At 43.3% G+C, this 143,194-nt stretch overlaps 3 protein-coding genes across 8 annotated transcripts; 1 reads left to right on the forward strand and 2 right to left on the reverse strand.

Annotated features, from left to right (window-relative positions):
* Positions 1-4,891: 4,891 nt before the first annotated feature.
* On the reverse strand, positions 4,892-58,768 carry LOC127582408 (zinc finger protein 462-like). Of its 3 annotated transcripts, XM_052037615.1 has the most exons (11): positions 58,672-58,768; positions 42,371-45,361; positions 40,392-40,591; positions 29,709-29,749; positions 29,226-29,390; positions 22,938-23,163; positions 19,790-20,046; positions 14,152-14,375; positions 11,423-11,537; positions 9,094-9,212; positions 4,892-6,229 (listed from the first exon to the last, which is right to left on the reverse strand). In XM_052037615.1, exons 2-11 carry the CDS (start codon positions 45,095-45,097, stop codon positions 6,224-6,226), a joined length of 4,080 nt encoding a protein of 1,359 aa, XP_051893575.1. In that variant the 5' UTR covers positions 45,098-45,361; positions 58,672-58,768; the 3' UTR covers positions 4,892-6,223. The 3 variants fall into 3 exon arrangements, with proteins under 3 accessions (XP_051893575.1, XP_051893577.1, XP_051893578.1); XM_052037617.1 differs by lacking the exons at positions 19,790-20,046; positions 22,938-23,163 and having other exon boundaries at positions 58,672-58,764; XM_052037618.1 differs by lacking the exons at positions 19,790-20,046; positions 22,938-23,163 and having other exon boundaries at positions 5,027-6,229; positions 45,245-45,361; positions 58,672-58,764.
* A 300-nt stretch (positions 58,769-59,068) lies between these two features.
* Positions 59,069-79,392, forward strand: LOC127582412 (endogenous retrovirus group PABLB member 1 Env polyprotein-like). 2 transcript variants are annotated; one of them, XM_052037629.1, is made up of 2 exons: positions 59,069-59,185; positions 77,534-79,392. In XM_052037629.1, exon 2 carries the CDS (start codon positions 77,640-77,642, stop codon positions 78,903-78,905), a length of 1,266 nt encoding a protein of 421 aa, XP_051893589.1. In that variant the 5' UTR covers positions 59,069-59,185; positions 77,534-77,639; the 3' UTR covers positions 78,906-79,392. The 2 variants fall into 2 exon arrangements, with proteins under 2 accessions (XP_051893589.1, XP_051893590.1); XM_052037630.1 differs by lacking the exon at positions 59,069-59,185 and adding an exon at positions 59,236-59,325.
* Positions 79,393-100,933: 21,541 nt separating this feature from the next.
* Positions 100,934-141,844, reverse strand: tmem38a (transmembrane protein 38A). 3 transcript variants are annotated; one of them, XM_052037632.1, is made up of 6 exons: positions 141,494-141,844; positions 115,556-115,712; positions 111,834-112,018; positions 111,409-111,496; positions 110,760-110,877; positions 100,934-102,186 (listed from the first exon to the last, which is right to left on the reverse strand). In XM_052037632.1, exons 1-6 carry the CDS (start codon positions 141,615-141,617, stop codon positions 101,956-101,958), a joined length of 903 nt encoding a protein of 300 aa, XP_051893592.1. In that variant the 5' UTR covers positions 141,618-141,844; the 3' UTR covers positions 100,934-101,955. The 3 variants fall into 3 exon arrangements, with proteins under 3 accessions (XP_051893592.1, XP_051893594.1, XP_051893593.1); XM_052037634.1 differs by lacking the exon at positions 141,494-141,844 and adding an exon at positions 141,312-141,402 and having other exon boundaries at positions 100,947-102,186; XM_052037633.1 differs by lacking the exon at positions 141,494-141,844 and adding an exon at positions 140,894-141,015 and having other exon boundaries at positions 100,947-102,186.
* Between the last annotated feature and the right edge of the window lie 1,350 nt (positions 141,845-143,194).

The following is a 143,194-nucleotide window of genomic DNA, read 5'->3' on the forward strand; positions in this document are numbered from 1 at the left end:
GGACAGAACCTCGAGGGTAGCGATCTCGGGATTGCTGCCAGTGCCACATGATAGTGAAGGTAGGAATAGGAGGAGATGGCAAATAAATGCGTGGCTGAGAAGTTGGTGCAGGAGGGAAGGTTTTAGATTTTTGGATCATTAGGATCTCTTCTGGGGAAGGTGGGACCTGTACAGAGAGGATGGGTTACACCCGAACCTGAGGGGGGCCAATATCCTTGTAGCCAGGTTTGCTAGGGTGGTTCGGGAGGGTTTAAACTAGTTTGTGAGGGGGAAGGGAACCGGAGGAGTAGGTCAGAGGAAGAAGGGGATGGGGAAAAGTCAGATCTGACAGGTAGAGAGGCTTTGAGGAAGGAGAAGCAGAATACAGGCTACAAAAGTATTAAGATAGATGGGCTAAAGTCCATTTACTTAAATGCAAGAAGCATCAGGAATAGGGGAGATGAACTGAGAGCTTGGATAAGTACATGGGACTACGATATTGTGGCTATTACAGGGACATGGCTGACGTCAGAGCAGGAATGGATATTGAATATTCCTGGTTTTCAGTGTTTTAAAACGGATGGGGGGGGAGAAGAGGAGGAGGGGTGGCGATACTGGTCAGGGACACTATTACAGCTGCAGAAAGGGTGGATAATGTAGAAGGATCCTCTCTAGAGTCAGTATGGGTGGAAGTTAGGAACAAGAAAGGAGCAGTTACTCTACTGGGAGTATTCTATAGGCCCCCCAGTAGCAGCAGGGATACTGAGGAGCGGATTGGGAGGCAGATTTTGGAAAGATGCAAAAATAACAGGGTTATTATAGTGGGAGATTTCAACTTCCCAAATATCGATTGGCACCTGCTTAGTGCCGAAGGTTTAGACGGGGCGGAGTTTCTTAAGTGTGTCCAGGACGGATTCCTGTCACAGTATGTTGACAGGCCGACTAGAGGGAATGCCATATTAGATCTAGTTTAAGGTAATGAACCGGATCAGGTGACAGATCTATCAGTGGGTGAGCATTTGGGGGACAGTGACCACTGCTCCCTAACCTTTAGCATTGTCATGGACAGGGATAGGAGCAAAGAGGATGGGAAGATAATTAATTGGGGAAAGGTGAATTATGAGGCCTTAAGGCTCGAACGTGAGAGTGTAAATTGGGATGACATTTTTGAAGGGAAATCTGCTGTGGAGATGTGGTCGATGTTCAGGGATCTCTTGCAGGATGTTAGGGATAAATTTGTCCCGGTGAGGCAGAGAAGGAATGGCAGGGTGAAGGAACCATGGGTGACGAGAGGTGGAACAACTAGTTAGGAAGAAGAAGGTGGCAGCATACATAAGGTGTAAGCAGCAAGGATCAGACAGGGCTCGTGAGGAATATAGAGTAGCAAGGAAGGAACTTAAGAAGGGGCTGAGGAGAGCGAGGAGGGGACATGAAAAGGCTTTGGCGAGTAGGGTTAAGGAAAATCCCAAGGCTTTTTTCTCGTATGTGAAGAACAGAAGGATGACGAGAGTGAAGGTAGGACCAATTAAAGACGAAGGTGGGAAGATGTGCCTGGAAGCTGTGGAAGTGGGTGAGGTTCTCAATGAATACTTCTCTTCAGTGTTCACCAAGGAGAGGGGTCTTGATGACGCTGAGGACAGTATTGGTAAGGGTAATGTTCTACAGCATGTAGATATCAAGAGAGAGGATGTGTTGGAGCTGTTAGAAAATATTAGGACAGATAAGTCCCCGGAGCTTGACAGAATATTCCCCAGGCTGCTTCGTGAGGCGAGGGAGGAGATTGCTGAACCGTTGGTTAGGCTCTTTGAGTCCTTGTTGTCCACGGGGATGGTACCGGAGGATTGGAGGGTGGCGAATGTTGTCCCCATATTCAAAAAAGGTAGTAGGGATCGTCCAGGGTATTACAGACTGGAGAGCCTTATGTCCGTGGTGGGTAAGCTGTTAGAAAGGATTCTAAGAGATAGCATCTATGAGCATTTAGAGAATTATGGACTGATCAGGGACAGCCAGCATGGATTTGTGAAGGGAAGATCTTACCTCACAAACCTGATAGGGTTCTTTGAGGAGGTGACCAGGAAGATTGATGAGGGTAGTGCAGTAGATGTGGTCTACATGGATTTTAGTAAGGCGTTTGACAAGGTTCCACATGGTAGGCTTCTTCAGAAGGTCAGAGGCCAAGGGATCCAGGGAGGCTTGGCCGTGTGGATTCAGAATTGGCTTGCCTGTAGAAAGCAGAGGGTTGTGGTGGAGGGAGTGCATTCAGGTTGGAGGGCTGTGACTAGTGGTGTCCCACAGGGATCGGTTCTGGGACCTCTAACTGTTGTGATTTTTATTAATGACTTAGATGACGGGGTGGAAGGCTGGGTTAGCAAGTTTGCAGATGACACAAAGATCGGTGGTGTAGTGGGTAGTGTGGAGGGCTGTCGAAGCTTACAGAGGGATATTGATAGGACAAGTGGCTGACAAGTGGCAGATGGAGTTCAATCCGGAGAAGTGAGGTGGTACACCTTGGAAGGACAAACTCCAAGGCAGAGTACAAGGTTAATGGCAGGATTCTGGGCAGTGTGGAGGAGCAGAGGGATCTGGGGGTTCATATCCACAGATCACTGAAAGTTGCCTCACAGGTGGATAGGGTAGTTAAGAAAGCTTATGGGATGTTAGCTTTCATAAATCAAGGGATCGAGTTTAAGAGCCGCAAGGTAATGATGCAGCTCTACAAAACTCTGGTTTGACCACACTTGGAGTACTGTGTCCAGTTCTGGTCGCCTCATTATAGGAAGGATGTGGAGGCGTTAGAAAGGGTGCAGAGGAGATTTACCAGGATGCTGCCTGGTTTGGAGTATGGATTATGAGGAGACTAAGGGAGCTAGGGTTTTACTCATTGGAGAGGAGGAGGATGAGGGGAGATGATAGAGGTGTACAAAATATTGAGAGGAATAGATAGAGTGGACAGCCAGTGCCTCTTTCCCAGGGCACCAATGCTCAATACAAGAGGGCATGGCTTTAAGGTAATGGGTGGGAAGTACAAGGGAGATAGCAGAGGGAGGTTTTTCACCCAGAGAGTGGTTGGTGCATGGAATGCGCTGCCTGGGGTGGTGGTGGAGGCTGATACGTTGGACAAGTTCAAGAGATTGTTAGATAAGCATATGGAGGAATTTAAGATAGAGGGATATGTGGGAGGAAGGGGTTAGATAGTCTTAAGTGTGGTTTGAAGGTCGGCACAACATGGTGGGCTGAAGGGCCTGTATTGTGCCGTATTGTCCTATGGACTCAGATTTATTATCACTGACTTAGATGATGTGAAATTTGTTGTTTTGCAGCAGCAGTACAGTTCAAAGACATAAAATTACTATAAATTACAAAAATAGTGCAGTGCAAAAAAAAGGAATAACATGGTAGCGTTCATGGACCATTCAGAAATCTGATGGTGGAGGGGAAGAAGCTGTCTCTGAATCATTGAGTCTGGGTCTTCAGGCTCCTGTACCTCCTCCCTGATGGTAGTAATGAGAAGAGGGCATTTCCCAGATTGTGAGGGTCCTTAGTGATGGATGCCACTTTCTTGAGGGACCACCTCTTGAAGATGTCCTCAATGGTGGGAAGGGTTGTACCCATGATGGAGCTGACTGAGTCCACAATCCCCTTGCGATCCTGTGCATTGGAGCCTCCATACCAGGCTGTGATGCATCCGGGCAGAATGCTCTCCATTGTACATCTACTGAAATTTGTAAGAGCCTTTGGTGAGATACCAAATCTCCTTGAACTGTTAGGAGTTAGTAGAGCCACCGGCGTGCCTTCTTTGTGATTGCATCAATGTGTTGGGCACAGGATAGATCCTCTGAGGTGTTGACACCAGGAACTTGAAGCTGCTCTCTCTTTCCACTGCTGACCCCTCAATGTGGGCTGGTGTGTGTTCTCTCAATTCTCTCAACCCCCTCGCAATCAATTCCTTGGTTTTGCTGACGTTGAGTGTGAGGTTGTTGTTGCGACACCAACCAGCTGATCTACCTCACTCCTGTACGCCACGTCACCATCTGCCATTCTACCAACAACAGCAGTATCATTGGTGAATTTATAGATGTTTGAGCTGAGCTTAGCCACACAGTCATGAGTGGAGAGAGAGCAGAGCAGTGGGCTAAACAGACAACCTTGAGGTGCACCGGTGTTGATCATCAGCAAGGAGATGTTATTACCGATTCGCACCAACTGGTCTCCTGATGAGGTAGTTGAGGATCCAGTTGTAGATAAAAAGGTACCAATGGGGATTAAATATTAACAACAAGGCTGAACATCCTCCAATTCTACCAAATTGATGCCCTCATTCAACTAAGCTCTATTCTTACCAGTTTTGATTGGTAAGTTTTACAACTCTGATGCCCCATGTCAGGTTCTGTCAATCTCTAGCCCATCCAAGTGCAGGAAGCTTGCAAGTTTTCTTAACGTTTTAGGTTTTTGCAATTCAAATTCTAACATTGAACAGTTTTCTTATTCTATGCATGTTGGGGCTCAAGTTGTATGACTATTACTGTGTAAATTTAAAAAAAACATTCAATTTTTGTCCTACATCAGTTTTAAGGATAGAATATAAAGGAACAAAGGATGCTGTGAACACCATAAACTATAAGCAGCAAGTCTTTGCTTTGTGGCAATGCTGGGTAAGAGAAGGGTTAAGTTGGAAGGGGCTTCACCTTGGGGGAACCAGAGGATACTCCTGGGCAAGGCTTTGTGAAAGTTTTATAGCACAAGATAGGTGGTCAGGCCCTTTACCTGGAATGTATTATCTGTTGTGATTCAGACAGAACATATTTTGAGCACTTTGCATTCATAGGACCTTTAAACTCATTATGTAAAAAAAGTGCAAAGTGTTCAAGCAAGTGTAACAACCACAGGTTAATCAATTAGCCAATAACATGGTGAATTTGAACACAAAAACATTTTATTAGCAACAAACATTTTTCAACATGAATTCTTACAATTTAAAGAACAGAGAAATACTTCCCAGCAAAACTACCATTTCTAATCATAAGAAAAAAATTGGAATTTTGCCACAACTACCAGAGGACAAAGAGCACCATAAAAAAACCATTTAAAACAAAATTAATTTTAAATTAAGAAATTATAAACCAGTAAGCAAAACCAATGTCTATTCTCCCTGGATATCACTAGCCCTCTGTTCCTACAAGGTTATTTGCTCCACAATCGTTTCCTCCCAGAAATCCAATTCCAATCTTTCAGCAGGTGTTCCCATTCATGTCAACACATAATAACAAGGTAACTTAGAAATGCAACCCATTGTGTAAAAAGCACATTTTTCAACAATTTGATGATATACATTGCAACAGATTAAGCCAACAAATGTCAATTTCAAACACACTTATATGGATGGGGTTACAAGTGAAAGTGGGTTGCTGTTTTATCTTTTCAGTGCAAACCCATCTGCAGCCTCTGTTGCCTGTTTCTTTACCAATATATGATATGATAGCTGGTGAACTAAGTTATTTACTCCAGTGAGATTAACAAAATTTTGCTTGTTCCTGATACAGTGAATCACAGTTTGAAATGATAATCTTTCCTCTTCGGGAACAAAAGCATAACTTTGCAGTGTACTTTTAATGTTTTTCCTACAAAGAGTGGGAAAGCATGAACTGGTGTGTGCTCACAACACAAGCACCTTCTGCTTTGGATTCCAGTAAAAATAACATTTTTCCTAAACACAGTATTTTGTCAGATCTTGTATGATCAATCCAGATATTTGAGAAAAGTTGTACAGATGTGATATTATAACTATCCATTCAAAAGGCCAAATATGCACATTTTAAAGATACCAATATTTTTATCTCCACACAGATCAAGTCAAAATGGGAATGTTGTCCTTCCAGGTAAATACAGCAGTGTTAACAGCTCAAAATTGACTCAATAACTACGATAAATTCTAGTCAACAGTTTACTGCTTGGACAAAAGCACTTCATTACAGCTGCATAATTACTGTTGACTTAGGCACAGAGTGCTACAACCTTTGTACAAATAGTTCCTGAGTTTATCTAATAAATATCACCATGTACCTTCAAGCAAAAATAAACACATAAGGAATACAAACACAATTTTCAATTTATTCTACATCACAGGTTGCCAAACTAACTGATGATCCAAGGACAGTGTTGTTAGAACGCCAAGGGATTTCTCTGTTCAAGCATTCCTGTTTTATTCACGTTTTTTTTCTGATTTCCTTTCAGTTCCTTGTCAGCTTCAAATCTAGTTACAGAAATGCATCATGAGCAATGTGGGAAAACAAGACAGCTTAAAAACTACTGCATTCAGTATTGCTTGTGGAATAATTTAATGTCAGAGTCAGAAAAAAAAATCTAATCTTAAACTATAAAATTTAAAAACAATTTTAAGTCCTATGGTTATCCTGATCAACCTCCTGAGATATCTAACTTATGCAATGCAATGCAAAAGCTCTTTTAAAAATTGCTTTATTATCCTGGATTAGGGTTTTCCAATACATTATTGAAATTTAGAATACATTAATTCAGTTTCAATCAAATTTCTTGCACAGACATACGGGCCTTGTAAAATTACTTCTTACTAGATGGATAGTGAACCTGGCATATCCAAATCTATAGAATCACAGAAATGTACAACACAGAAAGGAGCCCTTTTGGTCCATGCTGACTGTCGCATTTGCCTGCATATCTCTCTCTACCTTTCCTATCCAAGTACCCATCCAAATGTCTTTTAAACATTGAAATTGTATCTGCCTCCGCCATCTCTTCTGGCAGCTTGTTCCCGGTATTCAACATTGTGCAAAAAACCTACTCCTCAGATCTCCTTTAAAATTTTCCCTTCTCACCTTAAACTTGTGCCCTCTTTCTAGATTCCAGGAAAAAGACTATCCTATCTCTGCCACTCAATCTTATAAACCTCTACCGCATTCCATTTCAGGCAATATCCTGGTGAAGCTCATCTGCACTCCCCTTCCTGTAGTGTGGTGACCAGAACTGTAGACAATACTCCAAGTGTAGCCTAACCAATGTTTTATACAGCTGCAACAGGGCATCTCAACTCCTATACTCAATGCTTTGGCCCATGAAGGTAAGTATAACCAAATGTCTTCTTCACCATCCTATCCACCTGTGTGGTCACTTTCAGCAAGTTATGGACTTACAATACAAAGTCCCTCTGTACATTAATGCTCCTAAGGTCCCTGCCAGAATTTGACTTCCTAAAGTGCATTACCTCACTCTTATCTGGATTAAATTTCATCTGCCACCACTCCAGCCATCTTTCCAGCTGCTCCATGTCCCTCTGTATCCTGAGTCAGCTTTCTTTGTTATCTACAATTCCATTTTTGTCATCTGCAATTTTACTAATCAGACCACCTACATTTGCATCCACGTCATGTATATATATTACAAACAACAAAGGTCCCAGCACAGATCCCTGTGGTACACCACTTGTTACAGACTTCCAGACAGGAGAACACCCATTCACCACTGCCCTCTGCATCCAAAACTGGCTTGGTGATGGGAGTCGGTTTGCTAAAACACCTTGGATCCCTTGGGGCCTGGGTCAGTCTGCCATGTGGAACCTTGTCAAAAACCTTACTAAAGGCATGTAAACCAAGTCTACCGCACTGCCTTCATCCACTTTGTTAGCTACCTCCTCAAAAAAAAACTCAATCAGATTTGAAAGACATGATGCAGGGTTTTGACCCAAAGCATCAACAATTCCTTCCCCCTGCCCAGTTCCTGCCGCAGGTCATTTGTTGTGAGACACAATCTCTCCTGCAAAGCCATGCTGACTATCCGAATAAATCTCTGCCTTTCCAAATGTACTTCAATCCTGTCCCTTAGCATTTTCATAATTGCCCTACCACTGATGTAAGGGTCATCAGCCTGTAGTCGCAGGCCAATCCCTACTGCCATTTTTGGACAACATTAACTATCCTCCAGTCTTCTGGTAGCTCACCTGTGGCAAACGAAGATGCAAAAATCTTCATCAGAGCCCCAGCAATTTCCTCCCTTGCTTCCTTAAACATCCTGGGATAGATCCCATCAGGCCCTGGGGATTTATCTACCCTAATGTGCGCCAATATTTCTAACACTCCCTCCTTCCTGCTACAGACATGTATCACATCCTGCTACAGACTCATTTTAAAATGGACACCAAGTTACTAGGTACATGTTACGGAGAGAGGTTGAGCAGTTTGGGACTTTTTTCCCCCCCCCCCAATGGAGCATAGGAGAATGAGGGGTGATATTATAGAGTTGTATAAAATTATGAGGGGCAATGCGCACAGTCTGCCACCCAGAGAGTGGTCAGTATATGGACAGAGGAAGTGGTTGAGGCAGGTACATTAACAACATTTCAAAAGGTGCTTGAACAGGTTCATGGATAGGAAAGGTTTAGAGGGATATGGGCCAAACGCAGGAAAATGGGACTAGTTTAAATGTGATTCTTGGTCGGCATTGACCAATTGGGCCAGAGGGCCTGTTCCTGTGCTGTACGACTCTACAAATTGATTTCATGCAAGACAGCACACACTGACAAGGGAATACCCATTTTCAGTTATCACCTTATGAAAATGGGTTTCGATTCCAGCTTGATTTACAGTAAGTATGCATTCACCTAAAATAACTAAATTAGATCAGGGAATCTAATAATATATTGAAATACACTTCTAAGAGTTCAAATATCTTAATATCTGAAGTGATGTTTGTCGCCTGCATTAGGGGTGGAAACGGTTCCAGGTGTGGGACGTTTCCCTCCACTTCCTTTCCACCAAGGCACAAATTAACAAACTGCTCGCCTGCAAAGGAAGCATGTTAGCACATTAAGAACAGGTGATAATATTGCTGGTTTGTCTCAAATTTTGTGAAATGTACAGAAAAGTTCTGAGGTGTGCATTAGAATTCAATTGATAAATGAGAGTGTAATCACATAGTAAATATAAAGACTGAATTCTCAATGTTTAATTTCAACACCAGTACAAAATCTATGCATAGAATTTTACAGGCTGCATAAAAATGTTGCCGAGCTTTACTACCACAAAATTTGAGATCAAACTACGAGTCTGTTACTGGCATTCATTTCACAAAACTTTTGCATCTTACGGAGTGTCTCTGAACATGGCTCATCCGTTCCAAGGGGTTCAAGAATCTTCGACCACAAAATTCACAGGGAAATTGCATCATTTTTGTTGAACCTTTATGCTTTATGCAACTTTGAATCCCTTGAAGGACAAAAAGATGCAACTTTTACATACTGAAATGTTAAGACTGTTATAACAATACCCAATTTGAAAAAACGCCGCACAGTCAAGGCCATTCTTTTGAAAACATTATACAGGTCCTCTCCAGGTTACAACAAAATTCCATTCTTGAGAACAGTCCGTAACTCTAACAGTTCACTAGTCAGCAATGTGGCTGCAAACTATTTCCCACGTGGCAGCCCCACAGCAGCTGGCAGATCAACCCTGCTAGTTCCCCAAATGCTCATTTGTATGCAGGGGTTTTACACAAGTCAGATGTTCGTAAGTTGGGGAGGACCTGTACTCAAATAGCTTCATGTCAATGAAGAGATCTTAGCAATTATGAACTCCTGTGTTATTTCCATTTTTAAGAAATGTTTTCATAAGTTTTGTATAATACTTCAGATAAAACAACAGATAATAGAACTCAAACATTAAATCAATCCGTGTGTTTAGAACACAAAGGGATATGATTAATCAATATACACTGTTTTGATCTTACTGAATGCAGAGGTTTGTCCTCTTAAACGAACTTGATTTTGTAGCACTCCTGGATGCAGGAAAGAGAAAGCTGCTTCTTCAAATGGAAGTGAACCTCCCTCTTCCACTCCACTACGTTAATAATGATCCCAGTCAAACATGAAAAAAAAACACCACCTAGAGCTGGATGTCCAAAGCTAGAAGAAAGTGACCAGAGACTCAGCTCAGCTCACACAAAGCTAGCAACTCCATCCAAACCTGTAGAGTTCATAATTTGAAGAAGAAATCAAAAGAATGAACCCTTATGAACCATTATTCAATAACTTTGCTGATCTGTGACCTCAGTGCCAAATTCATTTGTTAACCCCATATCCATTGCTTCCCAAAATATCCAAAAGATTATTGATCACTGACATGAATATGTTCAGTGACAGAGTCTTCACAGCTCTCCTGGGTAGAGAGTGGCCAACTCATTATTTTCAGTAATAGATATAATCAGCCATGGGATATGACAAGTGTGGTCTAACCAGAGTTTTGTAGAGCTGCATCATTACCTCACGGCTCTTAAGCTCGATCCCATGACTTATGAATGCTAACATCTCATAAGCTCTCTTAACTACCCTATCCACCTGTGAGGGAACTTTCAGTGATCTGTGGATATGAACCCCCAGATCCCTCTGCTCCTCCACACTACCCAGAATCCTGCCATTAACTTTGTACTCCACCTTGGAGTTTGTCCTTCCGAAGTGTACCACCTCACACTTCTCCGGATTGAACTCCAAAGTGCATGACCTTACATGATTCACATTGAACTTCATTTTCCGAGTTTTTGCCTATTCCCTCAATCTATCTATATCCCATTGCAGAGTCACTATATCCTCGATCTAGCTGTATAAGAGCAAGTGAAGTGAAGTGGGGCATCAAGCTCAAAAATGGCTTCACAGCTCCTAGATAACCCAGACTGAACAACGTCACAATGTGTCCAGTCTGCAGGCACTGGCAGCAATCCATTAATGACCCTGCAAAACAAAGGAGACTTGCCACGTGTGCAAACATGGACCAGAGGTTATAATGGAATCACAACATCCAAAAACACAAGCAGTGGAGCCCAATTTTGCAGCCCAGGTATTTAGAGCCAATTTTGACGACTGGCTTTGATATACACAGGCATCTTTTTTTTAATCACCGTTGCTACATGCATATGAACCCACGTTCAATCCAATTGTAGCTGGGTTGCAGTTTGAGGATAAATTGAACTACAATACAAATTACAGCCAAATGGATTAAAAAAAGTCTCATTTTCCCATAGCTGATTTATATCAATAATCAATACCTTGTGGCAACTTTGGAAATAGAAAACTAGTTGGCTGCAGTGTAGGAGTTATCAAGGCAGTGTAAAACTGAAGCTAGGGGCTAGAGTAATTCCACTACAAAATGTCTATGAGTAACTATCAATTTAAGAATTTAATAAATTGTTTATGAAATATCACAATACAAGGTAAAACTCTAAGGACAGGAAATGAATACTGATACAAGAACTTTCTGTCTGGGACTTGGCATAATTATTGTGCTCAGTCCTCCAATGAGTACATAGTAGATGTTACATTGATTATTTGGAAATGGATTGTGCCTGAATTTCAAAGGAACAACTAATATGTCAACTCCACCACCTTTAAGCAAAATAATCTCTGTATAGTACAAATATTGCTCACTTTTTTTTTCATGGAGGCTTTTCTTGAGTCTCTTCCTTTGAAATTCTTCAATTTCTGTAACTAATTCAGCTTCACTTAGGTTAATCTCACCAACCAGATCAAAGTTGCACTTTACCTATTTAATAAACACATTTACATGCAAATAACCCGTTTCACAGAGCAGTCAAATAGCATGCATATTGTTAAATCAAAGTGCCAGAATAATAATTGAAGCAAATATTATAATAAATATCCATCACATTTAACCAAGCTTGCTCAACATTCGTAATTAGGAGCAAATTTACTTTCTAAGATATTTGAGTTGCTAAAATGTGGGATTTGCAAATCAATTATTCACATAAATGGGCTGTAAACATGGCTGCATCGTCTTCACCACCAGAAGTACCAACTGCTGGACTGATTGCCTTGAATGTGCCAGCACATTAGCCTTTGAATGATTGTGGAAAAGAGTGTTTGAGCATCAAGCTCTTAAATGTGGTATAAAATCCATGAACTACCAGCAGCAATGAGTATGCACGCTTCTTATGTCTGGAACCCCTGCAGGAAAGACACCTCAAGGCACCAGAAAGATACGACAAATGTTGTCTTCATAAGATCCTCCAAATCAAATGGGAAGGATGAATGAGTTTCCTCTTCCAAGCTAATGTCCCAAGTACAGAGGCCAGAATTACACTGGGCAGGCCATGTTGTTTGCACACCAGACACCTGACTCCTGAAACAGGCACTCTGTTCCAAGTTCCATCACAGGAAGAGATTACCAGCAGGACAAAGGAAAATATTCAAGTGCTCAAAGCCACTTTGAGAAAATGCAACATCTCCACCAGTTCCTGGGAATCACTGACCCATGACAATTCAAAATGGAGAAGAAGCATTTGTGATGGTTTTAAGAACCACAAATCTATGCATCAGGATCACAGAGAAGCCCAATATAAATAGCAGAAGTAGCATGCCATCTCACAAACTACCCAGCCATCCTGCACCGTCAGGCACCGCCTGTCCCATCTGTGGAAGAATCTGCAGTTCTCATGCTGATACAAATCTCTCCCTCAGTGCATGAACCCCCCCACCCCCCCAGGTGTGTGCACAGTCCTCCCTCAATCTGCACCCCTCCTTTACTATGCTACCTCCTCCCTCTCTCTGTATGTGTGGAGCGATAAGGGGGGGGGGGGGGGGGAATAACTGAACGGCAGGCAGCTTTGCAGCTGGGATTAAATTCATAGCCTAAAACTGCACATCAATTGTATGTCCTTATCCGCCTTTAGAAACAAAAGGGACATTCTATTCCACTTCAATTGAAGCAGTGTGTGCAGTAAATTCACTAATATCCCAACCAAAGATGTGCCTGCTTTGCAGGCAAAGATGCCCAGCATCAAATCTGTACAAAACATTCAAATCATTTTATATTTAGAACACTGATCCTTTTGTAAAGCACAACTCAAATGCTTCATCCAGATAATAAACAAGATATGGAATAAGGCATTTAGCAAGATAAGAATTCCATCACCCCAAGTCATGATCTCAGAAGAGGAGACAAGTAGCCATAGCTATCAGCAGTAAATGAGATATAGCTTAAACAGAAACATCCGTGGAAAGAGCAAATCCATCAGAGAAAAGAAAGCCTCGCCATTCTATTTGTCCATTCTGGTCACCTTTTAGCCAAATTCTTTAGAAGTTTGTGCATATTCACTCATCACTCTGCTACTGGCTTTCACCTGCCTATAACACTACTCAGCAAATCTGTTTCACAAACTCCACTCTTCAAGTGATGATTTGACATCATTGTGGAAAAGTGCATATGGAAATGTAGGTAAATCATAGAGAATTAACATTGTACCTAGACTTTGCATATGGAAATGTAGGTAAATCATAGAGAATTAACATTGTACCTAGACTTTTTTTCTATTGTATTTAGTGACTATTAATATATTGTACTGTCTTAAATCCTGCTAGTGCTAAAATAAAACCCAAATACGCAGCATGAGAGAAAACTTGATATAGGAATACTTGCCAATTACATAGCTAGAGAAGATGATCAGATTCTGGTAACAAACCTCTAAGTCCAGAGCAATCTTAAGTTATATAAATGGCTTAGTCCATTTCTTGTTTTTCCACCTGGAAAGAGCTTTAACAGTTAGATTTTATGATTTGATCACATAGTTTCAATAGAAATGCTTTGGGATGAATCCTATATCAGCTAGCTGCCTGTGCCCAGCCCTTACACTGTATTCCACCATGCCCAAGTGCTGAAAATGGGCTCCAAACAGGTGACTGCATCCAGGGGCAACTGGAAGAAACAGTGTGGCCTAGGGACAGACAATCTTAGGGCAGTGGAAGATCTGTCCATTGTGTTTCTTTAATTAAATATCAAGCACCTATATATACCAATCCCATTTACCAGCACCTGGTCCCTGGCATTCTAAGCCTTGATTCTGGTGCTTGTCTAGATACTACTTAACTGTGTGGAAGTACCTGCCTCTCTACCAACTTGGGCAGTGTGTTCCAGATCCTAATCACACCACAAACAGAGGGGAAAACCTGGAAGGAGTGTATTCCTTTATGAATAGCATTGGTCATGCTTTCTTCAATGCATATTACATTGAACCAGATAAAACTAAAGATGTACATAAAGGTGTTAAAACTAAATTCAACACTTCCTCCTTTTGTGAATTTTCAAGTTGCATCTGGGCACTTTGTTGGAATAATTGCATAGTCACATTCCCAAAAAAAACCTTATGCTGCTCCAGCAGATGACTCTCCAACTCTGTCTGTAGCCCAGCTTCAAAGAAACAGAGTCGACACTTGTATGGCTTCATCAGGCTATGGGTGTCCATGTGATGCAATAGGCTTTCCTCACTAAGTGTAACAAATGTACACCAATCACAACAGAAAATCTTCTCCGTAAAGAGTTGCAGAAGTTTGAGTTGACCCTCTTCCACATATGCTGCTTGGCCATCTGAAGACCAAAGATAGACAAGTGTCAGAGATGACAAGATAACGGAGTTATCTGAACTGCTATAAAAACAGAAATACCCATATGTCTAACAAGGTTTCTTGGTTCTTATGTTTCAAAGTTTAATGCTGAGATATCCTGGTCACAAAACTATGCGATTATCATTGTCAACTTCTATACAAAGTGCTTAATCCAATTTTACCTCTTAAAAGGTAGCTTGTAAAATTACAAAAAAATGAACAAGAGAGCAGCAAATTCCAAAAGACAGGTACTTAATTCTTCAATGATGAAAAACAGAAAATAGTGGAAACACTTAGCAGATCAGACAGTATCTGTGGAAAGAAAGTTTTAGAAATTTCAAGCCCTTTGCCAGAACTGGTAAAGAGATGGTCTTAAGTTGCACAAAGCATGGGGAGGGATGAACGTGAAAAAGGGAATATCTGATGAGGCCAGGGTGGTTAAACTAAAAATGAGGTCACCTGGTTGATGGTTTAGAGGAAGGTTAGAGAGTGAGAACACAAGTGAGGGAATTTAGAAGTTAATTCTTCATCTTTAAGTGATTAGTGCACATCTGAGCCACATAGTAAAAGCTCCTTTTTGTCGAGTTTGTAATAATGATGCTCCACGTCCATGCTGACCTTTTAGCCCATCAACACTAATCCCATTTGCCCACATTAGGACTATATCACCCACTGCCTTGCCTCTTAAACCTACGGTAATTGTATCTGATTTCATCATCTCAGCTCGCAGTGCATCCCAGATATTAACCACTCTCTCTGCAAAATAAAATTTACCCCTTAGATGGCCCTTAAAGTTCCTTCCTCTTATCTTAAACCTATGCCCGCTTGTTTTTAAATACCCCTACCATGGGAAAAAGATTTTGACTACCTACCCTATCTATGCCTCCTATAACTTTCTGTACCTCGATCAGCTCATACCCAGTCTCCTCTGCTCCTGGGAATACAAGCCCACCCTATCCAATCTCTTCCCATAACTAAAGTCGTCCAATCCAGACAACATTCTGGTGAACCTCCACTGCATTTGCTCCATGCAATCACATTCATTCTCTAGTGGAGTGACCAGAACTCCAAATGCAGCATAACCAGTGGTTTGTAAAGTTGCAATATAACAGCCCAACACTTTTATTCTGCACCCTGACCTACTAAGACAAGCATGCCATATGTCTTCTTCACCACCTTATCGACCAGTGGTGCCACTTCCGGGAATTATGGACTAGGATTCCGAGGTCTCTGTTCATCAATATTCCTTAGTGCCCTACCATTGACTGCGCACGTCCAATCCCTACCTGACTTCCCAAAATGCATCATGTTCCACTTGATAAAGATCCAGCTGTTAATGCTCTGTCCAATTTCCCCAACTGATTTACATCCTGCTATAGCCTTAGACAACCGTTTTCAATATCCACAACCCCAATTCGTGTCATCCACAAACGTAATCATACCCTTCCTACATTGACATCCAAGTCATTAATATATATAAAACAAACATCAAACATCCCAACACTGAACCCTGTGGTAACACCACTAGTCAGACTTCCAACCAGAAAAGCATCCTTCCACCACTACCCTCTCCCTTTGGATCCAATTAGCCAGCTCACCTTAGATATCACTATGTGGGACCAGTTTATCATGCAGGAATTTGTCAAAAGCCCTATTGCAGTCCATAGAGACAACATCCACCATCCTACCTTAATCAATCTCCTTTGTTACCGCCTCAAAAAATTCAGTCAAATTAGTGAGGCAGGATTTCCCCCTCACAAAGCTATGCTGACTATTCTTAAATCAGTCCCTGCCTTTCCAAATGCACATAACTCCTGTCTCTTAGAATTTTCTCCAGTAATTTCCCTACCACTGACGCAAGGTTCACCAGCCTGTTGTTGCCTTGCTTATCCCTGTTATCCTGGAGGAGGATAACAGGGATAAAGCTTGGCAACATGAGCTATCCTCCAGTCTTCTGGTAGCTTGCTTGTGTCCAACAAAGATGCCAGCAATCTCTTCCCCATAGTATCTGCAATAGACCTCTTCCAGCCCTGGGAATTTATCCACCCTTATGCATTCCAGGATATCTAATACTTCCACTTTCTGAGTACCTATAGTTTCCAGACATTCAACATGTCCCTCCCCGAGCTCACCATCCTCCATGTTCTTCTCCTCGGTAAATACAGAGTATTCATTTAGGACCTGGTCCACATCCCCTGGCTACACAAACATGCTGTCTGTGAACTCTTCCAAACTCTTTTAAAAGACTCCCACTTACTGTATCTGATGCTCTTTTACTCACAAGCACCTACTCCCAATTTACTTTCACCAGGTTCTGAATAACTCTGACTCTTTCCCTATCAAAGTCAGCATTCCTCAATTCAGGGTCTTAACTTGAGGATCAACCTGGCCCCTTTCCATAACTACCTTGAAACTTACAGAATTGTGGTCACTGTTTCAAAGTCTTCCCCAACTGACACTTCATAGAACCATACAGCACAAAACAGGCCCTTCGGCCCACCGTGTCGTGCCGTCCATCAGACCACCCTCACACTACCTAACCCCTTCCTCCCGCATATCCCTCTATCTCACGTTCCTCCATATGCCTATCCAACAAGCTCTTGAACCTGTTCAATGTATCTGCCTCCACCACCACCCCAGGCAGTGCATTCCATGCATCAACCACTCTTTGGGTGAAAAACCTCCCTCTGACATCTCCCCTGAACCTCCCACCCATAACCTTAAAGCCATGACCTCTCGTCTTGAGCATTGGTGCCCCGGGAAGGAGGCGCTGACTGTCTACTCTATCTATTCCTCTCAATATTTTATATACCTCTATCACATCTCCTCTCATCCTCCTCCTTTCCAGTGAAGAAAGCCCTAGCACCTTACGCCTCTCCTCATATTCAATACTCTCCAATCCAGGCAGCATCCTGGTAAATCTCCTCTGCACCCTCTCCAATGCCTCCACATCCTTCCTATAATGAGGCGACCAGAACTGAACACAGTACTCTAAGTGTGGCCTAACTAGAGTTTTGTAAAGCTGCATCATAACCTCGCGGCTCTTAAACTCAATCCCGCGACTTATGAAAGCCAACATCCCATTGGCCTTCTTAACTGCTCTTTCCACCTGTGAGGCAACTTTCAACGAACTGTGAATATGAACCCCCAGATCCCTCTGCTCCTCCACACTGCCAAGTACCCTGCCGTTTACCTTGTACTCTGCCCTGGAGTTTGTCCTTACAAAATGTACCACCTCACACTTCTCCGGATTGAACTCCATCTGCCACTTGTCAGCCCAGCTCTGCATCCTATCAATATCCCTCTGTAAGCTCCGACAGCCCTCCACACTATCCACAACACCGCCTATCTTAGTGTCGTCCGCAAACTTACTAACCCAGCCCTCCACCCCCTCATCTAAGTCATCTATAAATATCACAAAAAGTAGAGGTCCCAGAACCGATCCCTGCGGGACACCACTAGTCACTGCCTTCCAATCCGAGGGCACTCCTTCCACCACAACTGGCTGGTTTCATTTCTTAAGATGAGATCAAGTACAGTTCCTTGTCAGAGTAATACAGCACAGAAACAAGCCAAACTCATCCATACTGACCAAGGTGCCTACCTAAGCTAGTCCAATTTGCCTGTATTTGACCCATATCCCTCTCAACCTTTCCCATCCACATACCTGACCAAAGGTCTTTTAAATGTTGTAATTGTACCTGGCTCTAGCACTTCCTCTGGCAGCTCTTTCCATATACCCATCATCCTCTGTGTGAAAAAAAACTTGCCCCTCAGATCCCTTTTAATTCTTTCCCCTCTCACCTTAAACCTATGCCCTCTAGTTTGAGGCTCCCCCTACCCTGGGGGAGAAAACTGACTATCTTTCCTACCTACAACCTTCATGATTTTGTAAACTTCAATAAGGTCACCCCCTTAGCCTCCCTCACTCCAGGGAAAACAGACCCAGTACCTCCTCATAAATCAAGCCATAGGTCCCGGCAACATCCTTGAGTCTTTTCTGCATCCTCTCTAGCTTAATCACATCTGTCCTGTGGCGTGACAAACACAACTACACACAATACTCCAAGTGTGGTCTCATCAACATCTTGTAGAACTTTTGTACTCAGTGTCCTGACCGATGAAGGCAACCGTGCCCTACACCTTCTTTACTACCTTATCTACCAGTGTCTCCACTTTCAGGGAACTATGTACTTAGTTACTCTGTTCAACAACACTCACCAGGGCCCTGCCATTCACTGTGTATGCCCTGCCTGGTTTAACTTACCAAAATGCATCACCTTGCACTTGTCCGAGTTAAATTTCATCTGCAATTCTTTTTCCCACTTTCCCAGCTGATCTAGATCTTATTGTATCCTTCTCTACTGTCCAGTAGACCACCAATTTTGCTGTCATCCGCAAACCTCCTAATCACACCACTTACATTCTCAACCAAATAATTAAACTATATGACAAACAACAGGGGACCCAGCACCAATCCCTGTGGCACACCACTCGTCACAGGCCTCCAATCTGAGAAATAACCATCCACTATCACCCTCTGCCTCCTACCGCCAAGGAAATTTTGTATCCAATTGGCCAGCTCACCTGGATCCCATGTGATCCAACCTTCCAGACCAGCCTACGGAGGATTTTGTCAGCAAGGCCTTGCTAAAGTCCATGTAAAGAAAATCTACTATCCTCCCCTTGTCAATCCTCTTAATCACCTCTTCAAAAAATTGAAAAAGTTTGTGAGGGAGAGTTTCTCACACACAAAGCCATGCTGACTATCCCTAATCAATCCTTGCCTTTCCAAATGCAGATAGATCCTGTCTCTTAGAATCGCCTCCAGTAACTTTCCTACCACTGATTTTAGGTTCCCTGGCTTGTCCTTGCAGCTCTTCTGAAATAAAGGCACAACATTAACCACTTTCCTCTTTTCTGATACCTTATCCGTGGATAATGGAGGAAGCCTGCAATTCTGTTAAAAGAGCACTTCCTAAGGAAAAACACTGTGCAAGTCCTCTAAGATATCTCCCTGTTACTATCTAGATTCACAATAACAACTTTTTTCACCTCTAGCTCTTTCTAGTCTGGTACAGGAGATATTAACAATGCCTTCTCTTTTAATAAAGAAAGGAAAATTGATCACCATCTTCTTGGACACAGAGCAAAAACCAGTGTACAAGGGCAGTCCAGATAGATATCATTACCGAGGTACAGGGGAATACCTAGACTGCATGCACACCAGGTCAAGGACTCCAACACAATGCATTACTTCCACAAGTAATTTTAAATCTTTACGTGTACAACCTGTACTTAAACAAACACAGAATTTGTTGGGTGAAAGCCAAAATAAGGTTTTCAGAGTTTACTTATATATGGTTTAAATATGAAGTAATTGGGAGAGGACCTTACTTTTGTGTTCCAGAATGTGATTGACCAGCCTGTTTTTGTGTTTTGTGTAGTATAAGCACATAGGACAATGTAATATTCCAGATCTCTTCTCAGTTGAAGCCAAGCCAAACCCTTCCTTTAAGCAAAGTTCACTCTCATTTTCATTCCCCATTTCTCTGCAACTTCCTTCAAAAATATTTTTATCCACCTTCCTTGTAGAAAAATATTTATCATTCACTCCGGGTTCACACACTTCTGAATGCTGAGAAAGTGCATTTCTGGAAATAATTCAAAGAAATTACTTCTCAATTGCTAGTCTCAGATAATACAAACTAACTACAATTGGATTTGTCTCAGTAGTACTTAAACGTTTTACATTTTGAAAAGCAGCCAAGTATTTTGTCAGATACATGACCAAAATTTTAAATGGATAAACCAAGTAAACACTGAACATTAAATTAACAGATAAGAGGCCAGGTTTGATGAAAGAAAATCAGATGAGAATGGAGAAGCATTGATGTGGAAAAAGGTTACAAGGCTAAAACAGTTGTTACATTCTCGAACCTTTTCGAGAATGTACCTAGGAAGATCAAACACCACCAAAAGCCCAAGTATCAGCATGACTTAATGCACATTTCTAAAGTGTTCAGCAAGAAACCTTACCATTAAAAAGACAGCCAAGACCAATTGTAAACTATGTTCAACAGAATACAAGTCCAGAGATTTTCACAAGGATGATACCAGAAAATATAGCCAGAATAACCAGGTCTTGTTTGCATCCCAACCACATTTTTATCATCCACTAGTTGGGATATTTGTGTAATCAGTCAGCCCTCACAACATTAATTTGGGTGTCCGGGTCCTCTGTCGTCAGACGCTTTTAGACCATCCTTGTGAATTAGTTTGTCCCAGCAAAGGTGCTTGAACATTCAGAGGTGTCTCCCATTGTAGATATGCAACTCAATGGAAACAGTGTCAGACCCAAAATATTGAAGTAAACCACGTCATCCTAACTATTGAAATTGTGTTGAACCACCTGCTGTTACCTTTGTCCTTAAGAGTATAAAAACATAATGTACTTTGAGTTTGGGAGACCCTACTGAGAGGGTCTCCAGGAGAATGCCTACTTGTTATGATGAATAAAGACCATTTATAGAACATAGAACAATACGGGCCCTTTAGCCCATGATGATGTGCCGACGAATATAAATACCTATTCCTTGATCAATCTAACCCTTCCCTCCTACCAGCCCATAACCCTCCATTTTTCTTGCATCCATGTGCCCACCTAAGATTATTTTAAATTTCCCTACTGTACCAGCCTCTACCACCACCCCCGGCAGAGTGCTCTAGGCACCCACCACTCTATGTAAAAAAAACATACCTCTGGCATCTCCCCTAAACTTTCCTCCTCTGACCTTAAACTGCTGTCCTCTAGTATTGGCCATTGCCACCCTGGGGAAAAGGTGCTGGCTGTCCACTCTATGCCCCTCAATCTTATACATCTCTATCAAATCACCTCTCATCCTGCATCGCTCCAAAGAGAAAAGCCCTAGCTCGCTCAACCTTTCCTCATAAGGCAAGTTCTCTAATCCAGGCAACATCCTGGTAAATCTCCTCTGCACCCTCTCTAAAGGTTCCACATCCTTCCTATAATGAGGCGACCAGAACTGAAAACAATATTCTGAGTGTGGTCTAACCAGAGTTTTATAGAACTGCAACATTACCTCGTGGCTCTGGAACTCAACCCCCGACAAATAAAGGACAGCATACCATACACCTTCTTAATCACTCTATCAACTTCCACAGCAACTTTGAGGGATCTGTGGACTTGGACCCCAAGATCCCTCTGTTCCTCCACACTGCTAAGAATCCTGCCATTAACCTAATATTCTGCCTTCAAGTTCATTCTTCCAAAGTGCATCACTTCACACTTTGACAGATTGATCTGCCATTTCTCCGCCCAACTCTGCATCCTGTCTATATCCCATTGTAACCTATGGCAACTTTCTACACTATCCACAACACCTCCAACCTTTGTGTCATCTGCAAACTTACTAACCCATCCCTCTACTTTCTCATCCAAATCATTTGTAAAAATCACAGAGAGCAGGGGTCCCAGAACAGATCCCTGCGGAACACCACTAGTCACTAATCTCCAGGGAGAATAACTCTCCATCTATTACCACCCTCTGCTTCCTGTGGGCAAGCCAGTTCTGAATCCACGCAGCCAAGTTTACATGGATCCCATGCCTCATGACTTTCCAGATGAGCCTACTATGGGTAACTTTGTCAAACGCTTTACTAAAGTCCATATACACCACATCCATCGCTCTATCTTCATTGTTTGTTTTGTCACCTCCTTGAAAACCTCAATTAGGGTCGTGAGGCACGATCTGCCCCTCAAAGCCATGCTGACTATCCCTAATAAGATTATGCTTCTCCAAATGTTCTACCATTCACATCAACCAGCTTCTGTATCTCTCCAGTGACTCAGTTCACAGTCACAACAGTGCAATGATCTGCTGACATTCAGACCACTTCACCCTAATTTCAACTGCCAGACACACAGCTGAGTCGGATGACAGACATCTACAGGTATCCTGACCCTGGTTTCAGCATTCCTCTCCTTGGATTAAACTGTTCTCAACAGGGCTTGACATGTAGAACTGCAAAAATTTGGTAGCAGGCATCCCCGCTCCTACAAAGGAGACCCAAAACCTTATGTGCCTTACTTCTGTAAGCAGCAACTCAATGAACCTGGGAGAACATGCAACTGCACTTCTCTGATGCAACTAATTTTGGGTGAGGGATAAAGCCCTATTGCCATTCAACTTCCATTTTTAATCAGTTTTTCTGCATGCAGGCTTGCAAAAAAATCTTGATAAGATTCAAAACTTTTAATTCTGGCTCTTTGGAAAATTCAGTTTCTTGGCTTCTTTTGAAACTTAAACAATGAATGCCAATTACATTATCTGTAGCAATTTGCTGTCTCAAATTTCTTTAAGACATACAAGATATTTGAATAACTTATCATTTCTAATCCTCTTATCTTTCCTCATTAAATATTCATTACCAATTTACAAAAGATAGCTAGAAATTGAGACTTTTTTCCAGAATGCAAGACTGCAGGGAAAATAAAACACCAAAAAATATCTTGCAAACTTACTTCTTCCCACCAAAGAAATAACACTTTTTACATTCAAAACAGAGATTCTCATGATGCTCTTTACGATAATGACTCTTCACATTCTGGAACTGACAGGTATTAAAATCACAAAATTCACAAGCATAGCTCTTCATCTCAGCAGTCTTTGGCATAACTTCTGTTCCTGAGCTGCTATTAACGATACAGTCCTGGCAATCACTCTGTGAAGACTCCAGAAAGACATTTTCTGAAATGATAAAAGAGTGTCCATAGATCCATTAAATTTAATCTACGGGAGCAGAAATTCTGCAATCCAATGAGACATTGAAGGGAAGAGAAGGAATATCAAATACTTTCACAGCCACAGAACATCAGAAGTTATTGTTTTTAATTATAAACATCCTTAAGTATGGTCACTGCTACAAAGTGAAGCCAATTTGCACACCATATGTCCCACAAAGATCAAAAATACAAGTAACCATATAACTTGATGTTATTTCTGGAGTAAAATTTGACAAATACACGAGAAACAAAAGCCCTTACTGCCAGATCATCTTTTATTTCAGCTTAACCAGAAAGATGGGCAATATGGATTCCCTCCTTACCTGAACGTTACTGCCTCTGACAGTGTTACGCTCCCTCAGTATACACAGTTATGCTCTCAGGAATGGTGCAGATATGATGCGCCAATGACGTCAGGATGGGAGTGAGATTAAAAATTAAACTGGCTTCTCTTGGTTCACTTTAATTCTTAATCTCATTCCATCACAGAAAAGACCCAGCAGAGACAGCAGCACAGAAATGTACAGCTGGGAGGAAGTAGACCTGAGAATCTTCAGATCTCACGAAGCTTTAAAGCATCAGGTCAAATATGAGCAAGGAATCCTCCTAATTACCACTTACCATCCTCCCACAGCTGCTGAACAACACCTGGAAAAAGCACAAAGTAGCAAGGGCGTAGAATGTTCTCTGGGTGGGATCTTGCATGCCCAAAAAGTGGCCTGTAGCACAACAAAAGACTGAGCTGACCAAGCCCTGAAGGTAGCTGCCATATTGGGGCTGCAGCAGATTGTGCATGACCAAAAGGAAATATAATCCCACCTGACTTCTCCCTCAACAATTTACCTGCAGCAGATGTCAGACAGCAAAGAAAGCATTGGTAGAAGTGATCCATGCACAGTCCTTGGTAAGACAAAATTCCACCTTCGCACAGAAGACAAACTCTGTAGTGTTGCTTGACAATACAAATGGGCTAAATTGGATAGAATCAAAATGGGACACTAATGAGCTGCTGTGGACTGTAAGCTGCAACCAAATTGTACACTAGAGAATGGCAGCTACCTAGAACATGCTACCAGGGGAGGTGGTGGAAGCAGATATGTAGGAACATTTAAGAGGCATTTAAAACAGGCACATGAACAAGCAGGGGATGGAGGGATATAGACCATGTGCAGGCAGGTGGTATTCGGTTAAATTGGCATCATGGTCAGCACAGAAAACATGGGCCTAAGGACCCATTCCTATGCTGTACTGTTCTACATCCTATCTACCACAACATATTACAGTATGACTTGGCACATTCCTAACTCTACCATTCCTGGAGACCAACTGTGATTGAGTGTAGAAGGGCATGCCAGGAATAGCATCAGGCATAACTAAAATGGTGAGGTACCAGCCTAGTGAAGCTGCAAAGGAGAACTAAAGGAGTGTCAAGCAACAAAAATAGCACGTAATGACCAAAGCCTACTACATGAAATCCTGAATGTTGATGGACTAATGGGAGGAGGCAGCTGCAAGAACAACCCCATCCTCCATGATAGCAAGGGCCGGCATGCAAGTGCTAAAGGCTGAAGCATTTGTAAACAGAAATGTTGAATGGATGATCCATCTCAGCTACCTCCTATGACCCAAGCCATCAGGGAAGCCAGTCTCCAGACAATTTGATACATACATTAAAAGCAAGAAGGTAGCTAGGGAGAGGGTGGGACCACTCAAGGAGAAAGGAGGGAATTTATGCCTGGAGCCAGAGGAATTTGGGCAAGGTACTAAATGAGTATTTTACATCAGTATTCACTAAGAAGGAAGACACGGAGGATAGTGAGATCAGTGTGGGTAATCTTAATATTCTACATGGTGGTGGTATTGGGGCACTTGAAGAACATTAAGGGGGATAAGCCCACAGAGTCTGATGGGCTCTATCCCAGGTTACTGAAGCAAGAGAGGAGATTGCTGGGGCCTTGAAAAAGATCTTTGCATCTTCTCTAGCCACAGGCAAGGTTCCAGAGGACTGGGGAATAGCCAATGTTGTTCCTTTGTTTAAGATATTATGCAGCAAATTATAGGCCAGTGAGCCTATTGGTGGTAGGGAAGCTACTGGACAGGATTCTTAGAGATAGGATTTACTCACCTTTGAAAGAGAGTGGGCTTATTAGGTATTGTCAACATGGCTTTGTGCAGGGCTGGTCATGTCTTATGAACTTGAGTGTTTTAAAGAGGCGATGAAGATGATTGATGATGGTAGGGCAGTGGATGTTGTATACATGACCTTCAGTATGGCATTTGACAAGGTCCCTCATGGTGGGCTGTTTCAGAAGATTAAGGCACATGGGATCCATGGAAACTTGTTAAGAGTGGATTCAAAATTTGCTTGGCCGTAGAAGACAAACGAGGGTAGGAGAGGAGGGGTGTTATCCTGACAGGAGATCTATGGCCAATGGTGTTCTGCAAAGATCAGTACTGGGACCTCTGGTGGGCTGACTGTTTGGGCAAGTTCCTTAGACAACACAAAAATTGGTAGAGTGGCAGAAAGCGAAGAGGGTTGTCAAAGGATACAACCAGATAGAGATCAGTTGGAAATGTGGACAGAGAAATGGCAGATGAATCCAGACAAGTGTGAGGTGTTGCACTTTGGGAGGTCAAATGCAAGAAGAAAGTATATAGTGAATGGCAGAACCCTCAGGAGCACTGACATACAAAGGGATCTTGGGGTACAAGTCCATAGCTCCCTGAAGATGGCAACACAAGCAGAATGGGTGGCAAAAGCAGCAGATAGCATTGAGGATAGAAGTTGGGAAGTCATGTTGCAGCTGTATAAAACTGTGGTCAGGCCATATTTGGTGTATTGTGTGCAATTCTAGTTGCGCATTACAGGGAAGATGTGCAGGTTTTGGAGAGGGTACAGAAGAGGTTCACCAGGATGCTGCCTGGATTAGAGGGCATGAGCTATGAGTTTGGACAAACTTAGATTGTTTTCTCTGGAGCAGAGGCCAAGGGGTGACCTGAGAAGTATATAAAATTAAGAGAGGCATAGGTACAGTAGATAGTCAAAGTCTTTTCCCCCCCAGAGTGGAAGTGTCAAATACTAGGGGGCATAGCTTTAAGGTGAGAGGGGAGAATTTAAAGGTGTGCAAGTTGTTTGTTTTTATTTTAAAAACAGAGTAGTACGTGCCTGGAACACACTGCTAGGGGTGTGGGGGTGGTAGCAGATACGATAGTGACATTTAACAGGCACTTAGACAGGCACATGCTGGAAATGGAGGAACAGGATCATGTGCAGGCGGAGAGGATTTGTGTAATTTTAGCATCATGGTTGGCACAGACATCGTGGGCCGAAGGGTCTGTTCCTGCACTGAACTGTTGCATGTTCCATGTTCTATACCTCATCATAATTCCAAAAGTAGGGAAAGAGTGATTGCCTTGTTTTACCAAGTGAGGCATCAAGGCACCATGATAAAACTAAAGACAACAGGCACCAAAAGGGAAAACCCTGCAGTGGTTGCAATCGTATCTCACACAAAGGAAGATGGCTGTTGTCAGGGAACAAGCATTCAGTTCTTGGTCATCAGTGCAGGATTTTCTCAGGGTTGGGTCTAAGGCACAACCACCTTCCTTGTATCATAAGGTCATAAATGGGGATGCTCCTTAATAATTATATAATGTTCAATTCCATTTGCAACTTCTCCCCAAATGAAACAGCCCAAGCCTGCATGCAACAAAATCTAGATAACATTCAGGCATGGGCTAAGTGGGAAGTAACATTCAGACCACAACAGTGCCGGGTAATGACCATTTCCAACAAGAGTCTAACCACCTACCTTTAACATTCAATGGCATTACTACCATTGTTTTGCCCAACATCAACACTCTGGGTGTGACCAACTACCAGAAGCTCAACTGGTTCAGCTACATAAATACTATGGTTACTAATTAGGAGGCTGGGTATCTGTAGCAAGTGACTAATCTCCAAACACCCCAAGTCCATTCTTCCATCTACAAGGAACACGATGGAAAACTCTCCACTTGCCTCAAAGTGCAGTGCCAACAACTCTCTGGAAGCTTAACACCATCCAGGTCAAAGCAGCCACTCGTTTGGCACCCCATCAGCCATCCTAAACATTCACTCACCCCCCCCCCCCCCCCCCCCCCAGTAATATACAGCAGCATCAGTGTGTACTCTCTACAAAATGCACTGCAGTTACTCACCCAGGCTACTCTGATAGCATCTCCCAAATCTGCAAGCTTCCCCACAAGAAGGGGAGCAGATGCATGGAAACACAAGTATGTGCAGGCTCTCTAAGTCGCACATAATCCTGACTTGAAAATATATCACCGGTTCTTTATTGCCGCTGGATCCGAAACCTGGAATCCCTACTCAGCTGCACTGTGGGAGCATCTTTGCCAGAAAGACTGCAGCAGTGGCTCACCATCATCTTCTACAGGGGAATTAGGGGCAGGCAATAAACGCTGGCCTCACCAATGCACTAGATTCCAAAAATGACTAAAATGAAGTTGATCTTGCAGCTGTAAGAGTTAATCACCTACAGGTAACAGAAGAGACTACCGTCGGAGACACAGCCAGAGAGTGCATAGATGGGTTCCTGCATTTGGTTATAATTACAGGGCAAGCAATCAGACAGATTAAAGTATGAAGCACCTACATTACTGCTACAAGTTGAGGTCTGATCACCTCACAACCCAGGATAGCCTGATTGCACGAGATATTATGCAATGAAACAGAGCATTTACTGACCATGCCTCATCAGCCCAATGAATTGATGAGGTGAGTGTACAACTCACAGTAAACAGTCAGTTGTGCAGCAAACTCAATTTATTCTGAAAACAATTTAGTTTAAGAGTTTATGAAATTGAAACTGTGCAACTTTTCCCAATAAAAGGTCGACTAGTATCTCCAGAAAAATAGTGACTGAAGATTCCAAACTTTAATGCACAAGATCAGTTTTAGTCACCTTCAGATGTGTGGTTACCAGGGATTGAAAGGGAAATCGCCCAATTATCTTAATTCTGACTAGCTATATTGTACCAAACGGTTCAGATTATTGGTAAGTAAATGGAAAACAAATAGAACTGCAGATGCTGGAATATGAAACAAGAACAGAAATGCTGAAATAACTCAGCCAGCATCTGTGGAAAGAGAAACCAGTCAATGTTTTAGGTCAGCAACCCTTCCTCAGGGTAGAGTAGAGGGTTTATAGTTTTCAAAGCAAAGCTGGAGGGAGGAGTGAGATACAAGACAAAAAACTATATAGTAATATGCTGGTTAGCAAATGTTATTTGCTAAAACTGTTGACATTTCCTTCAACTTGGTAGATTTTTGATAATCTACCAAGTTGAAGGAAAACTATATAGTAATATGCTGGTTAGCAAATGTTATTTGCTAAAACTGTTGACATTTCCTTCAACTTGGTAGATTTTTGATAATCAGTTGATGGAATGTTAATCTAAATTGCATTTGTTCTGCTATGGTGCTTTGTTTTTTTGACCAAGTCCTTAGTTACATCAAGTAATTGAACAGCAAAAATGTTGAAAATCAGAAAAAAATTCTGTAAATACGCTCTCTCTACAGATGCTGCCTGATTTTCCCATTACTTCCAGTATTTTCAATTCTTATTTCAATTATATTAAATAACTGTCTCCTACTTCCCCAAGCAATTTAAAGAATATAGGCAATTCATCACACTTTATTATACCCTGGCACTTCAATTTAAAACAACTCATTTTCTGTCATCATTGCCCAATTTTAGTGATTTTATTAATCACAAAATAAAACTGAAGGTCAAATCACCTTCAGGAAAATTGAGCTGCTTCAGTGAAATACATTTGTAAGAATAATTTAGTTCTGTTAAAACAGCACTAATTTCATTAATTTGTTCCTGGCAAAGCATCCCAAGTGCTAACTGAGGTACCAGTGTATCCTTTTACTTTTCCAATAATAAAACACAAACAAGATGACCAGCTTCTCTTATACAGTTATAAACCTCGGTCCTAAAAAAAAAGTCAGAAAATTCCTACCATTTAATGCTTGGGACACACATCCTCCAGTCTTTTGACAGTCCAAAGTTGTAGAACGCAGTTTTGGCATAAGAAATCTCCCATGCACTCTGAGTGAATGGGACCTTAAATGTTCAATCAGTGGGGTAGAATAAGAACACCTTGGGCATCTGTAGCTTCTGCCTTCTGTAAAATTTTTATAGAGTGAATCCACTTAGCTATCAGTTTATTCACAATTCTACTTAAAACAAAACCTCTGATTCCACTAAATCTGAACACTGCAGGTAACTTCACTACAGCCTTGAGAAATAATTCACACGAGAAATAAACTTAACTATTGCTCATCTATAATGCAATTTTTGCAAATAATTAAATAAGGTTGCAAGCAATAAGATGACAGTGCTACAAATAACATTAATAACTGTTCTCCTCCAAGGTAAAAACTAATTATTGATCATGGAGTGAGTCAAAATCCATAAAGAATACAGTGAGATTTCATACTACCTGAGCTGGCAGTCTGGATGTCATTTTTCATGTTTTTTTTACTGAAGAAAGGCAGAAAGAAATAAAATTAGCTTTTCAGCCACACTTCAAGGCCCTCTTAATTACTATATCGCTTCCTTCATTTAAACCCAGCACAAAATTTCATTCTTAGTTATTTTCAATCATGGCCTGGAATAGACTTAAGACTTGGAATAAAGTCTTGAGTGCAGTAATTGTCTGTAGGCTGAGCATCAAGTCTCCAATTCTGCATACTTGCAATAAAGGTTTAATTGGCTGAAGCCACGCACCAATCTCTGTATTTAAAATTTAGGGGGAGAAAGTACTATTTAGTGAGAGCACAAAATATTAGCCAGACAGAAAAAAATAGGTTTATACATTCCTCAAATCCTCTACATCTAGAATCCTCATGCAGTCAAGTGAGCACATAGAATTTCACACCAGAAGCAAGTATGAGTAGGGAGTTGGGCTAAATCCTCAAAAATGCCATTTTCAAAGGCTTGATAGCTGCTATCTTCAGTTTATTAGAACATAGAACAATACGGGAACAGGTCCTTTGGCTCACGATGTCTGTACCACCCATGATGCTAATCCTAACTGCCTGCACAAGGTCTATATCACTCCATTCCCTGCCTGTTTATGTGCCTATCTAAATAACTCTTAAGCATTGCTAACATATCTGCTTCCACCACTTCTCCTGGCAGCACGTTCCAGGCATCTACCACTCTGTATAAAAATAACCAGCCTCAGAAATCTCCTTTAAACTTTCCCCCTCACCCCTGAAAGCTATGCCCTCCAGCTTTTGATTTTTCTACCCTGGAAAAAACCCTATGTCTCTCATAATTTTATATATTTCTATCAGACCACCCCTCGCCTCTGACACTCCAGAGTAAACAGTCCAAGTTTGTTCAAACTCTCCTTATAGCTGATGCTTTCTAATCCAGGCATCATCCTGGTGAACCTGTTCTGCACTTTCTCCATAGCCTCCATACCTTTTCAACCAGATTTGCACAAAATACTTCAAATGTGGCCTAACCAAAGTTTTATACAGTTCCATCATGATTTCCCAACTTTTATACTGAATATTACAAACGAAGGCAAGTACCCCATGCGCCTTCTTTACCACCCTACCACTTTCAGGGAGTTATGGACTCGAACCTCAAGATTCCTGTGTACATCAATGCTCCTAAAGCTCCTGCCATTTATATATACACTTATATTTGACCTCCCAAAGTGCAACACCTCATATTTGTCCAGATTAAAATCCAACTGCCATTTCTCTGCCCACATTTCCAACTGGTCTCCATCCTGCTGTTTCCTTCGACAGTCTTCCACACTACCCACAACTCCAACAATTGTTGTATTGTCTGCAAACTTACAAATCAGCCCATCTACATTTCCATCCAAATCATATCACAAACAATAAAAGGTCCCAGCACTGATCCTTGCAGAACAGCATTGGTCACAGACCTCCATTCAGAATAATACCCTCCACCACTATCCTCCATTTTCCATGAGCAAGCCAATTTTGAATCCCAACTACCAAGTCCCTATGGATCCCATGTGCCTTAATCTTCTGGAGCAGCCTACCATGTCAAAAGCTTTACTAAAGTCCACGTATACATCATCCACTGTCCCGGCCTCAATCATCTTCATCACCATCTCAAAAAACTCAATCAAATTTGTAAGACTGACGTCTCCCACACAAAAGGCACGTTAACTATCCCCAACAAGTCTGTGTTTTCCCAGATGCTAGCGAATCCCATCCCCAAGAATCTTCTCCAGTAATTTCCCTATCACTGATGCAAGGCTCACTGGCCTACAATCAGGCACTGGGAACTTATCCACCTTTATGTTCTTCAAGGGCTCCAATACCACCACCTCCTTGATAACAAGATGCCCCCGAATATCAGCATATTCTTAATCTCGTTATCCTCCTTGTACTTCCCCTTAGTGAATACCAATGCGAAGTACTTGTTTAGTACCTTGCCCACTTACTCTGGCTCCAGGCATAAATTCCCTCTTTTACCCTTGAGTGTTGCTACCCTCTCCCTACTTAACACCTTGTTTAATGCATGAACATGCAGGGAATGGAGGGATATGGATCATGAGCACGCGGATAGGTTCAGGTTAATTTGGCATCATGGTCAGCATAAACATCATGGACCAAAGGGCCTATTCTTGTGCTGTACTTTTCTATGTATTTATAAAATGCCTCTTTAGCTTGCCAAAGACATTTCATGGCTCCTTTTAGGCCTCCTGATCTCCTACTTCCTTTATATTCCTCAAAGGCTCTAATTTCAGCTTCCTAAACCTTACACATACTTCCTTTTTGCTTTTGAACTAAACTTGAAACATCTCTCATCACCCAATGCTCCTGAACCTTGCCATCCTTGTCTTTCTTCCACACAGGGACATGTTGGTTCTGAATTCTGACCTGCTGGCCCTTAAATGACTCCCAAGGTCAGATGTGGACTTAACCAATAACAGTTACTCCCAATCAACTCTCTTTAGCTCTTACCTAGTATATTTGTAACTAGCCTTTCCCCAATTTGGCACTCGCCCACCATTTTCTGTCCACACACACACTTCCTCATCAAAAAGTTTTCAAGAAAGATCCATGACCTTACTGAAATTAAGCAATACTTTGAAGTTTCTCTCTAAAAGAGACAGACAACCCAAAATCATGCAACTTCTTGAAAATACCAGAGCTGAATAAACTGAAGACTTCTAGACAAGGTTATAAAAAATTAAAAAAGGTAACATGAATTAACATTTATCTTCAGTGGCCTGGAATGTTACAAGGTGGAGGTTATAGGTGCATAGAGCTCATCTGATGTATTTTGTTCAGTTCTGAATACTAAATCCAAGGCACAGTATATTGATTTTGCAAAGAACTAGAAAAATGCATGATATGTCACTGCCTAAGTTGGCATACATGTACTGTATGTGTGGCTAAACCCTCGAAGTACCATGAACAAAATTGTTAAATTAAGACACAGAGGCTAACTGGCCTGCAAGGTATTTCCAGAATTTTCTGTTTCTATTTCAAGATTTCTAACATCTACAGCTTTTTGATTTCTGTCCAGAGTAATAGCAAGAAGTATTTCTTTAAAAAAGTGTGGAATAACAAACCCTCCCCAGAATGCTGTTAGGAATGCTAATTAAGTTTTTAAGAGGCTAATGAACAATTTCTCAGATCCTAGGAAGGCTTCCTTCCTTCCATATGTCCCATTAAAATTTATCCTTGCACCTACCTGGACCTTAATTGTAAACCTTCACAGGCTTAGATTAAACAGCACTAATATTAAGTTGTGCAAATTTCTTTCGTCTGTAGCTGAACAGCAAAGAGAAATATCACCGACAACAGAAGCCAGGGGAACAATCCTCTTGAACTTTATTGACTCAGATACTTTCCAGGAGGCCACTTGAGATATGGTTGTAAATAAATGGTAATTGATGCATCATTTCCTTAAAAAAAACAGCTTTGTCATTCACAGACAAGCACCAACAATGGGAAAAAGCTCAAAAGCTTTCCAAGGGTTACATGGAAGATCAAGTGTGTACAAAAGAACCTAATGCTTGCCATTAATGCAGAACCCTGGCAAAAAAAACACTCCTACTATTGCTCAGGATTTGAATACCTCTCCAACATTCTTATTCTGATCACCTAACCTCTAAATTCTTGTGATTTCTTCAAACCCACCACTCAAATTACATAAAACTACATAAAAGTGATACTATGTTTGAATGTACTAGCTGATGATTTTCTAGTATCTTGAACTCACACGAGATTCGAGGTTCTCTCAGTATTTGATGAGTATTTTTATGCTACAGTTTCCAATAGGCCCATGTTAATTATTTGATCATTTAAAAAACTGACATTTACATGACTATTGTAAAGTTTAAGGGTCAGATGAAACATTAACAGACAAAAGTTCAAATGCAGTCATCTGTACGTACGTCTGTAAATCTGTAGTACGTTTTCCAGGAAGAGCCTATAGTTCTCTATCAACATTTATGGACTTGCAAGTAAAGGTGTAAGTTTGAAGCTTTGTTTAGCAAGCTTTTCAAACCTTGTTATTCGACATCAAGTCTTCTTATACGGTGTGCCGTTTTAAAAGTTTGTTGTCCACTGTGGATTTACACTGGATTTTTATAGTAATTTTCTGTGAGCTCTGAATAAGAAGCCGGTAATTATATGCTTTGGAACATTCTGAAATGAAATGTCCTTTCTGAAATAAATGAGATACTACTCCAAAGGAGTGAGCAATCATTCCTGCTATCAGTGTTGCCAACATCCCAGGAATAAAAACTATTCCTAAAAAGGTACTACAAGGGAATTAAAGAAAATTTAAACACAGGAGATAATGCAACCTATTTTGCCTGTGCTAACTATAGAGTTGGCACAGACACAACTAATTATTCAGACCATTGATGCCACTCTCCTCTTCCTCTCCCTGCAGGCTCTTTCTTTGTGAATTTATCCAATGCTTTAAATTTTCTTCAGCTACAAGATCAAAAAGAATCCCTTTGAAATCCACTTTCAAATCTTTTAATCTTCTCTGTTTAAGGAGAACAACTCTGCTTCCCCCATCTATTTACTAAAAGTGAAGCCCCTCATCTTGGAACCACTGAAAATCTCCTTTGCATTCTCTGCAAGCCCTTAGCAACAAAGCTCATTTGTAATGCCAACTTCTCAATGCAACACTCCAGCTGGGGTTTAAGCAGCATTTATAAATCTTTTTGCACTGTATTAATGGAAGTCAAGAAGTCCATATTCTTTTATATTAGCCTTAACTTGTCTTGCTACCTTTAAGCATTTGGGAATTAACCTGCTAGGCCAACTCTTTTCAGTAAAACTCCTATAATCCGCCATCAGACTATTCCGAAATCCCAATAATGTTTCCTAAACCCCATTCTCATTCACCAGTGCCCTGGTTCCTGTGCTCCCTTGCCAGGCACCCAGCTCCCACTCTACCTTCCCACTTGCCAGTACCTGTCACCATTAGCCCTTCCTACTTGCCTGGTTCACTGGACATTTATCATATTGTCCAACATTTTAAAAAGCGAGTTAAAAGAGTATTGATGTTAAACTCTGATTATTTCAGTAGCGAATCATCAGAAGTCCCGATGGCACTGTAGCATAGCGGTTAGCATAGCACTATTACAGTGCTCGAGACTTGGGTTCAATTCTAGCCGCTGTCTGTAAGGAGTTTGTATGTTCTCCCCCTCTGCATGGGTTTCCTCCGGGTGCTCCGGTTTCCTCCCACATTCCAAAGATGTATGGGTTAGGAAGTTGTGAGCATGCTATGTTGGCACCAGAAGTGTGGTGATACTTGCAGGCTGCCCCCAGAACATTCTATGCAAAAGATGCATTTCGCTGTGTGTTTCTATGTACATGTGACTAATAAAGAAATCTCATCTTATCTAGCTCACTGGGGCCCTATTTCTTCCTTTAAATCTACCAGGTTCACTGTGTTATGCATTATAATGCTGTGTAACATCTTAAAAAAAAAGGAATTAAAAATATACTGCAGTATTGATTGGAATAACTTTCAATAATCTGGACAATCTACTAATCTGGCACCAAGGTCCCCAGCATGCTGCATTATGCATGACTTCATACCTCTCCATCTTAAATTTCATTGCCAGCAGTAGCAGAAACAAACATCACAACCACATGTAATCTCATGACTTGGCACATCCCTTACTCCACCACTACAAACCAGTAGATCAACACTGGTGCAACGAAGCATGTAGAAGAGCATGCCAGGAGTAGCACCAGGCTTATCCAAAAATGATGAGATGCCAGCCTAGTGAAGCTGCAACTCAGGACTAAACATTGCTAAGTGATCTCAAACTTAATAGGTCAGATTAAAGTACTTTAGTCATAACACAACTAGTTCTAAAGTTGGCAGAGGCTCTGAGGATATGCCACATTCAACAATAGCACAGCCTAGCATGAGAGTCTGAGAGTCAAGACTGAAGCACTTACAACCAAGTTCATCCAGAAATGCTGAATAGATAATCCATCTTGGTTTCCTCCCGAGATCCCCACCATCACAGAAGCCATCGTGCAACCAATTCATGTGCTATCAAGAAATGCCTGAGAGCATTGAGAATTTTTAGTATGATCCCTCGGCAAGACTTGATAACCACGGTCAACCATACCACCTATTTCAGTGTCATCTGCAAACTTACTAAACATGCCTCATACATTCTCATCCAAATCATTGACATAAATGATATAAATGACAAATAGCAATGGGGAACAAGCCCTGGGGAACACCAGTAGTCACAGCCTCCAGTCCAGAAAACAACCTTCCACCATCGCCCTCAGCTTCCAACTGTGGAAAAATATGGTTGCAAAAGGGTTAATGATTAACTGCACATCCTTGCTACAGCACCGCCAAATCTATCAAGAACCTATAACCACTGAATGAATTGAGCCTCATGCAGTTAGGGTTGAGCCTGTTTTTTTGTCTTTGCCTTTATCTGCCTGCATCTGATGTCTATGTGACCTAGCACAGGTCATGGAAAGCTACTGAACGAGAAGAAACTGTACAAGAAGGAATTTTAAGAAAGGGGGTTGAGTCAATTTTGGTGGAGAGCATGGGGCTTTCCCTTAATTGCTCCCTTGCCAGCAAGATAATAAAAGGATTTCACTGTTAACAGTCAGTGTGTCCAAGTTATTTACACTACCATCAAGCCATTTCTGTATCCACTTAGCTAGCTCTCCTTGGATCCCATGCGATCTAACTTTCCATAGCAGCTGATCACGTCGAACCTTATCAAAAGCTGCCTTGAAATCCACATAGACTATGTCTACTACCCTGCCCTCATTGACCTTCTTTGTAAAAGTAACTGAGAATGTAAGGGTTAATGTTATTTAGCTGCTGTGACCTAACCATGGCATGACTATAGTTGAGATGCATGACGTCCAGGTGCTTGTGTAAATCAAAGTAGTTAGTTAAGGAGTATCCTGTCTTTGCTAGCTGTTTGCGATAAGCAATTAGCCTTGGAGCCTGGAGCTGTGACTTCAGATTGTAGCGTGATGAACGGTTGCTGAGTTACAGACTGCTCAAGGATAGGAAAGTAACAGATAATGAAGCAAAAAGTAAATCATTATACATGGCTTGGATGTGAAACTTAGCACGTAGGCTTCTTTGTTTTAAATATAAAAGGAGGGACCTTGGCATGTGAATCTCTGAGTGGGGATATTACAGAACTCAGGTTACAATGTTTACTCTCTGTATCCCTCACTCCCACTAGCAAAAGAAAAATAAAGCGCTTGTTGTACGCTCCTTGGTTCTGTTTGTGTTTGCTTTATTACAGTGTGGGTCAACTTTCACATCTTGGTTACTTTTTTTAAAAAAAACTCAAATTTGCGAGATCTCCCATGCACAAAGCCATGCTATCCCTAATCAACCAGTCTTTCCAAATGCATGTATATCTTATCCCTCAGGATCCCCTCTAGTAACTTGCCTACCACAGATGTTAAGCTTACTGGTCTATAGTTCCCAGGTTTTTCTTTGCAGCTTTTCTTAATGTAAAGACACATTAGCCACCCTCCAATCTTCTGGCACTTCACCCTACGCTAACGATAATGCATATACCTCAGCCAGGACTCCCGCAATTTCTTCTCTAGCTTCCCACAATGTTCTTGGATATACTTGATCACGCCCTGGAGATTTATCTACCTTCAAATGTCTTATAATCTCTTCAAACTCTACTGTATTTATTCAAACAATACAGAGCACACAAATGACAATTTCCAAAACAGCTATTTATAACATCACCAAGCTTTAAGTAGATGAAGAAATTTTCAAACCATCACTTTGAGGCAATTGATCACACTTAAATGCCCTAACAAAAAAAGCTACTGGATTTCTGTTGTTAACCTAAAGCAACTCTGATGTTTGTTTTTATCTGGCTAAAGTTTTTCACACTTGCTCTCTCTCAAAATTGTTGCTAAGAGACAATGATGGGAAAAGGTTTATTATCACTGACTTATAGTGTCAATCAAGCACCTTAGTGACCTTGATTCACCTTGATTCTGATATTCTGATGAAATTTCCAGACTGTTGCAAAAACTCACTGGTTCACTAATATCCTTCAGGGAAGGAAACTCCCTCCCTTACGCAAATTGTCCTTCCTTACACTTACTGACCTAGATGTCCAGAACCACAGCAGCGTGGCTGATTATTAACAGACTTCTGAAATTGTCTAGTCAGCTGTTCTAGTTTAGTTATACCAAACGAATTGCTGAAATAAATAACAAGAATTAAAGCAGATAGGCTATACAGCATCAAATTTGGAAATACCAGTATCATCAGCATCTGTGGAGAAAAACAGAATTAACATTTCAGCTCAAAAAAACCTCTCAGGCTGGGAAATTAAGAAAACAATTGCTTGGGCAGTTGCTTTGCAGAGCACCTGCATTCAATCTGCAGGAGCGATCCTAAACTTCCAGTTGCTTGACACTTTAATTCTCAATCCCATTCCCATTCTGACTTGTCTGTGCCCTCCACCACTACCATAAACAAAGCCTAACAAACTAGAAGAACAACATCTTATCTTTCATCCAGGCACTTTGCAACCCTCTGGAATCAACATTAAATTTTCCAGCTCCAGATAAACAGCTCTCTTATAGTTTCCCACTATCATTATCTCTTTTCTATCCTGTTTTCTTTAAAACACCTTGCATCTTGTCAGTACTTCAGTACTCATGCTTCTTATCTCCATATAGTCTTTCATCTCATATTTTGTTCCCCCTAGCTCTACTGTAAAAACTGTAAATCCTTCACTCTTCCCCTAGTTCTGAGGATGGGTCACCGACCTGAAACATTAACTGATTTCTCTTTCTGCAGGTGCTGTTTGACTGGCTAAGTTCTTACAGCATTTCTATTTTCTTTTGTAAACAAAGTTGGTACTCAGAGCAGGAGGAAGATAGATCTGAAGGGTTGCAAGATTGGAGATCATTCCATAGGCATAGGAACAAGCCCAGAGTGAAGTGAACACAATATGAACATTAAATTATGTTCAAGGGATCAAGGCAAAGACCTTTCAATTGGGCTGTTCACAAATATTGCTCATCTATTATTGTTTGATTGTCACTAAATCTATGAAGAACTCACTTTCATCACTCAACAGTTAATAAAACAAGTTCTGTCTTGTTGAGCTCATGCCATTTTTCATGATGTTTCTTCATGACACAAAGTGTAATGTAGTTTAAAGTACACTTTGCCTTAAGTTGATCTTGAATTTCATCAATTAATTAACATCTTTTGAACAGAGGCATCACTGCCCAAGTATTATTCAAGGGATCAGGTGCAATTCACTTTACAAAGAAACAGAGACCATTTTATAGCATCAACTACTACCTAGGCATCAACGAATTGTCAATTTCCTCAATCATGCAGCTTCTTTTCAATATTATATATGAGCACAAGTTACTGAACTTGCCAGTTGCTTTCATATATTCTGCCTAATAGATTTTTTTTGCTAATCTGAACCTAGTCATTATATTGGGCTGCAAGCATTTTATTATGGACATTAACAATTGTAAATCAAGCATTGCATTTTTCACTGTACTTCAAGAGATGGCAAGATATTTACAAAGATAAAAATAAAACTAGACATTTTACAACACAAAATGAGGCCATAGCCATAAGAAAGACTGCAGATGAAGGGTCTTGGCCTGAAACACTGACAGTTCATTTCCCTCCATAGATGCCACCTGACCCGCTCAGTTCCTCCAGTATTTTGTGTGTTGTCCATTTAGTACACTGTGCTCATGCCAGCCAAATTAAACCTTGCCCTTCCAGTTCTCAGTCCAGATCAAGTACATTTACAAGTACTTCACAACAAAAAAGTAAAATACACAGAGCCAATTATGGAGGAAAAATCCTTTTTTGGATGCAGTGAATAAGTATATATTATTCAGGTGGAACAAATACATTATGGCGAATGTAACATTTCATACTATAGTTAGAGAAACAAAGGACTGCAGATGCTGGAATCTAGATGAAAAACACTATGATTCTGGAGGAACTCTGCAGGCCAGGCAACATCCATGGAGAAAAGCAGGCAGTCAATGTCTTGGGTCAGGACCCTTCTTCAGGACTTCTTCCTATCTTCAGTCCTGAAGGGTCCTGACCCAAAACGTTGATCACCTGCTTTTCTCCACAGATGCTGCCTGGCCTGCTGAGTTCCTCCAGCATCATAGTGTTTTTCACGTGGACTAGAGTTTTCTGATATTCTATATGGAAACTTTGGGGGTTTAATTACATTCTAATATCTTAGGCACCCAAGAAAAGTGGAAAAAAAACCTTGTATAGACACGATTAAATTAACAGAGCATTTGACGTGGTAACATATGACTAATTTTAGTCTCATGGAGACATTGGAGATGATGCACCAACATTTTGAGAGACAGCAAGTGTGAGGAACTTTAGCCAGATAAAAACAAACATTAGAATGTCAAGTTCTGAGCTAATAAGGACATAGAAGTAGCAGCAGGAAGTCACATGCAAAATAATCTAAAGTCTTGTTTTCACAGTTCTGGATGAACCACAAGTGAGGCTGTAATCTCAGAGTGGAAATGCATTAATAAAACAGTGTCAGCTGCAGAGTCATCATAAACATAAGCAAAAAAGATTTGAGAAAATAAATTAGCATTACCTGCACCTGGCAGCAGAGCGGTGACAATTTTTAGACAAAATGTGAGTATTTTCATGATTGTGTAGTCCTGCCAATGCTTTAAAATGTCGCGCACAGTATCTGCAACGGTACCCTTCCATTGCAATACTCTGAATCACTGCAGACTTTGAATATTTTTCCTTCACACAATGTTCTCTGCTTGATATTTTATTTTCAAGGACCTTAAATTAATGAAGAGAAATAATGCATAATGAGCCAATAGAAATGTAGAAATATTTTACATATACTAAATTCATTAATATCTGCAGTTTAATATTCCCAATGTGGATATGATTTTTTGCTGTTACTTTTTACATTTTATATAGTAAAGTTGAATTATTAACCTTGAACTTTAGTTGATGTTCATATAAATTAGTTAACTTAAAACTCAAACTGAAATGAACTGGGATAAAGAGGACAAATGCCTTTGAAAAGCTTTAATGTCACATTCTCCATTAAAATGTATTGTACACCTCAGATAAATCAGAGAAAAGAGCAGAACCAACAAATGCTAACCAGATAAACCACCTTGCCATTAATTCAGAATACCGAAGTACTGTAAATATTTTGATAAAAATATACAGAACAATACTGCTGATACTAGGAAGTCTTAACTTCCATTGAATAGTGCTGGAGTTGACCATGCAAAGTTAGCAGACTCAAGATGGAAAAGCATGAGATGCTGCCCTTAATACACCACAATAAAACAAACTGATGCGTTTGATTCTTTACTCTCTGCAGTTTTAGAAGTTTTAAGAGGTGCCAGTATTCAGCCTATCGACATGATGGAACACAAGATTAATAGTTAATGGAATATGGCCTCTGCTTTTACCTCAACTGAATGGCATGGAAAAACTTGCAAGTCACAAAACATACCTCTGTTGTTCTTTAGCAGCTTATAAACCCAAAATCCTGAAAAAGTAAATTCTTGGAAAAACTCAATTAAAATCATAAATTTAATAGACAAAATGAAAAGCTTTAATGCAGCTTTCTTGAAATCTACACAATGCTCATCATAGTAGTGAAAACTGAACTGCATTCAATTTAGGATGGATGCACTAAACAATTCAATTTAAAAGAATCTTAGCGAACACAAAGGCAAGGCAGTAATTCCCTACTACCATGTAATGACATCATTAACAGAAAATTTAATGGAAAATTTTTGACATATTCCCAGGACCAAGTGGTTGTTGTATCAGGGTGTTTAAAGGGACAGGTTGAGGACAAGTGTAACTTTCCCATTATAATCTTCTAAAGTTCTAAATTTGGAAATTATTTTGTTAGATTCTAACACTGTATGTCACTGCATTATTTAAAAGCAGTGAGTGAGGGATACCAGGCAACTATAGATGTGTTAGGATAAGCATTTAATGAGAGCCAATACGTGTGGCTCAAGAGAATTCAAACAGAACATCCACTAATTTGATATGGGCTCAAAAATGTATCTCTTCCAAAAAACAATTTGCTGCAAGTGAAATAAAACCATTGCAAACATTATGCTCATTGGAGCAATAACCTAAATGTTCACTATGTCATAAAATGCAAAAATAACCCATATATACTGGATCGATAACACTAGCTTCTCTTACATTATCTGAACAAGTGAATCTTTCACACATTTGTATAACAATATTCAAAGTAAACTGTCAAAAATGAACTAAAAATACTGAAGATAGGTTGCACTTCAAGTTACCAAATGGAGACATCTTGCCAATTTCTTTTTGCGAGTGTCATACCAAAAGTAAATGTAAGTGCAAGCAAACCATACCAGATTTCCTCAAAGGCACAGATCCTCAACATCAAGTATAAATTTTTGGTCTGCCCTTTTTTTACTTCATTTTATTCAAAGGATCACCAATTTCTTAGAAAAGATCACTGCTATCAACGTTTTGCTCTTCTGGCATCACAATGTAATATCCCAAGTGCTCACTTTCATGTCTGCTCAGTGGATGTTTTCCTACCTGAAATCTTGTCATATTCATGGAATTCACAGTCATAGTAAAAGAGTTGTTGGTTTTCCTTCTTGGAGTACAGTTTTCATTTCCCAATTTACCTCTGATTGTTAAAGCTTTCACAAAGCTTTCACTTTCCTTACAGCTGATCAATTCCAGATCCTCAGCATTACTACAGTTTAAAGGGGCCTTTGCGTCCATCTCACGCTCTGTACACATTCCCCAGTCCATCACAGCATTAACATATCCATTTCCATTCTCTCTTAAAATGTTCATTTCATCAAATCGATGCAAGTTATTTATCTTTAAGTTTGCATTTTTACACTCAATGGTGCACTTATTTTGAGAATAAAATTTGAAGTGTCGTGATTTATAATGGAACAAAAGTTCTTTTTGAGTAATAGCCTTAAAAGAGCACAATATACATATCTGTTTTTCCATACCAGCTGTCAGCTCATCATTACTAGATACCAGAAAGCCAATATCATTTTGACCTTTCTCATAACATCTATATGGAGGTTCAATATTATGAAACATGAGATAATGATTAATGAGTCCTTCCCGAATTAAATGAGTGAACCTACACAAAGCACATTTGAAAACAATTTCAGAACCTTCAACTTGAGCACAAGCAATACTCCGTTTGATGCAGTAATGTCTACAAATAACTCGCCTTGAAGAGCAGGTGAAATTACAGACCTGGCACTCGAATATCAATTGTGGCTCACTGTTAGAGGTTGAAGGGGATGCTAATTGTTCTCTGACCTGCAGGTAGTTAACAATTTGACTCTCTGATTCTTTCTTGGATAAGTGAGCACTTTGGTAATGCTCAAATAAAGAAAGCCAGTCCCCCCTGTATGAACAGCGCTTACAGAAACATAACTTAGAAGATGTATCTAAGCAAGGAAGGCTTGGATCAGAAAGTTCTGAATCAAACAAAAATAAATTGCATTTGGACAAGGGCAAATCCTTCTTTGTCAGCACGTCCAACTTATGGCTGTAATTATGAATCATTTTGCAGGACACTTCCTCTTCAGGGTGTTGTTCCTGATAGTGCAAAAGGACATAGGTAACATTAGCACTTGAAAAAGGGCAAATGTCGCACTTATACATATGAGTATAAACATTTCCTCGTTTCTTTTTATCACTTGACGTAGAACACAAAATCTTTCTCTCATCTTCTGCTGATTTTAACTTTCCACGCAAAGTATAATTTTTGCAAGCGTTTGAATTTGTCCTTTTATCACTATCATCATCTGTATCAGATAGCGCAACTTCAATTTCGGCTACTGTGTCATTATATCTGGAAAACTCTGCTGCTCTTTCAATCTTCTGTTGGCTTAAAAAGCTAAATGCCTCCAGCATCCACTTAGCCTTTTGCTCCTCCGTTGTTCTACAATATGGAATACTTTGTTTGCGCCTTACACTTCGATCATTCAGTAGGGGCACTGCTGGCATGCATTTGATTGGCGATAACATACGATTTTTCAAGTTTTTCACTATGGCTTCCAAAGCCAGACATTTACTAGAAGCTACATCAGCACTGTTCAAACCATCTTCATTTGTCTTCTTGTTGGGAGTCATTGTGGTTGAAAAATATAAAGGAGCTCCAACGGAATCTCGAGACATTTCAGAATTTGCATCTGAATGATCAGTGAAACAAGGTACTGAAAGTTGTAACTGATCATTAATCTGTTGCAGCAATGATGTCTCACAATTTGAGTCAAAGTGCTCCTTACTTAAACAATTACTTGATTCATTCATATCTGACTTACTACTGTTGAAAAATGGTTTTACAATGGAGGGTGCCAAATTTCTATTTTCACTTTTTATGCCAGTATCTGGTATAATTCCAGGGAAATTATTTCCTTCCAAAGATAATATGTAGTTGTTCAATAACTCTTTTGACCTGCATCCCTTTTTACAACATTTTGGTGCTCTTAAACCACTGGAAAAATGAACACTGCTTTTAAGTTTTCGACATCCACTGGGTTTAAAATGTACATTTCTAACATGGCGCAAGATGCCATTACGGTACAAAGTGTGAAATCGACAAAGAATACAATGAAATAAACACAATCGTTTTACATAGAGCAAAGATTGGTTTTTAAATTTTGACAATTTTTTTAGGTTTCTTTGCCCAAAAGTAGATGGCATTGGCATGTTCTTTGAAGTCTTGCAACCATCAATTTTTGCAATGATACTTGAAATATTTTCACACTCAGATCTAACTGGCTTTCTTTTCTTCATACTTGTCTTTCTTTTCAGAGATGTATTGTTAGTTGAATTCTTTCCCATTCCAAAGTAACGCAGCCCCATTGAAGAGGCTGGGATATCTTTCCCAAATTCAAAGTAGCTGTGTTGCTCTCTTATGTGATCTTCAAAGCACTGTTTACTAAATGTATAATATCCACACCACATACACATCATTTTATCACTTTCAATTATTGGTTTTCCATCTAATTCTGGTTTTATCACATCTTTGGTTGGTTTATTCAGATTGATCAGTTTCGATAAACTATTCTGTGTTTTGTCAGAAGTAACAAGAACATCTTCAGACAACTCCATTCCTTTAGTTATTTTTGAAATGGTTTCATAAAGTTTTGTATGACCCAAATTTTGTATCCTCAGTTCATCAGCACTGATAGCTTCTAAATATATAGCATCATTAATGGTATCCTGCAGCAGCTGATCCAATTCTAACTTCTTGTTGGAAAAACAGTGTTTTATACACATTCATTTCCTGCTCACTGGCAAATTTCACATTGGCACTTAAATTATGATCAAAAAGAGAAGCCTGTTCATTTGAATCTTCTGTTGTGGCTAACTTTTCAATAGTACCACAAAAGGCATTCACATTTTCTTTGAGAGGCAAGTATCCACCTTTAGTGTGACGTCACTGACCACCAACTTGCAAATGATCAATTGATCTGTTAATTTGACTGCTGGGAATCAAATCTTCACTGAGGCACCTTTGTTCCAATAATGTAAAGTCTTCCCCTATAAAAAGGCAGAAATAAAAATATAATTACAGTGCAGAATATGCAGCACATCTATTTTAACCAGACTGTTCTGGTGTTTGCACTCAACATGATTCATTTCCTCCTTCCATATTTTCATCTAAGCCTTTCACAAATCTTTCAATTCATTCCCCCCCCCCCACCATTATAGATCCATTTTCAACACATCTATACTAGCTGTCGCAACCATTTCCTCCAGTTGCACGTTCTTTTCTTATTTTGCTACTAGATTCACTAATAATCACGTTGTATTTCTGGATCTTGCTTTGGATTCTCCCAGAAATAGAAATGTGCCCTGCCTAATCCATTCATATATTCAAAAAAAATACCTCTCAAGTATACAACACAAAAAAAGCATTTCAAAAACAGCCTTATATGAAGTGCAATATGATTATTCAAATGAAAATTTAATTATTAACAGAAATTTGCCTCTGAATTGAAATGATGCTAGAAACGTAGCCATCCCACAAATTCCAAGGACACTAATTTCAAAACAATGTAATAAGATATTTGATCAGTAAACAATTAAAATTTGTCACAGACCAATTAGGTGGGTACAGTTGATCTAATTCTAGGAAGGAAATGACAAAAATTAATATACAAGCAAAATTTTAACAAAAATGGAATACATTAGAAACACTCTACATGTCAGGCAGTATGTTTGGAGAAAAGTTCATCAGTAACCTTTCAGAAGAACTGAGGATGCTTGTAATTATAAAAAACAAAAATGGAGCCAGAGGAGGAAATTTGTAGGAAGGGGTTGTTATGGAGCAAAAAAAAGGCAATGATGTGTTATGGAGGAGGGCTGGAATGATGAAACCACAAAATGGATAGTGGTGCAAAGCAAATTATGGAGCAAACATGAAACAAAAGATGGGTCCAGAGCAGGCATAAACAGTGGCAGGGTACCCAAAGAAAAATAGGGCCAATTATTAACATCAAATGAACATAAAAAAAACTGAGGATGATAGACAACTGAAATAAAATGGAAAATGCTGGAAACACTGAGGTCTGGCAGTATCTATGGAGAGAGATAGAGTTAACACTGCAGATCAAAGACCCTTAGTCAGAACAGGGAAAGACAGTAAACAAGTTAGCTTTAAGTTGCAGAGAGGGTGGAAGAGGGATGGACAGGACAAAGGGAATATCTGATTGGGCAAGGGTAGAGATAGGGCTGCTTTGCCATGGAGATATGCTGTAGATATATATATATATATATATACACACACACACACATATATGGATCTATTTAAAACATTTGTTAGGAAACAGCTAGAATATTGCATGCGTTTTTGGGTCAGCACCCTACAGGAAGGATGTGAAAGCAAAACAAAGTGCTGGAAACAGTTATAAGGTCAGGCAGCCTATATGAAAGAAAAACAGAGTTAACATTTCAGGTAGAAAACTATCAAAAAAGAAAATAAGTTAGTTTTAAATTGCAGAGATAGTGGGGTTAAGATGGATAGAACAATCGGAATATCTCTGATAGGATGAGGCCAGGATTGTCACAGGGATAAGTTGTAGCAGATCAAATTGTGCTACTGAAGAGAAAAACTGAGCCAATATCACAGATAGAAATAGCCAGTTCCAATTCAGATGGAAAAAGTCTTACTAAATCCCAGCGGACAACATCCACAGGTCTACCCTCATCGATCACATCTGTCACTTCCTCAAAAAGCTCAATCAAGTTAGTAAGACATGACTTACCCTGCACAAAGCCATGCTGACTGTCCCTAATTAAGCCATGGCAGTCCAAATCCTATCTCTAAGAATCCTCTCTAATATCTTCCCTACCACTAACACGAGACTCATCGGTCTACAATTACCAGGATTATCCCCATTTCTCTTCTTAAAATAGAACAACATAGCTATGTGCTATGTGCCAGTCCTCCTGGACCTCACCTGTAGCTAGAGAGGATAGGAAGATCTTGATCCAAGTTCCCAGTAATCTCATCTCCTGCCTCCCTCAATACCCTGGGGTATATCCCATCAGGCCCCAGGGACTCATCTACCTTAACGTTCTTCAAGAGACCCAAGACTACCTCTTTCTTTATCTCAACATGCCCTAGCACACTCCACACTGATCTCACCATCCTCCACATCTTGCTCCTTAGTAAATACCGACACAAAGAACTCATTTTGGACCTGACCTACATCCTCTGCTTCCAAGCACATGTTCCCTCCTTTATCTTTGAGTGGTCCTACCCCTCCCTAGTTATCCTTTTGCCCTTAATGTAGGTGTAGAATGGCCTAGGATTCTCTTTAATCCTATTTGCTAAGGACTGTTCATGGTCCCTCCTGGCTCTCCTAATTCCCTTCTTGAGTTCTTTTCTAGCTTCTTTATAACCCTCAAGGGCCCCTCTTTGATTTTAGCTTCCTAAACCTTACATATGCTTCCCTTTTCTTCAATAAATTCACCACCTTTCACATAATCCAAGGATCCCTTACTTTGCCATCCTTCTCCTTCCTTCTAACTGGAACATACCTGCCCTGTGGTCTAGGCCTCAACAAGATACAAGTCAATTCTTCAGACCACAACAACACCAGCCATGCCAGCAGGTTTGATGATGAGATTATGGGTGATTCTTAGTGGACAAAGTGATAAATTCAGTAAGGTGAGTGGAAAAAAAACAAGATAGTCAATGTTGCATCAGTAATGAACAAAGAATTGGATCCGAGGGGGGGAAGGAGGCCAGGACAGAACCAGGTGGACCAGAAACTTTGAAGATAGAGGGTCCTTGGTCTGGGGTGCAAATTCCTGCCCAAAGAAATGGGCATGGATGCAGAAGCAGCAGGACCTCATCACAGCCTTAGTCCAAACAGCTGAATTCCAGAGTTAAGATGAGAGGAGCCATTTGGCCCCTTGAGCCTGATATGCTATTCAATAAGATCATGGTTGGTGCAATTTTCCTTAAATTCACTTTCCTTCCCTCTCCCCACAACTCTCAGTTCTTTTACTGATTTATAAATCTAACTCCAAATCTATTCAAGGATTTCACCTCCAGAACAAGCAATTCCAAAGTCTCAAAGCCTTTTGAGGGAGGAAATTCTTCATCTCAGTCTTAAATGGGTAAATCTTTATTCAGAAGTCTCCCCTCAGGGGAAATATCCTGCCAAGTCCCTCAAGAACCTTGTATGTTTCAATAAGATCAAAGTACAATGAGTACAGATCCAACATGTTCTGCTTTTCAAGAAAGCAAGAAAATAGGAGGAGAATGCTACCTGGCTCCTCAAGCTTGCCCTGCCATTCAATATAATCATAGCTAATTAACCTCAGACCTCAACTTTTCCTGTGTCAGATCCACTTAACCCTTTATTCCCTTTCTTCAAGATTGAATCTGGGGCCATGGAGCTGCAAGGCAACATCACTAATTGCTGCACCAACATGCCAGTTTTGTTGAAAGGATTTCTGGTAAAGATCCTGTTTTTCAAATGTATAATTTAATGGCTCATCTTATTCACCTAATGACCAAGTTCTGCATTTGTTGAATGAGGACAATTTTGTGCTCAGCCCTAAAACGCACCCTGCAGTCAAATAAAAGTTTCAAAGTCCAATTTTTGATAAGGAGAACAACCAGGAATCATGGAAGAAGTTGTTCTCCAATCAATTCAGAATTTTAAAAAAGGCAGTTTGATACTTCACCTGTTTTAATGCGAAAGATCCTTCCCTCATTTTTGGCTACTTCTGAATACTAGAACAAGTTTTCTCAACCACTGATTTCCAGACCGCCCTTGCCTTCATCAGCTACGAATCTCCAAGGATCTTCAGACACACATTAAAACACACATTCAGCTGCACAGGACACACTGTGACAGCAAAAAGCTTCAAACCAAAGTTTGTAGGTCCTAGAGTCAGAGCTGTAACAGCAATGAGATGGGCCCTTTGGCCTACCACATCCATGCCGACTTTTTGCGCATATTCACTAAGCCCATTTGTCTGCATTAAGACCGTATGCTTCTATGCCTTGCCTATTTAAATACCTGTCCAAATGTTCTTAAATGTAGTGATTGTATCTGACTTCACTACCTCCTCTGGCAATGAGTTCCAGATATCAACCACTGTAAAAGAAATTTTCCCATCAAATCAACATTCCTTCGCACTCTACCACTTTATACATTTGACATATATATTATATATTGACATATATATTATATTTGACATATAAATTATATATATTTGACATTGAAAAAGGCATTACCTCGCACTTCTTGAGATTAAACTCAAAACTGCCAATGCTCCTTCAACTTTCCATCTGATCTACAACCTCCTGAACCCTTAGAAAACCTTCCTCCCTATCCACATCATCACTGACTTTAGTGTCATCTGCAAACTTACTAATCATACATCCAAGTCATGAATATATATCATGAATAACATGGATCCTAGCACCGATCCGTGGTAGATCACTGGTCAAAAATATCCAATCAGAAAAGCATCCTTCCACCACTACCTTGCGCCTATCAGCAAGCCAAATTTGGATCCAATTAACCAGCTTGCCTTGGATGCCACGTGCCTTAACTTTCTGAATCACGTTACCATGTGTGACCTTGTGAAATAGAGTCATGCAGCACAGAAACAGGACCTTGAGCCAACTGGTCCATGCCAACCAAGAATCCCATCTAAGCTAGTCCCATTTGCCCACAATTTGTCCATATCCCTCTAAAGCTTTCCTATCTATGTACCTGTCCAAGTGCCTTTTAAATGTTGTTCATGTACCTGCCTCAACCACTTCCTCTGGCAGCTCGTTCCATATACTGACACCCTCTGGGTGAAAAAGACATCTCTCAGGTTCCTAATAAATCTCTCCCCTTAAACCTATGCCCTCTTGTTCTTGATTCCCCAACCCTGGGAAAAAAAGACTGTGCGTATTCACCCTCAATTTTATACACCTCTAAGATCACCTCTCATTCTCCTACGCTCCAATGAAATAAGTCCCAACCTGCTCAACCTCTCTCCATTACTCAATTCCTCAAGTCCCAACAACATCCTTATGAATCTCCTCTGCACTCTTTCCAGATTAATGGCAGCTTTCCTATAGCAGAGTGACCAAAACTGAATACAATATTCTAAATGCAGCCTCACCAACACCTTGTACAACTGCAACATAACATCCCAACTTCTATACTCAATGCCCTGACTGAAGGCCAGTGTGCCAAAAGTCTTCTTCATCACCCTGTCTACCTGCAAGACCACTTTCAGGGAACCATGTACTCTTAGGTCCTTCTATTCTACAACACTCCACAGGGCCCTAGTGTTCACTGTGAAAGCCCTACCCTCATTTATCTTCCCAGAATGCAACAGCTCGCACAGAAATGCCTTACTGAAGTTCACCTAGACAATGTCTACCACCCAGTCTTTGTCAATCTTCTCAGTTGCCTCCTCAAAAAACTCAGTCAGATTAAGGAGGCATGATTTCCCCTACACAAAGTCACACTGACTAACCCTGATCATCTTCTGCTTTCCAAATGTACACAAATCCTGTCGCTTAGGAATTTCTCCAGTAATTTCCTAAGCGTCAACGCAAGGCTCGGCGGCCTATAGTTGCTTGGCTTATCCATGCTGCCCGTCTTAAATAAACATTAGCTAGCCTCCAGTTTTCTGGTGCCTCATCCATGGCTAATGAAGGTGCAAAAGTCATTCATGGCCCCAGCTACCTCCTTGCTTCCTATAGCAACGTGGCCCTCAGTATTTATCCTTATGTATCCCATGATTTCTAACAATTCCACCTTAAGACTGATCTGCTCTGGATTATCCAGGTACTCCTCCCTGATCTGCCAATGAGAAGTATTCATTTAGGACATCACCCACATTGTCTGGCTCCACACATATATTACCCCTATAGTCACTAATGGGAACTTTTAAGAGAAAGTGGGTCAATAAAGGAGATAAAAGGAGAAACAAATGCTAGAGCATCAAACCAATTGAAAAGAAGACATGCCTAAACCTTTACAGTTGGTTTCAGACCACCGAGTTACACATTTTGTTGCACTCCTGGAAACCTTCTTTCAGATCGGTAGGAAACTAAGAAGCTCTGTGCTAGAATAACCACATAGTTCCTTCTTTCAATGTTCAGATAAGCCATGAACTTTCAAAATAGTACATTGCACTTAAATCTGCTGACTATCTCCAGTTCTAACTTTTAGGACCCACATTAGTTAGCTATTGGGAATCAAATACATCAATTGAGCAGTGCAATCGCCAGGACCTGGTGGCCTGCACCCAAACATTTTAAAGGAAGTGGCTGCAGAGATAATGGACCCATTGGTTGAAATTTTTTTCAAAACTCACTGAATTCCGCGAGGGCAACAATGTATTCGAAAACAGCAAACGTGATTCCCTTGTTCAAGGAACCAGAAGCCAGTTGGTTTAACATCTATTGTTAGCAACATGCTAGAGTTCATAATCAAAGAAGAAAAAGGCAATCACTTGGTTTGATTAGATTAAGCTTTTCCAAGAAAGTTGTCAAAGGATACAGCAGGATCAGTTGGAAATTTGAACAAAGAAATGGCAGAGAGTGTTTAATCCAAACAAGTGTGAGGTGATGCATTTGGGAGGTCAGATGCAAGAGAAAAGTATACAGTAAGAGACAGTACCCTTGGGAACACTGAAGCACAGAGGGATCTTGGGGTACAAGACCATAGCTCCCAGAAAGTGGCAATGCAAGTAGATAGGGTTGTAAAGAAGGTATACAGCATGCTTGCCTTCATCAGTCAGGACATCATGTAAAAAAGTTGACAAGTCACGTTGCAGCTGTATAAAACTGGTTATGCCACATTTGAAGTAGTGTGCGCAGTTCTGGTCACCACATCATGGGAAGGATGTGGAGGCTTTGGAGAGGGTGCAGAAGAGGTTCACCAGAATATTGCCTTGATTGGAGAATATTAGAAAAAGGACAGGTTGGACAAACTTGAAATGCTTTCTCTGGAGTGTCGGAGGCTAAGGGGCAACCTGATTGAAGTATATAAAATTATTAGATAGGGTAGGTGGTCTTTTTCCAAGGGTGGAAATGTCAAATACTACAAAATATAGGTTTAATGTGAGAGGGAGAAGTTTAAAAGAGATTTGTGAAGCAATTTCTTTGTTTCACAGAGGGCAGTAGGTGCCTGGAACGAGCTGCCAAGGGAGGTAATATAAGCAGATGCAATAGCAGCATTTAAGAGGCATTTAGACAGACACATGAACAGACAATGACTAGAGGGTTGCAGACCATATTCAGGCTGATGACATTAGTTTAGATTGGCATCATGGTTGGCACAGACATGGTGGGATGAAGGACCTGTTCCAGTACTGTACTGTTTCATGCTCTAGTCAATGTGGTTTCAGCTACGGCGAATTTGCTTGTTCTTTGAGAATGTAACAAGCAGAGTACACAGAGGGGAACATGCAGATGTGGTGCATTTGGACTTCTAAAAGGCATCTGACAAAGTTCCACATAAAAGGCTGATGCACAAGTTAGGAGCTCACAGTATTAGAGAAAGTGTGTAAGCATGAATTGAAATTTGGTTATCACATAGAAAACAAGAGTTGTAATAAATGGGTCTTTTTCAGGTTGGAAGGATGTAACTCTTGGAGTATCTCAGGGACCTGTTCTTAGCCCTCAGTTATTTACTATTTCTATTAATGACCTGAAGGATGAAGCACAATGCAAGGTATCCAAACCTTCTGATGACAGGAAAATATGTGGAAGGGCAAGATGTAATGAAGACATTGTGACTCTGCAATGAGATATACTGTAAATAGATTGAGTGGGTGAAAACTTGGTACATGGAGTTTAACGTGCAAAAGTGTGAGGTTATGCACTCCTGGTAAAAGGAATCAAGAGGCAGATCACCCAAATGAAAAGAGACTGAAAATGAGCGAAGGACAGAGGGACTCAGGTACTTGTGCATGAATCAAAATGTTGGCCCGCAGGTGCAGCCAGTAATTTTAGAGGACAAATGGCATATTAGCCTTTATTGCAAAGGGTTTGCAGTTTAGAAAGAGTCAAGTTTATTTCAAATGAACAGGGTGATGGCAAGGCCACACATGGGGCACTGTGCACAATTTTGGTCTCCTTGCATAAGAAAGGATAAAGTAGCATTGAAGACCAGTCCTAAAGAGATTCACCAGGATAATTCCTGGGATGAGAGGATAATCCTATGAAGAAAGGTTAAACAGGTTGGGTCTGTATTCTTCAGAGTTTAGAAGAATGAGGGGTGATATTATTGAAACACAAGATAGATGTCAAGATGTTTTCACTAGTGGGAAAGTCTTGATTGATAAGACATCATTTCAAGATAAGGGGCCAGACTTAAACCAAGGTACAATGAAATTTCTTTTCACGCAAGATAGTAGAGGCTAGAACATTAGAAGTATTTAAAATGGAGGTAGATTGAATTTTTGAAAGATTGGGGGATAGAAGGCTCTGTGGATTTGGCACAGTGTAGAAGTTGAGATCTGGGGCAGATCAGCCAATATCATATTGAATGGCAGGGCATGCTTAAGGGGCAGGTGGCCTACAACTGCTCCTATTTTCTTGTGTATTCCTGTATGTATCTCAAGAGAGTTACAAATCTCTAAAGATGCTTTGCATTCTTTGTACAGAGAAATAAGGAACTAACCAAAGAGCAAAATTCCAAAGTTTCAAGCATGGATTCTTACCAGTATTCACAGATATCTGAGTGGGCTGCAAGTCAGAGTAAGACCAAACTAGAAAAATCTCATCAGACAATTCCTCAAGAGGACTGTCAAAAGTCTGAAAGTCAGTATGAGTCTCTACATTGTGAATGTCCAGCTCATCTATATATGGAGTGTAAAAGGCACAAAATTTACAATGGAACATCTCAATTGAAATTGATCACACCTTTATAGAATGTTTCTGAAAAAGAAAAATAACATTGCCATTGTGCAGTTCATTTCAATAAGTACTTCACAAAAATTAAACAGTATAATATTTGAAAGGCATTTGCAAATTCAGTATCACCCCACCAAATTCCCAAACTCATTCACATTATGGGGAGGAGAAAAAATTCCAAAATTAACTTCAGTAGTCGTAGATGGTCAGTTTCTTCTGAGGTTGGAAATGTCAAATACTGGAGGGCATTGCTTTAAGGTGAGGAAGGGGAAAAGTTTAAAGAAGATTTAAAAGGCAAACTTTTAAAAGGTGCTGCCAGGGGAAGTGGTGGAAGCAGATGCAATAGCAATGTTTAAGAAGAATTTAGACAGGCACATGAACAGGTAGGGAATAGAGGGACATGGCCCACGTGCAGGCAGATGTGATTAGTTTGCACTGGCATCATGGTCAGCATAGACATCATGGGCCAAAGGCCTGTACCCATGCTGTACTATTCTACATTCTGTCACTGGGTCATACCATCATGTATTTTAGCAGTTGGTCAAGTGACCAATAAACTAAGCATTGGGGATGGAAACAAACAATATAGTCCATGTGCTCACAGGTTAAACTAAAGTTATGTTTGCAGCTATTGAAATTGCTCTGAGGAGGAATACCAGGACATTCTTTCTGTAAACTTCATACTTAAGACAAGGAAGGCTCTGCCAACTTCCAGGCACCTACCACTCTTTGTAAAATAAAACTTGCCTCAAATCTGCTTCAAATTTCCCCCCCCCCTCCTTAAAACTATGCCCTCTAGTATTTGACATTTCCACCTTGGAAATACGACTATCTACCCTATCTGTGCCTCTCATAATTTTATATTAAGCCTAATTAACATTATACTAACAGAATATAGTGCTAGGTCAACCATCCAAAAGTTCAGACATCACTGGAGGTACAGCCTATCCATTCCAGCAGACCCTCTCTCTACTGGTCCATTATACACAAAAAGGCACTTTTGTTACGTGTTATTGATTAGCACAAAAAACTAGAGATCACGCACAACCTAAAACCAGAAAAGATCATCTCTGTAATATAAAGATATTTCTTCTGCTCTCACAGTGCACATCTGCACAATTAACATACAAGTCAAATTACGCATACATTTGTTTAATTTGAATACTGAAGGGATTTTAAACAATTTCATTAAATGAAAAAGGTAAAGAAAAATGATTCAATTTCCCCAACATGTATTAATTTCATTTTAAAGAAATGAACAAATTATTTCAAGACAGTTCCAAGTGGCTGTTGAAAAAAAGATACTCCTGGCAACCTTGGATTGCAGTTTGGCAAATGTTCTTTAAGAAAAGAATGCAAACACACTGTTAAGATTAAAAGCACACAAGTTTAATATTGGGAGTAGGAAAACATTACGAATAATGAAGTCTTTATGGATTATTGTAGTTTCAGAAACTGTAAAGCCTGCTTCAGTACCACATATAATTGTGTGTTATGATGGATCCATGGCTAACTGAAATCACATTCGATAAAGAATTGTTTGTTAAAGTGAGTAAACCTAATGAATGCCTGATAAAGTGTTCTATAAAGGGTCTTTATTGGGTCCATTGTGATTTGTTTAACTGTTTGGAAGAGGGCATAAAATGAACTATACTATAATCACAGATAGATACTGTTAGATAAATGGGTATCTGACATGACAGAGGCCATCTAAATGCTTAAGTGAACATCAGGCATTTGAGATGATGGAAATCCAGTAATGGCTATACCATGCCAGAAGACCAATTAAAGAACAAGAAATTCAAAAGTTGAAGAAACATCATGTTTATAAAGAAAGTGAACATTTTTCTTTCTTTGTAAACAGATACCTTAGAGACTGATGGGTACATTTGAAATCCTGGGCATGGAGTAGGGCAGAAGCCAATGAGGGCAGCATTTTCACAAAAATATCCCTGGGAAATACAGCCAGCAGTCATTGATTACTTGTTTTCCTTCCAAAACATGCTATGCATTATTCCTTAATAAAAGAAAAAAGGTGTAAAACAAAAAGTGTCTCAGACTTTGGTAAAAACATAAACATAAAAAGGGAAGTGGATTAGCAAGAGAATGATAAAGTATAGGCATGAGGGGCTACAGGCTCCAATTATGCAAGTCTCTGAAGAAATCTACTAGAATCTCTTCAGAAATTTGAGCCCAAAACAGTGCATTAATTCCTCAATGCACCACTAGATGGTGATCCAATACTAAAATCATTTGTCAATCAACAACTTCCTGCTGCAAACCCAAAACTGTTTCTTTTCCTACAGATGCTATCTAACCTGCTTAGTTTTTCCAGCATTTTCTGTTTTTAGCCCTGTCAAACCATAATGTTGCTGTAACACCTTGTAGCTGTAGAGACTATTTTCAAAATTTTTGTTTCTTTTGTTTGTCAGCCTGCTCCACTGTTTCCCGTGAAAATTGCATCTCTCAACACTTTGCTTCTCCTAGCTATTTGTTTTCTCACGGCCACAACCATTGCCACCTTACTTCCAATGCCTACCCAATCTTCAGCACCCATACTTCCATTTATCAGTCTCAACCTTCTTTCTCTGGTCTCTTCGCAGACCCATCAACCTCTTTTTCCTTCCAACACCAATTTCTGTTTGAAAATTAACAATCTGTTCATCAGCCTTTTCAACATGACACCCTGCTCCTTTCTCACATTCAGTTGTTATGAACTTCAAGGTAATAGACCCATCATATATTTTCTTTAAACAGCTTGCATGTTAACATAAGCAGCACAAGTGGAGTTTACCTTCATGTATGTCTTCTGTACTGCAGATGAATTCATGTGAACTGATCACTAAACTCTGCTAACCACAAATATGTATACCATAATCAACCAATACATCCTAACAAATTACTATTGTAATAATCAATATAGCCACTTAAGAATTACTATAAAGCCATAGTTAATTTTTCAAGCAATTTTCACTATTGTCCTTGCATGGTATCAGATTCCAGGCTGCTCAGCCATTTTCCTCTGCCTAATCTGAACCCAAGTCTTTCCAAAGTGAGCTCAACACTTAGCTCTCTCCCTTACTCAACCCAATTCTCACCTCCCCAAGGCAACATAAACTTAGTCAGCTCAATTCTCAGCCCAACCTCTCCTCTCAAAAGGCAAAATATTCCTGAGCAGCTCAGTCTCTCCTTTCCCAGGCCAAGCCAACATATTTCCTCTCACCTTTTAATGCACTGCACAACCAACGCTTGTAAAAAAGTATTTTTAGCCTCATGTTATTTGCAGGGCTTCAGGGAACTATGGAACAAGTCAAAAGAGCAAAGCTAGATTCCAAAACAAGAAACAAAGAATCCATTAAAGTTAACAAAGTAATATTGCCTAATTCCAGTTCAATAACTTAATTACTCAAATCACCTAGCCGTAAGACCTTCATCCTCACTATATCACATCCATCCTGGCTATTCAAATATCAGCCTTTTATCGGCCCTCTCTATAAACAAATTTTATGCAAAACTTTGCATCCTATCCTGCACATTTTGAATTGCATTATTTGCCAATTTCTTTTATCAAGGATACAAGATTGGTACCCTTTCATTATCCTTGTCTTCCCCACTCCCGCCATATTAGATAGAATGGATTAAGTGGGGGATGGCACTGATGGAAATGCTCCAATCGTACTTAAGAGAAAATATGAAAATTAAGTACAAAATGCTCAATCTAATTTTTGTAACACTTGCACTATAATTCACACTTCCACACCCTAAATGGTGCTAGAAAACATACCTACACAACTATGATTTATATGGGGAATGTGTGTCCATAATATCTTCAGTGACAATACGAGGTATTCCAGGATCTGTCCAAATTAAAGTATTGTAGGCACCAATCATTTGACCATACTTTTTATTTAAATTTCTAATAGATATTTTAAGAACAAATCCTGCTACCAGGACAAAATCCCATTTTGTTTTGCCTTCCAGTTGTTTCTATATAACGACTGGGCATGGCTGTATGTGTAGCACGCCGCCCGCTAAATAAACATTAGCTATTATTGGCATAGTTCAGCATGATGTAGCGTCAACTGCGAGGATTCCACAGTAATTCCTCCAATTCAACCAACTCCTTTAACTTTCTAAGTTACCCGCAGCACAGCCTCTACATCAAGTTTGTAGTTGAAGGGTAATTATAAAAAGGTAATTCAGGTTTTGATTAGGTGAAAATATCCTAAATCGATTGTGGTGTCCATTACCGGCAGGGCAAGTGTTGAGAGGCGACTCTTCTAGGAATGGGGCCAAGGGGAGTCAACCTGCGCCGTTTACACGAATGCGGTACATCTGAGGGCACTACCCGCTAAATAAATCTTCCACCTTCTGGAAGATTCATCTCAACCGACCCCATCCTCAATTACTGGCAGACGGCACAGCTACCGTCCATTCCGACTACCAATACTTTTACCTCACAGCCACCACCCAACAGCGCGAAGACTCGCTCGTCCACCGCCAGCGCACTCGCGCTCAAGCGTTAACCGCAACGTCCGTTTCCACCCGCCCTCGCACCGCACAACCCCCTGACATGATTGACAGGCGCAGCACCAATTACAGCGTAGGAAGCTGAGGCAGCGTCACGCCACGCTGCCAATTAATATCGCGGGCCAGGCTCCACTAGCGGAAGGCGGGAAAGTTGGGGGAAGTGAAAATGGCCGATGGTGGAAGTGATGGTGCGGCTGTCTGAAGTGTATTCGATGCAATTAAAGCAGTGGCATCTTTTGAGTTTTACCGAGTCCTGACGAAGTTCTGACGAATGAGTAATGGCTTCATAACCCAAAGTGGAGTCTTACGATTTTTTTCACAGAATCCAATTGCCCACCGAGTCCCTGCAGCAGTTTGACTTTTATTCCAGATTTCAGCGTCTGCAATCTCTTGCGCCTTAATCTTTCTGCCTGTTGCGTCGAATCTCAGTCGGGTATCAGGTGACTAGAAACGTGAACGCCGGTTTTTAATGGGCTTGATTGGTTGATTTCAAGGATTAGAAGCTGTTTTGAGATGTTGAGTGGCATGAACCTGTCGAAGTGTAAGAAATTATTTCGCTCTGCTGAGACAGCGTGACAAGGTAAATGAGAAAATGGTTGGGGAGTTCAGAACTGGGGTCCTGATCTGAGTATAAAGAAGTGGCCATTGAGGACTGGGATGAGGAAACAGCCTCGTTTAGGTGTTCTGAATCTTTGGATTTTTCCATGTTGGGCCGCTCTAGATTTTCACTTACATTTTGTTTTCGAAAAGTCGATAATCGTCAATAGCCATTGACTTGAAATGTTAAATACCTTTCTCTCTCTGCCTGATCTGCACAGTATTTCCAGAATTTTCTTTTATTGGAGGTGCTTCTCCTGGTTGAACAGGAAAATGGAGGATATAGAAGAGGGTGGGCTGGGGTAGTGGATAGGTTACGGTGAAGGAAGACGTCAGTTAATGAAGTTGACTTCATATTCCAAAAGCCATACCCTAATTGAATGTAGAACATTACAGCACAGTGCAGGCCCATCGGCTCACAATGTTGTGCTGACACTTTATCCTGCTGTAAGATTTATCTAACCCTTCCCTCCCACAGCCCCCCATTTTCTATCGTTCATGTGGCTATCTAAGAGTCTCTTAAATGTCCCTAATGTATGTGCCTCCACCAGCTCTGCTGGCAGTGTGTTCCACGCACCCACCACTCTCTATGTGAAAAAAAACTTGCATCTGACATTCCCCCCCCCCCCCCCCCCCCAATACATTCCTCCAGTCACCTTAAAATTGTGCCCCCTTGTGTCAGCCATTTTCACCTTGGGAAGAAGTCTTTGACTGTCCACTTGATCTATGCCTCTTATCACCTTGTACACCTCTATCAAGTTGCCTCTCATCCTCTTTCTCTCCAAAGAGAAAAGCCTAAGCTCACTCAACCTATCCTCTCCAATCCAGGTGTTACGAACCAGCAACAAAAGAAACACACAGAGTCATGATTCAGTGTTTAAAAACTACTTTATTAATAACTACTTATGATAATAAGAAAAATAAAAGTAAAAATGTTAAACCTTGAACATTAACCCCAAAAACTAAATTCTTCATGTGTGTGTGTGGCAAAGTCCCAAACTCCAAGTCCAGGAATAGTTCTTAAAGTTCAGTTCAGCAAGCCATAAGGTGAAACATGAGCAAAGGCTTCTTCAACGACTGCCGTTGTCTGAGGATAAGATGTAGATGTAGAGAACATAGAGAGAGTAATTACGAAATCCAAATGTTCCACGATGGAACCCAAACGACACCTCAGTGTTTACTCGGTAGTGACTTCCTCACCCCGAAAAGCATCTGAATCGTGGCCGTCCACACAAATACCTGTTTCCCTCTACAGGTTAATGACAAAGTGAACTCCACCAGATTACTTCCAATTTCCATACGTGGATTGTAGTAACAGACACAGTTATTGTTTCTCATCCATCGATAGAGAAACTAGCAGGCTGGTCTCTCTCTCTCGCTCTCTCTCTCTCCTCTGACTGACTTCTTCAACAACGTCATTACGTCCTTTAGCTTTGGTTGATGTAAGCATGCCACACACACACACACACACACACACACAATACTAACTCTATCTTAAAGGGACATTCACCGAGTCCGTAACACCTCCCACCTAAAGAATTGTTTTCCAAAAAAAAATTTAGCCGCACATACAGTTAGTAATGTTAATAATTATCATGCTACACAATTACAGAATATCAGATTAGTAATGATACATCTTTCCCATTTAACATTGGGAAAGACAATCAGCAATCACGTTATCTTTGCCTTTAATGTGAGTTATCATGAGATCAAATTCTTGCAAAATTAAACTCCAGTTTAACAGCCTTCTGTTCTTGTTTTTGACGTGGCTCAGAAACACCAAGTGGGTTATGATCTGTATACACAGTCAATGGTTTCTGAGCGGTGCAAACATATACACTGAAATGTTGCAAGGCTAAAACAGGCGACAGTAATTCTTTCTCTATGGTGGAATAATTCTTTTGATGCTCATTAAATTTCTTTGAAAAGTAAGCTACAGGATGGTCAATATCATCAAGGTCACCCTTCCGCAACAACACAGCTCTTGCAGCTTCATCACTGGCATCTACTGCTAATGAAGATGGCTTTTCAACGTCAGGTGATTTGAGCACAGGATGGTAGCATAGAATGGCTTTCAGCTTCTCAAATGCTTCTTGACAAGGATCTGTCCAAACAAACTTTACTCCCTTCTTCAGAAGATTAGTTAGGGGAAGAGCAACATCAGCAAAATTTTTACAAAATTTTCGATAATATCCAACCATTCCCAAAAACCTTCTAACAGTCCTCGTACCCGTGGGAACAGGGAACTCAGATATTGCTTGAACTTTTGCCTGAATAGGAGCTAACTTGCCTTGACCTACAACATAACCAAGATACGTCACAGTGGCATGGCCAAATTCACTTTTAGCCAAGTTAACTGTAAAGTTAGCTTCGGAAGGTCTTTCAAACAACCTTTCTAACGCAGAGATGTGATCCTCCCATGTATCATTCCCAGTCACTAAGTCGTCAATGTAGGCATCTGTATGTTTTAACTCATGAATCACTGAATTAATCATTCTTTGAAATGCTGCTGGAGCATTTTTCATTCCAAATGGCAAAACATTAAATTCATACAATCCAGAAGGGGTTACAAAGGCAGAAATTTCCCTTCCTCTATCTGTTAATGGAACACACCAGTACCCTTTTGATAGGTTGATCTTTGTAAGAAATTTAGCCTTTCCCACTCTGTCTATGCAATCATCCACCCTAGGAATAGGGTAAGCATCCGACTTTGTTACAGCATTCACTTTCCTGTAATCTGTGCAAAATCTAACAGTTCCATCAGGTTTAGGCACAATAACACGGTGAACTCCAGTTTGAAGTAGAATGTCTAATAATATCATTTTCTAACATGTATACAATCTCATGGTCAACAAGTTTACTTTTGTCCACATTCATTTGATATGGGTGTTGTTTGATTGGTTTTGCATCCCCAACGTCAACATCATGAGTAATTATCGACGTTCTGTTTGGAACATCTGGGAACAGATTTTTAAATTTTAAAATTAATTCTCTCATCTGTTGTTTTTGCGAAACTTGTAAATGGTCCAACTTTGTTTCAAGGTTCTCCAGGATATTTTGGTTTTTTAGTTCTGATGGAACAATATTTGGTCTAAATTGGCCTTCCTCAATATCAACATCAGATATCTTAGGAGCAACATTCACATCACATGGTATTGCTTCTGGAAATCTAGAAGTTGCACACATGATGGTTAACAAATACTGATTTCCAGCCTTAGACCTTGGCAATGGGCCAAGACAGTCCACAATCACCTTCGAAAAGGGTTCACCAAAAGCAGGAATAGGTTTCAACGGGGGGAGCCACAGGGGGTCTTTGATTTGGTTTACCTACCATCTGATGTGTGACAGGTTCGACAAAACATCACCACATCCTTTCTCAAACCAGGCCAATAGAATTGTTTCAAGATCTTCCCTACAGTTTTATTCACACCAAAATGACCACCCAAAGGTGATCTGGGCCAGATTTAAAATCTCATTCCTATAAACTTCTTTGGAACCACAGCCTTATGAATAACTTCCCATTCCTCATTAACAGGAACATGAGGAGGTCTCCATTTCCTCATTAACACTCCATTTTTGACATAATATCCAATTGCCACTTTTTCAATCTCATCACATGAGAGTGCTTTTTCTTTCAATTCTGTAAGCTCAGGGTCTTTTGTCTGTTCCACCATAAATTATTTCCTCGACAAAGACAAATCTTTAAATTCAGGCTCACTACAAGGATTTTGATCCTCCAGTGAAGACAGAAAAGTCTCAGACAAGGCATCATAATTTTCTTCCTGTTTAGGACTGTCACAGGGAACCACATCAGGCTGCACAGGACTGTCGGCCTTGGCTAATTCTTTAGCTCTAGCTCGAGTCATCGCACAGGATGGGTAAACATCTGGATCATTCTCAGACTCATCAACCCTTGGTTTGGTTGTTAACCGTACCACAGGGACAAATTCTCCGTCTGCAAGGTCATTCCCCAGTAACAAAGAAACTCCTTCCACTGGTAAACTAGGTCGTATCCCTATCTCGACAGGTCCTTCTACGAACTTTGACTTTAAAATCACCTTGTGCAAAGGGACAGACATGGTGTCACCTGTAATGCCTCGGTCTAAATTTACCTCACCAGTGTCAGTTTCGTCACCAAAATTTAAAACACTGTCCAGCAAGAGAGATTGACAAGCCCCAGTATCTCTAAGGATTTTCACTGGCACCTGGGGTGACCCATCATTCAGTGAAACAAAACCCTCTGATACATAAGAACGGAATTCCTTTCTCACCTCCTCCAACTTTTCAGCTTTCACCTTTGGCAAGGACTGATCTTTAACAACATCTCCTAAATCTTTTTTATTTTTAATTACCTGAAAGCAAGCATTGGGCACAGCTTCCTTCCTTTTCTTCAAAAGGGCACAATTAGCTATTACATGGCCAGGTTTCTTACAGTACGCTCAACAGGTTTCTCTAGCACTGGCTTCTTTTCATCCTTCCCTTTTTGATTACCTCCCAATTTAATCTCTGGTTTACCTGGATTGTCCTTGTAACTCTTTTGAAAGGTTTTACGTTGTCCCCATTTGGATTTATGGGTTAAAGCATAAACGTCTGCCAACCTAGCAGTTTCTTGTAATGTTTCCACCTGCTTTTCATTTAAATATGTTGTTATCTCAGCTGGGACACATCTTTTAAAGTCTTCCACTAACATCAATTCTGCCAATTTATCATAATCCCCAACTACATTTTTAGCCATCCATCATCACTCAAAAAATATTCTCTTTCCATTGGCAAATTCCATGTACGTCTGATCTGCAGATTTCTTCAAGTCTCTAAATTTTTGTCTATAAGCTTCAGGTACCAATTCATAGGCCTTTAACACAGCTTGTTTTACGCTTGTGTAATCAGCTGCATCCTCAACAGACAAAGCAGAATAAGCTTTTTGAGCTTTACCTTTAATTACACTCTGTAACATAAGAGCCCATCCTTCCTTTGGCCAGTTTGAACTCTCAGCAACCTTTTCAAAATGTTGGAAATACTGATCAACCTGATCTTCCTCAAAAGGAGGGACTAACTGAACCTCCCTGCTGGCTAAAAAACCATCATCAGAATCAGATTCCAAACTCTCGCTCCATTTCTAACTCATGCTGCTGCTGTTTTTCCTTCTCCTCCCTATCCAGCTCCATCCTCCTCATTTCTATCTGGGCCTTCCTTTCCTCTGTCTCAGCCTCAAACTTCAACCAAATTAGTTCCCGTTCCCGTTCAGCCTCAAACTTTAACCGAGTTTGCTCTCATTCAGCCTCTAACTCTAGTTTCCTTCGTTCGGCCTCTATCTTTGCCAGCTGCACCTGTGCCTCAGAAATCGCTGGTTCACTGCCAGGAAACTGTTTTAACACCTCCTCCTCAAACACCTTCTCCACATAATGGCCAGCTATCAGTCTCTGACCATCTGCCTTTCTCATAAATCGCGTTACTGCCTCAAGATGTAGCTCTGCAGCAATTTTCACCAAATCAGGTTTCCTCATCCCCTGCATCCTCCAAGGGTGGGTTTTTTCAAAAATGTATCCATTGTTGCTTGTCTCCACACACACACAAGCCAATTAAAAAGAATTTATCAGACTGACCACAATCAGTCGTCCACCAAGATCCCAATTTGTTCAAACTCAGACCTCCCTCGTCAATCGTTGGATACGATCCCGGACGAGTCTCGTCAATCTGGGGAATGATCCCGGACGAACCCCCAAGTTTATCATGAACCAGCAACAAAAGAAACACACTGAATCATGATTCAGTGTTTAAAAACTACTTTATTAATAACTACTTATGATAATAAGAAAAATAAAAGTAAAAATGTTAAACCTTGAACATTAACCCCAAAAACTAAATTCTTCATGTGTGTGTGTGGCAAAGTCCCAAACTCCCAAGTCCAGGAATAGTTCTTAAAGTTCAGTTCAGCAAGCCATAAGGTGAAACACGAGCAAAGGCTTCTTCGACAACCGCCGTTGTCTGAGGATAAGATGTAGATGTAGAGAACATAGAGAGAGTAATTACGAAATCCAAATGTTCCACGATGGAACCCAAATGACACCTCAGTGTTTACTCGGTAGTGACTTCCTCACCCCGAAAAGCATCCGAATTGTGGCCGTCCACACAAATACCTGTTTCCCTCTACAAGTTAATGACAAAGTGAACTCCACCGGATTACTCCCAATTTCCATACGTGGATTGTAGTAACAGACACAGTTATTGTTTCTCATCCATCGATAGAGAAACTAGCAGGCTGGTGTCTCTCTCTCCTTTCTCTCTCTCTCTCTCCTCTGACTGACTTCTTCAACAACGTCATTACGTCTTTTATCTTTGGTTGACGTAAGCACGCTACACAGACACACACTACTAACTCTATCTTAAAGGGACATTCACCGAGTCCGTAACACAGGCAGCATCCTGGTAAATCTCCTCTGCACCCTCTCTAAATCTTCCACATCCTTCCTATAATACTCCAAGTGTGGTCTAACCAGAGTTTTATAGAACTGCAACAAATAGCTCTTGAACTCAATACCCCAACTAATGAAGTCCCATGCACCTTAACAACCGTATCAACCTGCGCAGCAACCTTGAGGGATCTATGGACGTGGACACCAAGATCCCTCTGTTCCTCCATGCTGCTAGGAGTCCTGCCATTAACCTTGTATTCTGTCTTAAAATTCAATCTTCCAAAGTGTATCACTTAACACTTTCCGGGTTGAACTCCATCTGCCACTTCTCAGCCCAGCACTGCACTGCATCCTATCAATGTCCTGTTGTAACGTACAGCAACCTTCCACACTATCCACAATACCACCAGCCTTCATATCATCTGCAAACTAACCCACCCTTCCACGTCCTCATCCAAGTCATTGATAAAAATCACAAAGAGCAGGGGTCTTAGAACAGATCCCTGTGAAACACCACTGGTCACTGACCTCCAGGCAGAATATGCTCCATCTACCACCACCCTCTGTCTTCCATGGGTGAGCCAATTCTGAATCCACACAGCCAGGTTTCCCTGGATCCCATGCCTCCTGACTTTCTGAATGAGCCTTCCATGAGGAACCTTACTAAAATTCTTGTACACCACATCCACTGCTCTACCTTCATCAATGGGCTTTGTCACATCCTCAGAATTCAATCAAGCTCCTGTCCCTCACAAAGCCATGCTGACTGTCCCTAATCAGCCTATGCTTCTCCAAGTGTCCATAAATCCTGTTTCTAAGAATCTTCTCCAATAATCTTCTCCAATTGATTGCCACAAAGAGCAAGAACACTTGCATGAAACATAGAAACAGGTCTGGATGTTTCCTTTGGATCATTAGGAGGCTGATGGGAAACTTAATGGAGGTGTATTAAATTAGGGGAGGCCAATACTGAGAAAATAGGAAGGACTTGCTTCCCTTAAGAGTCAGAACTGGGGAGCATAGGTTTCAGCTAATTGGGAGAAGGATCAGAAGGTGGTTGTGTTCTGGAACTCGATGTCTGAAAGAATGGTTGCAACAAAAAAAATACACAATACATTTAACCAGTACTTGGATGTGGACCTGAAGAACTGTAACATACAGGACTACAGTTCAAGTGGTGGAAGGTGATATTAAGTGGGTAGCTTTACTCAACTAACAGGGATGTGGGGGTCTTGATGCCAATGTCAAAGTGTGCAAGTTGTGTCTGTCACAACTCCTTTCATTTGGTTGTGGCAATAGTGCTATCCATGTTGCCATAATGAAACTCTTGCTTGATTTCTAGACATTTTCCTGCAGTATAGTGTACTTGTATAGAAGGTGTCTGGCTTTTTTTTTAAGCTGTTTCTTAGCTGGTCACTGCTCCCTGAATGTCCAATCATGCTGTTACAGTGGGAATGTAGGAAGCTACACCAATACTGTCCATGTCACAGGTGAAGGAGGCTTTTTGATTTCTGATTCTGCTATCACTATTCACCAAGTAAAACCACAACTGAAGCTGCCTGAAGAAAAACATGTGTATTAAGATCACCACAAAACTAGGTATATTGCAAGGCCCACATGCGTTGTCATTTCTTTCAGTACTAATGGCCTCTCTGTCCAACAATAGCCACTTGCCAAGATGTGTTCTGAAAGCATATGTTGGACTCTGAGTGGTCTACAAGGGATATATGAAAGGCCAAATGGCAACAAACCACAAATATCTGGGATGAAGTTGGCAACTGAAAGATGTTACAAATGTGACATTTTGTAAAGTCAGACCTGCCTATAGAGGCAACATCAGATTGTGATCTCCCCAAGCACACAAGTTCTGTTAAGAATTGATGCTGGAAACAAGGCCACAGGTCTGACATCACATTTATCAACAGAAACATTGCACTGCATTAGAGAGAGTAAAGAAAAGATCTATTTTGTTCCTGGGATGAGGGACCATGTTTATAAGGATAGATTGGAATTGGTTTAGACTATTTTCTTTGGAGAAGAGAAGGCTGAAGGAAGATCTGGGCAGAATGGATAGTGAAGGCTGTTCCTGTTGGAGGGGGTGTCAAGGACTAGAGGTCATAGGAATGAAATAACAGAAAGAGTGCCACAGGGCAAAAAAACTTATTTGGTGCACTGCATGGTAGGAATTTGAAATGCACTGTCTGCAGATGTGGAGGAGGAAGGTTCCATTGTAAGACTATAAGCTATAGTAACAGAATTAGGCCATTCAACCCATCGAGTCTGCTCCTGCATTCAATCATGGCTGATTTTTGTTTTTCCTCTCTCAACCCCATTCTCCCCACCTCTCCCTTCAACCCCTTAACCCCATTACCAATCAAGAACCTATTAATCTGTGCCTTAAATACACCCAAAGACTTGGCCTCACAGCCCTCTGTGGCAACAAATTCCACAGATTTCCCAACATCTGACTGAAAAAATTCCTCCTCATCATTTCAGTTTTAAAGGGACATCCCTTTATTCTGAGGCTGTGCCCTCAGATCCTAAACTAATAATAATGGAAACATTCTTGACATGTCCACTCGATTCCAGGCCTTTCAAATTTGGTAGGTTTCAATAAGATCCCTCCTCATCCTTCTGAACTCCATGTGCAGGCCCAATTCTGTCAAATACTTGTCGTGCATTAAGCCTTTCATTCCCAGGATCATTCTTGTGGACTTCCTCTGGACTCTCCCTGGAGCCAGCACATCTTTCCTTGGATGCAGGGCCCAAAATTGCTCTCAATATTCCAAATGCCGTCTGACCAGTGCCTTATAAAGCCTCAGCAGCACATCCTTGCTTTGTATTCATATCCTCTCATTTGCCTTCCTTACTACCAACTCAACTTGCAAGTTAACCTTAAGGGAATCCTGAACTTTGCATCTCCGATTTCTGAATTTTCTTCCTCGTTTAGAAAATAGTTACACTTCTATTCTTCTTACCATCGTATATAACCCTACGCTGCATTTCATCTGCCACTTCTATGCCTAACTTTCTGTGGACTCCCTGCTGCTGCAGACTCCTTGCTGCTGCGACACTACCTGTCCCTCCACTTAGCTTTGTAGTGTTTGAAAACTTGGCCACAATGCCATCAGTTTCTTCATCCAGATCATTAATGTATAAAATGAAAAGTTGCGGTCTCAATGCTGACCCCTGTGGAATTCCACTAGTCACTGGCAGTCGTCCTGAAAAGGACCTCTTTATCCGCACTCTCTGCCTTCTGCCATTCAACCAATCTTCTCTCCGTGCTAGTACCTTGCCTCTTACACCATGGGCTCTCATCATGCTTAGCAGCCTCATGTATGGCACCTTGTCAAAATCCTTCTAAAAATCCAAGTAAATAATGTCCACTGACTCCTTTGTCTAACCTGCTTGTTACCTCCTCAAAGAATCGTAACAGATTTATCAGGCAACATCTCCCCTTAGTGAAACCATGCTGACTTTGCCCCATTTTATCACGTACTTCCAAGTACTCTGAAGTTTCATCCTTGATAGTGTACTCTAAAATCTTACTAACCACTGAGATCAGACTAACTGGCCTATAATTTCCTGTCTTTTACCTCCCTCCTTTCTTAAACAGGGGTGATCTTCCAGTCCTCTGCAATCCTCCCTGATTTCAGTGATTCTTGAAAGATCATTACCGACGTCTCCACAATCTCTTTAGCTACCTCTTTCAGGATTCTGGGATTGTGGCCTTCAGGTGGGCATTGGATAAATATATGGTGAGGAGAAAAAAATTGCAAGACTACAGAGAAGAGGCAGGGGAGTGGAACTAGTGAGTTGCTCTGGTAAACAGCTGGTGTGAACATGATGGGCTGAATGGCTTCCTTCTGAGCAATAGCCATTCTATGATGCTGAGATGGTCATGGACCCGTTCCTACATTCTCAAAGCTGTCTCATCAGGGTTTGAGTCCATTCATTTGCAGCACCAAGAATGGCCCTTTCCCACTGTTACTTCAATTTTAAGAAAGCAAACTTACAGAATTTCACGGCATACCTTAAGAAAGCAGTAGTAACCACCCAGAAGACTATATGTATAAACATGGTCAAATAGACTACTGGAAACACATCCCATGAAGATGCCAAACAAACTAGTCCCAGCCTGGTCATCATAAAACACAACCACATTCAAATTGAGAAAGGAGAATAAGCTTACTGCTGGGCTAGTAGAACACTTCAGGTCATAGCAGAAACTGATAGAAAACACAGATGTGACGACAATATTAAGAAAGCTTGGTCAATGACAATATTAAGAAAGCTAAATCAGGTGGACACCAATTGATTAAAAATGACAAACTTGCAAATAAACACCAGAAAACAGAGTTATAATTAGAAGGATGTAAGGAACAATTTCAGTAACTGTTTCACAGAATGAAAATGGCAAAATTTGTCATCGACAGTGAAACTGATTCAGGTCTTGATGGAATACACGGTGAATAGATAAAGAAATTCAAGATGATAATTAGTAATTAGCTTCTGAGACTGCTCAGTGGCTGGGCAAAGTTGGATTATTTACCCAAGATCTGGAGAAAAGCAAGCATTGTTGGGCTTCTGAAGCCGAGGAAGAACTCCTCAGATCCATAGAGCTGGCTATTTTCTTTAATATAAGCTTTGAGATAATCCTGAATCAACTCCCACCCAGTCTTGAAAAACAATCTCATCCTCAAACGAGTTTCTGGCCAGGCAAGTTGTGTGCAAGCCAGTTGCTGAATCTAATGCAATACACAAATGATGGCTTTGAGAGAAACCTGATCAGTAGTGTTGGTTTTTATCCACCTCTCAGCACTATATGACACTGCAACATGATGATAGCGCAGCTAGTAGACCTGCTGTTTATTGCTCCAGCAATCCAGGTTCAATCCTGATCTCTGGTGCTGTCTGAGTGGAGTTTGCATGTTTTCTCTGTGGTTGCTTGGGGTTTCCTCCATTGCTCTGGTTTTCTTCCATATGCTAAAGACATACAGGCTGGTAGGTGAATTAACCATTGTAAATTGCTGAGTGCGTAAATGAGTGGTCACATCTTGGGGGAGGGGGCAATTAATGGGAATGTGGGGAGAATAAAATAAATTGGGGTGGGATTAGTGTAAAATAAAGGGTGTTTGATAGTTGGCACAAAAGGTGAGCCAAAGGACTAGTTTCCATTGCTGTATTACACTATCTGATCCAGACGATGTAAATTGCTTTCATATCAAATTGAGATGAAAAGATAGTAAATGGCATTTGCAACACAATGGCTAACCCAAGGAAATATGTTAGCATCTTGATTCTTTAACATTTACACAAATAACCATGCATCCAATCCATCCAAACATGCATACCTTTAAGCCAATGACCTGATGCTAGTGATTCAAGCAAGTGACTTTACCGTGTTAAGGCACATTAACAATTGCGCCTGCCAGACTGCTTCCTGCAATGGTGCCCTCCAAATTAAGATATTTGCTGATGTTTGCTGAAATTGGTTAGATTCAGCCACAAGCAAAGAAATTAAAACTTCAATCAAACCCAAACAATGTATAGGTCTTCCACCTATGCAATCATGTGAATTAGAAGATAAATGTCAAGTAGAACAGCACCCATTTCACTCACTGCACAAACTCGGTTTATCTCAGAGTATGCTCACTCTCTTAAAGATCCATGGTGAGAAAATAAGATGCAAAGTCAATGCATGAAAGAACATCATCCTGATGTTTGCAAACTGAAGATGGGAGGCACATCACCACCTATGATTATCACCTCTAATACCTGCTGCACACACTTGCCTGCTGGGGCCGTTGAAAATAAGTTCAAATGAGTGTATAACTAATGCCACATGAGCAGAAAACCTGTTAAATGATTTTTGTCTCTTTTTAGCCAAAAGGAGGTCTGGTTATAGTAATTAGAGGATGTTGCATAGAAAATTACAATACATATTATAACCAATATGGTTACTAAACTGCTACTGTTTCATCATTTCCCATTCATTTATAACTTTTGAGTGAGATTGTCAGTTGGGTGGTTGATGGTCAGTGTGGAGTTGATGGACCAAAGGGCCTGTTTCTGTGCTGTATCTCTCTATGACTCAATTGTAGCATATATGGGGACTTTTATTCCCTAGATTCAAATGCCCCAATAAAATGTGTTAAGATTGTTCTAGCTTGTTGTCAGAATTGGTTTACCTTTACTTTTGAGTTAGGGTGTCACAGGATTAAATCCCAATCCAAAGGTGTAAACACATAATCTAAAATGACAGTTGACCATACTGACAGAGATGCCTTGTCTCAGTGTAGAAGGTTTTTCTGGTGTGGTTGCTGGTATTTATCTCTTAACCAATACCGCTGAGTATAAGTTAATTGCTGATTTATCTCACTGCTATTTATGAGACTTTACAGTGTGCAAATTTGCTCCTCTCCCTTTCTTCAAAGTACTTCCAAAAAAAACTTTGTTAGCTGCAGTGTACCTTGGGATGACCAAGGATGTAAAAGAAACCATTTAAATGCCTAGTCCTCCTCTGTCATCTAAAATCCATGTATCATCTTTTAGTACCTGAAAATGAGTAGTTTTTTGACTGTTGTTCCTGGAGGAACCAGCTAAGCAGAGAGATAAGACTTCATTTTATTTACCTAGATTAGAATCAAACAGAAGTACCCACATAACCCAACATTATACATTATATTTTTCACTTCATGAATTCTTTATTTCAAAGCCCATTATTGGTATATCATTGTCAGTTGTACTGAGGTACAGTGAAAAACTTGTCTTGCATACCATTCATACAGATCAATTCATTACACGGTGCATTGGGGTAGTACAGGGTAAAACAACAACAGAATACAGAGTAAAGTGTCACAGCTACAGGGAAGTGCATTGTAGGTAGACAATAAGGTGCAAGGTTAACCAATGTAGATTGTGAGGTCAAGAGTCCATCTCATCATATAAGGGAACCATTCAATAGTCATCACTGTGGGATAGAAGCTGTCCTTGAGCCTGGTGGTATGTGCCCTCGGGCTCCTGTATCTTCTGCCTGATGGGAGAGGAGAGAAGAGAGAATGACCCAGGTGGGTGGGGTCTTTGATTATGCTGGCTGCTTCACCAAGGCAGCAAGAGGTATAGACAGAGTCCATGGAGGGGAGGCTGGTGTCTGTGATGCACTGGGCTGTGTCCACAACTCTCTGCAGTTTCTGGCAGTCCTGGGCAGAGCAGTTGCCATACCAAGCTGTGATGCATCCAGATAGGATGCTTTCTATGGTGCATCGATAAAAGTTGGTGAGTGTCAAAGGGGACATGCCAAATGTCTTTAGCCTCCTGAGGAAGTATAGTGAGCTTTCTTGGTCGTGGCGTCTACATGGTTGGACCAGGACAGGCTATTGATGATGTTCACTCCTAGAACTTGAAACTCTCAACCTTCTCAACCTCAGCACTGTTGATGTACACAGGTGCATGTACACCGCCCCCTTTCCTGAAGTCAATGGAAAGGGTTTTGCTTTGCTGACATTGAGGGAAAGGTTGTTGTCATGACACCATGTCACTAAGCTCTCTATCTCCTTCCTGTACTCTGACTCATTATTTGAGATTCGGCCCACTACGGTGGTATCATCATTATGATGCTGTGCAAGAAGTCTTGGAGCTTGTGTTTACCTCAGGGTGCCATATAGTAAAGGGTAGTGCTTTAAATAGTGATCAGACACATTTTGTCTAGAAGTGTGTGATGGAATGCTCTCCGCTTGCCTGGATGTTTGCAGTTTCAACAACGCTCAGGAAGCTCAACACATAACAGGACATAGCAGCTTACTTGATGGGCACCCCATCCGCAACCATGCACTCACTCCGCCACCGAACAGTGGCAGCAGTTTATACCATCTGCAGGATGCACTGCAGCAACTCACTAGACACTCCTCAGACAGCACCTTACAAACCTACAACCTCTACTATCTAAAAAGGTAAGGGCAGCAACTACATGAGAACACCACCACCTGGAAATTGCCCTCCAAGCCACACACCATCCTGTCTTGGAAATATATCACAGTTCCTTGAAGCAAATGGGGAATTTAGAAGAAGAAACATTGACACCCACTTTATACTGTTGGCAGTTGAATGGCAATCCCTATGCATGGATAGTGCAACAGTTGCATGAAAATTTGAAAAAGGACAGACACCCCTTATTTAATAATCTCCAGTATCTTATTGATACCAGCAAAGAAAAGAAGATCCTCCATTGTACAGCATACTATGCAAGACTTTCAGACCAAGAGTATGAAAAGAGGGTGTGCCCATACTTAGAAAAACAAGAAGAGAATGAAGGAAGGTGTCTATATTTTGGACCCCAGGGACTAGGAATTAAAGTCCAGCTAACGTCACGGCAGGAGAATCGGTTCCAGGTGCAGGATTCAGTGCCTCATTTAACAGTGGCAGTTAAACCCCCAGCGAAGCCCAAGGAACTTGGAACCATGATAGCCAGACTGTTGTCCGAGACCCTCCCTGAGTATAGTTTTACAGCACATCTATTGGGACAAAAGGTGAGGGTTGAGTTCTTTAACCAAAAAGAGGGGAGTGATACTCGAGCCTCAACTCTGGCCCACAAAGTTTGAAAGACAACACCTGCAAAGGGAAGATTCTTTTCTCCTTCCAGGGGTATTAGCAAGGATACCCGAGAACTTGTGGGCACAACATAAGAATCACGTCGGAAAAGTCCGCACCGCCCCTGAACACAAAGTGACCCCCCAAAGGTGTCCCACTCCCGTGCATTAGACAATACCGCACGACGCCAGAGGCAGCAAGAGGTATTGCTCCTATGATTGACTCCCTATTGTGACAGGGTGTGCTTATTCTGACATAGAGTCTGTGCAATACTCCTATTCTACCCATTCCCAAGATGGGCCGAAAAAATGAGTGGCAGTTTGTGCAAGATCTGCGAGCTATCAATAAAATCATTGTTCCAATAGCTCCATTGGTCCCTGATACCAATGTAATACTTACTTCCATCCCGGCAGAGGCAAGCACGTTTACAGTAGTGGATCTATGTTTGGCTTTCTTTTCCATACCTTTGCATAAAGATAGTCAGTACCTCTTTGCTTTTACATACAAAGACCAGCAATACACCTGGACCCGCCTGCCTCAAGGTTATACGTACTGTTACTGTTTTTACCTGTACTACATCAATGCACTTTGTACTAACTCAATGTAACTGCACTGTGTAATGAATTGACCTGTACGATCGGTTTGTAAGACAAGCTTTTCACTGTACCTCAGTACAAGTGACAATAATATACCAATACCAAGCCCTGCAGTTTATGCAGCTGCTGTAAAAAAAATGACCTAGACGAGTGCCAGCTCCCTGAAGGATCCAGTCTGATACAATACACCAATGATATTCTAATAGCTTCAACAACTGGGCCCCAGTGTTTGACAGACTCCTTAACACTGTTTGAACATCTGGCGAGCCAAGGTCATCGTGTGTCATTGGAAAAGATACAGTTTTGTCAGGAAACAGTCCAATATCTGGGATTCCAGCTCAGTAAAGGCAGACGAAAACGGGGGGGAAGACCGAATAAAAGCAGTCAACCAGGTCCCAATCCCCAGGACAAAAAAGGACATTCTCTCCTTTCTGGGAATGATAGGATATTGCAGGCAGTGGATCCCTGAGTACCGGGAAAAAGATGCAGTGTTGGTGTTGGCAACATTGCAGACTGAACCGCCTATCGTTGAATGGACACCTGGAAGGGAGATGGCCTTTCATGATTTAAAACAGGCTCTGATCACAGCACCCGCATTGGGGTTGCCTAACTATAACAAGCCTTTTCAATTATACGTAAATGAGTCGAGCGGTTTCGCAACGGGCATCTTGTGCCAGGAGCATGGAGGGGGTAAGACACCTGTAGCCTATTATTCAGCAGCGTTGCCAGCCGTCATAAAAGGAATGCCAGCTTGTCTGCGTGCGGTAGCTGCCACTGCTGTAATTGTGGAAACATCTATCCCTATTGTGGTGGATCACCCATGTACAGTATGTGTGCCACCTGCCATAATATTATTGCTGAACTCAGCCGTAACTCAGCACTTTACCACAGCTAGACGAACGGGATATGAAGTGATACTTCTCTTCCGATCTAATTATACCTACAAGCGTTCGCCGGCCATTAACCCAGCTACGTTCGTCCCGCTACTCTCCTCACAGCATGATATGGACGATCGCGACTGCCTGCTGGTGGTGGAGGCCACTACCACCCCCTGGCCTGATCTGAGGATTGAACCCATTGACAACCCTGATCTAATCCTTTTCACCGATGGTTCCTCGCATCGACCACGCAATAATTTACCGTTAGCTGGATATGCTGTAGTTACACCCTATAAAATAATGGAAGCCTATGCACTGCCAATTGGGACTTCCACTCACAGCGGAACTCTACACGGTTATCCGTGCCTGCATTTTGGCAGCAGGCAAGACCGCCAACATCTATACTGACTCTCGCTATGCCTTTGGGGTGGTCCATGACTTTGGTCAGTTATGGAAAAATCGAGGTTTTATTACCTCCTCTGGGAAAAACATTAAGCGTACCTCTCTGATTATTAATTTATTAGATGCCATTCAACTCCCACAGGCTTTGGCTATCATCAAATGTGAGGCTCATACCTCAGCTGGTGAAGTATCAAAAGGCAACAGATTTGCCGACATAGTAGCTAGGAGCGTTGCTGCCAAACAATATCCCATGTTGCAGGCAGCTCGCACCGAATCGGGGGCAGGGTCTCCCTGAATGTATCAGTTACAAGCAGTTGCAAACAGCCCAAAATCAGGTTACCCAGCAGGAAAAACGCTTCTGGCAGAAAAATGGTTGTCACCCCGACCCAACTGTTTAGCGTCACCCTGATGGACGAATAGTCTGCCCCTGCAGCTTGTTTTTGCCCCTGGCTCGCCTGGCCCATGGTCAGGCTCACATGGGCAAAGGAGGGATGCAACATGCCATTACACGATGGGATGCTCCGGGGATAACGGTCACAATAGAAAAAGTTGCTAGAACTTGTTTCTCAACAAAGCAATAAAGGAAAAACACCTGCCAAATTTGACCACTTGCCCCAACCTGAGATGCCATTCGAAAATCTGCAAATAGATTTTATGCATATGCCCCCAGAAAAAGGATTTAAGTATATACTTGTCATAGTAGATATGTTCTCCAGATGGGTAGAAGCATACCCCACAAGGATGGACGACGCTAGAACTGTGGTAAATGCATTAATGAAGGAAATTATCCCTAGATTTGGAATTCCCTTGGCAATGAATAGTGATAGGGGAACCCATTTTGTAAACAAATTGGTAACAGGACTAACCGAGGTCTTAGAGTTCCAGTGGAAATTACACATCCGCTACCAACCCCAATCGTCAGGAATGGTAGAGCAAGTAAATGCTGAGGTAAAAGCAGCCTTGGAAAAGGTTTGCCAACAAAATGGGTTGGCGTGGCCTGAGGTGCTACCTCTTGTAATGTATACCTTGCGCAACTGAAAGAATAGAAATACTGGGTTGACCCCTCATGAGGTTTTAATGGGAAGGCCCATGACAACAGATACAAAACCCCCTATGCTCCTAGAAAAAGTAGCCTTAATCTGGAACGACAAAAAAACGTTGAGATATGCTCAAGCCCTGTGCAGGGAAGCAGGTAAGCTACATGAGGGAGTACGACAGGCCCAGGCCCCGCTGACGGTAAGTAATATGCATCCGTTTAAGTCGGGAGACAAAATATATGTAAAAAAAATGAACAAAGATTCTTTTTCTCCTAGGTGGAAAGGCCCCTACCCAGTGCTGCCAACGACTCGAACAGCTATCAAAGTGAAAGACTGACTGGATACACACTACACGGTGCAAACCACACTACGAGTCAGGTGAATGACTGAAATGGGATCAACCCAGAAAGTTATTACCATCTTGGTCCTTTCGCTAGCTACAGTTCCACAGTGCTTGGCTATGAATACATTTTTGCGAATGGTTTATGAATATGCTAACAGAAGTAATGTGTCTAGCTGTTGGGTATGTATGGCTATACCAATGCATGGAGGGGGAGAAGGAGGTATCCCACTGATCTCTATACCTCTGAATGAGACAGAGACGGAGGCATTCAGTTCAATAATGACCCGCTTCCGCAGCTGGTTCTTTGGCCAAACCTTGAATTTGACAAGTGGTATAGTTAAAATGGGACCATACAGTCCGAGCAGCTTGAGGCCAGATAATGGCACGACCCATCACCGTTCCTCTGTGGACAGAGGACTCTCCATGAAAGGGTGTTTCAAGGGATGGTGGTTTCCAGAGTATAATTTAAGTAAGAGTAATCCTCCTGTACTGCATGTGATCCCACGATCAGTGAACAGGTGCTGGTGTAAGGAGCAGAGGGAAGGAAAAGCAGTAGGGAGAGCAAAGTGCAGGAATCAGAGTACAGAATGGGTACATGGAGAAAGCACAATGAAGGGAGTCCCCTGGACTTTAAATGGGACCTATTGGATATGTGGTAATAGGGCATATCCCTGGTTGCCATGGAATTGGAAAGGTTGCTGCTACTTGGGGTACATAGTGCCTCTCATGTATCATGTGATTCAGTTGGGTGAAAAACCAAAACTCCCAAGAGATAGGAGAGTAATTACGGAACTAGAGCGATTTGGGATGATAGCTCTTCCTTGGTATGGAACTGGAAAAGCGGCCAGGGAATTGATCAATATGGTATCAGCACTAGAAAAACTAGCTAACGATACTGCTGAGGGATTTGAAGAAACACAGCAGGCCTTACCTGCCATAACAGCTGAATTGGTTGCTACTAGGACTGTGGCCCTGCAGAATAGGATGGCCTTAGATTTTATCTTGGCCGAGAGAGGAGGCACTTGCGCCATTGTGGGCCAGGAATGCTGCACCTATGTGCCTGATGAGTCAGAAAACATTACGCACCTGACAGGTTATATCAAGGATTCAGCAGAGAAAATTAAGAAAATTGGAAAGCAGTTTCACAACTATAATCCCCCTGGTAGTAGCTGGTGGCCCTTTGGAAGTTGGTGGCAGACCCTGACGTGTTATGGAATAATCCTGATTATCTGCATAGTGGCTGTGCAATTTCTATGTGTTCTGTTGCCCTCGGCAGGAAGGGATAGGCCTGTTACCCACAGTTAGAAGCTCCTGTGATGATAGTTACGATGAGGAGGAATGTTTGAAGATGTAAACGTACCCTGTAGGGTATGAACCTCCTTTTCAGCAAGAGGAGGAAGAGTGGATTGTAGAAAAATAAATGATGTCTTTTGACTGTACTCAGGCTGATGCAATATTTGACTTTGTATAAGAGAACTGTGTTTGCAGTCAACAGTCAATCTTGGCTTGGAGCCAGAAGGTCTGCAGAAGACTGCTGAAACCAGACTTTGAAATAAAACAGGGTGCGAGGTCAGCCTTGAGCGCACTGATAAGAGGAACTGATTGGTGTTCTTCTTTGTCTTATCTTGATCTATGTGATATATTGATTAAGTTCTTAAGTGTGCAACGACTGGAACTGGAATAGTCACGTGATATAGCTGTCGTTTTAACATATAAAATAAGCTTGTAACCTTCTGTATGTTAGTCTGGGTGACAGTGGAGATTGCTGCCCACTGTCCATGGTACCATGTAAAATAAAGCCTTGGAATGAAACTTGGAGTTATCGTCTCTTATTGTAGATTAAATTAGAGTTTTTACGACATAGATATAGGAAGTCATTTCCATTTGTGGATGAGAGCAGGAAACTAGAAGTAATAAATATAGTTAAATCCAGTGCAGGAAAAACCCTTTTTACCAATGCTCACATGAAGGGTGAAGCTAGATAAGCACACGAGAGTGTAAGGAATATAAGGATGTAAAATCAAAGAATTGTTAGGCAAAGAAGGTGGCTATTTGGCCCATCAAGTCTATGTTGGCTCATGGTAGAGAATAGCATTGGCCCCATTCCCCCAGTCTTTTCTTCACTCCTGCAGATTCTTTTTACTCGAGTGTCAATGCAATTCCCTTTTTGGTGGTGTAGCGGTTGCCACCGCGAAATAAAACAAGACGCTAGTCGATGGATTGTCAAACGAGAACTGGTTTATTTTCCCGCCTTGCGTGGGCCTTTTAAGGGAGACTGTTCCCGCCCAATGCAACCGGCAATGACGTAAGTCCTACGTCATCAAGTCTTTCCCGTGCGCGGGTTCTCCCTGTCGCTCGGGAAAGACAAGGCCTGCCGCCATCTTGGGCCTCGTCGCTCCGACGCCGCGCGACCCAACTGCCGAGCCGGTTTGCCTGACCGGACGGTGAGTCGCTACACAACCCCCCCCAGAACCGGCGATACAGTCCCCAAGGTCCGCGGGCTGTGCCAGCCGCCGCTTAGGGGGCCAGCCTCTGCATCGCGGCGTTGAAACCTCGACCGGTTGTTGCAGATCTAAATGGGCCGGTTTGAGGCGGTCCGTCGTGAAAACCTGTTCCCTGCCTCCAACGTCCAAAATAAAGGTGGATCCATTATTCCTTATGACTCAGAACAGTCCCTCATATGGTCATTGCAACGGCGCCCGAGGTGTGCCTCTGCGAACGAAAACAAATTTACAGTCTCGTAGTTCTTTGGGCTGGCAGGATGGGGCTTGACCGTGCCGTGAGGTGGGAATCGGGGCCAAGTTGCCAAGCTTCTCGCGCAGTCTTTGTAGGACTGCTGGGCGTTGTTCCCCTTGGTCTCGAAGGGCAGGTATGAAATCCCCTGGGACAACTAGGGGCACCCCGTACACAAGCTCAGCTGACGAAGCGCGGAGGTCTTCTTTGGGGGCAGTGCGTATGCCGAGCAGGACCCAAGGCAGCTCATCAACCCAGTTTGGACCCTTCAGGCGGGCCATCAAGGCTGATTTCAGATGGCGGTGAAAACGTTCCACCAACCCGTTTGATTGAGGATGGTAGGCCGTGGTGGTGTGCAGCTGCGTCCCTAGCAGGTTCGCTAATGCAGCCCAGAGACTGGAAGTGAATTGGGTGCCTCTGTCTGAAGTGATGTGGGCCGGAACACCAAAACGTGAGACCCAAGTTGTGGGCAGTGCCCGGGCACAGGAATCAGTCGTGATGTCAGTCAGGGGGGTTGCTTCTGGCCACCTCATGAACCGGTCCACGATGGTAGGGAGGTACCGGGCTCCTCTTGAAACCGGCAGAGGGCCCACGAGGTCGACGTGTATGTGGTCGAACCTCCTACGGGTAGGCTCGAACTGCTGTGGCGGGACTTTGATGTGTCGTTGGATTTTCGATGTCTGGCAGTGCGGACAAGTCCTGGCCCACTCACTGACCTGTATGCGCAGGCCATGTCAGACAAACTTGCTGGCGACCAGTCGGACAGTTGATCTGATGAACGCGTGTGCCAACCCATGTACCGAGTCAAAAACACGTCTCCACTAGGCTGCAGGAACTATAGGGCGGGGCTGACCTGTCTTGATGTTGCAAAGTAGGGTCTGCTGACCTGGACCAACCAAGAAATCTCGGAGCTGCAGGCCCGAGACTGCGGTTCTGTAGCTGGGCAGCTCGTCGTCGGCTTGCTGTGCGTCAGCTAGGACCGTGTAGTCGACACCCAAGGATAGGTTGTGGATGGTCGGTCTGGAAAGTGCATCAGCAACGACATTATCCTTTCCGGAGACATGTTGGATGTCTGTTGTGAATTCGGAAATGTAGGATAAATGTCTCTGCTGACGAGCTGACCAGGGATCGGAGACTTTGGAGAAGGCAAAGGACAAAGGCTTATGGTCAGTGAAAGTGGTGAAAGGCCTGCCTTCTAGAAAGTATCGGAAATGCCGGACCGCCAGATACAGCGCTAGAAGTTCCCGATCAAAAGCGCTGTATTTCAGTTCAGGTGGTCTAAGGTGCTTGCTGAAAAATGCCAAAGGTTGCCAACAGCCTTCGATTAGCTGTTCCAGTACCCCACCCACCGCGGTGTTGGACGCGTCCACCGTGAGGGCAGTTGGGACATCTGTCCTAGGGTGTACCAGCATCGTGGCGTCTGCCAGGGCGTCTTTGGCCTTAACGGAGGCAGCCGCAGCCTCGTCAGTCCAGGTGATGTCCTTGCCCTTACCAGCCATCAGCGAGAACAGAGGGCGCATGATACGGGCTGCTGCAGGGATGAACCGATGGTAAAAGTTGACCATCCCAAGGAATTCCTGTAGGCCTTTGACCGTATCGGGGCGGGCAAAATGGCGGATAGCGTCTACCTTGGCGGGTAGGGGTGCTGCCCCGTCGCTGGTGATTTTGTGGCCGAGGAAATCGATAGAGTCAAGTCCGAATTGGCACTTGGACGGGTTAATCGTAAGGCCGAAATCGCGGAGACAGGAATACAGCTGGCGGAGGTGGGAAAGGTGTTCTTGGCGGTTACAGCTGGCAATCAGTATGTCATCTAAGTAAATGAACACGAAGTCCCGGTCTCGGCCTACCGCGTCCATCAGCCGCTGGAAGGTCTGCGCGGCGTTCTTAAGGCCGAACAGCATTTGAAGGAATTCGAACAGGCCGAATGGGGTGATAATCGCAGTTTTGGGGACGTCATCCAGATGGACCGGGATTTGGTGGTATCCCCGAACGAGGTCCACTTTGGAAAAGATGCGGGCCCCGTGTAAGTTCGCTGCGAAGTCCTGAATGTGAGGGACGGGGTAGCTATCCGGGGTGGTGGCGTCATTCAGCCTGCGGTAGTCGCCGCAGGGCCTCCACCCTCCGGTGGCTTTGGGGATCATGTCCAGGGGGGAGGCCCAGGGGCTGTCTGACCTGCGAACAATCCCCAGCTCCTCCATGTGACGGAACTCTTCCTTTGCCAGGCGGAGCTTGTCTGGAGGTAATCGTCGTGCTCGGACATGAAGGGGTGGCCCTGTAGTAATGATGTGGTGTCATACCCCATGTTTGGGCCTAGAATTTGTAAACGGAGGTGCCAAAATTGATGGGAATTTGGCTAGGAGCTTGGTGAAATCGTCGCCAGAAAGGGAAATGGAGTCCAGGCGCGGGGCTGGTAGGCTGATTTCTCCCAGGGGATAGGTCTGGAAAGTGCTAGAGTGGACTAACCGCTTCCCTCGCAGGTCGACTAACAGGTTGTGGGCCCGAAGGAAATCGGCTCCTAGGAGTGGTCGGGCGACGGTGGCAAGGGTAAAGGTCCAGGTAAAACGGCTGCCACCGAATTGTAATTGAAGTGTACGGGTGCCGGAAGACCGTATCGTTGTACTGTTGGCGGTATTGAGTAGAGGACCTGGTGGCCTGTTACGAGTGTCGCGGCCGGTCGTGGGCAAAATACTGACCTCCGCTCCAGTATCAACGAGGAAACGCCGTCCAGATTTCTTGTCCTGAACGAATAGGAGGCTCTGTCAGCGGCCAGCCGCCGTAGCCATTTGCGGCAGCTGGCCCTGGCGTTTCCCTGAAACTTGCAGGGTGGGCGGCATCGACGGGCCTCCGCACCTCACCTCTGATGGTAGAAACACAGCTGGTCACCCATGTTGTCGTCTGTGTTCCTGGGGTGTGGCTGCTCGGTTGCTGAGACTGGGCGAGGCAGGCGTTGGGCTCGTGGCCTGGTGATTTGGCCGACGGACGAACTGCTCTCACGTTTGGCCTTCCACAGGATGTCTGCCCGGACGGCTACCTCACGGGGGTTGCTGAAGTCAGTGTCAGCTAACAACAGGTGGATGTCATCGTGGAGCTGTTCGAGGAAGGCCTGTTCGAACATCAGGCATAGCTTGTGTCCCTCGGCCAATACCAGCATCTCATTCATTAGGGCGGATGGGGATCTGTCCCCCAGGCCGTCCAGATGAAGCAGGTGGGCGGCGCGCTCACGACGGGAGAGGCCGAAGGTCCAAATCAAAAGGTCTTTGAAAGCCGGGTACTTATCTTCCTCCGGAGGCGACTGGATGAAGTCTCCGACCTGGGCGGCTGCCTCTTGGTCCAGAGAGCTAACCACATGGCAGTACTTCGTGGAGTCGGAGGTGATCTGCCGAAGGTGGAATTGCGCTTCGGCCTGGTCAAACCAGACGCTGGGCCGAAGTGTCCAAAAGGCGGGCAGCTTGAGGGCCACTGCATTGGCTGCTGCGTTGTCGTCCATTGCGCGGGTCCAAAATCTGTTTGGACCATCAGGGTCACCAATGTAGCGGTTGCTACCGCGAAATAAAACAAGACGCTAGTCGATGGATTGTCAAACAAGAACTGGTTTATTTTCCTGCCTTGCGCAGGCCTTTTAAGGGAGACTGTTCCCGCCCAATGCAACCGGCAATGACGTAAGTCCTAAGTCATCAAGTCTTTCCCGCGCGCAGGTTCTCCCCGTCGCTCGGGAAAGACGAGGCCCGCCGCCATCTTGGGCCTTGTCGCTCCAACGCCGCGCGACCCGACTGCTGAGCAGGTTCGCCTGACCGTACAGTGAGTCGCTACAGTGGCACTTATTAATAATTACCCAATAAGTAAAGGTTTTCATCATGTTTACTCTTGTATCTTTTGCCCCAAAGATTTTAAATGGGGCCCTGAACCATCTGTTAACGGGAATAACCAGAACATTAGTTATAATCAGAACATTAGTCATAACCAGAAAATTTTTGGCAATCTCATGAATTTTCAGAGCAACAAACAATCTGCCGGAGGAACTCAGTAGGTCAAGCAGCGTCTGTAAGGGGGAAAGGCATTATCGATGTTTTGGATCAAGGTCAAGTGCGGAGAGGGCAGATAGCTGGTATAAAGAGATGGGGAGTAGTGAGACAGGACAGTAGGTGACTGGTCGAGTGAGAAGGGGTGAAGGATGACAGGCAGATGGAGCCGGGAGGGGGAGGGCTATGAGTAACTGGAATCAGATTTGTAAGGAATGTGATTTTGGAACCATTTGAATTTTCCAATTTCAAGTAATCCTTTGCTCCTGTGTTTCTGTTCTCCCCCCCCCCCCCCCCACCCCCTCTGGTCCTCCACATTTTTGTCTGCTTCCCTAAACCCTCCCCCCAGGCCCTCCATCACACATATTTGTTCCCTCCCCCTCCTGGTTGCATCCACCTACTATCCACACATTTAACCCGCTGGATATCACCCCTGGTTCTATCTGCCTCTCCCCTAAAGGTTTTGTCTTTTCTGTGATGGCAAGTACACTTTTTCTTATTCTTCAAAATACTGTTTTTCTGTCTCAGTCAGTAAGAGACCCACATTAACTTTAGCTAATCCAGCATCAGCTGTCCTTTGTTTCTTTAGCTAATCTTTTCATTTCAACATCCCTGTGGAGCTCTTAATATGTTTTACTATGTTTTTGTCTAGTCTACTCTTGCATTCTAATTTTCCCTTCTCAGTGCCTTGGTTTTACTTTGCTGAATTCTAATATTTTCCCAATCCTCAGATTGCTTTTTTTAGCAACTTTATAACAATTTGCCTTTGATCTGATATGATTTTTAACATCTCTTGTTAGTTACAGTTGGATCACCTGTTGGGATTTTGTGCCTGAATGGGAAATGTATTTAAATCTTAGCCATTGTCTATTTGCTGTCATACCTTTTAATGTGGTTTCTCAATCTACCATTGCCAACTCACTACTCATACCTTCATTGTTTGATTGTTGGTTTCAGCTCTTCACTGTTGCAAGTTTTCACAGTTCTCAGCATGTAGCACAGCAGGTGCAATCTTTACAGCCATCTCTTAAAGGAACATTAGACTATGTAAGCAACAGTCTTTGGCTGCACTGGAATGCTGTTACTGAATGAGTGGATGCTGCAAAGTAGGAAGTGGGGGTAGCGAGAGAGTGCTGCCAGGGTTCCTGGCCAGGCTGGTGAAGTACAGTGACAGCAGGAAGCATGCTCCTTGTGCATGGGGACCACAGTGCACAAATGCATTCTGAATGCCTGTGCTTGGAAGCCTGCTATAAGGCCAAATACAGACTCTGAGATGTGGCACAGATCCGTAGCAGCCTGAGACAATCCTAAACCAGGAAACTGATCCACACTGCAAAGCTATCCAGGCACACACACAGAGTTGACTTCGAAGTCACAGGAGGCAAATAATGTCAGTGAGTACAAATGATGTAGTTTGAGCCTTTGAAGAGCACACTTCCAGGACACATGGCTGTTCTGTGAGATTTTTTTCAGACTAGTGAAGTTGAAAATCATGCTGGAGAGGAATTCTTTGGTGTTGCACTGTTGTTGGCATTTGGGGGAGTTTTACACAAGAAGTTAAATGCTCTGGAGAATGAAAATCTCACCAAGAAATGAGGAGAAAACTTTCTCATCCGATGCTAAGGTCCCAGAAATCTGTACAAACTGATTCTACTTTGGGTTTACCTGATTTTGAATAATGCAACCCACTTTTTTTGTTGGAGTCATGTCAACAAATTTCTAGCCCACAAGTTCTCCCCTCTGCAATATTAAAAGTAGCAGCCACAGGAGTGCTTGAACTGTAAGGTAGCCTCCAAGTCACAAACCTTAACAACAAGGAAATGTGTTACAATTTCTCCTTGGTCACTGGTGCAATTCTGGAGGAGCCCAACTAATTGCACTGAGAGTTTCACCTCAAGAAATGTGCGTCATTTTACCTCCTCTCTTTTGCCGCTCACCTCCTTCCTTGCACAAATCATGAAAGTATGAACCAATCAGATGCCAAACATTTTATACATCCAATCAATACCAAAGTGATGCAATCATTGACCAACCAAGCTCATGCAAAATGCTTACCAACTGATTTCTGCACGCTTTTGCCCCTCCTACAATTTATATGCAGTGCCTTCCAGTGGTGCAGCAAAGCAGTTGGAAGGCTAACTGGCGGAGGCTGCAGTTAGTCCACATTGCTCCAACTTCAGGCTGTGTCGTTTTGTAATGAGCAATCTGAGCTGCCTGGCCTAATGGTCAACAGTAAAGGGGGTGACGGTGGTGGAATCATAGAGTCATAGAGCAATACAGCATGGATGCAGGCTCTTCAGCCCAACCAGTCCATGCCGACCACGGTGCCCAACCAGCTAGTCCCAACTACCTGCGTTCAGCCCATATCCCATCAAGCCCTGCCCCTCCATGTACTATTGTACCTGCCTCAACCACTTATTTTGGCAGCTCATTCCATACACATATCACCTTCTGCATGAAAAAATTGCCCCTTAGGTCCCTTTTAAATCTCACCCTAAACCTATGCCCCTAGTTTTGGACTCCCCTACCCTGGGGAAAAGACTTATTATTCACCTTATCTATGCCTCTCAGAATTTTAAACACTTATATAAGGTTGCCCCTCATTCTCCTACGTTCCTAAGACCCAGCCTGGCCAACCTCTCCCTATAACCCTGACCTTCTGGTCTAGGCAACATCCTCGTAAATCTTCTCTGCACTTTTTCCAGGTTAACCACATCTTTTCTATAATAGAGTGACCAAAACTGTACACAGTACTCCAAGTGTGGCCTCACCAACAACTCGTACAACTGCAACATAATCTCCAAACTCCAATACTGAATGCCCTGACTGATGAATGAAGGTTGCCACCCTGAAAGAGGACATTAGAAATCCGTTGAACTGCTTGAAATTTCCTTGGCTATCCTAAAATTTAGATTGCTGAAATACCGTGACATCTCTAGACCTTGATAGAATGATAATAGCAGCATCCTAGATTTGTATGGCAGCACTCAGTCACTGGACGGCTAAGACCTTGCCATAACTTGGTTCATTATGGTTAGGTCTACAAATGTTGATATGGAAAGTTGGCCACTTTTCATGCCACACGCAAAGCTACATGTAAATTTGGAACTAGACCCCACCACGTTCCTTAACATTTTGCACATGCTTGCCGGTAGATCTGCTAATATCCCAGACAACTCAATGGGGTTAACTTTCCCCTCAGTCCCAGCTGCAGACTACTTTCACTGATGCCCAATGTGCAGGTCCTGTCTTCAATGACCCTCAACAGTACGCATATTTCTAGTATCTGAGCTGGTAGTTGTGTCATATTGAGTGTATTTGCCTTCTTGATCAGCAACCAGGGCTTAAGGAATTGGGAGTTCCTAGCAGGAAAAAAAAGGCATAAGGCATGGTTATGTTTATGTTTAAGGGGCTTGCATAAATAAGTGATACATGGTTAAACCATAAGCATCTTGTAAACTGGAGAAGATTATGGGATGAAGGAAAAATAGGAAATGTGAAGGACTTCAGTCATCAGGTCAGTGAACCCTCCCAGCTACTAGCCACGGACTCTATTACAACCACATCAGTAACAGATAGTGCCCTCTTATTCAGGCTACCATGTCTATAGAAAAACTAACATTATCTTCTCCTGCAAGACAGGAAGGCATGTTACCAAAGGTGCTCCAACATGTAACAGCCAAGGGCTGAATAACTGGGAGTGTGTAAACTGTAAAATGTGTGGGTGAGTCTTGGATTAGTGGTGAGTATGGGGAACTATATGAATGTTATGTTGGCTTTGTTGTACGTGTAGCTAAATGGTGTGTCAAGAATAGAGAGATGTACCCGTTAACTTGTTGGGATGTGGGAGATTTGACAACATGTTCACTGACTTTGATCATGGATCTGTGATCGTTAAATCTTTCTTGGCACCACATCCAGTCCATAGTGCTTCACTTCAGTCACTAGCACTTTTGATTGTGTCCTTGCATCGCTACATAGTCTATCATGGGGAGTGGTATCTCTAGGCCACAGAGCTTGGAAAATTACTCTAATCTTCTCCACCCTGACAATTAACACCTTGAAAAAATCAGTATGATCACTCCTGTACCTGGTTTGCATCAAAGTCTCTTAAAGCTTTGCAATGATCATCAATGCATTGATACCTTTCCTTTAAGGATCATAGGATCGTATAGCACAAAATGGGCCCTTTCAGCTCACTCCATCCATGCTGACTGTATTGTGGAGGGTCGTGGCTGTCACGTGACAGCACTGCCCACTACCTGGTCGGAAGACACACCACTGCCAATCAAGGTTTGGCCCCGCCCCACCCATCAGCGCACACCTGACCATTGACCCCTTTAAGCAACTTTGTACTTGGCCTTGGGCCATTGGCCTTTGTAATCAATTAGTCCTTGCTGGCACTGAGCCATTGACCTCTGTATATTACCTGGGCTGGACCTCCCAGCCCTCCAGCACTATAAGGGGCGCCACATGTGCTCGGCTCGCTCTCTTTGCCAGCTTCGAGGGATCAACATGCTTCACTCCAGGCCAAGTACTGTGGAACGGCGCTTGAGAAATCATTGGTGAGGTGTGCGCTGTTTAAGGGTTGGGAGCGTTTTAGTTAGTGACCCTAGTGGCACAGAGCCGTGCCTGCACTGGGTCAAAGGGTGGCGGCTATCGTATTGTTTTTCCTTGATTGTGTGTGCCTGGTTCGTTGTGTGTGTGTTATCCCCGCTGTGATTTTCCTACGTTCGCTACAAACCATGCGTGTGTGTGTGCGTGTGTGTGTGTGTGTGTGTTGTTCCCATTACCATTTGCCCACATTCGTCTGTTGTAAATAAATCATTTACTGCCAGACTGTGTTCAGAGTCCTTGCTTTTGAGACCCCAAATCTGTTTCCTCACTCACAACATTTGGCGCTGCGAGCAGGGTCTCAAAGGTCTTGGCTGAACACAGACACGGGGAGGATGTTCAGGGGCAACAAAGCCAGTGCAGACACCGAGGATAGGATTCCCGGGTGGACTGATGAGATGGTGGGATTTGGGAGCTTAGCCAGCATGCTGGCAGACCATGGTAAACCAGTGGACTGGGCCGAGCAGTTAGACCCGCACGGTGAGAAAATGGGGCTCCACGTGGTCTCCCTCCTTAAGAAGTTGGGGTTCCTCAAGGCTAAGGGGAGTCAAAGGGGTGCCTTCTGGCTGCTTGTGTCCCTCCTGAGATGCTAGGTCAGGATTACTGGCCAGATACAAGGTATGTGTCTCCAAAAAGACAAGGAGATAGGGGTGCTCCAGCAGCACTGCTGTATGCTGCAGGAGGCAGTCCAGGCTGCCCAGACCTGAGCCAACGACCTCAAGGCCAGAAGTACTGAGGTCGCCTGCAGGCTGATCCAAATGCAGCAGGCGCAGGCAGCTCGCTGGTCTGGCTGGTAGCCGGACCCACTCAAAATTCGAGCCCTTGTCCGGCACGGCAACAAGCTGGATGCATGGCTGGGGGATATATGGATGGATACTGACGAGGAGGGGGTGCCCGAAGACCCTGGGTCCCATCACACCCGCCCTCCCCCCTACGCACCCGAACCCCTGCATGCTCAACCCGTCACCACGCGGTCCCAAGTCCGCCACAGAGGGGAGGGGGGTGAGGATGAGAAGACCGCAGGGGAACATGCCCGTGGTCACTCCGAGACTACGGAGACCCGGGATTTCTCAGCCAAGGACCTGACCCAGCTGGTGGATTGATACCTCCAGCAGCCAGGCGAGCACCTGGCCGCATGGCTGCTCCGACTGTGGGATGAGGGGGCCCCCAACGTGAGCCTCTCTCACCAGGAAGTGAGCGCCCTGGGGAGCCTGTCCGTCCAGCAGAGTGTCAACAATGCCCTATGGGCACCACAGGAAGGGATCCGGGACAGCACTACCCTGTGGGATCGGGTAGTGACTGCCGTGAGGGTCCGGTACCCTACCCTCCTCGAGTGGGACTTACACGGGCAACCACAATGGAACACGGTCAGTGAGGGCACCAGGGTCATTAGGTACTGGGCGCTGGTGAACGATGTTTACAAGAGGGCCCGCGATCGCAACGTTTTAGAAAACACCAGGGTGACTAGCGCGCTAATGGGATACCTGGTCACCACCACACGCCTTGATTTGAGGCCAGTGGTCCTGCCCCTCATGGGACCGGCTAATGGGAAGACTGTGTAGGATGCCATCACCCTCCTGGAAGGGCTAGAGTACATGCAGTGGGGGGCGCCCACCCAGGTCCGTAGAGCAGAGACGAGGGCTCGAGACACAACCCCTCGTTTTACATGCAAACAGTTATACGTAGACCTGTTGTGCACAAGGGTGGACCGCACCAGCGTAGATGGGATCCCGACCTCCATTTATGCGCTGTGGAAAGAGCTTTGTGAGGGGAAATCTGACCAGGGGAAAACCCACAGCCATCCCGGGGTCAAGCCCAACACAGGGGGCGCCCCCAACCACCGGACCACACCGCTGCCCCCGCCAACACTGACACTGCCTCTGCCCCTCCCCCACTTGAAACAGTCTCTCCTGCCATCAAGGCTGAGCTCCGGGACCTGCTGAGACAGAAAATGTCCCATCTCCACCAGCAGGAACCTTCACCCACGGGGTGGCAGACCTCCAACCCCCTCTCATAGGATGAAGACCAGGGCCCCTGGTGCATTTGTTCCATTGCCCTCCCCCGCCCAGGGGACCTGAGGCCACATATACCCGTAGCTGTATATTGGGGAAAGGGGAACATACAGAGGTGGGTGGCATTGGTTGACACGGGTGCCCAACACACCATCATCCCGGGCAACCCCGCCCTATGGAAAGGGACACAGATGCAAAGGGGTTGGGGGTTCCCTTTTACCTGCGAGGGAAGTCACAATCTGCATGGCCATCGGGAACCAACCTCCTCGACCTGTAACAATTTTGATAGTGGCTTCACCTGAGTGCATTCTGGGAATCAATGTTTTAGAGGGACAGTCCCTCCATACTAACCGGGACAAGTTTATGTTTGGGGTCGCACGGGCTACAGTCGTAGCTGGGGCAACCAAATGGGAACCAATAGTTGTCCTTCCTCCCTCCAAGGTCGTCTGTAGCCGACAGTACAGAGTGCTGGGGGAACACCAAGACATCACTGAGGCCATCCAAGCCCTACTGCAGGGAGGCGTCATTAGACCCGCAGCCTCTCCCTTCAACGGTCCCGTCTGGCCCTTCCAAAAAGAATGGGACGTGGCGCATGACGGTGAACTACAGACACCTCAACAAGTCTGCCCCCCATCTCGCTGTTGCCATGCCCAACATAGTCACCCCAGTGGAGGACATTACGGGGCACCCAGACAAGCCTTGGTATGCAGTCGTGGATTTAGCCAATGCTTTCTCTTCCCTTCCCCTCCATCACGATTCCCAAGATCAGTTTGCATTTACCTGGGACAGGAGACAATATACATTCTGTCACCTACCTCAAGACTACTGTATGTTCATAGCCCCACTATCTGCCACGGTTTAATCTCCTGTGATTTACAACGCATTCAACTCCCTCCAGAGGTGTCAATTGCCCATTACATCAATGACATCCTCCTGCAAGGTCCGCCTGAGGCTATTGTCTCAGAGGCCCTTCATATGCCAATCTCCTCCCTAAGGGAATGGGGCTGGCTCATTAATATTGATAAGGTGCAGAGCCCCAGCCAGAATGTCCTGTACTTCAGAATACAATGGCACTCAGGCCAAGGAGGTATTCCCAAAGCTGAATTTTGCCGTCCCCGCAAATAAAACCGACACCCAGAGCTTCGTGGGCCTCCTAGGCTATTGGCGGCAGCATATTACCCCACCTTGCCATGCTCCTTAGACCACTCAACAGGGTCTCCCATAAGAAAGCCACATTCTCATGGGGACCTGAACAACAGGCCGCTTTTGAAACAGCAAAGCAAGCTGTTGAATAAGCACTGCCACTTGCTCCCTGCCAGGCAGGTGTCCCTTTTGAGTTACAAGTCTTGGCCAGTGAGACGGTCGCTGAATGGAGCCTCTGGCAGAAGATCCAAGGGCGCAGAGACGCGCTCGACTTCTGGACCAAATCTCTGCCTGAAGCTGCCGCTTGCTACAGCCCATTTGAGCGCCAGCTGCTTGCCTGCTATCTGGCGCTCCTCACCACCAAACATCAAACAGGCACCGACCCTGTTGTCCTTCATCCCCACCTGCCCATAATGCGTTGGGTCAAGTCTCCCGATCTACAAAGAGGGCCATGCCCAGAGGTCCTCTATAGTAAAGTGGAAATGGTATATTGCCGACCGAGCCAAACCCGGTCCGGAAGGGGTCAGCCGCCTCCACAAGCAGGTCATGTCCTTCCCACAGTCCCAGGACCCAGCCCCAGACATACCCGAAATCCAGCCCTCCAGCGTCCTGGGGCCAACCCTTCGACTCCCTCAACCCCGAACAAAAATTGCATGCCTGGTTCACAGACGGCTCCAGCCGCTGCAAAGGAGGGAAGCAGTATTGGAAAGCGGCGGCACTTCATCCCGCCACGGGAAAAATTTTAACCAAAGAGGAAACAGGTAGGTCCAGTCAACTTGCCGAGCTGGCGGCAGTAACGCTCACTCTACAGGAGACCACATTTATACCGACTCTTGGCCAGTGGCCAACAGTATGGCGGTGTGGATGGCCTGGTGGCACAAAATGGGGTGGGAAATTCATGGGCGCCCCCTCTGGGGTCAGGAACACTGGCATTTTATTTGGGACCAGGCAACCCACAGAAAAATTTCAGTCCACCATGTGGATGCCCACAAAGATACAGATGAGGCTACACACAATGCCGCTGTGGACCAGGCTGCCCAAATATGCTGTGCCTCTGCTTCCCCAGACAAAACCGACCTTAGTGCTCTAGCTGCGTGGGCACACCGCAAAAGTGGGCATCTAGGGGCCGATGGTACACGGCGTTGGGCAGAGCAATTCAGGGTCACTCTGACATCAGATCAATGTAAGACCACTGACCATCCGTCAGCAGGTGAAGCCACGAGGTTGGCCAGCAGGGCCGCCGGGTCACATTTACCGCGGCACGGGAGTGGGTCACGTATGACAGATTGACTATATCAGACCGCTCCCACACCAAAACAAAAAGCAGTATGCCCTGACGATGGTGGACGCATACTTCGGTGTCCTGGTGGCGGTGCCCTGTGGGAGAGCCGACCAGAATAACACCATCAAAGGATTGCAGTACCTCTCCTCCATCTATGGAGTCCCATGGGAGGTACAATCCGATCAGGGCTCACACTTTGCTGCAGCTAAAGCTCAGAATTGGGCTGCTGAGGCGGGGATCTCGTGGCTGTTCCACATATTCAGCTAATTGAGAGAATGAACAGCCTGCCTAAGAAAAAATACGCACGCTAACGCCATCCCGCACGCTGCAGGGGTGATTGAGCGTGCTGCAGCAGGCCTTCGACCAGTTGAATACACGGCCCACTGGCCAAGGGGGGTCCCCACTGTCCTGCCATCTGGAACACTCCCCACCTCCTGACTTGGAAGACACCAAACCCCCCGAGACTGAAGACTCAGGGAGAGTATGGGTACGACAGCCACAAGGTCCCCCTCAGAAAGGAGAAGTTGTCGCGCGCGGTCCCGGGGACACCCGTTGGGTCGCGATTCCGGGTCACACTAACCTGTCCTGTCTTCATACCCGACACCTGACCCAACGAGAATGAGCCCGTTCCTCAAACCACCACCACCAACCACCCCCCCCACCCCCTACAGGACAAGGGCAGTACTCCAGCCATCCTTTCTGCTCACCGCGATGATCGGCATCGGGACGTCTGCCAACACCTTCCTCAGAGTCGCCTATGAATTTGCCAGCACCACTAATAGATCCGATTGCTGGATTTGCGTGCGAACCCCAGCACACGCCAATGAAGCTCTGCCACTTACGCCGATCCCGCTGAATGACTTTCAGATGAACTGTTTGCATAGACTTTTCACTCCGGTGGGTTTTGGCATATCTGTTTGGGGGAGCCCGGATAGCAGTCCCCCACCACTCCCCGCACCACTACATAACATCTCTTCCAGTAATCCCCGATGGGGTGGGTGTTTCAGGAACTGGTATTTCCCTCCTTAGGGCAGGCACAGTAGTGTAGCGGTTAGCGTAATACTTTACAGTGCCAGTGACCTGGGTTCAATTCCGGCTACTGTCTTGTAAGGAGTTTGTATGTTCTCCCCGTGTCTGCGTGGGTTTCCTCCGGGTGCTTCGGTTTCCTCCCACATTCCAAAGATGTACGGGTTAGGAAGTTGTGGGCATACTATGTTGGCGCCGGAAGCGTGGCGACACTTGCAGGCTGCCCCCAGAATATTCCACGCAAAAAAGATGCATTTCACTGTGTGTTTTGATGTACATGTGACTAATAAAGAAATTTTAATCTTATGTTACAATTTGACCTCCACCCGAGTCCCTACTCTCAGGGTCATTCCACAGCCGGTGAGCAGACCTAAGGAATGCTGGTGCAGGCTCCTGAATGAGCACGGTTCCACTCTTTCAGCTGGTCACAGTGACTGCAAGCGAGACTGGTTACCTGGGTGCCCCAGTGACCACTGCCGATGGTGCCGCTAAGCTGGGGGCTCCCTGGACTTTGAATGGACCCCACTGGATTTGCGGCCAACGTGCCTACCCGTGGCTCCCCGCGAGCTGGTACGGTTGCTGCTTTCCAGTGTTTGTGGTGCCCTACATCTACTCCCTGGATTACCTTGGGGACAAGAAGGCCATTACAAGAGGCAGAGAGGTTTTGGATAATAGCCTTTCCCATGTATGGCACGGCCCAATTGTCCCGTGAGGTCATCCAGATGACCAGTATGCTCGAGACGCTGGCCAACAAAATGGCAGTGGCACTGCAACACACCGAAGACGCCCTGACATGGATGGCGACAGAGCTGACGACTGTCAGGATTGTGTCCCTGCAGAAATGAATGGCTCTGGATTGCCTACTCGCTGCTGATGGTGGTACCTGTGCAATGATTGGTCAGGAGTGCTGCACATTTATCCCTGATGAGTCAAGGAATATCACCCACTTGGCCGCTCACATTCGGGACTCGGTGGCTAAAATTCAAAAACCAAGGGACCAGCTCCTCCAGCACGACACCTCATGGGGAAACTGGTGGCCGTTTGAGTCTCTGGGGGGATGGTGGGCAACTGTCATCCACTGGGCGACTGCTCTCATTCTCGTTATTGCTGTCTGTATATTATGTTGTGCTTGCGAGATTATCAAGAGCACGTCTGCCTTTCATTAGTGCTGTATATTAACATATAGCTTTAAGTTTAGAAATAGTTGTTACCATGATTTATCAGTCTGTTAAGGGTAAGACTTGTATTACGATATATAGGTTTTCTTTTCACTGTAGTCCATGTAATGATTGGCGAGTGGTGTGACTTTCGAGGGGTGGATTGTATTGTGGAGGGCCGTGGCTGTCACGTGACAACACTGCCCACTACCTGGTCAGAAGACACACCACTGTCAATCAAGGTTTGGCCCCGCCCCACCCATCAGCGCACACCTGACCATTGACCCCTTTAAGCAACTTTGTACTTGCTTAGCACCGAGCCATTGGCCTCTGTATACTACCTGAGCCGGACCCCCCAGCCCTCCAGCACTATAAGGGGCGCCACATGTGCTCAGCTCGCTCTCTTTGCCAGCTTCGAGGGATCAACATGCTTCACTCCAGGCTGAGTACCGTGGAACGGCGCTGGAGAAATCGTTGACGAGGTGTGCACTGTTTAAGGGTTGGGAGCGTTTTTGTTAGTGTCTCTAGTGGCACAGAGCCGTGCCTGCACTGAGTCAAGGGGTGGCGGGTATCATATTGTTTTTCCTTGATTGTGTGTGCCTAGTTCATTGTGTGTGTGTGTGTGTGTGTTTTATCCCCACTGTGATTTTCCCACGCTCGCTGCAAACCGTGCGTGTGTTATTCCCATTACCATTTTCCCATGCTCGTCTTTTGTAAATAAATCATTTACTGCCAGACGGTGTTCAGAGTCCTTGCTTTTGAGACCCCAAATCTGTTTCCTCACTCACAACGCCGACCACGATGCCTATATGTGCTAATCTTTAGTTTGCCTGCATTAGGCCTGTATCCCTCTAAACCTTTCCCACCTATCCAAATGCCTTTTAAACTTTGGAATTATATCTGCCTCCACCACCTCCTCTGACACCTTGTTCCGGATAACCACCACCCTCTGTGTGGAAAATCTTGACCCTCAGACCTCCTTTACATTTCTTCGCTCCACCCTTAAACCCGTGCCCTCCAGATCTGGACTCCCCTGCCCTGGGAAAAGACTCCCACCATCTATCCTATTAATGTTCCTCACAATTTTATAAACCTGTAGGGTTACAACTCAGCCTCCTACATTCCAGTGAGAACAAACCCAGCCTGTCCAATCTCTCCTAACTGCAGCCCTCCGTTCCAGGCAACATCCTGGTGAATCTCTTCTGCACTCTCTCTATTGCTGCCACATCCTTGCTGTAGTTTGACGGCCAGAAGTGTACACAGTACTTCAAATGTGGTCTAACCAATGTTTTGTACAGGGGAAAAATATACTGTAAATATAGAAGTGGCCGGACAGGAAGATAGAATGTGTATGGTGGTGCGGTGGGTACTTAAAAAAAATAATTAGAATGGTGAAGAGTAGGTACAAAAAAAACATAATTGGTGGACAAGATTAAGGAAAATCCCAAAGGATCTAATCCCAAAGAATCCCAAAGGATCCCAAAGCCTAGTAATTTCTAGGGTAGGGACATGTTTGGCACAGCTTTGTGGGCCGAAGGGCCTGAATTGTGCTGTAGGTTTCCTATGTTTCTGTGATCTTATTACCATTTGCCCAAAGTATATTTGGGAAGAGTAGGGCCTATTAGGGACCGAAGTAGCAACATGTGTGGAGCTGGAGAACACAGGTGAGTCTTAAGTAAATATTTTTCATCTTTATTCACTATGCAGAAGGACATTGTACTTGGAGAATTCAGGGAGGGGTTGGTGGAGTTCAAGAACAAATTACCATCAAGAAGCAAAAATGTTAGCAGGGTTATAGGTAGATAAATCCCCAGTGCCTGATCAGAGTCAGGGGAGGAGACTGACAGGACTCTAACACATTTTCAGTTCTTTAGCCATAGAAAAGGTGCTAAATGACTGGAGCTTGGCAAATGCAGTACCTTTATTCAAGAAGGACAGCAGGAATAAGCCAGGTTGGTGAGTCTCATGCCCGTGGTAGGGAAGTTATTGGAAAACAATCTGAGGGATAGGATTAACCCACACGAGGAAAGGTAGGGATTATTAAGGATAGTCAGCGTGACATTGGTTCGCGGGAGATTAGAAACATAGAAAACCTACAGCACAATTAAGGACCTTCGGCCCACAAAGCTGTGCTGAACATGTCTCTACCCTAGAAATTACTAGGCTTACCCATAGCCCTCTATTTTACTCAGCTCCATGTACCTATCCAAAAGTCTCTTAAAAGACCCTATCATATCCGCCTCCACCACCGTTTCTGGCAGCCCATTCCACACACTCACCACTCTCTAAGTAAAAAACTTACCCCTGACATCTCCTCTATACTTACTCCCCAGCACCTTAAACCTGTGTCCTCTTGTGGCAACCATTTCAGCCCTGGGAAAAAACCTCTGACTGTCGACACGATCAATGCCTCTCATCATCTTATACACCTCTATCAGGTCCCCCCTCATCCTCTGTCGCTCCAAGGAGAAAAGACTGAGTTCCCTCAACCTGCTTTCATAAAGCACGCTCCCCAATCCAGGCGGCGTCCTTGTAAATCTCCTCTGCACCCTCTCTATGGCTTCCACATCCTTCCTGTAGTGAGGCGAACAGAACTGAGCACAGTACTCCAAGTGGGGTCTGACCAGGGTCCTACATAGCTGCAGCATTACCTCTTGGCTCCTAAATTCAATTCCACGATTGATGAAGGACAATACACCATATGCCTTCTTAACCACAGAGTCAACCTGTGCAGCTGCTTTGAGCGTCCTATGGACTCGGACCCCAAGATCCCTCTGATCCTCCACACTGCCAAGAGTCCTACCATTAATACTATATTCTGCCATCATATTTGACCTACCAAAATGAACCACTTCACGCTTATCTGGGTTGAACTGCATCTGCCACTTCTCAGCCCAGCTTTGCATCCTATCTACGTCCCGCTGTAACCTCTGACAGCCCTCCAAACTATCCACAACACCCCCAACCTTCGTGTCATCCGCAAACTTACTAACCCACTCCTCCACTTCCTCATCCAGGTCATTTATAAAAATCACAAGGAGTAAGGGTCCCAGAACAGATCACTGAGGTACACCACTGGTCACCAACCTCCATGCAGAAAATGACCCTTCGACAACCACTCTTTGCCTTCTGTGGGCCGGCCAGTTCTGGATCCACACTGCAATGCCCCCTTGGATCCCATGTCTCCTTACTTTCTCAATAAGCCTCGCACGGGGTACCTTATCAAACACCTTGCTGAAATCCATATACACTACTTCTACTGCTCTCCCTTCATCGACGTGTTTAGTCACATCCTCAAAAAATTCAATCAGGCTCGTAAGACAAGACCTGCCCTTGACAAAGCCATGCTGACTATTCCTAATCATATTATACCTCTCCAAATATTCATAAATCCTGCCTCTCAGGATCTTCTCCATCAGCTTACCAACCACTGAGGTAAGACTCACTGGTCTATAATTCCCTGGGCTATCTCTACTCCCTTTTTTGAATAAGGGAACAACATCCGCAACCCTCCAATCCTCTGGGACCTCTCCTGTCTCCATTGATGATGCAAGGATCATCATCAGAGGCTCTGCAATCTCCTCCCTCACCTCCCACAGCAGCCTAGGATACACCTCATCCGGTCCCAGTGACTTATCCAACTTGATGCTTTCCAAAAGTTTCAGCACCTCCTCTTTCCTAATATCCACATGCTCAAGCTTTTCAGCCTGCTGCAAGTCCTCACTACAATCACCAAGATCATTTTCCGTAGTGAATACTGATGTAAAGTATTCATTAAGTACCTCTGCTATTTCCTCCGAATCCATACACACTTTCCCACTGTTGCACTTGATAGGCCCTATTCTTTTACATCTTATCCTCTTGCTTTTCACGTATTTGTAGAATGCCTTGGGGTTTTCCTTAATCCTGCCCGCCAAGGCCTTCTCATGTCCCCTTCTGGCTCTCCTAATTTCCTTCTTAATCTCCTTCCTGTTAGCCTTATACTCTTCCAGATCTCTAACACTACCTAGCTCTCTGAACCTTTGTAAGCTTTTCTTTTCCTTTTGACTAGATTTATTTTAGCTTTTGTACACCACGGTTCCTGTATCAGTCTGACAAATCTGTTTGAATTTTTCAGAGGTAACCAAGTGTATCAATGAGGGCAGCATGATTGATGTAATCTACATGGGCTTCGCTAAAGCCTATGACAAGATCCCACATGGAAGATGGGTCCAAAAGATAAGAGCCCATGGGATCCAGGGCATTTTGTAAAATTGTAACCAAAATTAGCTTGCTGGTTTTAGGTGATGGTTATTTTCGTGATTGGAAGCCTGTGACCAGTGGTATACTGCAGGGATTAGTCCTGTGACCTTTGCTGTTTGTTATATACACTAACGATTCAGATGTGAGTTTGGGAGATACGATTAGTAAGCTTGCAGATAACATGAAAACTGCTTTGGTGAGACAGGCAGAGCAATAGCAGATGGAATTTAACCCTGAAAGGTGTGAGCTGATGCATTATAGAGGATTAATAAGGCCAGGATGTAGTGAATAGTTGGAAATTTAGGACACATGGATCAAGGGTCGCTGAAGACAGCAGTACAGGCAGATAAAGTGGTTAAGAAGGCATATAGAATATTTGCTTTCATTAGTTGGGGCATAGAATATAAGAGCAGGAATGTTATGATTGAACTATAAGAACATTAGTTAGGTCACAGCTGGAGTACTGTGTATTGTTTGGTCAGCACACTAAAGGAAAAATGTGAAATAAAACAGAAAATGCTGGAAATTGCAAGTCAGTCAGCATCTGTGGAAAGAGAAACAGTTACTGCTTCGAGCCAATGACCCTTCAACACAACTGGGAAAGGGAGAGTTTTAAGGTAGAGAAGGTGGGAGGATGGATAGAATAGGGAGAATACCTCCAATGTGAGACTAGGATTGCGGTGAGGATAAGTTGGTCCTCCAAAGGTCGATGGATTAATAGGAGGAGATAAAGGTGTGAAATGTGGGGCTGTCGGACATGTAGGTCAGGATGTGCCAATGTAAGCTCTGTCTAGTCCAAAACCAAATGTCGCCATGCAATCTCCTCCCCATCTTCGTTGCTTTGTATTGCACACCTTGATCCACATTCCCCACACTTGTTACATTTGGCCTTGAAATCTCCTCCTTGCCTCTGCTCCCTTCCTCCTCCTAAAAGTCCCACTTTTCTTCTGCTCTCAAATTGATTGGGAAATCTGGAAATAATATGTTCATGCAGTGGTTGCGTTAAAGGAGCTGTAGAAAATCTTGAATCCACCAACCACAGGTGGCCCACACCTCCGTCCACGCATCCTTCTCAGTGTGTTGATAAGTCAACATTCAGCTATGTAGCTTATATTTAATCTTTATTATATTAAGTCATTTGGAAGACCACAAGTATAGTACAGTTCCGTACATTGTATTTTTGGCAACAACAAAATACTTTCTACATTTACCTGAAAATGATGGGTGTGTGTGCGTAATGAATGAGGAAATTCTATCATAGAGGCAGAATGGATTTCACTTAAAAATGACACAATGACCTAATTTTGGACAGAAATTTTGAAATTTCCTTGTGTAACGCTTCAAATATCTGTGGTATAGTTCACCTGTTATTCATATACGTCAATGGACTAATGCTTAAAACATGCATATCTCATTCCTCTGTATCATTAATAGAAACTTTAAGCTGTTTACTTCTAGCTGCTTGTCATATTTCCACTGTCTGTACCAGCATCAATTCAATGGCTGTCTTTCCCTCTGTGAGTCTGGATGAGAACAATGCAGCTACTAATTATCAGAGGCTATTCCACATCACCACCAGCAGGGATTTATTATACCTATAGTTTGCTGCTTCAGTCCAAAAACTTTTAGGTAACAATGCTGGAAAACAGGAATCCATTTTGACTTTGGCAATACAGCGACAAAATGAAACCCTCTCTGACCTGGCGCAATGTTAACTGGATGCAAATAAGGCATTTATCTTTATAAAGTTCCTACAACACTCTTGGCAGACTATTCAGAATGAATATTTCCATTTGCTTCCCCTTCTATATCCACATGGCCTTAAGAGACAATGGCAAATTGCTACCTGTATTAAAGCTGTCTGTCTTTTCTAGGTGGGACGTGAAACTGGGAAACATATTCTTTCTCAGTTCCAGGATAGACGTTCCTGGGAAGGACAGGCTAAGTACCATTCGTTCACATTTTTCTTTCCATTTAATGAGACAGACAAGCTCAAACGCAAACCCTAGTAGACTGTATGAGTACAATTATGTTGATTTTCCTCATAGTAACAGTTTCCAGATCACACTAAGTCCCAGAAATTGCACCTTCAGCACGCTTTGATAACTGTCTTGGGAGTTACACTACTTATTCGATCTTTTTGCTCTTCTTCTTCCTTGTGCCTTCATTAAGTTCCTCCTTTGTCTTGGCCACGTAGGGAGACAGATTGCAAGGGGGGCAGCTGTGCATATTATCACGAGAACAGACACGGTCATGATCATCGTGGGTACTGCAGGTATTCCCAAAGACAATGGGGCAGATAAAAGCTTCAATCGGAGCAAAAGGTGATCCATGGGAGTGTGTTGCTGTCATGAATACCTGCAATGGGAGAAGAATAAAATAGCGACAGCAAGAGAAGTACACTTATTTTTAACATGGTCTATTTTAATGACCTAATTTTTCTATTAATGCTTGTTAATTGTTTAAGCTGGAAACTGAACTGAACCTACTTTATCAGCACTACATTCAGAAGCAAATGTAAACAGGGATTTGCATGAGGAGGGGGCAAGCAGAGACACCCAGTAATTATCTCAAAGAAATATGTGACTTGCAGTATTGGAAGCACACCCACACACACCCACGCACACCCACACCCACACACACCCCCACACCCCCACACACACACACCCACACACACACCCCCCACACACACACACACCCACACACACACCCCCACACACACACACCCACACACACCCACACACACACACCCACACCCCCCCACACACACACCCCCACACACACCCACACCCACACACACACCCCCACACCCCCCACACACACACACACCCACCCCCACCCCCCCACACCCCCCCCACACCCACACACACACACACACACACACACACACACACACACCCCCCACACACACACACACACACCCACCCACACACACATCCTCTCTCTACATCAAGGATAGTGATTGTGCCCCTCCAGTGCTGACAAATTTGAATTCCTGTGTATGAACCTGAGTGGAAGATCTTTCTTAGTTATTAATGTCAGTGGCTGCTCCTTAGGAAACTTAATAAACCTGAAGGACTGTACTTAATGAGAATGTCTCCTTACATCAGCCATTTAAATCATTTGTACAAACTATTTGTACAACTAAAACTAAACAGTGGGCATAGGAACAGAATGAGGAGGAGGTTAAATGCGTGGTTGAGGGATTGGAGTAAGGAGCAGGGATTCAGTTTTCTGGATCACTGGGGCCTCTTTTGGGGCAGGTATGACCTGTTCAAAGAGGATGGGTTGCACTTGAATCCCAGGGGGCCAACATACTGGCGGGGAGGTTTGCTAAGGCTTCTGGGGAGAGTTTAAACTAGAATTGTTGGGGGGTGGGATCCGTACTGGAGAGACTGGGGAAGAGGTGTTTGGCTCTCAAATAGAGGAGGCTAGGAGTAAGTACCATAGGCAGGTGATAGAGAAGGGAAGTGTTCAGACAGGCTTGAGATGTGTCTATTTTAACGCAAGGAGTATTGTGAACAAGGCGGATGAGCATAGAGCTTGGATCGATACTTGGAGCTATGATGTGGTGGCCATTACGGAGACTTGGATGGCTCTGGGGCTGGAATGGTTGGTTCAAGTGCCGGGTTTTAGATGTTTCAGGAAGGACAGGGAGGGAGGCAAGAGAGGTGGGGGAGTGGCACTGTTGATCAGAGATAGTGTCACGGCTGCGGAAAAGGTGGACGTTGTGGAGGGATTGTCTACGGAGTCTCTGTGGGTGGAGGTTAGGAACAGGCAGGGGTCGATAACTTTGCTGGGTGTCTTTTATAGGCCACCCAATAGTGACGGGGTTATTGAGGAGCAGATAGGGAAGCAGATCCTAGAAAGGTGTGAGAATAACAGAGTTGTTGTGATGGGGGATTTTAATTTCCCAAACATCGACTGGCATCTCCAGACAGTGAGGGGTTTAGATGGGGTGGAGTTTGTTAGGTGTGTTCAGGAAGGGTTCTTGACACAGTATGTAGATAGACCTACAAGAGGAGAGGCTGTGCTTGATTTGATATTGGGAAATGAACCTGGTCAGGTGTCAGATCTCTCAGTGGGTGAACATTTTGGTGATAGTGATCCTAATTCTATCTCCTTTATGTTAGCACTGGAGAGAGATAGGAACAGACAGACTAGAAAGGTGTTTACTTGGAGTAAAGGGAATTATGAGGCTCTCAGGCAGGAAATTGGAAGATTAAATTGGGAACAGATGTTCTCTGGGAAAAGTACGGAAGATATATGGCAAATATTCAGGGGATATTTGTGTGGAGCTCTGCATAGACATGTTCCAATGAGACAGGGGAGTCATGATAGGATACAGGAACCGTGGTGTACAAAGGCTATAATAAATCTCGTCAAAATGAAAAGAAAAGCTTACAAAAGGTACAGAGAGCTAGGTAATGTTAGAGATCTGGAAGAGTACAAGGCTAAAAGGAAGGAACTTAAGAAAGAGATTAGAAGAGCCAGAAAGGGACATGAGAAGGCCTTGGCGGGCAGGATTAAGGAAAACCCCAAGGCATTCTACAAGTATGTGAAGCGTAAGAGGATGAGATACGAAAGGACAGGGCCTATCAAGTGCAGCAGTGGGAAAGTGTGTATGGATCTGGAAGAAATAGCGGAGGTATTTAATGAATACTTAACGTCAGTATTCACCATGGAAAAAGATCTGGGGGATTGTAGCAGGGACTTGCAGTGGCCTGAAAATCTTGAGCATGTAGATATTAGAAAAGAGGTGGTGCTGAAACTCTTGGAAAGCATCAAGCTAGATAAGTCGTTGGGACTGGATGAGATGTACCCCAGGCTGCTGTGGGAGGCGAGGGAGGAGATTGCGGAGCCTCTGACGATGATTTTTGTGTCGTCGATGGAGACGGGAGAGGTTCCAGAAGACTGGAGGATTGCGGATGTTGTTCCCTTATTCAAGAAGGGGAGTAGGGATAGCCCAGGAAATTATAGACCAGTGAGTCTTACCTCAGTGGTTGGTAAGCTGATGGAGAAGATCCTGAGAGGCAGGATTTATGAATATTTGGAGAGGTATAATATGATTAGGAATAGTCAGCATGGCTTTGTCAAGGGCAGGTCCTGTCTTACGAGCCTGATTGAATTTTTTGAGGATGTGACTGTGCACATCGATGAAGGGAGAGTAGTAGATGTAGTGTATATGGATTTCAGCAAGGTGTTTGATAAGGTACCCCACGCAAGGCTTATGGAGAAGGTGAGGAGACATGGGATCCAAGGGGACATTGCAGTGTGGATCCAGAACGGGCTGGCCCACAAAAGGCAAAGAGTAGTTGTTGAAGGGTCGTATTCTGCATGGAGGTCGGTGACCAGTGGTGTACCTCAGGGATCTGTACTGGGACCCTTACTCTTTGTGATTTTTATAAACGACCTGGATGAGGAAGTGGAGGGATGGGTTAGTAAGTTTGTGGATGACATGAAGGTTGGAGGTGTTGTGGATAGTGTGAAGGGCTGTCAGAGGTTACAGAAGGACGTAGATAGGATGCAAAGTTGGGCTGAGAAGTGGCAGATGCAGTTCAACCCAGATAAGTGTGAAGTGGTTCATTTTGGTAGGTCAAATATGTTGGCGGAATATAGTATTAATGGTAGGACTCTTGGCAGTGTGGAGGATCAGAGAGATCTTGGGGTCTGAGTCCATAGGACGCTCAAAGCAGCTGTGCAGGTTGACTCTGTGGTTAAGAAGGCATATGGTGTATTGTCCTTCATCAATCAGGGAATTGAATTTAGGAGCCGAGGGGTATTGTTGCAGCTATATAGGTCCCTGGTCAGACCCCACTTGGAGTATTGTGCTCAGTTCTGTTCGCCTCACTACAGGAAAGATGTGGAAGCCATAGAGAGGGTGCAGAGGAGATTTACAAGGATGCCGCCTGGGATGCGGAGCATGCCTTATGAAAGCAGGTTGAGGGAACTCGGCCTTTTCTCCTTGGAGCGACAGAGGATGAGGGGGGACCTGATTGAGGTATATAAGATGATGAGAGGTATTGATAGGGTAGATAGTCAGAGGCTTTTCCCCAGGGCTGAATTGGTGGCCACAAGAGGACATAGGTTTAAGGTGCTGGGGAGTAGATATAGAGGAGATATCAGGGGTGAGTTTTCTACTCAGAGAGTGGTGAGTGTGTGGAATGGGCTGCCGGAAACGGTGGTGGAGGCGGATACGATAGGGTCTTTCAAGAGACTGTTGGATAGGTACATGGAGCTGAGTGAAATAGAGGGCTATGGGTAAGCCTAGTAATTTCTAGGGTAGGGACATGATCAGCACAGCTTTGTGGGCCGAAGGTCCTGAATTGTGCTGTAGGTTTTCTATGTTTCTATTTTGCGATACAAATGATATTTAAATTTGTCACCACGTCACAATGTGAGTTATTAAATAATAGAATGTACAGTTCCCAAATTAGTTTCATAGAATCACAGAAATTTATGGCATAGAAGCAGAGCATTCCGCCCATCATTTTCTTGCTGGGTTAAATAAAAAAATTAAACTTGCCATCTCTCAGGCTGCAGGTCTATAACTCACAGCACATCAGGTGCTCATCCAAGCACATTCTCCACGTAGACCCACTGTATCCCCTTGCCCATCTTCTTCCTTCTGCCCTTCACCTCACCCCTAATGGTTCCCATTATCACCTTCTTAACATCGGATTCCAGCCCTTGTAGCCTCTGTGTGCCCGCTTATCGCCCACCTGGCTCCTTCTCCACCGCTCCCTCCCTCACCTGGATCCTTCTGTCCATCATCCTTTGCCCCTCCATGGTCCACCTATCTCCTACCAGCCCCTGTCTCACCCCACCCCCTCTCCTCTCTATACTGGCGATCTTCCCTCTCCATTCTCGGTCTCGACCTGAAACATTCTCCAGGCGATGAGGGTTTCTGGCTCCTGCACTCTTCCAAGTAAAATGTTTAAGGCAATCACTACATTTTAAGTGAAAATATTTTTCCTTAGCTTCTTTCTAATCTTGCTACCAATTAAGTTAAATCTATACCTCCTCCTAGTTACTGAGCAATGCTAATACAAATTGGTTCATCCTGTCCCATGTCTGGGATGTGCTTAATTTTATATACCCCAATTAAATACTCCCTCAGCCTCTACTGTTCCAAAACAAATCACAACCTGGCCAATCATTCCTCATAACTAAAAATGTTCAGTCCCAGTGACATCCTTGTAAATCTATCTTTCTAATGCTATTACATCTTTCCTGGTTACTAGACCTGTGACTTAACTGTGTTTTATACGGTTCTAACACCTAGTATTTTCCACTTCTAGGCCAAAAAGGCAAAAATCCTATAAACCTTCTTAACCACTAATCTTTCCATCATGTTACTTTCAGGGACCTAGAACCGTAACGCACAGAAACAGGCCCTTTGTCTTCAAGCCTGAGTTGACCATCAAACACCCATGTAAACTAATTCCATTTTATTTCTCCTTATCATGCTATTAACTCCCACAGATTCCACCATTCACCTACACTTTAGGGGCAATTTACAGGGGCCAATTAACCTACTAATTCATGGGCCTTTAGAATGTGGGAGAAAACTCGTGCAGTCAGCAGGAGAATGTGCAAGCTTCACACAAACAAACCTGTACACACCTCTTCAAGATCCTTGTCTTCCCTTCACTTCTCGGTGTCCTACTGTGTATTCCGTAGACTTGTTTGCCTATTCCAAATGGATAGTTCACACTTCTCCAGAATGAATTCTATCTCCCACTTTTCCGTCCACTTGGCCTTAGATAATTTCTTGCAGTCTAAAGCTTTCTTCCCCTATCAGCCAAATTTTACTATATTTGCAAAATTTAAATACATGCAAACATACTTCTTGTCACCAAAACACTCCCATAACCATTATTCTTTTGCTTCCTGCCACTGTGCCAGTTTTGGATCTAACTTGCCACTGTTTTTCTGGATCCTATGCTCTTTCATTTCTCTGATCAGTCTGCCACATAGGATCCTATCAACCAGCTTGCCAAAGCCATTCAGGCTGCATCAGGAGCCTCAACAGAAATCTATACCTCCTCAGAAATGTAATTGTTACTTAGACAATTTAAATCCACACTGACTGTTCTTGATTAACCTATGCATATCTAAATGATCAAAATCTTCCCATACTTCCGACACCTTTGTTTAGTTGATTTCCCTTTGTCTGTCCCTCGTATCTGGCATAAAACTGAAACACTATTTCTGGCATACTTTGAAAAGTACAAATTGGTGGTCCCACAACAACATTGTGGATTAATAGAGCAACCATTCCCGCTGTGGTACATGTAGGTATATCTATTGACAGTCTTTACCAGTGATGGTATGGGTTGACATCTATGGCAGTCAGAGGTATGAGGGATGGCATGTCTATAGTTCATTGATGATATGGAAAGATTTTTTGATTGTCAGTGTGCTGTTTGCAGAACCCCACAGTATGACACTGGCCATTATGTTTCTAACTGTGGCAACGGTTGCACAAAAATGTAAAGCTCTGGGAGATCCTGAGATCATAAAGGATGCTATATAAATGAAAATCTTTATTTCCTTCTTTTCCTTGGACTTCTGGTAATCAGTGATGATGTGAATTGGTTTCACTGTCAGTTGTACATCTTTGACATTCAAGATGTATTATCCACTGATATTTCTGACTTTGCTTTTCAATCGCTGTTCACTTCTGCCAGGTCCTGTCTTATCATGCCTTCCCCCAGTTCAGGACCTTAAACTAAGGTCTATCGTTGGCTTTCTCCATAACAGCCTTAAAACTTATGATCATTATCTCTAAAATGCTTTCCCACAGACACTCCCTAATCTTGCCCGGTTACATTCCCAAAGATTAGCTCCCATACTTCAAAAAGCTTTCTTGGATGCATTTAAAAATTCTGCCCCTGTAAGCCTTTCATGAGGCCACATGGTTGGGCTTAGAAACAAAAACGGGGCACTTATTTTGCTCTGCCATTATAGCCTCGTTTGAAGAACCTTCCAGGACATCCTCCCTCCTTATTGCTGTAATATTGTACTGCTCCTTCCTCTTATATGCCACCCATCATGCCAGAAGACTCCAGTCATCTCCTGCCTAATGTGCCCCATCCCTCTTCCCCTTCCCCACTCCAACCCACTCTCTCCCCACCGCAACTTGCTCTTAGTCGAGAGAGACTACTGAGAAAATTTCTCAGATTTACCATTCTATATCTGCTAAATGATCCTAACCAACAGGTCCACCACCGACCAATTCCAATGAAGACTGGTGATAAACAAGGCTGTGTCACTGCAACAGACTTCTTCTCAGTTTTCCACAGGATATTACTGTATTCACCTTCAACAAACCTCCCTCTGGAATGGAACGACTAACAGCAAATTGTTTTCATCATCTCCTTATCAGCACCATGAAAACTCCAACCTCAGACGTTGATTTACGGACACAAATGATACTGGTTCATGCGCACATATAGAGGCAGAACTCCAAGTCGTCACTGACTCCCTCGCAGAAGTGAAGGACCTCACACTAAGTTTCCAGCAGATGTAGGTCATCTACCAAGCTGCACACACTGCACAACACCAGTGCCTGACAATCAACATACACAATGAGACCCTGGAAAACGTGGGTTATTTTCCATATTTTGAGAGTGAGAACAGACACCAGTGAAGAAATTCACCCTCACTTCCTGTGTGCTTGTGCTATCTTTGACCAACTGGGAAAAGATGGTTTTCAAAAACTAAGACCAAGATCATGGTCTACAGGACATGCATAATCCCCATCCACCAGTACACTTCAACGAGATGGACAACCAACAGCAGGTAAAATATGGAGAGGTTCCGTCACTGCTACCTCTACAAAATCTTCCAAACCCATTGGCACCACAGGTAAACTGACAACAGCATCCTCTCCCAGGTCAGCACCGCCGGTATCAAAGCTCTGATTATGCTCACCCACCCTGCCAGTGGGCCGCACCAGACCCCTGAAACAAGGGGTCATAAATTTCTAGGAAGCAAGGAGAAAATATCTCAAGACTGTTAAATCATAGAGAGTTGTACAGCACAGAACAATCCAACCTTTTTGCCCATCTACACTGATCCCATTTGCCCGCTTTAGTTCAGTTTCTTTCAATGCCTCAGCAATTAAAGTTAGGATGCCATGCCTACCCAAAGTCTGCTTGAGGAGATGTAACACCCTCACTGACTCATGGAAATCCTGGACCAAACAAAATGGGAAAGGAATATCTGGGAAGGCACGTAAACACCTTGAGTCTCTGCTGTTGGTTGTTCATCTCGTTGAAGTGTACTGGTGGGTGGGGATTGTGCATGCCCTGTAGACCATGATCTTGGTCTTAGTTTTTGAACACCATCTTTTCCCAGTTGGTCAAAGATGGAAGCAAGCAGAGACTGAGTGCAGAACATCCCAAACAACCCACCCACGTGCCCTGTCAGGCACCGCCTTCTCTACCTGCAGCAGAGACTTCAGCTCCTACTTGGCTTCAGCCATCTCAAAACCTACAGGACTGGAGTGGAATTGGGGGATGGGGGGAGGTGAGTGGGTTGTTACTGGGCAAGTGTGAGAGAATAGGTTACAGGGAAATAGGTAGAGGAATAGGTAGAGGAAAGGCTGAATGTCTTCCGTCCGTGTCATGAGGAAATATGCAAATATAATATGAACACGTCATCCTCAACCACAAGGGACTGCTTAAGAAGCAGAAGGTGTAGACACATTTCTTGATATTCAGGTAAAGAATGTCAAAACTACGGCAAGAAGCTTTGAATAACAATCAAGGCTGTTTCAACATCAGAGCTCCTCATTGCAAATCCTTAAGTTGAAAATATTACTTGTATTTTTAGACATTCACTTAGCAGTAAAATTGATTAGCAAAGCCTGCAACGTCACAATCCTAAAACGTTATATCTTGGAATTGAAAAGATCCATTTACCTTCGTAACAACCATGAACATAGTAAACAGGAAGACAACGTTGTGTTTGGATATGGGCAGCCAACGGGCTTGCTGTAGGGTGAAGATAACAGCTCCAACAAGACTAGCTTTTGTCGGGCTGTGAAAGGACGAAGTAAAATCGTGGTTAGTTTCATTGTCAATCCTATATACTTAGCGTTTAAAAAAATGTGAACTTTTTTATAAGTTGTCATTCTCCTGGGCTCGGGAAAGGACTGGATGAATTTCTTACTTTCTGATTCCACAGGTGATGTGACACCAGCTTACCAGCAAATGTTGTCCGCAACTTCTCCATTCTCTTATGGAAGGCACCTGGCTTCCGCTTAGTGGCTGCCCCCATAGCCACACAGCCAAAGTTATCAGGTCAAGGCTGAACCTGCATATATTGTGGTATTAAAGATTTAATCCTAAACTGCCCATCTCAGATACAATAAGCATGTAGGAAGGGTGGGGGTGGAGGCGGTGGAGCAAGAGTTTAATTCAGCCTTGAGTGGCGCCAGAAGCAGGTAGCTGCAAATTGACAGCTAGTTATTCTTTCCAAGGTATAAAAGGGGCTGCCTGCTAGCTGTTGCCCACTTACACTACAGGCTTGGATGAATTTCATCCTCTGAATGCCGTCATTGTCACTTACAAGGACATGCTGAGAAACTCATTTGTTTCTGGTTTCCAGACACCGCGAATTAGCTGCTCAAAGTTGGAGATCAATGCAACTCCCGCACCTGTAGAGAACAAAGTAACAATGATCGCCATTAGTCAATCATCCAGATAGGTCTGTTTTACGTTTGCATTGATTGTATAACTGGATTTTCACTTTTTATGGACTCCTGATTTCCACAGCACAAAATGTTTCACATTTTTCAAATGAACACCATCCCCAAGGCACCCGTCTCATTTCAGGACCAACCAAAAAGTAAATATTGCTGCTGAAGAACACAAATGGAAGGTAGAGTGGCACTCTTGTTGGATATACAGTTGTACAAGTGAAACAAAAATGAATATTCAGTGCTGCTATCCTAGCTTAACATCTCAAAAATAAAGAGGTAACAAGCTACTTACCTTTGGCCCATCCAACCAAAGCCATGATGATCCATCCATGGTGATACGCGTGGTGAGCATGGATAACGCCCACACTAATTTTGCGCACCCGTACCACCTCCTTCATAGCTGTGAGGACCAACTTCACGGGCATGAAGGCCACACATTTGTAGAAAAGGTTCAATGGGCAGTAAAAGATGAGATACCTAAGTTAAAAGCATTGTTCAGTTTGTGATCAATATTCAAAGCTTAAACCCACTGAATAAGTACATGTAAAATCAACGTTACCAAGTGTGTGGTTTTAAACTTTTCCCACACTGCGTCCTGGAGCAGTGGCTCATGTTTGTGCCTCTGCTAGGCTCAGACATTCCTAAGTGGATGAATCTTTAAATGGAGGACAAATATCAAAATGAGTGAGGGAACTTTCATTCTAATCAGATAGTTCCTATCACCTGATTAAAAGACTGCACTGGACAGGACTTCAGTTGGTCTGAAATAAATATACAGTGTGTGGGGTAAAGAGGAATTAAAAGGTCTTTCAGCCATTTATAACACCGTATGGTTATGGGTTGAAGTCCCATTTCAGAGACGGTCACTATGCTCCTGGTGCAATGCTGCAGGAGTGCTACTTTGTCAGCTGGATGAGATTTAAACAGCCACGTCTTCTCTCTCAGGTGCATGTCAAAGATCCTGGGGTATTATTTTAAAAAAGAGGGAGAGCATTCTTCCTGCTGTCCTGTCTATCGTTCATTCAGCATGACAATAAGGTAAATTGGTTATTATTACTTTACTGTGATGGTGCTGCTCACAAATGAGCACAAGGAGTACAACTATGCAGTATTTAATTAGTTGTAAAATGCTTTAAAACATTCTGAAGCTGTGCTACATAAATACAACTTATTTCTTTGTCAAAAATGGACAACATGTGCGTAACATCACAAAACAGCACAGAAACAAGCCTTTGGCTCATCAAGTCCATGCCAACTACCCACTCACATTTTGTTTTCCCCTCATTTCAACTCCCCCCAGACTTCACCACTCACCTACACCTGCTGGCAATGTACTGTGACCATTTAACCTACCAACCCAGATTTCTTTGTGGAAGGGCACCAGAGCAATGGAGGAAATCCACGCAGCCACAGGGAGAACACGCAAACCCCACATAGACAAGCACGAGAGGTCAGGATTGAACCCTTGTCGCTGGAGCTGGTGTCACTGTTGAAATTGTTTTGAATGCCTTTATTCTCAGTTCTCAGATAACTCGTGGTTTGTGAAGTTTATCTTCTTTCCAGTGTACTTCTATTTTTCTATCAAATTTCATGTATTACCATGGGCAAAAATTACCACCAACAAGAACTTCATTTACTTTTGTGATCCATTTTTGTAAAGATCTATCCTTTGTACAAGTGATACATTTGAAAATTTCTTTGGGTGAATTGTAAGGTTCATCTATAAAATTCATTTCAGAGCAGAGGTTAAAGGGCAACATAAAAGAAGAGTTGAAAGTCATGATGTGTTTTTGATTAATCAGACTATTGACAGGATGGAAACTAATCAGGGGATAATTGGCATAAAAACCAAAGAAGGGTGGGGTGGGGTGGTGATGTCTGATATGTATATATTCACTGCAAGATTGATTAAAGAGATTTAATTGCAACTTGAGAATTGGAAAAGTTGTGGAACCAAAGGGAAAGTCTAGGCAAGTGACAGTAATTGGGAAGTAAATGGCACAGGGAAAATGGAGCCAGGCATTCTGTGTTGGAAAATTTGTATGATAAAAATGGATCTGAAGTACAATAGTTGTGGTGGGAATGAGTCGATTGTTGGTCACTTTTGCGACTGAGTATGTGCTAAGTACCATCTGGTGTTGAGGAGCAGCACAAATCAGGAAATCTAGACGACAATGTCGAGCTTTAGCTACTTTAACAATATAGCATTTGGTTTCAGCGCCTTCAGTCGGAAGGAAGTATCGGTCATACATGCAAGTGGTGCAGGAATTGCCTTGCAATATATTGCACAGGAAGGGACTGGGGCCATAACAATGGTACTCCCTTCTGACTACAATCTGTATCCTTTGTAAATGTACTTCTTCAATCTCTGTTAAGACAGGCAAAAGAAGCCCTTGGTGAGCTAAGGCCTCATGCAGTTGTTAACTTGCTTTATTTGATGGTGAAAGAACATACAAAGTAACCGTTGAAATCAGATTCTTTTCATTCTTTGATGCAGCTTGCAACAGAAGGACAAAGAACAATCAAAACCTCCCCACATTATATGTATCTCATGGATTTCTCAGCATAGAAAGAGATCATTTGACCCATCAAGTCTCTACCACTGTTTAAGCTCCTCCCAAGGCTCCTCTCACCTTAATTCATTGCACTCGTATCAACAGCTTGTTCCTTTCTTCCTCATTTTTCACGTTATGCGGCCCACTACGTCTATCCCTTCGTTCCAATTCCCCTGCCTACTCTCCCTCACATACCCATGAACTCTATCCTGACTCCCCTCCTACCAGCTATGTACACTATGTAATTTACGGTAACCGATTAACCTAGCACGTCCCTGGGAGAAACCAGGTGCTCACAAAGAGAACTTGCATACTCATCACAGACAGCGCTGTAGGTAAGATTAGTCCAGCTAGCTGGAATTAAGACAGCAGGTCTATCTGACACCCTTAATTCCCATCTAGTTTTCTATATTTCCCATTTCATCTTGATTGATTCCAATGCGCAGGATCGAAAGAGGCTGCAGAGGGTTGTAGACTCAGCTAGCTTCATCACGGGCACAGCCCTTCCCGTCGTCGAGGACATCTTCAAGAGGCGGTGCCTCAAGAAGGCAGCATCCATCATTAAGGGCCTTCACCACCTGGAACATGCCCTCTTCACGTTACTACCATCGGGGAGGAGGTACAGGAGCCTGAAGACCCACACTCAACGTTTCAGGAACGGCTTCTCCCCCCCCGCCATCGGATTTCTGAACAGTCCATGAACACTACCTCGTTATTCCTCTTTTGCCCTATTTATTTATTTTTGTAACTTATGGTAATTCTTATGTCTTGCACTGTACTGCTGCCATAAAAAAAAACACACTTCACAACATATGTCAGTGACAATAAACCTGATTCTGATTCCGTCAGTCGTCGGCTGAGTCTGACATTATAAAATATAGCCTCTTACTACATCTTTTTTTGCCTAAATGTGTGTTTTATCTTTTGCTGTTTGCTTACCGAGTAACCAAAATCACTCACTTTCCAATAGAATGGGTGAGTTGTTGATTATTTACTAATAGAAGCTAACAAATTTCTATTAGATTCTTTTAACATAAGCTTATTTGAATATACTATGCTTTAAAGTGGCAATGCGGAGATATCTATGCCCAGTCAGTGATGCTAAACTTGTAATCTGGTACCATCAGCACATTGTGGACATGAACAATCTCTGCTGCTTTGACACATTGACACACAACTTCTTGAGTCCACAGGGATGGCTACACTGCCTTAAGCTTGGAATTAACCTTGTAGCAGCCCTCTGTACCTTTTCCTCAATTTCCTCCACCAGGACGCAGTTTTCTAACTGGGATCTATCTTAATTCTTGAATAAAAGCAAACTGTCCTGTGAATGTACCCTAGCACCTCTGTAGTGACATCTGAGCACCACTTAGGAGTTTATTTACACCCACATCAATGGCAAGATCTGGTGTTTTAATAAAGTGAGATCTCTTGAGTAATAAAATCTGTGACCACTCACCAAACAGCTGTCGCCAGTAAGATGTGAGAAGTGTTGTTAAAATAATGGAGAGGTGATTCTCCAAGCAGTACATCGGCCATTATGTAACTGGCAAAACAGTAAAGCATCGCGCACAGCCATGAGGCAATTGGATTACGACGGGACACATCCACTGATCCTGGGGAAAAAAAACCACACCAGTCAGCCACATGTACCTTCATTTAACCCTTCACAGTTTTCTGCTCCTCTCTTACTATCTGCCACATTACTCACATTTGCAGCTACAATAGCTGGAGGTCTGTACCCTACTGACCTTTTTCTGGCTTCTCCAGTGCATGAAGAAAGAAAGTAAGAAGATAAACATTTCTGTGGTGTCTTTCAAGACCTCTGGACAACTAAAGTGCTTTGTACCTGATGAAGTATATTTGGAGGGTGGTTATTATGCAAATTTTGAAAGCAGAGCTGCCAAATTGGGCACAGCAAGCTCCTGCAAACAAGCAACAGCCAGGCAATCTTTTTAGTGATGTTGGTTCGGTGATAAAAGTGAATGATGACATCAGAGAAAGTGCCTTCCAAAAATATTGTCATAGGATCTTTTACATTACTTGAGAGGGCAGCAAGGTCTCAGCTGAACTGTCAACCTAAATTTTGTGTTCATGTCTCTCAAGTGGGATCTGGATCATCAGCCTTTTGACTTACAGGCAAGGGTGTAACCACTGCCATTCAAGAAGGCAAAGGTAAGAGAGGAACTTTAGAAAAGCACCACAAAAGTGAGGCTTTATTCACTGCTCAGTAGAACTGTGCAGCCTTTAGGGCTCTAAAGTATTGTCAATATTTCCCTTTATCTCCTCCCATTCACCCCCATGTCAACGGCAGGGATCCGAGTTCACTTTTGGAAATACAAATTGATCACATGCCTCTTTAGTCCACGTCATTCCATTTGTTCATTCCAAACGGTATCCTATTTTGTCCGCATGATTTACTTACAGTGCAGAGGAGGCCTTTCGGCCCATCATACCTGTGCCAGTTCTTTAAAAAGGCTGTGAAATTTAGCCCCAGTCTCTGGCTTCCTCCCACCCCATCCCTATAAATCTGCACGTCTTTTTCGAATACATTTCCAATTGCCTTTGGATGTTTCTGCGGAATATTATACCTTTAACATCGGTGCAAAGAAATGTTCCATTAGTTCTGCCGGTTATTTTAAATGCATGGCCTATGGTTACAGACTTATGAGTCAAGTGAAATAGTTTTGGCCTGCCTATAATGGATCTTGACTTAATCTTGTCTGTTCTAATTAAGATATACCAGTTTATCTAATTTCTTCATATTACTGCTATAACCCTGGTAAACCTGTATATGCTCTCAGAACCTGCACAGCATTCCTATTTTTCAGTGCCTAGAATTTTGCACAATACTCCAGCTCAGAACTAACCAGGTGTTTGTGAAAGTTTAGCACAACATTCTTTTTCTATATTTAATTTCCCTATTTGAAAAGCTGAAGATCACATTTCTTTTCCCAATTGTCCCAGCACCTTCAAATATTTGTGCAAGTGCTGTCCCTTGTTCAGCTTTCTTGTAGTTCAATCACACAGGCCTTTGATTGTGCAGCCTTTGTCAGTGGTTTCGCCCAATATGACATTTATGTGCATTAGGTTGTATCTGCTCAGTGTCTGCCCTTTATCAACATATTCCTGAGTTCTGCTGCTGTCTTGGCCCAGCATCTTCAATGTTACCAAGTTTTGTATTTTCTACGAACTTATAAACTGTACTCCCTCTGTCGAGGCCCATATTATTTAACACAACAAGAAACCAATGGTTCCAGTACTAATTTATGGAAGACATGGAGTTGTACGGCACAGAAACATGCCCTTTGGCCCACTGTGGCCATCATGTACTTCTCTCTCCAAATCCCATTTACTTGGTCCATAGTCTACTATGCCTTCACCACCCCGTCAGACAGTGTGTTCCAGATTGTAGTCACCATCTGGGTGGAAAACTCTGTATACCTTTATCAGGTCCCCCCTCAGCCTCCTGCTCCAAGGAAAACAAACCCAGTCTATCCAGTCTCTCCTCATAGCTGAAACATTTCACCCTGGTGAATCTCCTCTACACCCTCTCCAGTGCAACCACGACCTTCCTCTGTCGTGGTGACCAGAACTGCATACAATATTCCGGATGTGGACTCACCAATGTTTTACAAAGCTGGCCCATAACCTTCCTGCTGTTATATTCTATGCCCTGGCTAATGAAGGCAAGCATTCCATGTGCCTTTTTCACCACCCTATCTCCCTGTGCTACCACTTTCATGGACTTGCTCACCAAGGACCTTATGTTCCTAAATAATCCCAAGGGCCCTACCATTCATAGAATATGTTTTACCTTTATTATACCCCCCCCCCAAATGTATCACCTCACACTCATCAAGATTAAATTCCATCTACTGTTACCCTGCCCAATTTACCAGCTCTTCAACATCATTCTGTAGCCTAACGCTGCCCTCCGTGCTATCTACAACAACACCATCAATTTTTGTTTCAAATGTCATTGCAAATTTCTCAGTCAGATGGGTTTTGTTTTGCTTATTTGGCTTCAGCCACTTCATTGCCACACCAGCTTTACTATCACATATTCGACTTTCCAAATAAGCCTTATGAGGGACTTCGTGAAATGCGTTTTGAAAGTTTGTAAAAACAATTCTGTTGCACTACATTTATCACAGAACACAATCCTGAGTCGATATGATTCACCCTGGTGAATCTCCTCTTCACCCTCTCTAGTGCAACCATGACCTTCCTCTGTTGTGGTGACCAGAACTACACACAATATTCCAGATGTGGACTCACTAGTGTTTTACAAAGCTGGCCCATACACCCCATTAACTTGTATTTTTCCAGTTGAGAATTATTTTTAGCTTTGGCAATAGACTGATTATCCTGCCGTTCACAAGTTTACCCCTTCCCCCTTTTGAAAAGGGATATCATGTTTACAGTTCTCCAATTCTACGGCAGTGTTCCACGATCCAGCCAGGACTGAGAGACTGCATTAAATACTTCTATCTTCTCAGGAGGTGATATCATGCCCAGCACCTGAACACCCAACCCCAAACCCCACCACCCCAGGGGAGGAGATAGTCTTGGCAGAATCATAATTTTTAGATAGAATTCTTGCAACAGAATTTTTGCCATTTCTCAGCCCAAGAACAGTATGTAGCATGGGCAGGGTAGCCCATAACGGAGGAAGACAAAAGCTTTCAGAAGAACAGTTATGTAAGTTTATTTGGCCTGCTGAGCTTCAAGTGGATTCACAATGGTCAATTAAATAAAAAGGAGATAATGCATCCATGAGTCAGAAATACAGACTGGGGCAAGTCACTGAGTGAAAGCAGATTTAAATGTTGCTGATCATCTAAGCAGTGATATAATTGAAGACCGAGTATAGTGACAGTGGCATTCTGTGATGGGGGCTGGACTGTGTAACCCACTGTCAATCAAGCCTGGTCATTGCATAGTTCTCAGTAAGTTTGAAGAAACACAAAATTTGTATAAAACTATCCTCCACTCCCTGCATGTTTTTGCTGTCATAAGTTCTTTTCTCTGCTCCTTAAATAGACCATTTTCTGAGTAAACTGCTGTTAGCTGTCCAGTTGCCTGCTGTGAGCACAGACATAGACACGCCCTGAATTCAATTTATTGGCTGGCACAGAGTCATCAATAGAAACCAAACAACTAATGCTACCGTAGTTGCTGCTTCCTATTAATTATAATGTCTGAAGGGCAGATTGTGTAGCATGCAAACCTGGTGGTGAAAGCTTAAATGTATCACTGTTTACTCTGAACTCCTCCTGCTCCTTATACATCAAGGTAAGTCCATGGATTCCCCCACTCAAAGACTGAAATGATTCACAGAAGTGCTTCTCCTCATTGCAGCCTCGAATTCTACCTCAGCACCCTCATGTCCCCATATTTATTCCATTCCTTCTACACACCACAGCCACCAGCAGCTCACAAAGGCTCACATTATGTTGATTTGAATGAGAAAATTTTCCTGTGTACTTTTAACCCTCCCACCTCAACTTTTTAACCACACCTTCCTCGACAAAGTTGCTTTTGCCTTTGTCCTGTCCCTCCCTTAAAGAATGTTATTATTTAAAAAATTTTCGACTGTTATTTGGTTTCTGGGAGTGCCTGGGTTATAGTCATCAACTGTGTATTTTGTGACTGCAACCAGTGCAGTACCTCACTTCTTCCTCTTTGGCCTCTTCAGAGTGTGTGACACTTTATCCTCCTTCACCTCAGGGCCTTTCTTTGCAACACTGCCTAAGTTCATTTCCACACCTAACTCTTATGTTGGCTTCACTTAGTTCCCCAGGTAGACATCTCAGGGGTACTCAGGGGTCTGTCCTTGGTCCCTTCTTTTTCTCATTTATTCCTTGACAACAGTCCTTGGTAATCTGCACGTCTGTCACCAGTCTTGTACCCTTGATCCCCTCCATCATGTTTAACTCATTATCTGACCTTAAGGACTGGATAATGACTAAATTGTAATACGTGTAAACTGGAGCCTACGTCTAACTCCCATTCCCTTCCATTCAATCTTTGGCAGCGTTCTCTGTTTGCCAAGTATGCACAGCCTGAGTCCTATTTCATTATCGAATGTCGGACTGCACGTCTTAAAGATCGTCTGTTTATGCCTCTACAAACATCTCACACACTTGTCACCTGAGGCACTAATTACAACACACACCCCTTCCAGCCGGACAGATTATGACCTTCGCAAATTGCAACACATCCATGACCCTACCCTCTCTGCCTTAACCAACATTCTCATTTTTCCTTTTAATCCTACTTCCCAACCAAGAATTTCTATTTTCCTCAGACTGACTTCAAATCCTTTTCAAAATTCAAGTCATTCAACGGAAATGTTTCTTCATGCTGCTCCACTTACCTGCTGAACTTTCTGACAGGCTTCAGAGCAGGAGCAGACTCAAAGGGCCGAATGGCCTAATTCTGCTCCTAGGTCTTATGGTGTCATTTTACATTTTCACGCCACCACCCCAGTGCCCACCACCACAACCCATTCTGTCTCCTATGGCTGCTATGGAATCTACAAACATCTTGGCTTCAAACTCTGGAATATTTGTAAAATAACCTTCACCTTCTCCTTTAAAAACCTCTTCAAAAACATCTTTCTTCAATCCTGTCTTCAGTTACTAGCCTGAACCTTTCTTCAGCACTTGTGTCCGGATGTTGTCTTCTCAATGAACTCTTTTGGATTTGTGGCCATAATTTTCTGCGACAGCTCATTCAGTTGCAGGCATTGTACTTCCAGTTGAATCTGCCTGTGGTAGGTTACCCATCTGAGGTAGTTGTGGCACAGTGAAGCATGGGCAACAGTGCCAGCTAAATGTTCACAGTTCCCGCTCACTTTACTGATTTTTCTAACTTTTAAACTACCCGCACTCACTGCCTTTGTAATGTCATTTCAGGTGGCCATTTTTGCCAAGTGGTTAAAGGCGATATTTATCTTTCCTTTATTAACCTATCATCTGCAGACACCCATATCACCAGCACTAGCTGCAGAGAATCTCAGATGCTGGAGAAGTCCAGAGGGGTCCTAAAATAGGCAAGGAAAACATAGAGAACCCAGAACTCTATATTAAAGACATGTAAGCTGTGACTGATAGAAGGTAACTCAAAAGAAGGTTTAAGAACTCCAAAGATCTCAGCCGTAAACTAGTCTGACATCCACTGTATACTGAGGGAGTGCTGCACCATCAATGATGTTATCTTTCAGATGAGACATTATATAAAGCTGCTTGCCCGATTACTTGGATTTTAAAGCATCATTTATCACAAATTCAAAGAAGAGTTTTCCTGCTGCCTTTTCCAACCAATTCCGTCAAAAATAATTACGTAGGAACCTGCAGTGTGCAATTTAGCTGCTGTGTTCTACAAAAAGTGACACATCAAATGGCAGCATTGACTCAATGGGTTCAATGGCCTCCTACCATGTCAAAAAGAAATATAAGAATAGTATCAGAATGCTTTTTATTCACTGTAAATTTTTATTCACTATAAGAATAGATTGCAAAAATACTAATCTTTTCTTTCTACTTAATAACAAGATTTAATTTTGCGGAGTTTTTTTCAATTTTCATTATTGTTCAGGCCTGTAAGGTCTTGGTGCTTAATGGGACCTGTTTTCTATGATGGAAAACATTATTTAATCCATTGGTGGCCTTGTGACTGACAGGATTATAACTAATGAAGCAGAACATTTTCTGTTCAGGAGCTCCACCTGCTCACCAAGCTAGTGCAGATGAATTGAACTCATCCAATTTTAGTCTCATCTAATTGGGCAATAATCTCAGAAATGTTTCCCAAATAGATTACCCTGGTTATTCCTTTCCACTTAAGAGAGACAAACAGAAGAAAAGGAAAATAAAAGCAAAAATGGATAAGGAAAGAGTTATGTAAAAGGACTGCTAGCATCATAGTATTGTGCTGTACTAGGCTCCCAAAGTTCAATGAGCAGCATACTTGAGATCTACAGCCTCAAAAAAGATAATACCCTCAAACAGCTGTCAATGTATGTTTGCAACTGTGTTTAAACTGTGACAAAAACTTTTATCATAAATTGCTGGGCAACACAAAATATTTCAGCATTGGGACATCTGAATATTGTAGGTTAGAAGGGCATTTCAACAACTGCCCATTCTTTTTTCAAGGGTATTGTATATTACTGTATATGTGCATATTTTAATCCTCTGGATTTTGATATCATTAGCAAGACTGGAACCTAACTTGTTTCTGATGGCCCCGATGATCTCTTTAAACTGCTGCTGGCTGTGTTTAAGTCATACAGATTTTGAACTGGATAATTTCCCCCATAAGTATATAAGAAGTCTGGGGCCAGTTTAGAGCAAGCAAACATGGAGTTTTACTCATATTTTGCCACAATTTACAAATTACTTTTGATAGTCCATAAAGTCTGTTCCTTTCATGCAATCCTTTTATTTTGTTCATTTATAATATAGACTGTTTCATCGTTACATAAAGCTGGCTTATTCACAGACAATATGTGCCAATATAATTGGCCTGTGTGATTGGGGGGGGCGGGGGGGGGGGAAGTGCAGAGGGATCCTCAAGAAGAAGCTGACTGAATGGATCACTTCTGACTGAACATAGTTAGTTACAAATGCTTCCAGTTTTTGCATGCATGTGCTGAGTCTGCCTTTGTTGAGAATGGGGATGTTCATGAGCTTATTCCATCCAATTGGAGGCATAGCGGGCAGCGAGGAAGGCTTTCAAAGCTTGCAGAGGGATCTGAACCAACTGGAAGAATGGGCCAGAAAATGGCAGATGGAATTTAATGCAGACAAGTGTGAGGTGTTGCATTTTGGAAGGACAAATCAAGGTAGGACATACACAGTAAATGGTAGGGCACTGAGGAGTGCGGAGGAACAAAGGGATCTGGGAGTTCAGGTATATAATTCCCTGAAAGTGGCGTCGCAGGTAGACAGGGTTGTAAAGAAGGCTTTTGGCATCCTGGCATTCATAAATCAAAGTACTGAGTATAGGAGTTGGGATGTTATGGTGAGGTTGTATAAGACAACGTGAGGCCAAATTTGGAGTATTGTGTGCGGTTCTGGTCACCTAACTATAGGAAGGATATCAGTAAGATTGGAAGAGTGCAGAGGAGATTTACTAGAATGTTGCTGGGTCTTCAGGAGTTGAGTTACAGGGAAAGATTGAACAGGTTAGGATTTTATTCCTTGGAGCGCAGAAGAATGAGGGGAGATTTGATAGAGGTTCACAAAATGATGAGGAGTATAGGCTCTTTCCACCTAGATTAGGAGAGATAAGTACGAGAGGACATGGCTTTAGGGTGAAAGGGGAAAGGCTTAGGGGGAACATTAGGAAGAACTTCTTCACTCAGAGAGTGGTGGGAGTGTGGAACGAGCTGCCATCTGACGTAGTAAGTGTGGGCTCACTCTTGAGTTTTAAGAATAAATTGGATAGATGCATGGACGGGAGGAGTCTGGAGGTCAATGGGACTAGCGGAATACCGTTTCGGCACAGACTAGAAGGGCCAAATGGCCTGTTTTCTGTGCTGTAGTGTTCTATGGTTCAATAGTGTTCAATATTGGATATAGCAGGAGCTTTGATCTGATCTGAGAGCACTTAGTTCTGTTTCCAGTGCCCAACACCTTTTTGTCCTCTCTTGTAACTTCACTGGGTTGATACCTTATCTAGTGCTGCTGCCACTTTTACTATGGTTGGTCCCCTGGTTTAATTGTAGTGGTAGAGTGAAGAACATTACAGAGTGTGGTACGGTTGAATTCTGCTGCTGCCCACAGCAGAAAGGTGCCCACAGCACCTCTTGGATACCCAGTTTTGAGCTATTACATTTGTTCTGGATCTATGTATTTAGTATAATGGCAGTGCTGCCCAACACGATGAAGGGTTTGCTTAATGTGAAGACAGGACTTTGCCTCCACAGGAACCATGCATCTAATGTTGTCATGGACAGAGACATGAGTAACAGGTAGATTCCGGAGGACAAGGTCAGATCTGTCATGTTCATTCACAGCCTGCCACAGACATAGTCTGGCAGCTCCCTCATTCAGCTCAGTCAGTGGTGGTGCTACCAAGCCATCCTCTGAAGTCCCTCACCCCCGAAGTATATTTTGTGTTTCTTCCAAGTGGTGTCAACGTGAAGGAGCGGGGGGAGGATTGGTGGTATTCAGTAAGAGGCTTTTATACCCATAAAAAGGTAAGAAATAGGAACAAGATGAGGCCATGCAGCCCTTCAAACTTCTCCACCATTCAAAAATGTCCTTGGACGCATGAGGAATAATTTACAATGTCCAATTAACCTACCAATCCACACGTCTGTTGGAATGTGGAAGAAACTGGAGTACTCATAGGAAATCCAGGCGGCCACAAGGAGAACGTGCAAACTCCACATAACAGCACTAGGTCAGGATTGAACCCATAGAGTCATACAGCACAGGCCCACCACGTCAATGCTAACCATTGCGCCCAGCTATACACATCCCATTTATCCACAGCCTTCTATGTCTTGGTTGTTCAGGTGCTTCTGAAATGTGAGAAAGCCTGTCTCCGCCACCTCAGGCACTGCATTCCAGATTCCAAACATTCTCTGTGTGAGAACAATTCCCCCACATATCCCCCTAAACCTCCTACCTCTCACCTGAAACCTCTGCCCTCTTGTCTCAGTCTCCCCCACTATGGAAAAAAGATTCTATTTACCCTATCAACCTCATAATTTTGTATATCTCTGTCAGGTCACCTCTCAGCCTCCTCAACTCCAGGGAAAAGAAACTTATCCTATCCAACATCTCCTTACAACTGAAATGCTCCAATCCAGGCAACTTCCTGGTGAATCTCCTCTGCACCCTCTCCAATGCAATTAAGTCCTTGCTGTCATGTAGTGACCAGAACTGTCCACAATACTCCAGGTGTAGCCCGATCTATGTTTCATGAAGTTGTAGCATGATATCCGAGCTCTCATACTCTATCACATTGTTGATGTAGGCAAGCATCCCATATGCCTTGTGCACCACAAGTGCTGCCACTTTCGGGGATCTATGGACTTGTACTCTGTGGTCTCTCTGTTCATCAACACTTCCTAGGGCCCTACCAATTACAGTAAACAATGTCTGCAAACAAGTATAGATAATGCTGAATGAATATTTCAGGAAGGCCACATAGACCTAGAAATCAGAGTGAGTCTTTAGGCAAAGGTCCTGAGCACCACTGAGCTTGTATTCATGAACAAAAATGTCTCTGTTGCTGGGTTGAGACTGCATCCATTTGATGGAGGACTTGAGCCAGGTGGGTGGAGAGGGAGAGAGAAGCCTGATCAGGGCCTGGCAGTGGGCTTTGAATCTGGATAGGAGCTGGGGTGAGGTGGGGCATTGGCACGATTGGATGTGGCATGGTTGTACAGTGAAAAGTGATGGGCCAGGGTGGTCGGGGGGAGGGGAGGTGGGTCATGTCAGCAATCAGTTGATGGGATGCGGTGGTAGCTCTAGGGCATGGTGGGGAAGGTGTTACGTCAGCAATCATGGCGAGATGTCGGGGGTGTCGGCAACCACAGAAGTGGCTGATGGGAAGTTGAACATCAGAGCCTCCATCTGAAGGAAATCACTGTGTTGGGGAGCTGGGGAGTGAGATCAGTGCCACTAGGTGGGGGGTGGGGGTGGGGGTGGGGGGAGATAGTCTGAATATAGTAGGTAAGCATGAGACTCACCTATGTGGGGTCCCTCTCTGGTGTCCAGGGCTGCCGGGACATCATGGACTAATGTTCATGGCAATGCTCCAAAACCATGCTGCAGGGGAAATGACACGGCTGATGCTGAAATTCTGCCTGATGCAAAAGCACAACCTGTCGTGAAAAGCTCAGTTGTTTGTCTGGAGTGACACAAAATGATCCTTAGGTAGTCATTATTGTGTTTTACTCTGGAGTCCAATTTCCAGACCCTAGTGTTCCTGAATTCCCAATAGTTACTAATCTTTAAAGTACTTCTATGGAAAGACCACTGAAATATGTTAGAAGATCATTGGCTTTAAAATACTCTGTAAGACAGAGAAACTAAGGTGGTCGACAATGTGACAACCATTTTCGCCCAAGATTTCACAATTATAAGGTAAGATATCTTTATTAGTCACATGTACATCGAAACACATATCTTTTGTGTAGAGTGTTCTGGAGGCAGCCCGCAAGTGTCGCCACACTTCCGGCACCAACATAGCACGCCCACGACTTCCTGACCTGCACATCTTTGGAATGTGGGAGGAAACCGGAGCACCCGGAGGAAACCCACGCAGACACGGGGAGAATGTACAAACTCCTTACAGACAGCAGCCAGAATTGAACCTGGATCGCTGGCACTGTAATAGCGTTACGCTAACCGCTACACTACCGTGCCTGCCATGATGATGCACCACTCTCAATTTTACACAAAAACAGATGAGTTGAAAAGTCTCAAAGTGAACTGTGTATCCACTCTCTCCCCACTTCACCACCTTTGACCCACCTATTCTGGATCTGGTTCTTGTACACATGCGTCAGTCAATTTGTGGAACTGCTCGCTAACACCTGTCACTGGGAGTAATATTACAGCTCCCTTTCACATTCCAAAGGCAGTGGGCAGTGCTGCTTAAGGCACACTGCCTCTGCTGCTGCAAAAATCATGCAGGTAGTTATGTCTGAGTCCATAATACAGGGTCACTGTTCCAAAGCCTGAAGTATGTCAGGCATTCTAGATTCCAGAATGCTTGCAGGAGCCATAGAACAGTATAGCACAGGAACAGGCCCTTTGGTCCACATCTGTGCCAACCATGCCTATCTAACTAATCCCATCTGCCTGCACAAGGTCTGTATCCATCTGTACCTGTTTATACCTATTTATACCTATTTATGCCTCCCATAATTTGATATACTGCTATCAGGTCAACCCTCAGCCTCCAGAGAAAATAGTCCGGGTTTTCCCATCCTCTTGTTGTAGGTAATACTCTCTAATTCAGGCAACGTCCCATTGAACGTCTTCTGCACCTTCTCCAAAGCCTTCACATCTTTCCTGTAATGCAGCGAACAGACCTGGACACGATATTCCAAATGCAGCCTAACCAAGGTTTTTGAGGAACTTGGACAGGTTGGGTGAAGGTCAATGCCTACAGGAGATGTACAGGGGGCCACAGAAATCCTCCAAGGTTACAACCAGGTGCTGTTGGCAGGAAGTCGCCAGGGAGGTCTCTGAGTATTGTGTTTGAATGACCGCACTTTGGAGCAGCCTGTTATGCAGGTGGATACCCATGCCCATAGTGCCTGCTCCTGCCGATTAAGGAAAAGTAGATGACATCTCCTTCGCTTGAGTAATGGCCTCCCGACTGCAGTGGGCAGCGAACTGAGATGCGGCAGAGATCAGCAGCAGTCTAGAATGGTCCTGAGGTTAGGAAGCTGGGAATAACCATTGCCCTGATCTCCACAGGCAGAACTGTCTGGAAACTCAGGTTACACTTGAGGTTGTATGTCACAGATCTCAGCGTTGGCCGCCCCCCCCCCCCCCCCCCCACCTAAACCATTATTGTTTCAGGAGAAGTATAGTGAGTAAGTCCTGACTCTTCTGTGGGTAAATAGGAAACATTGTCTTTGAGACTGTGAGGTTGAAAATTTCGCTGCAAATGAATCTTGTGCGTTGCACTACTGTCCTTGCTACCTGGGGGAGTTTTACCACAGAAGTTCTAGGGAGAATTAAAATCTTGCAGAAAATGAGCCACTCAGAAATCTTCACTGGGTTAACCCAGTTTTCAAACTGCATTACACCTTTTTTTGGAATTGTGTGAACAAATTTCTGATCCTAGGATATTATTTTCACAGTCTTCCATGAACAACCGCAGCAACTTCCCTTAAACTTAATAAAATCCTTTTGGAAGGTGGTGTAGTGGAGGAAACTAGGGATGCATAAGGAGCTAAGAATGAAGAGGTGCTGGGTTGGAGAGTGTTGCAAGGAAAAGCAGGGAGCAAGGTCACGGAGGGGCTTAAAAACTTTCAAATTGAGACCATGCTGGAGGCGAGCCAAGTGTTCAGGAACTGGGGCAAGCTGGGACTTGGAGTGCTTTGGGTGTGCTGAGATTTACATGGAATGATGGGTGTGAGGCCTGGTGTGAGCACTGGGAAGTCATGACTTGGAAGTAGCAAGGAATCAGAGGCACGGTGGTTGAGTCAGAGACAGAGGCAGACAATATCTATGGTGGAAGTAGAAAGATATGAATGCTCTACAGATGTATACAAAAGGAAACATGTTACCTAGTTTATTGAACACTTATTTTGTTACTACCTTATGTATTCAAGCTACTTGGAAGCTTGGGTACAATGAGCCAAACAGAAGTAGGATAAAATTCAGGTCTTCAGCACCCCTAACCCCACTGTGCTCCACTTGACTATGGAGCTGTTCAGCTATGGCTGCTCCTGATTAAATAACACGTCGATTGTCGAATGCTCTTGTTTTCAAATCTATCCATGGCCTCTTTGCACACTGTCTCTGTAATCTCCTCCAGTCCCACAATCACACAAGATACCTGCAATACTCTAATTCTGGTTTCTTGAGCAACTTTATCTTAACCAATCGTTATTGGCATCAATGTCCTCAGCGCAAATGGCCCAAGTTCTGGAATTTCCCTTTTCAACCTGGAATTTCTTCCTTCTTTTAAAATGCATCTTAAACCCTCCTCTTTGGCCAACTTTTGACCATTGATCTATGTGGGTCTGTGTCATATTTTATTCATTATTACTCCTGTGAAGCCCATTGAAATGCTCCACTGAATTAAAGGGACAGTATGAATACAGTGGGTTGGAAACTAGAAACCCAACAATGCTCTTTGTGAAGTTTGCAACTGAAGATCTTGATCTTATGGGACGTTCACGGTGTTTGTGCGACCCACATACTGTTATTTTCAATTGCAAGATTGACAGAATAACATGTGTCTCCCTCAGTGTGCACTATATTCATCTATTGCAGCTGGCTGCATCTGCTGACAATAAGCTTGTAGATATTAGTTCTGCAGCCAGCTCTTAAGGAGACTGAATAAATAGAACCATAGAGACATACAGCAGGGGAACAGGCTGTTTGGCTCACCAAGTCTGTGATGACCATCAATCACAAATTTACATTAATCTCATTTTTCATTCTCCCCACATTATCAACTCCCCCAGATTCTACCCCTCACCCACGCACGAGGAGCAACTTACAGTGGTCTCGGGCGCTGTGAGGCACCCTTAAAATAGTAAAATAAGGAGGGAATGGTTCATGGCATCTGGATAGGCTGGTGAAGAACCAGAAGATATGCCTGCTGGGGATATGATCTCTGAGCCTGAGGGCCATGGAGACCCTTCAGTGTTACAACCAGATGGTCCTGGCAAGAAATTGTCAGGGGCTCTCAATTCTGGGGAAGCCTGCCGTTCCCCTAGGCTGAAAAGAAACAAGATGAAGTATCCATGCTTTGAGTGTAGACTTCAGGTGATCTCCAGCAGTGAGCAGTAAACTGAGATGTGGCAGAGACCAGTAGCAACAGCTAGGAATGGTCCTGACGCTAGGAATCTGTGGGTGACCACGCTGACCCTGACCCCACGGGGAAACCTGTCTATTTGAGGCCAACGAAAGATGCAGTAATGAATCTCCTTACATAGCAGTTTTAGGGAAAACTAGAGAACCTGGTTATTCTATGACTATGTAAGAACTCACTATTAAGATCAATAAGGTTGAAAATCTCACTGGAGACCTTGGGTCTGAGGCAAACAAGGTAGTTGTTACAGATTGCCATTTTATAACACGTTATTCAAAAGGCTGTACTGAACTCCCATTTAATATATGAATATTTATTATTATTTGATTCCTTAAAATTTTGAACTCAGGTCGGGTTTTACCTTCTGAAGGTTATATTAAGCTATTAATTAAAGATCAATTCTAATGGCTCTCTGCATGCTCAAAGCCAAGAAGTAAATCTCTCAAGCAGCTGCTGTCAATTTGATCCTGTGCAGGATGATGAGGCTGCAGTTCATGTGTAAAAGATACTGAGATTCTGAAAATATCACAAGACCTGTTCCACTTGGTTCATCCACACACCACCGCTCCCCCCAATATCACTTGCTAACTCCTTCACCCAACTCATCGTTATGTCAAACCTTAAGCAGCACATACCTACTTCCAATCTGAGAACCAAAAGCTGCAGATACTGGTTACAGAAGAAGAGGATGTTGAATCAGCATAGAATCAAGGTAACAGTGTAGAACAATCACTAAATGAAATCTGGAGCAGCTCAAAGCGAAAGATCCCTCCCTTACAGGCTCTAGTGATCAAACTGGATTTTTGTGACAAGGCAGGGCAGCAACTTTTGGCATTGTGTTCGTGGAGCCAACTCATTTTTAACAGTGAGCACTTTATACTTGAACTCTAACCTCTGTGTGACCAGTTCAGTGCCATAGCTACCAAGATATCTTGGCTCTGGATGTAGGAAGGCTATGGAGGTGAAACGTTTGACTACAGTTGGTTTTGAATTCAGATTGGGTTAATGGTGTGTTTGGATCTAAACTCACATCGTGGCTACAGAAGGGTTAGGGCTAATTTTGAATTTAGTTTATAATTTCCTGGTAGCATTTAGCCAACAGAGCAAATGTTTGTCGTGTTTTTAAATTAAAAATTATAAAGGATAAATTGAAAAACAATCTTGCACAGGCCTTGTACAATAAGTTCTATTGTGGACTTACAATCCTCTGAGACAGCTAAAGAATAATTCCTGAGATTCCAAAAAGAAAACACTGCAGTTTCTCAGACTCTAAACACAGGAGCAGAAACTTCATGTTACAACATTTACTCAGACCTAATCTATAGCCATTCATGGATATACTCATGACTCCAAAGATACGAGAATCCCAGATATTACAGAGAGAGAGAACTTGATTAACTAAATCAATCAGATAATCAGAAACTGTTACAAAGAGTTAACGTAACAACTTTTGACAGGTGTTCATTCCATTGGAAAAGGAAAATTTGTTTTCCTTATTTGACTGAATGGATTTTCTTAACAGCATCAATTTAAAGCCACTGGAGTATAGGCAGGTGTTCCACAAGTCAGCAGTTTCCATATTAAAACTTTTCTCAAGTTGGAAACTCATGGATTATTTTAACTTCCCAACTTTTATCACCTTTACTTTTTCATATTACCCTAATCTGGTTTACATAACACAACAGCTAAATGTCAAAGTTGTCAGCACGCAAAGGATGAGGCACGTGATTATGTGATTGTACAGCAACCTACCCATTCCCAAATCATTCACAGTGCATTTTAGAAAACCTACAGCACAATTCAGACCCTTCAGCCCACAAAGCTGTGCCGAACAAATTTTAACTGCCAACTCTTTAGCCTTGGCAAAGCCACCCATCCCAGCTAAGCCAGGCCTTGATTACAAAGGAAAGTCACAGTTTGGTGACATAATTCCACAAGTCGACCCAAGTTCCGCACAATCTCCAAGCCAACTGCAAATAAGATCGAGCCACGAAAGGCTGAGGTAAATCATCACTTATGTGGGAAGTGGTCTAACAAAGAAAATACGAGCCTCAATTCCCGGGAATCTCCTACCCCATGTCACAATTGCCCTGGTGGGCTGGTGTCCTGGACTGTATAGTCTGTGTGTTGAAGATACTCCCACAGTTTAGTGGTTTGATCCAAATCATTTGATAGGCTGTATTAACCTTAAAACTTGCAAGTTTATTTTGTAATACAGAAAAGGGTGGAATCAAGGCACACAGTATTCCCTCTGGAACTGCAAACCTTTCTCACTAACCCAGCAACTTCCTCGCTACATACAGAAGAACATAACAAATCGCAGTAGTCTAATTACCTTCTTGTGCCTCATCTGTATTTAGTCAGATCATGACTGATCTTTTATCCCAGTGCCTCTTCCCGGCACTAGCCCCATATCCTTTGATTTGCTTAACATCTAAAAATCTATTGACCACCCCTCTTAAAAATACTCAGCGATTGAGCCTCCACAGTTGTTTCGAATAGTAAATTCCAAAGATTTACCATCCATTAGGTGAAGAACATCTCTGTCATTAATGACTGACCCCTATTTTGAGGCTGTGACCCCTGGCTCTAGACATCACGGTCTGGGAAAACATCAACCCCACACCAACCCTGACAAACCCCCCTGTAAGAATATTGTACACTTCAACGAGGTCACTTCTCATTTCTTCTAAACTCAAGAGCACACAGGCAAGGTTTGCTTAATATGCCAACCCCACCATCCCAGGAATCAACCTGGTTAACCTTTGTGGCATTCCCTCTCCCACAAATGTATCCTTCCTTATGTCGGACAACCAGACCTGCACATTATATCCCGTATGGACTCTCACCAGTCTATATAACTAGAGGTGCAAGGTGTCTCTTCTCACCTAATTAAATTCCCTTACCAAAAAGACAAACATTCTGTTTGCCATCCTAATTGTTTCCGAGCACTTGCATACTAGCTGCTTGTGATTCATGTACAAGGACACCCTAGTGCTTCTGAGCACCAACACCTTTCAGTCCCTCACCACTTAATAAATAATCTATTTCTTATACCAAAGGGAATGATTTTCATTTTTCCATATTATCTGCCACCTGTTAGTTACTCACCTAGGCTACTCCCATCACAGCTCCCAAAGCTGTGGCCTCTATTGACAAAGGAGGACAAGGGTAGCAGACACATGGCAGCACCACCATCTGCAGGTTCCCCTTCAATTGCACACCATCCTGACTTGGAAATATATCCCCTGCCTTTCCTCATCAATGTTTCCAAAGCCCGGATCTCCCTACCCAATAGCACTGTCAGAGTATCTTCTCCTAAAGGGCTGCAGCAGTAAAAGAACACCAATTTCTCAAGGGCAGTTCGGGATGGGCAATCAACGTCCACCTTGTCAGCAAAGCACAGATCACAAAAAAAAATTGATGAATGATTTGTGACTCGAGAAACCAACAGTAATGTGGTCGGATCTAGACTGAGTTAACCATGTTGTTTGTTGGCCGCTGGAGTCACAAATAAGCCAGACCAGCATATTTCCCTGCCTAAGTACATTAGTGAACCAGGTAAGTTTTTATGACAGGCCAGTAGTCTCTTGATTACTGATACTGATGCCACGGTGGGATCGGAATTCATGTCGCCAGATATTACCCCAGTCCTTGACACTACTGGTCACACGATGGAACCATTGTTCTACCATGGTGAGGTTAGTGGTGCCAATATATTCTGCCCTTGCCCACAATGCCCATGTCCTGTGAATGAGTAAAAAATGAAAGTGAGGAACCAGAACAGGCTGTGTGCAGAACCATGGGACAGGACATGTGCAGAGCCACAGAACAGGCCGTGCACAGTGCCACAGAACAGGCCGTGCACAGTGCCACAGAACAGGCCGTAAACATCCATTCATTTTATCTCAGTAATGGAGATACTGCAAACATGTATTTCCTGATCAAAGAACTCTTAAAATATCTTCCCCAAGGACAACATTTCACCCTCCCTCCTGTCCTTGGGGTCATGATTGCATTCACTGAAATATGTGAACTTCCCTGTTTCTTCACCTCCCTGTGGCCTTTCATGCTGTTTTCTGCCATATATTTTCCGGTTTGTTTTCCAAATAACTAATGAGATCAGCATTGACCACGTTATGCAGATTACAAAACAATTATGTATTAGGAAGGCCAATCAATCTATCCCGTTGATCCATGATGAAAGACCCATGATAGGCACATACCACCAGGCTCAAGGACAGCTTCTATCCCACAGTGATAAGACTATTGAACGGTTCCCTTATACAATGAGGTGAACTATGACCTCACGATCTACCTTGTTGTGACCTTGCACCTTATTGCACTGCACTTTCTCTGTAGCTGTGACACTTTACTCTGTACTGTTATTGTTTTTACCTGTACTACATCAATGCACTCTGTACTAACTCAATGTAACTGCACTGCGTAATGAATTGACCTGTACGATCGGTATGCAAGACAAGTTTTTCACTGTACCTCGGTACAAGTGACAATAATAAACCAATTCCAATACCAAACTGTTGAAGCTGAGGATTTCAGGTGGCCACTCGGGAACCTCTTCCGTTTAGATCTAAGCAATGTTCCATTCACAATGTTTTCATGTCCAATTTCTACATGGAAATTGACACCCAGGTCCCCTCAAACCAGTAAATTTGAAGTATGAAACCATGTTATTAAAAAAAAAGGAGATGCCAATAAACATGTAAATTAATAATATTATAACATTTAGAATTAATGGTGTTTTTAGCTGTACTCAAATTTAAAGTTCAGTCTTATCCCTGTGGTGACACATTTACCTGTGAATAAATAGGACATGAATTAATGTGCCACCTCAGAAATCTAAGCACACACCCTGACTGATCTGCACTCCTGTTCAGTGCTGAGGGAATGCGGCACCGTCAGAAGTGCCATCTTTCTAGTTGCATTGCAAGACCAAGGCTGCTGCTTCCCTCATAGCTGGATGCAGGCAGGGACCCTATTTAAAGAACAATCGTCCTGGTCAACATTTATTTCCAAATCAAGATCATTAACATAGATGAGATAGTAATTTCTCTCATCGTTGTTTGTGCTGCCTTGCTATACGTAAACTGGCTTTTGCATATGCTGACTTCCTGAAAGGTTCAACACCAATGGAACATCCTTCTTAAAAGCGCAAACCACTCTAAATAGTTTTCATAGAGACTGGTATCTACGTTATTGTGGTGTTGTTCCAAAGTAGCTTATTCAAGAGTTATGGCCTCATCAGCTTTGACAATACATCATAGTGTTACTCTGCCCAGCCATTTTCAGCTGCCATTGCAATCTCTGCAAAATGCAGGAGTCTCTGTGACTTCTTTAATTAATGATCATAGTAGTTTACAGCAGTGAAAGAGGCCATTCATCCCCTCATGTTCATCCCAACCAAATGTTCTATTTAGATTACTCTCATAACCCTGTGTGTACTCAGTTGCTCTTCTGGGTACCTCTTATGGTAAGGCCTCCACCAGCATTTCGGGCAGTGAGTTCTGAATCCTTGCTACTCAGGTGAAAACTTTTTTCCCTCTATAGTCCTTTCTCAAATTAATTCTGGTCACCTCACTATTGGAAGGATGTCGAGGCTTTAGAGAGGGTGCAGAGGAGGTTTACTCGGATGCTGCCTGGATTAGAGGGCATGTGCTATCAGGAGAGGCTGGACAAACTTGGGCTCTTTTCTCTGGAGTGGAGGAGGCTGAGGGGTGATCTGTTGGAAGTGTATAAAATTATGAGGAGCATAGATAGGGTGGACAAGCAATAAATTTTTCCCTTTATTGAGTGATCCAATACCAGAGGTCGTGCATTTAAGGTGAGGGGGGTAGGTTCAGAAGAGACGTGGGGTGGTACGTTTTTTACTCAGAGAGTGGTGGATGCCTGGAATGTGTTGCCTGATAGGGTGGTGGAGGCAAATTTATTGGGGGCTTTTAAGAGGGGCTTGGATGGGCACATGAATGAGAGGAAAATAGAGGGATATGGGCATTCTGTAGGTAGGATGGATTAGCTATGTCGGCACAACATTGTGGGCCGAAGGGCCTGTTCTGTGCTGTACTGTTCTATGTCTCCAAGTTATGGACCTTCCTCTGTCAAGGCCTCTATCTATGTCCACTTCTGAAGCTTCTCAAAATTCTGTATGTCTGAATTAAATCTCCCCTTAATCTCCATTCTCCAAAGAAAACATACCCAGCTGAAACAATCCACCCTCATAACTATAATTCTTCTGGAAAGACTTCTGCACATCTGTGGTAAGAGGAGTTAATGTTTCAGGTCGAAGATCTGTGATCAGAATTGAGAAAGAGAGAAAACAAGGAGCAACAGACAATCTGCTGGGGGAACTCAGCGGGTCGAGCAGCATCTGTGGGCGGGGAAGGAATTGTTGACGCCTCAGGTCGAAACCCTGCCTCAGGACACTAATCCTCAGAAGCACCCGGGACCCTACATCAGATTCTGCCTGAGACATCAACAATTCCGTTACCCCCACAGACGCTGCTCGACCCGCTGAGTCCCTCCAGCAGATTGTGTGTTTCTCCAGGTTCCAGCACCTGCAGTCTCTTGTCTCTCCAAGAGAAAAAAAAGTTTCTCAGTTCTGCTGAAGGATCTTTGAAAGGTTTCCACCATATTCCATATTTATTTCAAATTTCCAGCATCTGCAGTTTGTTTTTCAATATTTTTGTTAATCTGCTCTGCACCTTCTCTAGTGAATATAACATCCAGCTTGTAATGTGGTGACCAGAAGTGTGCAGCATCCTCCAGCAAACAGTGTTTTATACAGTTCTAATGTAACCTCCCTGCTCTTAACTTCTCTGTCTTCATATATAACCTCCTTATCTACCTATCGCTGCACCTCCAGGAATCAGTGGACAGACAGTCCAAGATCTCTCTGTTCCTCTGCACCTTGCAGCATTGCACCATTTGTTTTGTATTCCTTTGCCTTTTTCCCCCCTTTCCAAGCGCACTACTTGATATTTGACAGGTTTGAATTCCATCTTCTACTTCCGTTCCCACCAAACGAGTCCACTGACCTTTTCCTGCAGCCTAGAATTTATTTCCCCAACAAGAGAACTTGTTGCAATGCTTTCTTGCACCGCCAGGAGATTTTGGAAACACTGAAGCGTAGAAATCGGATTAGGAAAAGAATATCTCCAGCTTTTTATATGTCTGACTTTTGCACTTTTTTCTTGAAGTTTGCACCCATTTCTGGTGGAAATCCCACCCACTGGGGAAATTAAACCAAGCACTTCCTACTGTGATTCACTCAAATGCAGGTGTCATTTCCTCTTGATATTTTGCACTCAAGGTGATATCACCAATGTGTGCAGGGCATAAATCTGAATTAACTACAAAAATTGGATCAAAAAAGTGTAACCCATGACCTTTACTGTTCCTTCACAAGGAGTACATCATTGAGAAAGTCGGGAGCTGCACATGAGTTCAGGGGTTCCCTCTGAAACATCAGTTTTATCATCACTGACTCATCCCCCTCCCCCCCATCGAACTTCAAGCATTGTCCTTTTGCAGATAGGCAGCACTGACACAGATCACAGTGTCTGTGCACCACATGCAGTGGTATGAGGTCCTAGTTATCGTTCTGGCAGCAGCTCAGTCGCGGCAGAGGCCGCTGTGAATTGGATGGCAGCTGACGGCTTGCACAGCAGTTTCCATCTGTGAATGCACATCTTTGGATTTTGGGAGGTCTAATAAGAGTAGGGTATACACAACAAAGGGTAAGGTGCATGGAGTATTGAGGAACAGAGGGGTCTTGGTATACAAGTCTATGATGGTACCACAGGTGGGACAAGATGGTGAAGGAGACATATGGGATATTTACTTACATAGTGGTAGCATACAATATAAGAACTGGGTGATTATGGTACAACAGTATAAAATATTGGTTAGGTCGTGGGTGAAGTACTGTGCACAGTTCTAGTCACCACAGGATAGGAAGGACATGACTGCACTAGAGAGTGTGCAGAAGAGATTCACCAGGATGTTGCCTGAGATGGAGGATTTCAATTGTGAGGACAGAGTGGACAGGAGGGGTTTGTATTCCTTTGAGTGGAGGAGGCTGAGGAGGGACCTGATAGAGGTTTACAGAGTTATGCAGGGTGTAAGTAGGGTAGACAGTAGGAAACTTTTCTCCATAACAGTGACATCTAAAATTAGAATGCATACATTTAAGGTAAGAGATAAGAGGTTTAGAGATGAGAAACAAAGGACTGCAGATGCTGGAATCTAGATGAAAAACACGATGACGCTCGAGGTACTCAGGCCAGGCAGCACCCGTGGAGAAAAGTGGGTGGTCAATGTTTCAGGTAAGGACCCTTCTTCAGGAGGTTTAGAGGTGATCTGAGGAAGAACTTCCTCACCCAGAGGTGGATGGAATCTGAGGGGTTGGAGGAAGCAGGTAATTTCACAGTATTTAAGAAATATCTAGACAAGTATTTGAATTGCTAAGGCTAGGGAACAAGTGTTGGTGAAGGGTATTAGTAGAGATTGTGCTTGATGGTCAGCAATGGCACGAACTACTTTCTAAACAGGAAGAAAATTCAGAAATTGGAGGTACAAAGGGACTTGGGAGTCCTAGTGCAGGATTCCCTACAGGTTAACTTGCAGGTTGATGTTAGCACTCATTTCGAGAGGACTAGAATATAAAAGCAAGGATGTAATGCTGAGGCTTTATAAGGCATTGGTCAGACCACATTTGGAGTATTGTGAGCAGTTTTGGGCCCCATATCTAAGGAAGGATGTGCTGGCATTGGCGAGGGTCCAGAGGACGTTTACAAGAATGATCCCAGGGTTGAAAGGGTTAGTGTGTGATGAGTTCTTGATGTCTCTGGGCCTGTACTCACTGGAGTTTAGAAGGATGAGGGGGGATCTCATTGAAACCTACCGAATATTGAAAGGCCTGGATAGAGTGGATGTGGAGAGGATGTTTCCAGCAGTGAGTCGAGGACTAGAGGGCACAGCCTCAGAATAGAAGGATGTCCCTTTAGAACTGAGATGAGGAGGAATTTCTTTAGCCAGAGGGTGGTGAATCTGTGGAATTCATTGCCACAGATGGCTGTGGAGGCCAAGTCATTGGGTATATTTAAAGCGGAGGTTGATAAATTCTTGATTAGTAAGGGCATGAAGGGTTGCGGGGAGAAGGCAGGAGAATGGGGTTGAGAGGAAAAAATAAATCAGCCATGATCGACTGGGTGGAGCAGACTTGATGGGCTGAATGGCCTAATTCTGTTTCTATGTCGTATGGTCTATGGTCTTATGGACATAGTGGACTGAAGGCTGGTTTCTGTGCTGTATGTTTTGTGACTCGATGGCTTCCAAATGGCAGAGAAACACAATGGTGATTCCTTAAACCAAAGATTTCCAAGTTATTAATTTTTTGCTGGCACCCAAGACATATTTGGAACACCAAAAATATGTGGAATCCGAATTCTAGGCTTGACTCATTACTTGGTGATTCGAGGTCATGATTTTCTTTTGAGCTTTGTGTTTGAATCTGTCAGTGAATCCCATTTGTACAAGGGCTGCATCTGAAATCTGCTGACCTCAGTCAGTTTAACTCTATGCTGACAGAGGTCGGCAATGTCAAACTGGTCTCCTTCTGTTGAGATGTACACGTTGATAGTGTCGAATATTACTATTTTAGGCTAATAATGCACGTTCAACAATGCAGAATTTATGCACCTAACAGTGACGTGAACTTTCCCCCACATTGTGAGCCACGTCAAGAGATTTTGTCTGGCGCTCTTTGCCTGGTAAAATGCTAATCTTGTTGTAGAAAGAGGCCTGGGTTTACTTAGGGTGTGCCAGCTCGGTGGCTGGGTTACTAGACTGGAACAAGAGTTCTCAATGATTGATTCAGATCCTATTGTGGCAGCTAAGAAAATTAAATTCCAGTAACCCGAACCCGAATGAAATGAAAGAAATTAGTAACGGTGAGCGATTGTTGTGAAAACTTGTGGTGTCCTAATTTCCGTAAGGGAAGGAAGTCTGTCATCATTCCCCATGTGGACTATATCTGACTCCAGACTCACCAGTTTGTTGACTCTAAACTGCCTCCTTAGTTCAACTAAGGATGGACAATAAATGCTTCCATTCACAGTGACATTCCGATTCCATGAATGAACAAAACAAAACATCTTGGGTATTGTTGAAGAAGTCAGGAAAATGGGAAAGCAGACCCAGTCAGTTATAGAGCAGCACTGCCAACTGTTCTCACAGCCATCAGTTCTGTGACTGGAAGACCCAAACTAAAACTTTGCTGGAAATCGGAAATAAAAAAGGAAATGCTAGAAATCCTCAGCAGATTAGGGAGCATCTGCAGGGACGAGTCAATAATCCAGGTTGATGGATTATTACAATCCATTGGGAAAAGTTACAAAAGACCAAATTTAAAGTAGTGGAAGTTGGGTGGTGGTTGGTGGGTGGTGGTGGGGGTGGGTGGAGGGGGGGCAGAGAGAGACTAGAAGAGATCTGTGTGAAGGTAGAGACGGCGGAGATCAGATGGTGGTACCATTGGAAAGAGGACCACAAAGTGAATGGACAAGTGGTGTCCCCCAGGGAGGTGTAGATAGGAGGAAATGAATTAAATCTGAAATGATCAGAAGAGGAGAGAGAACAAAACTGAGGTGTAATATACACGGCTTGTTGTGATGCCCCAGCTTGGATGATGAGGTTGGAACATTGTCAGAGTGGGTTGGGTGGAGAGTTAAGGCGGCAAGACAGCACCTCCTTGCTGACTGCACGGAGGTGTCCGGCAAAGCAGTCCCGGGACATTGGAAGCGGAGGGGGTGAACGGCGGGTGTTGTATCCTGGTATGGAAGGGTGGGAAGGAATGGTGGTGTTTGGTGCGGATGGGAGCCGGGAAGAGAGGAGTGGGTGACGGTGGGGCTGGGAGACGGAACCAGGTTGCTGTGGGAGGGGGAAGAGCCCCTTTAGAATATTGAAGGGGGAGGAGAGGCAAATGTGTTCACCGTCACATTACTGGTGGGTATGGATGTAGAAGGTTAAAGACTCGTTGGTTCAGAGAGAAAGCAGTCAAGTCTGAACAAGTGCCGAGTTTTAGAGGTGGACGTGGATTTGGCATCAGTGCCAGTGCTTTACCCGGACCCTGAGCTCAGACGGCTGACTCAGGGATACTGAGGGACAAAGAAAGATACGAACAGATCCTGTGACACTGGCAATGAACTTCAGATGTGAACTTCCCGCTGTATATCCAGCCGTGCGTGCTTACTTTCACGGATTCCTGGTGGATCTACTGTGGTGAAAGTCAGGCTCCCTCCGTCTACATTGGTGTAGCTGTTACCCTGGCCGCACCGAGTCGGGGACTCGCAGTCAGACATCTGCGGTTATTCCTGGACACTGCTAGTTATTCTCTCCCCTGACACATAAGGAAGCTCCTGCAGAATCGCACCGCCCCCCCATCACCCCACATGCAACCAAGTGTGTCATGAACACTCCTCCGTTTAGGGTGAAGCGGGTTTTCGTTGTGTTATTTTTAAGGTAGGGAGGAGTGAAGCAAAAAACGATCCATTGTAAATAGTTTCGCAGAGGTGAGTCAGTGCGCCGGTAGCGGGGCGCGGACTGCGGTACAACACGAGGCCGGCGTTCCCACCGATACCCCCCCCCCCCCCCCCCCCCGGTCACATTACCGCACATCTGTAGCTGCAGAAGCGCACGTTAAAGCGGGTGGCTGTCCTACCCCGGTCCTGCCCAGGGTTCGAGTCCCATTGCAGAACTGCGCCCGCTCGCTCGGGCTGTCGGTGTGTCTCCCCCCCACCCCCCACCCCCCCCCTCCCCTGCCCCACCGCCGCCCACACCGAAATGCACAGACCTGGTTCGTATTTCAGGTAGAGAATTGACACGATGTAATAAGCCAGATCAAACAGCGGGAACATGGACATCTTAGAAAAGTAAAGAGCGAGTTCGCTCAGATTCAGCACCGCCAGGATATCCATACTGAAGGAGTCGGTGTCTGCAGCTGCTGGTTCCGATAGTTGCTTTGGCCAGGTCTTGCCTCCGGTTCCTCGTCTCTCTCTCTCTCTCTCTCTGTCTCTCTGCTTCTGTCTCTCTCTGTCTATCTGTCTGCCTTTCCCTAGCTGCGGTTGACAGTGTAAATGCCCCTAACTCGGGGCCTGGCTGTCACAAATAACCCCCTGACGTCAACCACACAACACACAATTGCGCTGCCAACGTGTGTTCAAAGCCAATCAGGGACTCTCTGCAGCCCGCACAAAAATAAACAGCACGCACAGGCAGCCCTAAAAAGGCAGGCGGGGCAACACAGAGCAGTGAGAGGCAAAGCCTGTCAGAGTGAAACTGCTCTCACACACCCACATCACCGGATCCTCCGGGGTGCCTTGTCCTCAAAAGTCAGGTGTCGCCAGGCGAGGGCCCGGACTTGGGTATCCGGGATCAGAGAACAGCAACCCGGGCCGCCAACGCTGGGTCTGAGCCTCGCCTGAAACCGAATCACCAGGGGTGAGTGGGAATCTGGAGGGAGATGGAGCAGACATTCCTTGCGGCATTCAAGGACGCAGCGCCACGTTAAACCACCCACACCTTCCACAGACAGATACGTGTATCTGCGGGACGGCTCCCATATTTTCTCTGTGTTTCAAATAAGCAGAGCTTTCAAAAATGAGCAATGCCTATTTTAATACAATAGCTTTAAAAATACAGTATAAAAGAACTTGACTTTATACATCTTGTTTATCTTGTTTGACCTTGCACCTTACTGTCTACCTGCAATGCACTTCCCTGTAGCTGTGACACTTCACTCTGTACTGTTATTGTTTTTACCTGTACTACCTCAATGCACTCCGTACTACCTCAGTGTAACTGCAGTGTGTAATGAATTGACCTGTACAAACTGTATGCAAGACAAGTTTTTCAGTGTACCTCGGTACAAGTGACAATAATAAACCAAGACCAATAGCAATCTACAGACAACCAGACCAGACATGAATGCACACGTGCAAAACTAAAATTACGAGTGTAGGTACAGATCAATGTGGGTTTTAAAAAATGTAATTCATGTTACATTCATCTGATCAGGATGCTGAGGCGAACAGAAGTTTGTCATCTTTACAGATCCTAACTGCCCTGCAGAATGCTTCCCAGAGGTTCTGTACTTTTTCATTAAAACAAAATTAATCCAGTCTCTCTGGACTATAATCAAGAACTCTATATTATACCATACAAGTACTTTCTGCACAATTGATTAATTTTGCAGCCACAGTTGTAATGTTAGATGCATGGTGAGGTTTGACAAACAATAATGATTAAATGCCCAGAAAATCTCTCTGGTGGCACTGATCATGCAATAAATAGTCATACTGAACAAACAATATCAGTCTTGGTTTTGAAATGTTGAGGGAAAGTTCCATATTTCCACTGCACTGTTAAAGACGTGTTTTGTGAACAGTCCTGACTGGCTTTAAGGTTGTTCAAGATACCTCCACCAGGGGAAAAAATTTCTCTCCAATATCAACTCCTTTATTCATCTTAAACCTTATTCTCTAATCTTATGTAT

Source organism: Pristis pectinata, chromosome 24, assembly GCF_009764475.1.
Source record: "Pristis pectinata isolate sPriPec2 chromosome 24, sPriPec2.1.pri, whole genome shotgun sequence".
Lineage (NCBI taxonomy): Eukaryota > Metazoa > Chordata > Chondrichthyes > Rhinopristiformes > Pristidae > Pristis > Pristis pectinata.

What these genes read in the sequence shown, in the direction of transcription:
- tmem38a (XM_052037632.1), bottom strand. Translation starts at nt 141,617, where the DNA reads ATGGATATCCTGGCGGTGCTGAATCTGAGCGAACTCGCTCTTTACTTT. An exon ending in TTACTGGCGACAGCTGTTTG is followed by an intron (nt 112,019 to 115,555) that starts GTGAGTGGTCAC and finishes CTTTTAACTTAG; the next exon opens with GTATCTCATCTTTTACTGCC. An exon ending in TGTTCATGGTTGTTACGAAG is followed by an intron (nt 102,187 to 110,759) that starts GTAAATGGATCT and finishes CTCCCATTGCAG; the next exon opens with GTATTCATGACAGCAACACA.
- LOC127582408 (XM_052037615.1), bottom strand. Translation starts at nt 45,097, where the DNA reads ATGTGTATAAAACACTGTTTTTCCAACAAGAAGTTAGAATTGGATCAG. An exon ending in TATTTCTTTGGTGGGAAGAA is followed by an intron (nt 20,047 to 22,937) that starts GTAAGTTTGCAA and finishes AATTATTTCCAG; the next exon opens with AAATGCACTTTCTCAGCATT. An exon ending in ATCTGCTGGAGCAGCATAAG is followed by an intron (nt 11,538 to 14,151) that starts GTTTTTTTTGGG and finishes TTTATTAAATAG; the next exon opens with GTAAAGTGCAACTTTGATCT.
- LOC127582412 (XM_052037629.1), top strand. Translation starts at nt 77,640, where the DNA reads ATGACTGAAATGGGATCAACCCAGAAAGTTATTACCATCTTGGTCCTT.